Raw genomic sequence first — 144,179 nt, forward strand, 5'->3', positions numbered from 1 at the left:
TCTTTAATGTCCTGCCTTGGCTTGGTGCAATATTCCAAAACATCCAAGCACTCATGATCAATATCATTCTCATTCCTGATTTCAGTTATAGCACCATCAGGCAATAATGTGGAAGTATTTAAATTCACACATCTTGCTATCGAGACATTATCTGATCTGAGAATAACTTTCACGTATTTGGTAAGTCTGTTACTTGTTAAGTGCTGCGTTTTAATTCTGGTAAGAAGAATTTCAACTGAATGGGGAACATAGACTTTTACAGGAAACCCCATTATAATTCCCTCACTTTGCTCAAGACTCACACTTGTTGCAGCTACTGCTTTTAAGCAGCCTGGTAATGCTTTTGCAACTGGATCAAGTACTGCTGAAAAATATGCTATTGGTTTTCTCAGTTTTCCATGTCTCTGTATTAACACAGACAATGCACATCCTTCTCTTTCACTGCAGTACAGCTCAAAATCTTTTTCATAATCAGGTATGCCCAAAGCTGGAGCTTCACACAAACTCCTTTTTAGCTTTTCAAAGGCTTCCATCTCACTTTCTGTAAGGACAATTGGGTCTTTTATATCTGATTTTGTTAGTCTCTGTAGTGGTTTCGCAATCACCAAAAATCCACTAATCCATTGACGACAATAGCCAACCATTCCTAAAAACATTCTGACCTGTCTCTGGGTTTTTGGAGGTTGCATTCCCTGAATCATTTTGATTCTTTCAATTGTCACTTGTCTGATTCCTTTTGCAATTCTGTGACCAAGATATTTTACTTCTTGTTTGCAAAAATTTTTATTTTGAAGGTGACACTTTATGTCCCTCATCTGCCAAATGATTCAAAAGAGTAATTGTATCTGTGACACAGTTATCTCGTGTTTTTGCTGCAACAAGCAAATCATCAATGTATTGGACCAATGTTGATCTTCCAGGTAAATTTAGATTCTCCAATGATTTCTTTAACAATTCATTAAAGATAGAAGGCCTCTCTGTATACCCTTGAGGAAGACGACACCATGCTAATGTGCGACCTTGGAACCTGAACGCAAAGATTTCCTGGCTTCCTGGGTGCAATGGAACTGTAAAGAACGCATTGCAAAGGTCAATGACAGTGTACCATTCTGCATCATGCGGAATTTGGCAAAGAATCACTGCTGGGTTTGGAAAACTGGGCAACATGGAACTACTATCTGGTTAACTTTTCTCAGGTCTTGAACTATTCTGTACGTTCCATTTGGCTTTTTGATCCCCATGATCGGTGAATTACAAGGACTGCTCTCGATTTCTTTTAAAACACCTTGCTTTATGAATTTTTCAATCACGGGAATGACACCTTCAATTGTTTCTGCCTTCGTCTTGTACTGAGGAATGTTTGGAAAATCTATTCCCTGCTTCACTGTAATTTTGACTGGATCAACATGTTTCATCAGACCCATTTCACTTCCAGATAAATCCCAAATTTCAGTTTTGACTGTCTTTTTTAATTCTTCAGGTACATTTTCTTTATCAAATACAGGAAATAATTTGGGTTTCTCTGCTTCAACCATTAACATTATTAATTTATAAAGTCCATCCTCTTCAAATGTCTGCAACTCAATACCTTCCGGTGAGCAATATATTTTGCAGTTCATTTTACAGAGGATGTCTCTTCCTAACAGGTTCACAGGACTGCTGTCACAAACTACAAATCTGTGTTTGTCTTTGAACTTGCCAATTTCAATTTTTACAGGCTCAGTTAGACTTGTTTTAATCTGCTGATTTGCTACACCAACTACTTGGATGGAATCCCCAGAGAGAGGGAGGTTTTCTATTTCCACTGATCTAACAGTAGAACGGGTAGCACCAGTGTTCACAAGAAAAGTGATATATACATCATTCACTTTGCCATTAATAAATGGATCAGACTCGTCAACCTCAAGAGTGGCTCCAATCACACACTCTTCCCCCTCTCTCAGGCACCGTCATAAATAATCTTCTGAATCACTCCCTTGATTTTCTGTCATCAAAAATTGTCCAGACAAATTTGGCACATTTGTTCTTTGTGTTCGTATTACCTGATCACCTCCGCTGAATCCTGTTTCCGAATTATATCTTTGTGCACCTCTACTGTTTGGGAGAGGAGGCTGTGGAATTTGACTCTGCTGATTCGCTAACTTTCGCTGTAGCTGTTGCTGTAGATTCAGCTCGTTTAACTGTTGCTGTAGCTGTTGCTGCAGATTTACATCGTTCTGCATCTGTGGATTTAATGATGCATTTTTGAAATTTCTGGGCGGATTTTTACACTCGCGCTTCCAGTGTCCAATTTCCCCACAATTAAAACAAGGCAATTTTTGCTTCAGCTCCTCAATATTAACATAACATTTTGGCTTGTTAAAGTTGCCCTTAAATTTTCCCTGACCCTGATTCTGGTTGTAATTTACATTTTTATTCTCCAAACTTGCAATCTGCTGTTCGGCTACTTTCACCTGTGCCCACATTGCTTTCTCTTTCAATTTCTTCTGTTTGGCATCTAACTCATCACTACAGTATTTTGCCTTTCTCAAGATGTCATCAACTGAGAGTGATTGCCATCCAACAATTCCATTCCTGATCATTTCACCAATTTCAGGTCTCAGACCATAAACAAATCTGTAAATGAAATGGCTCATGTCCTTTTCACTTAGTTTCTCATAGCCACTGTACTGTTTGAAAACCAACAGTAATCTTTCATAAAATGAATGAACTGACTCCTTTGGCTCCTGGTTTGTTCTGTCTATTTTTACCCAATCTACTTCTTTTGGGGGAATATTTTCTTTTAACCAGTAAATCACTTTGTCATAGAGTCCCATAACTTCTGATGATGGAGCACCTGTCTCTTTATCTCGAGCTGGTTCAACTTTGGGCCAACTCACAGCGATTTTGCATTCTGTCCAGAGATCTGATGGGACAACAATGTCAAAGAAACCATTAAGATGCTGAAAACCTGGCTCTTTACTCAATAGAGTTCTTCTGGTTCTTCTTGTTTTTAGCTGTTGTGTTTTCACTCTGCCTTTAGCACTCTTTGCTTAAGCGCCGGGATGCTCTTTGGAGTAGCCGTGCACTATAGAAGAGATTAAATAACATAACATAACATAACAAGATCAATCCACAGAACTTTTGACACTTTAATGAATCTGTCCACCTGTCGATACCATTCTGCAGGCTTCTCTCTCAGCCGAGGGAAATCATTTGTGAACAACAGAATGTCCTGTCTAGACCAGGGAACATGTACATAACCACCACCTGCAATTTCTCTCATTGGGTACTGACTACCCAATTTTTCCCTCCTCTCTTCCTCCTTCTTCTTGGTCCACTTCACTCTCCATTTACTTAAGTCACCCAATTTCTTGATGTACACAATCAAATCTTTTATATGCATAATTCTTCCCATTGCATTAAAATTCCCAATGTCTTTTTCAGTAAAATCTAATCTGTAATGTTTTCCCAAATTTTTCTGCTTACTCAAATCAATTTCTAATTCTGCAGCCAATTCTTCCAATTGATCATATTTATTCTTTGTTTTCCATTGTATACTCTTGCAAATGAACAACAGTTCATCATATTGATAATGCTTCAAACTGTCAGGACCAATTGTGTCAATTATTAATTCCTCTAAATCTGCTTTTAGCCTTGCAACATCAAGCTTTGAAATAGGATCTGTTTTCCCAACACTCTTTTCTGGAGATTCAGTACCTGACTCAGCACCCATTGGTGTTCTGTATAATGAACCTGGATTAAAAGTTAAATCAGGCATCATTGTTTTTTCTCGATGTATTTAAGTTAATTCTGAGTAAAATTTTTCAGCTACTTTCTGAATTTCTGCATTTAATGGATTGTTAAACCTGGTTGCCTAATTTCTCCTTGATCAAAAACAGGCTGAACAGGACCAATCGTTACTGGAACTGTCACTGCTTCCATGCCTTTAGTTAATTGCCGAATTAATTCTTCTTTTGATCGTAAATATTCTGAAGTATTTGCAGCTTCCTAATGTCTACCAGCTCCCATTGAATTTCTAGGAAATTCTCTTCCCACTGGTGTTTCAGGAAAATTTCTGCTTTCATCATAAGCACTAGAATTTGTTCTTGTTTCTAACCTTTCAGGAGTTTCAAAAGATTCAGAATTATTTGGGTACAATCTGGGTGATCCCTCATTTAATGGAGGTGCACTTGGTGTGGTTCCTGTAGAAACCATCGTGGTAGACCATGAACAAGCTGGTTTTAAAGGAGTCTGTTTTTTATTGGTCAAATAAATTTCTTCTAAAACTAAGTCTTCTGATTCACTGTCTACAACCGCATTATTTTTCTTTTGGGTTTTCTTTTGACCTGGTATTTCCGTAATCATTTCTCTCACTGTATAGAGACCATCATACATGTCTGCCTGTCTCCACTGACGCATTCTATCCTCATGGGTTTCATGTTTAAAATGTGATGCTTTCGGAGGTGTTATCATACCACTTGCTTCCCGCTGAAGTTGAAACATCTCATCCTCCCATTCAACTAAAGCCTCAAATTGTGTTGGTCTAGGCTTCGGCACAAGAGCTGTCATTTTTTGTCTTAAATTTTTCAAAATCCTCATATTAAATGAACCATCTTCCGGCCAAGCCAAAATACCATCATCCTTAGTGTAATGCATCCAAACATCAAACCAAAGGCAAGTATGATAACCATATTCACCTTCCATATAAGCTGCGGGTGTTTTATACTTATGGAGTAATTTTCCACCTCGCGTTTCGATTTTCTTATCAGGTGAAATAAAATTTTTACATTTCTGAAGCAATGTAAGCTTTTTCTCCTCTTTTTTGTATAAAAATAACTCATGTTTTAATCAAATCTGTTCAATTGAAAATGATCGTAAATGTTTCCTGGATGTTCCGCGAAATCAGCCAATCCGTGCACGAAACACACCAACAAGCCAATCAGGTTAAGCTACGTCACCACCTTGCTCAACCAATAGAATCACTGCTTTCCCAAAGAACCAATCAACTAACAACTCGTCAGAGTCACGTGAACCAATCAGTGCGCTAGCTGTGACGTATGTTAGCCAATCACAGCGCGGACCCTGTGACGTACACAGCCGCTGCAGCTCCTCACCTCTCACTCTCAGCGCTCACCCCTCCTTCACAAAAACTTTTCACAGCGCCATTTTAAGAACGCTTTCTCAATGGATTTCAATTAATAACAACAAATAAACAAGCCATTTGTCTGTTTCGCTAGAATAAAGTGACAGCTTTTCAAAACATTCAAGTATTCTTTTACGTGGAATAGACGACGCTACTCTCACAGAATATACATTCGCTAATAAAGTAAACTTTTACTCTACCCTTCTAGCAGGTAATATTCAAACCTGTTTCCCTCTGAATGCACATAAAGTAGCAATTCAAAGTTTGACTCGAACGAAATTACAAAATCATTTACGCACTTTAAAACGGAAAGGTTCCCTAACCACATATAAAGAAATCCTGGCACGACTTTAACCAGCCATAGAAATCCACATTTGCCAGTAAAATAGACGACACTACCTTACCCTTCACACAGGCTTCGATTACATTCTACTACTCTTTTCACAGTGAGTTTTAAAACAGGCTCCAAGTCCCTATACTCAAAGCTACGATTTTATAGACAATCCTCACTTTTCATTCTACCTAACACACCTAGAAACCCTAAATTCGTGCTGTACGACCACAACACTAGTGATAACAATACCACTATTTTGAAACAGAACAAATGCACTGTGCAACTTCACTTTTTGTCACACCACTCATATGCCGGCTCAACTAGGATTTTTCACACTGCAGGAAAAAACCTTTCGACTACATATAACAAGTGAACAAAACTCAACATGTGTTAAACATCGATTCTATGTAACTACCATGTAGCATGTCGTTACCATAGCAACCGTAACTCTGCTACCAGAAAATTGATCCAGCGCCCCTATAGAGAATATGCCATAATCAACGTTACCCAACTCCACAATACTCACCATTAATCATAAATCATTCACAAGGCCCATAAACTAACATGTTATATTTTGAGCAACTGAATCATGTGACCTAATTAATAAAACCTATTCAAAACTATATACACATTTATATACATCTCGAGAAATATGACTTCATCATGTTTTATAAAGCTCTTAGTTTAATTAAGCCACTTTTGGCAAATGGATCTGCTGATGGTAACCTAAAACTCATGAAATGACAAGGCCAGCTTGTATTCCAAAAATCTTATTTTATTACCTATTATCCAAGTAAAATGCATTAAAATCTTTTTATTCAAGCATCATTATTAGAGGTTTTAGCAAAAAGTAATGACAATTTTAGCAAAATCAATTAGCATATTTCAAAGAAGAATAAAACAGTTTTCCATCACCTAAGCCCTAACTTCCCTGTCTAAAACTCACTTCACCTAAAAGAATAAAGTAAAAGTCAATTAGCTCTATTGATGCTTACGTGCTCCAAGAAAGTCCATCAGCACGTCACGGTGTCAGGAGAAGATGAGCAGCAAGTGCGCTCTCCCTCCCAAGGGGACAGTTTTTATACCTTTCTAACTATCTAAAGTAACAGCAGCTTATTTTTTTTTTTGTTAATCCAGATATTTCATTGGTCAAGCCACGACAGTCCACAATGAGGTCACACGCTCATGACCAAGTCCGGGGCTTCTTCTTTGCCCTTATTGTTCTTAGTCTCACCATCCTCTTTGCTTCCTCAAAATGATACTTTTGACGGAGGAAACTTTTGCTTTCTAAACTTGGCAGAACCACATCCGTCCTGTCCTTGACAATGTCACCAAGAACACATTTAATACGACCAGAAATTATCAGCTCAGCAAAAATATTCCACGCATAAGTGAAAGAACTGCTCTGATCAAGACTCGAAGGCTGTAGTACTGGCAGCCATCTTCTTTAGGCCCATTCTCAAAACTAATGCATAAACAAACACAAAACATCGATTAATGTGAGAAATAAAGTTTGTTCTGTTTCCCACCCACCTTTGCTAATAATTAACCATTAATTTATGTTACCTAGCAGAAGCAAATGAAGCAACAAACGGATTCGTGCAACAATTAAGACAGAAAAACAAAACATGAGCACACAGAAATAAGCACATGCAATTATAAAACAGCCGCATTTAATACTGACGAAAAAGATAAACAAAATTAGTTTATTTATTTCACACACACATGCATTTGCAACATAAAGCACATATATGAGCACATATATTAGTATCCCGCATATAATGATCTGCAATTTTTATTCTAAGTTGGTTAGTAAATCTCACTGCACACTTTATTAATAATATTATTTGTTATGGAAGTTTAACTTTGCGAGCTGAAATAAATTTATTTTCAAATCTCGCTCCATCACACCCCTACCCTTGGGCAATTTGGGATTACAGAAAGGGTCAAACAGAACTTGAAATCGAAATGTAGAAGTGCAGGTACTCCTTGTCCCAGAGTCCTTGTTTGCTCCAGAGAAGTGTGGATACAATCACTTCCAAATTAAAAAGTACAGATACTGAGTACCTACAGTACCTGCCCATTATAGCACCGTTCATAGATGATTAGTGGATCCTTCTGTATTATTGACTGCATTGGTAGACATCATGTGTGCATGATCTCAAGGTTGAGCTAATTCATTTATAGCCCTGTGCAAACGCATCCGTGCTGTAGTTTAGACATGGGTGTCTGTGTATTCCCATCTGCAGGAGACACGGTCAGCAATTTGAGCTCAATTGGTCTTCTGGGAGCAGCCATTGAATACAGTTGGTCTCTGTCTATAGTGCACAATGGGCAAACAAAACTATGGACTGGAATGCTCTTAAAGTGATTGCTAGATTGCTAGTCTCCGAGATCAACTACATGTTCCCCTCCATCACTAATTCTTTTTCACACAAATAAATATGTTTGCATCATGTTGAGTAAATCCACGAATTTTGACATACGGCATGTGGCATGCGAGTCAGCAATACATCTCAGTGTTTGCCCAATTCCAGCAGATACATACTGGTGACATTTTGATGCAGAGACTTAGGTACTCTGTAATGTTAAATTATCTAACGTTTTGTGATTTATTGGATGTGTATATCCCCATATTTGACATTAATGTACTTAGTAATAAGTAAGAAACACGCTCCTGCCCCCTTTTTCTTGCTATGCATTGTCAGTCAGATCCATAACTGTGTTATTTATGGCATGCTCCCGGAGCAAGGGAGTAAGAGCAGTTCTCAACAGCCTTCTCATTTTCCATCCTCGTCTGGTCAGTCTCAACCCAAGGGATTTTGGACATCTATATGCTTCCATATTGTTACTTTTGTCTCCTTTCTGTCTGTGATTGAGTTTATGGCTTCCCACGTACCCCATGTTGTCCACTAACAACATCATGCTTTGGCCGTGATATACATTTATTTTCCTCTACCTCTGTTTCATTACCTCCCTTTTATAGACATTATGCCAGCTACATGAGTCAAGTGCTATTTGTTTCTCCGTTATTGATGTACCAGTGGGGTTTTCAAGCTTCTACAGGCCAAGGTGCTTCAGCTGCAGGAATTAAATGTAATTCTTGGTTACTTCTATTAGTGTTAATCTGTGCAGAAAAAGAACCATTCACCTGTTGGGCACGTGAGCATGAGCACAATTTTGCACATGCAGCTATGCACATGCAGTTCTGCACAGGTAGTGTGCACCCAGGACCAGCTTTTGACCTGATGGTGCCCAGCTCAACAATCTTTTTGGGTGCCCTGCTCCCAATGACCTGCTTTTCCACAGATTACCTAACTATCACACTCCATAAGGGCCCCTGATCTTGTTGTCGGCAAGAAGGAAGCTTTCCAAAAGGCACCCTAAAAGTCTGCTGTGAAAGCGCAACAGATGACTTTTAAGGGACCCATCAGTGCCATGTGTGATGTCACAGAGGCAAGCAGTAAACACAGAAGAGGGCCGCTGAAGCATACGTAGTGAATATGTATTGAATCTGCTATCGCGCGTGCTCCGGCGGCACTCTTTAGTGTTTACTGATACTTTTGTAAAAACATGGGTACATTACCGGCAAGGTTCGCAGGCCACCAATGAAGGCCTGCCGGGCTGTACTATGAGTACTACGGAGATTTTCCACCACCTGCCTCATAGAAAGCATTACAATACCATCTACAGGCAGTATAACCAAACTCAAAGAAGTACTCACTGACCCCTACCCTTGAAAGAACCTAGACACTATTGGAGTAGCCATCTCTCAATGGATACACTGAGTTCCTTCGCATTACCACAGTGGGGCATGCCCTGGTTTTCTACCCATCGCACCTCAAGTCCTCACCTACTGCCCCTACCACCAGCATAACTGAGGACTCCTATCACCGACCCCCACCACTAACTATAAACCAACGACATGGAGTAACCTGTACTAATGGTACTACTCTAATACTCTAATGCCTACCTTCTCTGATTTTAGGTCCTTCCCTCCCCCAAAAAAGCTGACATCCATGAGTTTAAATACCCGGAGATCTATATCCTGCCTGTTTACCTGAAATCAGTAAGACGGAACAGTACTCGGACCCACAGAGTGTAAGCCTCCTTACATCCTGTTACTGCTATGAAGATGGCAACCTAATAATGAGCTCTTTCCTACTATCTCTCTTCCTCCCCACCCAACCCACTCGCTATATCTACTTACTCTTATATTGGTTCCAGCCCCCCCCCCCTTCAGACATGGATCCTGTCTCGAGACACCCACTCAACACCAAACTGGAATTTGATAGCCTCAGTGCCTATATAATGAAATACCGGGCCAATCTAACAAATTGGCCTCCAAGATCTTCAAACATAGACTTATCAATGCGCACCAAGAAACCCTAATCTCTGTCCCTTACTTCTGCACAACAAAATGCGTCTTAATAAACAATCTTATATTCTACACAAAAAGAAGAGTTCAATGGAGAAAAACCTTTTATGCAATGCTCCTGATCTCTACATCCAAAAAAACTTTGCACAGCCATAGACTATCAGACCTCACCCACTTTCTATGCAAACGTAACCATCTCCATTTATAACAATGGAATTATCATTGTCTAGTAATCAGACAACTACCTAGATGTATTCACTGAAAGTTTCCCTATCATCAAGCATGCAGTATCTAATAAGGATTCAACACCCTATCAGGTACAACCTGGCTCCCACATGTTGCAAAGTTGCCCCAGCTAATGTCACTGCACTGCCTACCCACACCAGGAGTCCAGCCTTGTCCCCATCTCGCTCCAGCATAGCCATCAACCCACACAGTACCGACGTCTCCCCACCCCTCAAAGAGTTGGAGGAGTCACCCCCACTAAATCACCAATCTCATCAGTTCCCACATATCACTACTGGAACAAGGATAACAGAGATGCACAGCAATGAAAATATCTCTACACACCCTCATTTTTCACCCCCTTAGATAATCTTATCTTGTCCATGAACATTTGACACAACTACCCCTTCCCAAAAAGTTCCCAATCTCTAATCCTTCACAACGCAGGTCAGAAACCATGCCCTCCAAACCCCCAGCAAACTGACTTAGACTAGCACCATTCCAACACCACCACCCAGACCAGATCCCACCCTCCTAACCTTCTGTCACAAACCTCAACAACCTACTCTCATTCATCAATAGAGTCAAGACTAGATGAAATCACACAAGATCTAACACCAACTCAAGTCTGACATACGAAAACTAATAAAGATGTCTAAGATGACCTACACCGGATACCCCAAAGAGACTCCAGGAAATACTAAACTCAACCCACCACCCACAACTACCAATCTCACCACCCCATCTCACGAAATGATGAACTATACCTAACCCCAACACCCCCTTGAGACCCATCAGACTAAAGGACCCACTATCAGACAGGGACATTCAGTCCCTTCTGCACACATATAATCAGGCACAACATGACAATCCAGACAATCCAGTGCGTATCCAAACAATCACCTCGAACCCACACAGAAAACCAAGGCAGAACACTAGAGATGTAAATAAGGCTAACCATATGCTAGTTCCCATCACACAGATGTCCTCGGCTGACACCAAACCTCACCTGAAATGCATGCTTCACAATTGCAGATCAGCTATGAAACAGGTGGCGGATATCGCCAACCTCATCCTTGTTCACAAACTAGACCTTTTACTCCTAACATAAACTTGGCTAAATTACTCCTCTACTCCAATCCTCTACTTACTAGTCCCACATAGCTATGACATTATAAGATCAAACCGACCAGTCAAACAGGATGGAAGCATTACCTGCATATCCCGCAGTAACCTTGCGGTGAAGCAGTCTATAACAGCTGAGCTATCCTCTTGTGAATACCTAAACATCACTAGCAACAAAAACCTATGCAAACGTCACCTGATTTACCATACTCCTATCTTTCATCAAACAAAATATGGAAACCATCGCTACCAACGTAGGACATCACTCCTCCTAGATCAGAGGTCTTCAAACTGTGGGGCGTGCCCCCCTGGGGGGGCGTCAATGGGTTCCCAGGGGGGCGCAAATGCCTCTGCAAGTATATGTAAATTAAGATGGCCCGGAAGTGCAGCGATGTTTATTTGCCGCATTTCCAGGCTGTCTTCATTTACTCAGAGAAGTGTGAACTGTGATCAGAGTGGCGTGGGGGCGGGGGTCAGTGAGTGTGCTGGCAGGATCAAGAGGTTACTTAAAAAAAAAAGCCCGATCTATCCTCCAAGCTGTAGCAGTGTAGGCTATTTTTATATTGGCGCTCTCTGAAAAATGGTAGATTGTTAGCTCGTTGTGTTCTGTTTTTCTATTGTAGTGTAATGTAGTAGTAGTCAAAAGGGGTCTTAGATTACAAGGTGTCACAGAGGTGAAGTCTGTTTAGTGGGTGCTCTCCAAACAAGCTATTTAGCGCCTAATATCTTCTTAAGTCCCCCTTAATGTGGTGCAGCTGTTTAGTGCAGATACATCCTCTGCATGTTGTGAGAGGAGCACTCACCAGCAAGTTCAAGCTGCCTTGCCTGTACTCGTCGTCAGTCAATGGTCTTAAAGGCTCAGCGGTATGGCAGCAGGGTGAGGTCGAATCCCAGGGCCACCGTGAGGCCTCATCTGCATGTCTGTTTCACTCCAGAGTGCCATCACTGGAGGGCACGTGCAGGCCCCAGTCAGTGGTTGCATGTGAATAACACATTTTGAAGACTTCTGAAAAACAGTGTGTTTTCTTTCGGCAAATGTGTCTACGGTTATTTGGTGAGAGTCTGGAAGATTGTTATTCCATAAGAAGAATATTCTAGCCATTGCATTTTGTTTGGGACCTCATTGCCCTAATTCGTGAGCATTGTTTTGGGCTCTTCAAAATAAAATAAATATTCTTTTTTGATTATTGGCAAAAATAATGAAACGTGTGCCAGAGGTTTTACATTTGTGACAGAAAACATTTGACCCATGGAATAATTGAAGTGTGATTAAACTAACCTAGAAAATGACTGACTTGAGTAAACTGAGCTGCATCCACCATACAAATTTGCTGGTAGAAAACTAATATTACATATTTACCGTCTTTCTTCTTTCATCAAACGCCAAAGCTTATATCTTCTTGCAGGTTGTATCACCAGTGTCTGTACCATGTCACATTTTTTCTTTTTTTTTTATATGAATGACCGAAACAGAGTAATATTATATTCAATGTTCTGTAAAATTAAATACCGCCTTCTCTAGGTGCACTTCTACAACTGTCATCAACACTTAGGGGTCGATTAGGATGGCGGACAGAAATGGGTTCCGTCCGCCAAGGACGCGGCCAAGATACTCCCGACCGCTCCGCGGATAAACCGCCGTTGCGATTAGGATAATAATGTCATGAAACTCCGTCCGCGGTGGACGGAGTACATCTAACCCCGTCCGCTGCGGACGGAGTACACCTGAGACCGCCGCAAGCGGACGGAACCTAAGAAACACCGTCCGCCGCGGACGAACATGACCGCGGGAACAGGCACAGCCACCGCAATACCTGCGGAGGCTCCGTGCCCGCGATTAGGATAACGCCGCCAGTCCCACGGAACTCACCTCCATCCACGACCGCTGCGGAAACAATGCAACGAGAAACCCAGCATCCCAGCGGAAGGACAACACGAACACCATCCCTACCGTCAAACCAATTTCCAAATGGCTGACGGAAGTAAATACAAAACACACTACACAGGACACCCACCCACCTGAAACCCCCACACCAATCACAAGCCACAATGACACCCCCCCAAGCACCTAAAAATCCACACAAGTCAACACACCCACCTAGCACCTGACTGGCAACAACCATTGGGATACTACCACGACATCGAGTATAAAAAGATTCCCACCCACTACCACAATCCTTTGCACCACAGCATAGTTGCAAGCAAGAGGCTCAATACAACGAACAGCAGACACTAAAGTCCACACATACAACCTGCACACAAACACACCCACCACACAAACACCCACCACACTATTCCTACACACCACACACCTGCACATCCCAACCCACTCCACCCACACCTTGCACATCACACACCATGGCACCAAAGAAAAATCCTGAATTCACTGACACAGAGTTGAAGGTCCTGGTGGATGAAATCATCCGTGTCGAACCCCACCTATTCGGCACACTAGTCCAGCAGACCACCGTGGTGACCAAAAACCACATGTGGGACAGGATAGTCAGTCGGGTGAATGCGTCAGGGACCGTGCCATGAACAAAGCACGACATCCAGAGGCGGTGGCACGACCTCATAACAAGGGTCAAAGGCATCCGTGCAAAAAATCACCTGCGGGCACACCACCCTGGCGGCGGCACACCCCCGGAGCCCATACCCTATGCCGATTGGGAGGAAAAGGTGCTGGGCATACTGCACCCTGAGAGCCTTGAAGGAATCGACGAGGGAGAAGAGGCTGGTAAGTACAAACCAAGCACCACTATCACACCGACATGGTCTGCCTCACACAACTGAGAGGACACATCCCCCAGGCCCCAAACCATGCATGTGGGCCACATAATCACCAAAATGTCCACAAGGAGGGTGGCGGTGTGTGTTGGGAGTTGGGTGGGGTGTGTTGGGAGGTGGGTGGGGTGTGTTAGAGACCAGCACTACGACTCCCAACAGGCCCCCATGTCCACAGGGAGGGTGGTGGTGTGTGTTGGGAGTTGGGTGGGGTGTGTTGGGAGGTGGGTGGGGTGTGTTGGGAGGTGGGTGGGGTGTGTGAGAGACCAGCACTACAACTCCCAACAGGCCCCCATGTCCACAGGGAGGGTGGTGGTGTGTGTTGGGAGGTGGGTGGGGTGCGTTGGGAGGTGGGTGGGTTGTGTTGGGAGTTGGGTGGGGTGTGTTGGGAGGTGGGTGGGGTGTGTTGGGAGGTGGGTGGGGTGTGTTGGGAGGTGAGTGGGGTGTGTTGGGAGGTGGGTGGGGTGTGTTGGGAGTTGGGTGGGGTGTGTTGGGAGGTGGGTGGGGTGTGTTGGGAGGTGGGTGGGGTGTGTTGGGAGCTGGGTGGGGTGTGTTGGGAGGTGGGTGGGGTGTGTAGGGAGGTGGGTGGTGTGTGTTGGGAGTTGGGTGGGGTGTGTTGGGAGGTGGGTGGGGTGTGTTGGGAGGTGGGTGGGGTGTGTTGGGAGTTGGGTGGGGTGTGTTGGGAGTTGGGTGGGGTGTGTTGGGAGGTGGGTGGGGTGTGTTGGGAGGTGGGTGGGGTGTGTAGGGAGGTGGGTGGTGTGTGTTGGGAGTTGGGTGGGGTGTGTTGGGAGGTGGGCGGGGTGTGTTGGGAGGTGGGTGGGGTGTGTTGGGAGTTGGGTGGGGTGTGTTGGCAGGTGGGTGGGGTGTGTTAGGAGGTGGGTGGGGTGTGGGGTGTGTTGGGAGTTGGGTGGGGTGTGTTGGGAGGTGGGTGGGTGTGTTGGGAGGTGGGTAGGGTGTGTTGGGAGGTGGGTGGGGTATGTAGGGAGGTGGGTGGTGTGTGTTGGGAGTTGGGCGGGGTGTGTTGGGAGGTGGGTGGGGTGTGTTGGGAGGTGAGTGGGGTGTGTTGGGAGGTGGGTGGGGTGTGTTGGGAGTTGGGTGTGGTGTGTTGGGAGTTGGGTGGGGTGTGTTGGGAGGTGGGTGGGGTGTGTTGGGAGTTGGGTGGGGTGTGTTGGGAGTTGGGTGGGGTGTGTTGGGAGGTGGGTGGGGTGTGTTGGGAGGTGGGTGGGGTGTGTAGGGAGGTGGGTGGTGTGTGTTGGGAGTTGGGTGGGGTGTGTTGGGAGGTGGGTGGGGTGTGTTGGGAGGTGAGTGGGGTGTGTTGGGAGCTGGGTGGGGTGTGTTGGGAGGTGGGTGGGGTGTGTTGGGAGGTGGGTGGGGTGTGTTGGGAGGTGGGTGGGGTGTGTGAGAGACCAGCACTACGACTCCCAACAGGCCCCCATGTCCACAGGGAGGGTGGTGGTGTGTGTTGGGAGGTGGGTGGGGTGTGTTGGGAGGTGGGTGGGGTGTGTTGGGAGTTGGGTGGGGTGTGTTGGGAGGTGGGTGGTGTGTGTAGAGAGGTCAGTGATATGTAATGTTGGAAAGATTAAAACATGTCATGTCCACTGCATTGATCATTAAAATCTTGTCCCTCAGGTGATCGCAACCTGACTGGCGAAACCAGCAACCGCCTGCAACAGTCGCCACACTCACAGCACGGATTCTCTGGGGACGATCCCACTGTCAGCTCCGGTGCGGAGGACGAAGGGGGCCCAAGCCGACTCCCAGGGCCATCTGGCTCACAGGACATCCCTGCCTCCACAACCTTGGCCTGTGTCACCCCACCGACACCTGCCATAGTGACCTGTGCAGCCACCACCTGTACCACCACTCCTGCCTGTGCCACCCTGCCTGACCCATCGCAGGACGCAGGCCCATCTACATCCCAGCCAAGCAGGGAGAGTGGACGGCAAAGGACAGACCAGAGGCCACATCTCACCCACAGGAGTGCCTCTCACCGGCGAGGTGTGGAAGGACACCCACCCCATCCTGCTGCAGAAACACTGGAAGCCCTAGCCAGAGTCCAGGCCTCCTATGACCGGGGGCAGGCACAGGCTGACCGTGCCCACCAGGACTCAGTGGAGAACACAAATCAGTTGCGGTCAATTGACAGGCGCATAGGGCAACTAGTGGACATCATGGGCCAGGTAACAGCACTGTGGAGGGACTGGTTATCCCGCAACACCTCCCCCCTCAGCCAAGTGCCCAGCCACCACGGTCGCCAACACCACCGCCACCGCCACCTGAGCCCATGGACACAGATGTGGCCCCTGACCAACCTGCCCCCCCAGCTGTCTCCGCTCCGGCTACAAGACGAAGGGGCCATCCGAGGTTGGAAGTAGGTGAGGGCAGCGGGGATGCACCATCCACCCGCCCAAAGAGGGGCCGCAAATAACATTAACTTTGCCTGACCCTGCCATTCACCCGCCAACTATCCTGTCCCACAACGCCAAGTATTGGCACCGGTCTGCTGGACTAGCTGGACATCACCCAATGTGGTGTCACCACGGTCTTTTCATCTACCATGACCTTCAACTCACACTCCCCCACCCAACACTTACTTGTAAATATCCACCAGCATCAATTCACAACCTGTAAATAAATTTCACTTACACACTCAATTATGTGTTGCCTCCATGTTTTAATCACATGATTGTATCTGAATCAGACGTCACCAGGCGCAGGGAACTATGTCGGTGAGAATTATGCCTCAGTGGGAGTGACCTAGGGAAAATGAGAGACAACAAACACACGTCAGGAAACTGATTCACACCCATCACAACACACTGTACTGCAACATACCACAAACCACACTCACTACCAAATCTGTGGATGAGAGGACACACATCATGGAGCCTTGCATGTCCACAATGAATACAACACACACATGCAAACATAACATACCAGAACAGCCAGCTTTCAAACACCACATCCACACACCACCAGCAAACATACATCACGCATTGTCAACCTGCACAAGAGGTAGTCACTCACACTCAAGGAAAATAGCGATCAATGAGCTGACGCCTCTGGCCCACACCTTCTTCTTCACCACTATCCTCATCAGTCGACATGGGTGGGATGGGAGGCCGAGGGACTTGTTGGTCTTCAGGGTCCAAGATCAGTTCAATGTCATTGCGCACGGCCAGGTTGTGGAGCATGCAGCAGGCAATCACGATCCTGCATACTTTGCCTGGTGAGTAAGGCAGGGCTCCTCCGGTTTTATCCAGGCAGCGAAACCTAGACTTTAGCAGTCCAAAAGTACGTTCCACCACTCTACGTGTCCTTCCATGGGCATCATTGTATCGCATTTCACCAGCTGTAGTTGGATTACGTATGGGACTCAGCAGCCACGGCCTGTTTGGGTACGCTGAATCGCCTATGTGGGGGGATGACAGACACAGATATCACTACCAGGATTGCGGGGTACCCATGCCACATAGAATACACAACTGTCCCCACAGCATACTCACCAACAAGCCACGCACGTTCTGGTCGCAGATTTGCCATCAGTTGGGGGACAATGCTGCTCCGCATGATGTGGGAGTCATGTGCGGAGCCTGGAAATCTGGCACACACATGTGATATGATGTTGTCGGCCAGGCACACCACCTGCACGTTCAGCGAATGAAAGTGTTTCCGATTGCGATATACAGGCTCACGTGCCCGGGGTGGAATGAGACCGATATGGGTGCCATCAATGGAACCCACTACGTGTGGTATCTGGCCCAGTGCATAGAAGTCTGCTTTGACTGCTGCCAACTCTGCCGCCCGTCGAAAATGGATGTAATCATCCTTGTAAATCATCATGGCCCTGAGAACATCCCGCAGTACCATGCTGAACATGGACTGTGACATCCCCCCGGCATGTCCAACTGTGTACTGGAAGGTGCCAGTTGCAAAGAAGTGAAGTGCCGCCATCACCTTTGCTGTGGGTGTAATGGAACCAGGATATGTTCTTCGTGGCTGCAGATGAGGAGACAATTGGTCTACAAGCTCCAGCAATCTACGTCGATCAAGCCGGAATTTCCTGATCACCTCCTCGTCAACCATGTCCTCCAGCACAGTGTATGGGCGATGCACATTTGGAGCCCTCCTGTGTGGGAGTAGATGTAGTAGATGTCAATTTACCAACAACGCATAGCTGTGCAACTCTATCACATGTAGGCCAACACAATTAAAATGAGAAATGTCGTCGACAATTATCATATGTGTGACATGTCTGCAATTACCTACAATACAGAGTAGCATGCAAACAATGTGCAGCCACTAACAACATGATGTGTGCCAACATGTACAATGTAACGTACTCACTCGTCAAAAGAACTGCCAACAAGACATGCCTAATGACCCTAATGTGGACAAGCGTCATCACAGACACACATGCACGTGCACACACAATACAATAATGCTACACACACTCCATATCTTCATGCACCAATTACCACTCCTACAATGGTGAGCATCCTCACATTACATGCATGGTCACACAAGAGGCAACACACATACGCATACACTGAATCCATGTGTACCCCCACCATTGTTACTTGCACGCACAAACCACACACTCATAACAGACCCTGAATGTGGCCAGACTGCCTTGATGTAGTGTGTAGATGTGTATGAGTTGAAACGTGTGTACGGAAAAACAAGAGGTCGACACGTAGACATGCACATGTGTAGCAAATTGGGTGCACATCAATGGCCATAGTGTGAACACACATGATATAGTGCATGACATATGCTGTTTAGCCATCACGTTCACACCCCTCATAACGCATGTGCGGACTACCACGACGGTGCTGCATTTGTAAATATACAATCAGTGGTGTCGACATGGTGGTGCACGACTTCCGCCATTGTCGATGGCGCATACGCGTCCCGCGGTACCTCTTCCCATTGGCTGCCTGTGCACGTGCCGCCACGGACACACATCGGCAACCGCAAGTGCGCACTTCCGCGACGGTCGTATGTTTTGCAACAATGTTCAATCAGTGGCGCCACCATGGCGGTGCACGCCTTCCGTGGGGGTGGTGCAGGCCAACACATACTTGTGATTATGGAAATCAAAATGGCAGTTCATGACCCCCCTTACAGTCACATTGCATCATCCAACGTAGACCGACCGTCCCAGCCCGGTCACCCACCGCCGTCCCAGCCCGGTCACCCACCGTTGGGCCAGGCCCGTCACCCACCACCGTCCCAGCCCGGTCACCCACCGCCGTCCCAGCCCGGTCACCCACCACGGGGCCAGGCCGGTCACTCACCGCCGGGCCAGGCCGGTCACCCACTGCCGTCCCAGCCCGGTCACCCACCACCGGGCCAGGCCGGTCACCCACCGCCGGGCCAGGCCGGTCACCCACCGCCGTCCCAGCCCGGTCACCCACCGCCGGGCCAGGCCAGTCAACACCCGGCGGTGGGTGACGGGCTGGGACGGTGGTGGGTGACTGGCCTGCCCTGGTGGTGGGTGACCGGCCTGGCCCGGCGGTGGGTGACCGGGCTGCCCTGGTGGTGGGTGACCGGCCTGGCCCAGCGGTGGGTGACCGGGCTGGGACGGCGGTGGGTGACCAGGCTGGGACGGCCGTGGGTGACCGGGCTGGGACGGTCGGTCTACGGTGGATGATGCAATGTGACTGTAAGGGGGGGTCAAGAAATGCCATTTTGATTTCCATAATCACAAGTATGTGTTGGCCTGCACCACCCCCACAGAAGGCGTGCACCGCCATGGTGGCGCCACTGATTGAACATTGTTGCAAAACATCCAACCGTCGCGGAAGTGCGCACTTGCGGTTGCCGATGTGTGTCCGTGACGGCACGTGCACAGGCAGCCAATGGGAAGAGGTACCGCGGGGCGCGTATGCGCCATCGACAATGACAGAAACAGTGCACCGCCACACCAGGGCCTGTCATTGGGCCTTTTCGAATGAGGCATCCAGGGGGAACCAATAGCTGGTGACGTGTGCCACTGACATGGGCTCTGGGCCCTATATATGTGTGACTTTCACAAGCACACATTCACTGCTTTGATCCAGTGCTGCCTGTGACCATCACCTCGACCTGCTGCTGCTGAGCTGACCAACGGCTGCTGCCTGTGACCATCACCTCGACCTGCTGCTGCTGAGCTGACCAACGGCTGCTGCCTGTGACCATCACCTCGACCTGCTGCTACTGAGCTGACCAACGGCTGCTGCCTGTGACCATCACCTCGACCTGCTGCTGCTGAGCTGACCAACGGCTGCTTCCTGTGACCATCACCTCGACCTGCTGCTGCTGAGCTGACCAACGGCTGCTGCCTGTGACCATCACCTCGACCTGCTGCTGCTGAGCTGACCAAAGACTGCTGCTGCTGTGCTACAGTCCATGACCTTGCCATGCAGGGAGTGCGAGAGACCCGGTCTCGTCCCTTCACCGCAGCGGAGCTGGATGTCCTTGTGGACGGTGTGCTCAGCCACTACCAACGGCTCTACGGTGCACCCGGACAGGTGGTAAGTACAGTGGTGTACATGTTGTTGGCCATGAGGTCATCAGTGGCTCCTGTCTTCTGCAAGCCTGGTGGTGTGCTGTGGGACCTTCACATGTGTAGTGCTGAGCATGGCTGCATGTAGAAACGTGTTACTACGATGTTTGTGCATGTCATACTGTCCACTTACGTTACCCTCTTGTCTCCCATCATGGTAGGTAAAGCTGCACCTTTGCAAGGCCGTGTGGAGGACCATAGCACGTGATGTACGGGCAGTGGGGGGTGCAATAGACGACACACACTACCACAAACGCTGGGACGACATTTCCAGGCTTAGCAAGAATGTGGCGGAGATGACACTGGGGATGATTCCAAGATCTACACGTCTGGCCCGCCGCACCATGACCCCTCTTATGCACCGTATCATTGCTGTGACGCATCCTGACCTGTCCGCCCGGCTGAGTGGGGATCCACAGAAAACTAGCGGTAAGCAGAATGTATGTGTATGTGACTTGGGCCTGCAATGCATGTATTGGTGCTCAGACAGAGTAGTGGCTTCCGTGGTGCGTATGTTTAGCTGAAATACCATGCTGGTGCCATTAGCGGAGTAAGCGTTGGCATCCATGTCCGCCAGGTGGACAGCCCACTTGCTTAGTAGTTGAGGGTTCCAGGACATACAGTTGAGGTCTGTGGTCCCATGGCATGACATGTGTGCAGATCTACAGGCACTTGCCATGTTCGTGTGATGTACATGTTTGACAGCCAACACCGGTTCTTTGATGTGAGGATGACTGGTAGGGGTGGGACTTCTGCAGGATGTGTGCTACATGTACTATGTATGTAATGGAATCCTAGATCTGTTGTCCTTAAGTACGTGAGTGTGGCACTTACTCACACCTCATTTCTCTCTATTTTAGCTTTGGCAGAGGGCACTGACCCACAGACGACGGAGATGAGTGGTGGCAATGCTTCTGGATCAGAGGTCACACACACGCAGACTGACACTGAAGAGGGCAGCCCCGGAGAGGGGGACAGGACCGTCCCTGAGGACTCACATGTGGAAACACCATCGCCCTCATCCTCAGAAAGGGTTGGTGAGTCTGCACTGTTGGCACAGACAGGGAGTGGGCAATCAACACCTTCAGTCGGGACACAGCACACAGGGCCCACACTGCCACCCACTGCAACATGTACTGCTCGTGCTCGCCAGAGGAGGGGGAGCAGAGTTGCCTTCGGTGCAGGAACCGCCGCCCCTGCCCCAGTGACACAAAGTGCACTTTGTGCAGAGGCTGTTGATCTGCTGCGACAGCTGTGTGTAGGGCAGACCAACATGATCAATGCATTCCAAGACCACGATAGGAAGTTGGGGCAGGTGGTGGCATTCATGGAGGGTATGCATGGCGATGTTGCTGGTCTACACAGAACAGTTCAGTCATTGGCAAACACTGTGTCTTCTGCCATTGTACAGTCGCAAAGACAGGGTGCTACTTCTGTTCCCCCCTCCACACCACTTGATGTCTCAGGGGGGAGTGACTTATCAGAGCAGGACTCTTTTACAGGTTATTGCACTAGGAGCAGCAACAGGCAGCAGGGCAGGGCACGGAGAGCACAGACCCCATCCCCTAGGACTGGTAAATCTGGCACCAAAGACGACGTGAGCTACACTGGAGTTGACACACAGGATCCTCAAGGGGTATGGGTGGAAATAGCTTCACATGCTACACAGGCATCCCCCACAAAAGGTAGTCCCAAGGGAAGGGCAACTCCCAAGTCCAGGGACACTACCAAGGACACCACGAAGGAAGGTTCAACTCCTAAGAGCAGGGACACTCCCAGGGACAAGAACACTACAAAGGCAAGGCCACCTCACAAGAGCAGTGACACTCCCAAGGACAAGGACAATACAAAGGTAGGGGCAACTCCCAAGAGAAGAGACACTCCCAAGGACAAGGACACTACAAAGGAAGGGGCAACTCCCAAGAGCAGGGACACTCCCAAGGACAAGGACACCACAAAGGAAGGGGCAACTCCCAAGAGCAGGGACACTCCCAGGGACAAGGTTGCTTCTAGAGACAGGTACACTACAAGGGAAAAGTCTGCACCCAGGGACAGGGCACCGCCCAGGGAACAGGGAACTTCCAGGGACAGGACACCTCCTACGGCCAAGGCACATCCAAGGGACAGGGCTTCTCCCATAGAGACTAGCTCCATCAAGGACAGGCATACATCACCCCTGGCTGCACTGAGGCTGATGTTGTTGAAGGAACAAAGTAAAGATGTGTCCGCGGTGGAGTCCCCCCATACCTCCACTCCCATCCAGGCCCGTCAGAAGCAGAGGAAGGAGTCCCCTGTTGTTGCATCCCCCATTAAACATGATGCAGAGGCCAGAAGGCAGGCACACAGCAAACGACAAGCAGGCTCCAGCACGTCCCCAAAGAGCAGACCCCCAGCAGCAGATGCTCCACCTTTGGTGGGTGATATTTCATTTGAGTCCGCACCACTTGCCAGTCCTGTCACGTCCAGGGTGCCCTCACATATCCCTAAGAAACGTAGACACACACCATTGACACCTGAACACCCCGATGTCGCTCCAGTACAGCTATCCCCAGCACCCAGAGCCACCCTGCCTCCTGGCCCATTCAGCCCTGTGGCTCATCATTTCAGTGGTACCAGTGGCGCAGATGCAGTTGACTCTCATGTGTCAGATAGTGGCATTGTGTCTGTTGTTTGCTGTCATGCATCATGTAGTAGCACTGTCTCAGTTGTGCCCTCTCCTGTTTCTGGTGCTGGCAGTGTGTCTGGGTCTGTGGCTCATGTGTCAGTCTCTCGAGCTGTGGCTGTGTCTCACATTCCTGTTTCTGGTGCTGGCAGTGTGTCTGGGTCTGTGGCTCACGTGTCAGTCACTACATCTGTGGCTGTGTCTCACACTCCGGTTTCTGGTGCTGGCAGTGTGTCTGGGTCTGTGGCTCATGTGTCAGTCACTCGAGCTGCGGCTGTGTCTCACACTCCTATTTCTGGTGCTGGCAGTGTGTCTGGGTCTGTGGCTCATGTGTCAGTCACTCGAGCTGTGGCTGTGTCTCACACTCCTGTTACTGGTGCTGGCAGTGTGTCCGAGGCAGGTAGTTCAAGCAGTCCACCTGATTCTGTGATGTGAGGTGCTGTTCACTTCACTCACATGTCTTTTCACATGGTGTGTACATTGTCCATTGTAACCAGCCTTGCACTGTTGTTGTCCTTGGGATGGGTGGCTTGAAACACGTACTTGTGTTGCTAGTGATGTACCTGCTCTGTTGTCCACAATGCCCTGTTGCTGTTCTGATACTGCATTGTGCCCTCTCACGTGCTGCCTCTGATGTACCTGCTCTGTTGTCCACAATGCTCTGTTGCTGTTCTGATACTGCATTGTGCCCTCTCACGTGCTGCCTCTGATGTACCTGCTCTGTTGTCCACAATGCCCTGTTGCTGTTCTGATACTGCATTCTGCCCTCTCACGTGCTGCCTCTGATGTACCTGCTCTGTTGTCCACAATGCCCTGTTGCTGTTCTGATACTGCATTCTGCCCTCTCATGTGCTGCCTCTGATGGACGTGTTCAGTGCAATGGACTGTTGATGCACTTAGCCCCTCTCATGTGCTGCCTCTGATGGACCTGTTCAGTGCAATAGACTGTTGATGCACTTAGCCCCTCTCATGTGCTGCCTCTGATGGACCTGTTCAGTGCAATGGACTGTTGATGCACTTAGCCCCTCTCATGTGCTGCCTCTGATGGACCTGTTCAGTGCAATGGACTGTTGGTGCACTTAGCCCCTCTCATGTGCTGCCTCTGATGGACCTGTTCAGTGCAATGGACTGTTGATGCACTTAGCCCCTCTCATGTGATGCCTCTGATGGACCTGTTCAGTGCAATGGACTGTTGATGCACTTAGCCCCACTCATGTGATGCCTCTGATGGACCTGTTCAGTGCAATGGACTGTTGATGCACTTACACCCTCTCATGTGATGCCAGTGATGTACATGATCTGTTGTACCCAATGCCCATGCTCTTGGATATTCTGATATTATGCACCTATTATGTTGAATAAAGCTAATAAATCATGTTTTGTGGTTTGTCGCTGTCATTCCTGGTTGTGTACTTCAATTGTGTATATTTTTGTGCGTTCGTCAATGTATTTCCTGTGACATGACACTCCCCCTCCCAACGTCACAGCCCTGCCAGATACTCCCCTTCCGACAGTAAATGGTGTGTAGCGTACCTGCGTCGTCGTCGATGATGGTCCATGACTGGCTGGTGGAGGATCACGAAGAGTATCGGAAAAGCGTGTAGCGCTGGGTCCATGTGGGCGAGCTGCTTGTGCTGGGTATCTTCGCAATGTGTGGTTTGTTAGCTGTGGGGAATCCGCCGTGTTCAGGCAGGTTGTTTTTCCGCAGCGGTTTTATGTGTGTTTTCCGCCATCGTGATTTGGGACACGGTCGGAGACGTCATTCCGTACGGCGGTGTCTCTGGATTGGTTACGTCCGCCGCGGGGTCGGGTGTGATTCCGCGGCGGTGCGTTCTCTTCCGCCGCGTACGGAGTTTGACAGTGTTTCCCATCCTAATATGGCGGTCGGACTGTCCGCGGCAGGCGGACGGAAAAAGTCTTTTTCCGCCTACTCCAGGACGGCGGTTGTCCTTCCGTCCGCCATCCTAATGTGCCCCTAGGTCTTTCACAGTGCTCCACATCTGAATGCAAACTAAGCAAGTGTGAATTTTCCTTGGTTTTACCACACTCGTCAGTGTATTTCATTGGCACTGGCAGAACTGGCGCACATTGGGTGCATACCAGGGTAACTTCTGCTTGTTTCCGTGAGTAAGGTAGCAAGGGGGGGCTGGGGGGGAGGGGGGGGAGAATCGGTGGGTTTAGAAATGTGTGAAATGCAAATTGCTACCTCCGGAAAGCAATGCTGGGTCTGGTGTCTTGGTGGACTAATGCGTTCTCTGCGGGGGTATGTGTTTGCCCTCATCCCCCTCCACCTCCCTTTTACTCATACCTAGCTGCCCACTGCTATGTGCTCAAAACAAAAAAAATGCAATCCTTCTCTCTTCTATTCCTCCCCTATCCTTTTCAATCCAAATAACAGACTAACATATCCACCAATCAAATTAATTTCATAATTTACTATACTAATTCACCAGTAATCCTTTATGGCTTCCAGGATAGCGTGCTACTGCCGAAAAAGCGCTACAACACCTCATGAGGGGTAGCAAGCGCTATATAAATGTAAACCTTTTTTCCTCTTCTACCCCTTCGCTATCCTTCTCAATCCAAATCCCTGACTAACAGTCCACCACTCAAATTACTTTCATATTTCACTATACTAATTCACCACTAATACTGTATGGGTTCCAGAGTAGCATGCTACTCGCCGAAAAAGCACTTCGACACCACACCAGGGTTAGCAAAAGCAATGGAAATGCAATTACAATACAATACAAAGGGCCAGATGTAGGTAACTCATTTTTACTGATTCTAAAATCCCGAATTTTACCGAATCGGTATTTTAGAAAAGGGAAATGAGATGTAGGTAAAAAATCGGTAAAAAATACCGATTCGGTAAAATTCGCAAACCCTGACCCGGCAATTACCGAATCGGTATTTACCGAATCGGCAAATACCGATTCGGAAATTCACATTCAATCCTATGGGCACGGATGCCCCTAGGAATGAATTGAATTTACCGAATCGGTATTTACCGATTCGGTAAATACCGAGGCGGGGATACAAAATATCAGGCAGTTGATGTATAAACCAATCCCGTGCCTCCACCCCGCCCCTCAGCCAACCAACAGAGCAATCTGCCAATCCTGTGCATCCACCCCACCCCACAACCAGGAAGTGGCCACAACCGTGCAGGTGCAGAGTACCTGATCACACAGGAGAGCAGTTACACAGTGACAGGCTGTTGTGAAGCTGAGCTCTGCAGGACAAACAAATGGATCCCCAAGACTCCCAGAGGGAAGGTGCAGAGAGGAAGAGGAAGATGAAATTCAGCACAGGTGAACTTCAGGTGCTGGTGGAGGAGGTTGTCAAGCACTACCCCAAAATCTTTGGAAAGCAGTCTCTTCAGGTAGCAGAGGCTGTGAAGAGGAACACCTGGCTGGGGATCCAAACCAAAGTGAACGCAATAGGAGTTACAACCAGGGAAGTGGACGATATCAAGAAGAGATGGTATGATCTAAGGATCATAACCAAGAAGAAATTGGCAGCAAGAAGTAAAGAGGCCAATGCCACAGGTGGAGGAAAGAACAGGGCACCTGCTCTCACGGATCTGGAAGAGCTCGTGGAGTCCACACTGGAGCCAGAGTGCGTTGTGGGGATTGGTGATGCAGACAGCTCAGCCCGAGCTGCATCAAAGAAAGGTAAGGGACATGTCCATCATTCCTCACCCCTTGTCTGTCTCCCTCCCCCAATGTGGCTGTGTGTTGAGGAAATCCAGTACAGACTTCAGTATTCACCTGAAATGCATTATGGGAGTGGTAGTCATAAGAATACACATCAGAGCAGTCAACATGAAATAATGTCAGGCATGCCACGCAATACAATTAGAGACAGGGGAGGAGCAGGAAATAGTGCTAATATAATGTGATTTAATAGTGAATTACACGGTGAAAGCACCACTAAGACACTGTCCATATCTGTCCACAGGAGAGACATCGCGCAACTCAATGCAGGTGAGGGAGAAGACACATCCCCAAAGGGAGAGGAGTGAGGAAGAACGCAGGGATGCAGGGCCCAGCACTGCAACACATACAGCACCCTGCACACAAGCAGCTGCCACACCAGAGGCAGACATCATGCAACTTGAAGCATCTCCTGTGCTCCTTGACTCACCACAACATGAGTCACAACAACTTGACACACCAGCAGACACAGAGGTGTCAGACATCTGCAGGCCCAGGAGGCATGACGTTCCCCCGCTAAAAATCCTACAAACATCCTCCGATGAGGAAAGGGAGGGTGAGGAGGCAATAGAGTCAATGGCAGGAAATGCAGCAGGTCTTCCATCCACTCCTGTCACTCTATCCGGAGGAACAAGACGTCGTAGGGTCCGGGAGGCAAGCATGAGTGGCCGTGATGAGGGTGTCTTCCGTGGCCTTGAGACCACAATGGTCAAGGTGCAGCACCTGCAGGCAAAAGCTATTAGTGCAGTGCACAGACAAATGTGCCATATGAACACAAATTTCGATAACATGAACAAGGGAATAACATCAATGGTGGACAGCATGAGAGACATGGCCAATGGAGTCAGTGACATGTCACAGTGTGTGATGTCACTCTGTGAGGAACTACATGAGGACAGCGCCCAAAGGCGCAGGGAGAGGCATTGCATGCAACAGCAGACAAGGGGCATGCACCGTCTTGCAACTACGACTTCACTGCTGTGTCACCGTTCAGTTGCGATGCAGGAGGGGCGGGTGCACTGCTGTACTGATCTCACGAGGGGGATGGGGAGAGTCACTACAGCAATGGAAGTGCTGCTGACAAACCAGTCAGCAACCAGAGGAGCTGAAGGTTTAGGGGACACAGACAACACCAGTAGCAGGAGCAGCACCCCTATCCCTGAAATACGGAGGAGCAGCAGACGCCAGAGTACCGGCGCTGGCACAGCAGACTTGGAACTAAGCCAACCTCACGCATCACGCAGTGCTGTTCATGGGCGCAAGCAGTGAGTCTGCCAAATTCAGTTGGACATGTGAGGGTGATGTAACCCCCGTCCACCCAGTAGTGCTAGGCACATTAGTATGTTACAATTGTGTCTTCAGACTTATGACGTAGTGCCAAATAAACTAGGTGCATTGCAGTACAACACGTGCTTTGTCTCTATACTTACTCAAAAGTAGTTGTGTGTGATCTCTGCCCGTCTCTATCTTCCGTCTGTGGGTGTTGGTACTCCTACTGTGTTGGCTGCTGGTAGTGCCTGCTCATCGTCATGGTCTTCATAGTTCTCCAATTCCACCTCTGTGCCCTTCTTAGTTGCGAGGTTGTGCAACATTGCACAGGTTGCAATGATCTTACAGCATGTTACTGGTGAGTACTGCCGTGCCCCCCCCACTCTTGTGGAGGCAGCGGAACCGGCTCTTCAGGAGGCCAAAGGTGCGCTCCATGATGTTCCGGGTGGATTTATGTGCCACATTGTATCGTCTCTGGCTGGGGGTTGTGGGGTTGAGGTAGGGGGTCAGGACGAAGGAACGGAGTGCATATGCACTATCCCCTAATGTGAAAGGAGAAAAACATTACTCACAGGCACACATTGACAGAGTATGCATCATCTATCAAGGGAGTGTCACACAGTAATTTACCTAGCAAGTATCCTTCCCCAAATTCCCCAGCTGTCAGGCGGTGTAGATCCCACTGTTTTGGAAGATGTAGGAGTCTTGGGTGCTTCCTGGGTACCTGGCCACTATATCTGTGATCATGTACTTGGCATCACAGATTACTTGTACATTAATTGTGTGTGATGACTTCCTGTTCCTGTATATGTGCTCAGTGGCAGCTGGGGGGCATATTGGGATGTGGGTCCCATCAATGCAGCCAATCACGTGTGGGAAATTTGCCATGAGGTAAAAGTCAGTCTTGGTCCTGAGCAAGTCCGCATCAGTGTCTGGGAAGTGGATGTAATGCTCCATTCTTTGCATCATGGCATCCAGGAACTTTCTGAAAAAATGGGACAGGCAGCTCTGGGACACCCCACCTACCGCAGCAACAACACTCTGGTAACTCCCAGATGCAAGCAGGTGTATGCTACAGAGCACCTGCACATGGGATGGGATGGCGTGGGCCCTTGGTTTTGGGTGCTCCAGGAGTGGGTGCAGGTCACTGATCAGGTCCATGATGGTTTGGGGGTGCAGTCTGTATCTTTGCAGTATCTCTGGCTCTGTCAATTGGAAGAGTGTAATCCTCTGCCTGTAGACCTGCTCCTCCCTTCTCCATTCCCTCTCTCCTGCTGCCTGTAGCCGCCTTGCTATGATGTAGAATGCCGCCATACTGGTTACAGTGTTGCATTTTGGGGCCCTATTTTATAGGCTGCACCTGGTTACCACCTGCTTTCAATCCATGTTAAATACCGACTCTTAAATACCGATTTTCCGGCAAAATCGGTAATTTATGGGTCACCTACATCTCAATGGTGTTATTTTTTCCATTTCTTAATTTCCGATTCGGTAATTTTACAGATTCAGAACAATTACCGACTTGGGATATTTTCCGAATCGATAAAATTTCCGAATCGGTACTTTTACCGATTCGGAAATTTTTCCGAATCGGAATTTTTACCGAATCGGGAAATTTTGGGCACCCATCTCAATGTCCAAATACTGGTCGGTAACGGCCGAAAATACCGATTTTTGGCCGTTACCGACCGGTATTTGGCTACCTACATCTGACCCAAAGTATTTTGTGTTTTCACAGTCATTTAAATGAGCATAAAATAATGTAATAACAGCTTAATAATTATGTGGAAAACACTGCTGCTCCAGAAGCCCATAGTTCCTGTGGCCCTGACTTTAAGGGACTTAGGGCCAGATGTAGGTAAATCTATTTTACCGACACTTAAATACCGAATTTTACCGATTCGGTATTTAAGAGTCGGTAAAATAGATGTACCGAGATGTAGGTAAATCCAGATGTGGATTTACCGATTCTTTAAAAGTCGGTATTTACCGATTCGGTAAATACCGACCTGTAATGCTCCATTCATTCCTATGGGCTTTGAAGCCCATAGGAATGAATGGGGCATTACAGGTCGGTATTTACCGATCGGTAAATACAGATTTTTGGCAAGGGTGCAGGGGGTGTCACTTTGACACCCTCTAGCACCCCCAAAAAAGGTTCGGGGGCCATATGGCAGGCATACCTGCCCTAAGGGCAGGTCTGCCTGTCATATGGCACAGGTGTGCATGCACACATTTGCATGCTCACCTGAATCGGTATTTCACCATCAAATTGAATTTGATGGTAAAATACCGATTTCTTAGGCCTTGTGGGACTCATCAGAGTCCCACCTACATATCGATTTTACAGAATCTGTAAATATACCGTTCTGTAAATTTACCGACCGGTATATTTACAGAATCTGTAAAATTACAGATCGGTAAATTTACAGAACGGTAAATTTACCGATTCTGCCCCCTACATCTCAAATTCCTTTTACCGGTCGGTAACGGCCGAATTCGGCCGTTACCGACCGGTAAAACCCTACCTACATCTGGCCCTTAATCAATTAACGGGTGGTAAGAAGTCTGGTTTCGTCTTTAACTCTCTGCACCACCACCACACCTTTCACTTTCAGGCAGAGGCTCCTCAAAGTCTGCATTAACCATTCAGGGGCAGTTGTTTTGTGAAAGCAGAGTCCATGGGTGACAGGTAGAAGGTCTATGAGACAGAGGAAAGGATTGAGATACTAGATTTTGTCAAAGAGAAGGCCTAGCATAGGGAGCACGGTATGGGGGCTCATTTTTATGTTTACAGATGGCCAGAGACAGTTTCTTCAGAGAGATACTCCAAAGAAGGGGACAATATAAGTGGTCTCTTTTTTTCTGTTTTTTTTAAAGGGACATTCAGTAGTGATGGTGGTACTGCTGTCAGGTGTGTAAGTGGTGACTGCTGGTTATCATTAAGGAAGCAAATGAGGCCGGACTGGGGTCCAGAGGTTTCAGGGGCCCACTGCATCACAATTATGACAGTGTACCTTTAAAAAAGGGCATGGTAGCGTATTTTCCTTTCTAGCATTAGGACCGAGGTGATGGTCGTTCATGGTGGGGAAGAGGTAAAAGATTCAGAGGAGATTGCCCGCTACTCAGGACTGCAGTTATGATTAGTGCAGCAGGTGTGGTTGCATTGGGGATCCAAGAGTGTTAGGGCTTAATACCCCAATTATGGGGATAAGTATGTTTGGGATAATCCATGTTTTAGTTTGATGCATTTGCTGTTTTATAAATCTCATTGTTAGTGCGGTTTATAAACTATAGAAAAAGTTATCCTGAAATTATCTTATAATCCCCGCCCCCTGCACGCAGCCATGTCCCTCTTGCTCCCTCAATCCTTGCCATACATTTTGGAGGGGGCCCGACCTCAAAACATTTTACTTAGGGGGGCTCTGAGCAAAAAAGTTTGAAGACCTCTGTCCTAGATGCTACTTGGTGATTTCAACCTTCACTGGAATTACCCAAATGACCCATCAGTTAACTGCCTTAAAACCTTCCTAGCAGACCTCAACCTGAATCAAATTTATAATGATCCTAATCACACCCTGAGTGCGACCTTCGAACAAGTCAATGCCAGTGCATACTCCATTGAACTTGAATCCATCATCCCATGCGACTGGACTGACCATCACTGCATCAAAAAAAAAAACAGCCACTGGAAAAGGAACACTAGGGACAATCACGTCAATGATCTGACATCTCTCAACAATAACATCTTACCTCCTCCGGTGGGCATGTCAGATGTCCATGACCTTACAAACCACTACAACAACTCCATGATGACCTTTCTTGATACTATTTCGCCCTTACAACTAAAATGACTCTCCAATAAAGACTCCAAACCATAGTGAAACGAAAGCCTAACCAGAGAAAGACACAATCTGAGACTATCCGAACAAATGTGGAGATCCTCACTGTCCCTAGAACACCTTAAGGGCCTCATTTGTGAGCAGTGTTGCATCACTGCGACAAAGCAACAATGCAACACTTCTCAGTGCACCCTCCTTGCGAAACCATAGATGCGCCGTATTTAAAGTACTGAGCATCATGTCACAAGGAGTTACAGATACATCAGAATTCCTGATGCATCTGTATGTGTAAAAGTGGCGCATTGCTGGGGTGTGTCTGAAAACAGACGCAACTCCAGCGATGTGTCCTTTCACAGCCTACGTCACCCTTTCACCTGCCATGAGGCAGGCGTAAGGTTTTCACGTAATGGGCTCCTAGAAGTGGAGCACTGAAATCTCATTAGAAGTAGGATCGTCCCGGGATTGTTTATATAACTTTATTGAAAACAGGAACGTGGATGGAATAACAATGACATGTAGCTGCTACAATGGTTGTAATGCGCGAATATTGTTGCATAATCACGCATGCATACACAATGCCAATTGTGATTGTATTATCGAGATATATATTTCGTTTGTTTTATCGTTTTAGATGGACATGCCCAAGCAGTCATAATACGTTTGAACAGAATGGGTAGTGTTTTTTCAATTTCTATGAACCTAAAATTGTATTTCTAAACGAAATTTGTATTGTCACTTTACTCAAAAAAGGCTAACGCAGAAACACGTTGTCTTGCTGCACAATAAAGGATTGCGCAAAGTACCCTGGTGTGCCGCTTTGTTCTTTCTTCTGGATTGTCGGAGATTACGTGTTGAAACATATATGTATATATCAGCCGCGGGCCGTGGAGGGAGTTACGGTGGGGCAGGGAGGCGGGGAGGGGGAGGGGCGGGGTGGAGGGTGCTAAAAATAGGCATATGGATCCTTGCAGGTAAGTACACAATTTAATTAATAAAACGAAATTCGTAGCTCGCACTGCATGGCAAAAAGCAATGCTGTGCGTGCTACGAATTTCGTTGTATTAATTAAATTGTGTACTTACCTGCAATGATCCATATGCCTGTTTTTAGCACCCTCCACCCTATATTTAATTAACATCTGCATCCGTATAAACTTTTCTTTTATTTTTCATTCACTTATTTTTTTCATTTTGTATAGCACTATGCACTTTCTGTCGAGTCTATAAAACACAACATCATGTGAGCTTATCCAGGGGGGGTGATTTTTGGATATCCAGGCTTGGATCTTCAACACCATGTAACCCAGTGTTAGCTCATGGGAAACAATTATGACAGTTTAAATGAGAATGTTGGTTCTAATTGGAATAATTTGTAGGGTACAAATTTAATAATTTGCAGTATTTTGCACAGAAACTCAATTTGCACTAACAAGCGTAATTTTGCACATATTAATTATATAGGCATTGGAGCCGAGATGTTTTAAACTCATATTGAATAATTGTTATGATAAAAATCATTTTTTATATACAAGATGCTCACATAAAGTATGCAATAGACTGTAAATAACCATTTCAATGCATTTATGCTGTTATTTTCATCTAATAGCAATGGTCTAAAATTAATGAGAATGAAAACAGAATCTCTTAATTGGCATCTATACATGTTTAAATAAGTTATTTATTATGTAAAATTAGCAAATTTGGAGCAAATGCATTAATGCAGGAAATTTGTGCTCGAATATTGTGTGTAACAACCGATCCAATGTTGCTTTTAACTGAATATTATTGTTGTTTGAGGACATAGTATGGACAGAAGTATTTCTTCACTGTTTTCAATCACATGATCGCAATGTTTGAAAAAATGAGTATTTAAAATCACACCAAACTGCTGTTCCGCTATGTGATCAAGGTTACTTGATAACCGAAACGCGTCATGCCGATAATACTATTTCATGTGAGCTATTAAAACTTCTCACCACTAATTTGCCTGCTTTTGGAGGTCCTTCTTTCTGTGTGGTGTGGAAATCGCCGAAAAGCAACAGATTCTGAAACAATATATATATATATATATATATATATATATATATATATATATATATATATATATATATATATATATATATATATATATTACCTACTGGCGGTCGCCAGTAGGTAGTTATAGTTAGGACCTGGTTTCCATAGGAAATCCGCAACATTCTATTGGCAATAACTTTTGCGCAGGTTGACGAATCTTCGCGAATTTCTCAAAGAAGATGGCCCGCTCCGCTCCTTTCCTGAAAGTTTTGGGGGGATTCGTACAGTGGGGGCTGAGAAAAAAGGGGGGTCCCAAAACGTGTTTTCCCCATGTTATTTTCCATAGGACGATTAGAAACGGCTACAGCCTGAACGGCTGAACGGAATTACAAGAAATTTGGCAAAATGGAAGAGTGTGGTTTGCAGATTACGCTTTTGCTTAAATGGTGTAAATCCCTCCAGTAGTTTTTGAGAAAATCAAAAGGAAAAAAATATATATATCTATAAGCGCGCACCCGTGCGCGCACCGTTGCGCGCACCTTTGCGCGCGAACGGAATTCTGATTTGCCGTTAGACGTCTGTCAACATTCGATTCGGTGGAAACCAGGATGTTTTGGCCGCCATTTTGTCAGTGCGAGGCAGAAGAGAGGCCAAAATAAAAGTAAAGACCATGAAAAAGGGGCAGGGTAGAGACTCCCGGACCCCCTAAGTCTTCTCAGGGGGTCCCTGAAGAACCCCGAAGGCGCAATATTTTTTTGAAAAAATCTCGGGGTGCGCACCCTCGGAGGCAGAGGAGAGCTCAAAACAAAAGTGGAGAACGTAACCCCCTAGGGGTCAGGGGGTCCCTGAAGGATCCCGAAGGTCCCCAAAACCTTTTTTTTTTAAATTCGCGAGGTGCGCGCACGTTGCACGCACCCTCCAGGCAGAAGTGAGTCAAAAAGAAAAGTGGAAAGCGTGAAAAGGGGGCAGGGTAGAGACTTCCTGACCCCCTAGGCTTTCTCATGGGGTCCCTGAAGGACCCCGAAGGGCAAAAAAACACATTTAAAAAAAAATTGTGAGGTGCTCGCACGTTGCACGCACCCTCGAGGTTAAAGATCGCGAGGTGCGCGCACGTTGCGAGCACGCCAGAAATAAAAAAACAAAAAAAATACTGTTAAATAACAAGTTGGAGTGTTTAGATGTTGGTTGGCTCTAAAAAGAGCCGTTGTGTTCATTGAGTGTTTTTAGTACCTACAATTAAGTACCGATGCAGAGTCTAAAATTCAAGAGGAAGACTCTGTTTCCCTCATCTGTGAAATGTACACCGTCTCCTCTATAAATGCCTTGCATGTTGTAACACAAGTTGTTGTGGTATATAGAACCCATACCATAGTCTCTGAGGAAAGCAGAAACAGACTTATTCACATGTTTCCTTGCTTTCTCAATCTGTGGACAATATTGGTTGGACCAGTTCAATTTTTGCCTTTGGCATATATTAGAATATACAAAGGCAGTTTGTGGAAAAAGTGACATCAATTGCCCAAAGGTGTCCTTTAAAAGCATTTCCAGTCCTACCCCAGTGGTGCCGCTCGTAGGAGTTTCCTGCACGCTGTTTGCCTTCCGACCCCGCCGGGACTTTGATTGGAGTTTCTGCACGCTGTTTGTCTCCTGACCCTGCCGGGACTTTGATTGTGAATTTCCCTGACTGGGCTTCCTGGAATCGCAGCCAGAGAAGGACCCTGACCACAGGACATAGTGCGGCACGCCGGGACTGCGAGGACCAGCATACCTTCTACCATCGACAGCTGGTGCCTCTTCCCGTGCAAGCCCCGCCCTCCACTTGTGTCTTTAAATTAAGTCTACACCGTGCATCGGGGGACGCGCGCGGGACGAAGCTCGGGGCTAAGCCCGGGCAAAGGGCGGGCCGTTTGAGGCCGTTCGAGAACGGTCGAGACCGGGACCGGTCTACCCCCCTTGCTTCCGTTCTTTCTCTTCTGCTTAAATTTGTGAACTATGGCTACCAGAGAGACAAGGAGCAAGAGCACGTTGGCCGCCGGATCGGCAAAAGGTACTTTGGACACTTATTTCGCTAAAGCAGGGTCCCTTTTGAGCGATGAAATCACGATACTTGAAAGGCGCATATCCCAAGAAATAGAATGGGTAAAAAGATCCTCCATGGGTCCCATAGCGCATGCAAGGACTCCGGAAAATAGATTGGATCGTATAGTCTCAGATAATGGGGAAAATGGGGTCAGCGGGACGCTAGCCTTGTCCGATTTAACCAATTCTACTTTGTATAATATTGACAACGATATCAGTGCCCCCGAAGAGTTCAGTCTTTTACCCCTTCCCCAGATTCAAGCACAGCCCATTCTCCCCCTACCTATTGTCACTACGGCTAACTTGGATGACACCAATGATAGAGCTAGCCGCCCAACGCAGGGGGAAAGGGAAGGAGCTATACCAAAAAGGAAAAGAGGGGCACAAAATCCTGGGGGCGAAAGGCTAAAATTGCAAAGCACAACTCTGTAGTGGAGGGTAACAGACAAGGACCAAGCAAAAAAGGACGCTTACCATCAGATAAAATCACGGTACTACCTACTGTGAATCTGTAGTGTAGTTCCTATCATCCCAATAGGCTCTGCGCATTGGAATAATACCTACAGCAGTAAAGGCCTAGACCAGACGTTAACTAGGTCTACTACTGTCGATACTAGACTTAAAGTTTTGGGTTTGCCAGCTTAGCTCAGAGTTCACTAGAAACTTTCTCGAATGTTCAAGGAGGACTTAACTTCCCTGATTAGACAAGAAGGGATTTAGTTTCTGACAACCATAGAACATGACAACTTTGCTCTCCCCTAATCAAGAGTATATCTCGAGAGTCGTGTGAACAAAAGGCAATTTATTTTACTCAGTCAGTACGTGCATTCTTAGTCTCATCAGATTGTAGAGAAAAGGAAGAGACGGGCGTGTTCAATAAAAAGGTGTTATTTATTGATCAGTCTCTTTTCTCATACAAGAGAAATGGATCGATATTATTGCAATACTTATAGTTAAGTAAAGTGCATACATTAAAAGCAATAGTATAAAATAATACTGTAAAAACATTGATATGGTTTCTAAGCCATAAGATGTTTAAAATGAATAAAATATATTACATACACATATACATTTGACTAAACGTACTCAACTGGTGTTTCTAAATACGCCTACCCCGTGTACCTGACCTAAGTCTAATACGTGGGCGGGAATAGAAAGTTACAGTTTAAGTTAAGTTTGTTTTTGCCAAGTGAATAACTAAAGAATTCTCTGTGAGGGGTTATTCAGTTCTGTACCTGGAATCTAGGTTGAATGAGGGATGGTATCTCTCGTCTCTGGTCTCGATATTCCAGGCTGCCTGTGAGGGCTACCCAGAAACGCCGGTGCTGGATTTCTCGGCAGGAGAAAGCAGCTTCTCTCAGCGCGTCAGGAAGGCGGGGCTGCGCCAGCGGGGTCTGCTCTGCTCTTCGCTTCGGCAAGTATGGCTGCTCCGTCTCGTCACCACGCGTGTGTTTGCATAGGGCAATATCGGTAATATTTATACCTTTAAGGTGCCGAGATTGACGTAAGGATGGACATAGATACGTCAATAAGGATGTCATACGACTTGCTCGTTAGCACATTCTTTTACTGAAGTTCTCGGTGAAATCAAAACAATGGCCGCAGGGTTTTGCCCAGGTTGTCATAGGTTTGATTTGTTATGAGAACTCCGTATGCCTTATCAGGGGCTGGAGGAATATCGCTTGTCTAATTAGATCGCAAGCGTTATGACCTAATCAGATAACACGTTCCTGTGCCGTAGTGTGACTGCGTCAGATAACGGTATCTGCATCATGGGGGTTTTCTGCCTCATGGGCTGACTGCTAGTTAACTTGTTGGTTTGTTTAACCAGAATAGGGTCAGGAATAGGGGGATCGATTCAGAACCTATAGGAATACATCACACCCACTCCACGCTAACTATGGTCATATTTACTAATCTATGCATAGTATAACATAGTACAACATACTATAGAGTATAGTGTATACCTTACCACCCCAAAATACATAAATGCATTTTGAAATTTTCAAATATACGAAAAAATTGCAGTCATATGTATTGTATGCACTCAAGCTGTAGAGTAATGCTAAAGTAATCGCATTTGTATACATTATTGCTATTTTGTATATGAGAATTACACATGAAATGGCTCTTAATACAGAAGAAAAGTTCGAGACCATTTCATCACAGAATATAATAACAATGAACATACCAGCGGGCAGCTAATGTCTATAAGCTATCTAAAATTTAGAAACCTTAGTTCTCTAAGAATAGTTCTTACTTTAAGCAGAAGATAGTGTCCCGAAAAATATGCAAAAATATTCTGGGGCTGCTGAAAAATTGCTGTCCGTGAACTGGAGGGAAAATTGTTCATGTGACTTTATTTTTAAAGTTGAAGGCCGAATTCAGGGAACGCCGTGTGCGAGCTTGTTCAAAAGTCTCTATTTCTGTTCTGGCGAGAACATTATATCATTTAGGCTTTCGAAAAAACTGTCAACAGCTTCCTGGGAAAGTTCCACTAACTCGGATATTGGTGTAATCATGCATTCGTGCGCATGATTGTCTCCATTGACATTCTGATTCGCATTGCTGACAGAAGGTCGTACCTGATCGATGCTGCTTTCATCTTGAACTTCACTACCCATCAATCGTGGTGGTGAAGCTTCCACGAATGCCGTCATCAGGATTGGTAGCCTTTGAGGGCAGCACAAAGCATGAACCTTGATCGGGCTCAACAATGTTTCTGCATCCATTGGCGCATCCGATTGTAGCGTCAGACAGGTGTCTAACACGCATTCTTCTCCGCATAGCAGACACCTTAATACAGGTAAAACACATCTTTGCCACATTGGTCGAAATGATAGAAACCAAGTCATGTTCAGGTCTCTAAGCCGGGAGAGTCCCAGGATTTTTGATATCCGGTCCCAGTATCCAATGGCTAGGATTGTTTCTTCCCTTGTCGCGAGAGTTTTGTCTGTGACATGGGTTGCCATAACGAAAAATAAGGACTAAGAATAGGATTCCTGCAATTAGTCCCAAGATCAGGGGAAGTCCGCCAAAAATCGAATGGACGAAATCTGGAAAAATACCCAGTATGGCTTTGAATGGTGTTAATGCCATCAAAAATACTGTCTTAAATACCTTTGAGACCCCATTGGTATCAGAAATATTTAAGATTTCATTTAGAATTTCCGCGAAATGTATGGGGGAATTAGTTGATAACAATGAATGTATCTCTGCAGTCGTCCTTGCGACTTGTAGATCATACGTTTCTTTTGATGACGTGAGCCTTGTAGGCGTCTGAAGAAGCACTGTTTTCATTCTGCTTAAAGTATCTATTCGAATAGAAGTAATTTTCAAATTGGGCCATGCCCTTGCCTCCCTGTCTGGAAAGGAGCTGGGGAACAATGAGCGTCCACAGCACTTGACCTTCGCAGTCGTAGTTACTAGATAAGGAGTCCCGGGCATAAGACTACAACATCTGCGGTCTACAATTAGAATGTAACTCCCATTATAGAGTCTTTGAAAGAATGGTTCTATTTCTGTTGCAGGTGCGCCTTGCTGGTGACATGAAAGGTTGTATGAATTCCCTTCACAGCCTCCATGCAAACTAATTCCGTTACACAGAAGTGTGCCACTTAGTGACATCGCACAATTGTTGCCACTAAGAAACACTTTCTGTCCTTTATTACTGACACATGCATGTGAATAGGGCAGGTTCCATGTTGTTTTAAGGTACCCCTTTCCCAATTTCTCGTACATGCCAGCCTGTATATATTTTTGGCAGTATTGAAACCTGAAGGTTGAGATTGGAATATTTATTATCCCATGTATTATCCATTCACTGACAGGTCGCTCTGACATTGTCACTGGTAATCTTTCGAGTTTTTCAATGCTCAAGATTGTATAATCAGCACCCTTTTGTGCCATACTGATTTGTCTATCAGTAAGGTTAAAGATTTGGAATAGTGACGTTGTGTTGATTAAACGCCAAGGCACATAGCCTGAACGTAGATTTTGTAACGTCCAGCCAAGCTGTACAATAGAGCGCAATTGTGACTGACCGTGTTGTAATAACAGTAAGTCTTGCGACAATATGTCGATTGCTGAAGACACAATGCTGTCCAAAGAAAAAATTCTGGAGGACAGAGTCATTAACCCATTGTCCACTACAGAAAGTGATTTTTCCATATTAATACGGTCAATTTCCCGTATTCTCTCTGCTGTTTCAATTTGAGTAACCTTCCAGGCCTCATTGTATGCTGCATATACAGAGGCTGCTATGAAACGTTTTTGACGCTGTTTGCGCGGTCCCATAATGAAATCACGCAAGTCAGCACCATCAGTAAGTAAAGTTAGGTGTTGTTTAATTTCTGCCAGTGTGGAAGTTTGTAGCCATTGAAGGCATAATTTGCCCACACTGTAGGTTGTTATTATCCCTGGGTGATGTCTTTGAGGATATCTAGGGTCTGGCCTGGTCATTTTGAACCCCTGTGTTTTATTCAGGAATCTGTCTTGACAGTTATTAGTATCTGTGGGCCAGATCAACCATTGTTTCCAATCAGGATGTGTTCTGTTTTGGTTTAATACATAATTTACGTCTATCTCTTCATCTGTAGAGCTATTGCTGAGCATTGTTGGCTTTGGAATAGACGGTTTATTTAAGTCTTTGATTTTGGCTAGGCCAAGACAGGTAGTTTGTTGAACAGTGTCATTTAAAAATATCATTTGTTCTGGGATCATGCAGGCTCTAAACAAAGATTCTATACCCTGCACTTGCCATTCTTTTGTACCCCAAACACTTTTTAATTCAACATTTTTGTCCCAATAATCAAAACCAAAAGTATTCATTTGTTCAAAAAATGAGTCTGAATATATCAATTTTGTGTTGGTTATCATGGTCTTTGTCCCTGTCTTGTTTGACAATTTAAAATAGAATGCTTCAGAATTACTTGTGTTAAAACCTGAAAAGTATGAATATTTGTCATAGAAGGTCCTTGAGCTTCCTTTTGGAGGGGTTGCACAATGTTCCCATTGATTATAATTTAAAACATTTCTAGGTTGTGCAGATCTATGTAAAAAATGGTTACCATAGTGGTTATAACAGTACATACTATCATAATTTGTAGAACCCTGCAAATAATCATGTTTGGTAAATTTAGCAGACATTACTAAGTCAGACATCATGTTATTAATGCTTTCGAAGTCCCAATCATCAGCAAATGAGCTTGGTTTTACAAAGTCACTCAAGGAGATCTTAATTTGGTGTGGATATTTCAGGATTTCGACCGGACCATAAATTTCATAGTCAGTGTTGTCCCAGGCTACCCCACCCGGTATCGGATTGGCTGTGAAGTTGACTGAAGAAAGTTCTCTTTTCTCGATGTGTGAAGATGTGTGTGGTTTGAGGATCAAGTTGATTTTCTGACTTGCTGTGTCCATTTTTGCATATTTTCCCTCAATGAAGCGTCCCAAAGTTAGTATCATGATGAGCCAAAGTATGAGGATAAATGCACCAAAACCCACCCAAAATTCAATCCATGGGGAAATCAGATATGTTTCTTTCAGTTGTTTCAAAAGTTCTTTAGCTTTATCTTTAAAGGTTTTTGATGATGGCTGTGTCTTTGATTCACTGAAGCCTTCAGAGGAATCATCGAAGTTTATGAAGTAGCCGGATGCTGTTCTGTCAATTGTTCCAATTGCTTCAGGATTACTGTTTCTTGCATTTTCACTTGGTACTTCATTATAGATTGGTGTGTCTCTGCTAAATGTTTTTATTTGGGTTTTCAGAGGTCTGAGTTCTATTGCATTGTTGCATAGTCCTTGTTGTTCTTCTGTAGGCGTTTCGAATGTGATGAGCCTCTTCGTTAGGACCTCTGTACTGGTAGCAAACCTTGGTGTTCTGCTACTTATTGGGAGTCCACTTGGCCTACTGTTTGTTATCGGCCACATGTTGTGGTTTTACCGGGTCGATGGATACAACTCGGTTCTCCTTTTTTCCAGCAAGTGGCGGTAGTACAACTGATCTTGTCCCGTTGACAGACAAGACAGGAACTGCTTTTCTATAAGAAGGCCCAAATTCCTTCTTTACCGCGATCTTTTCCCTGACTAGATCCCCGACTTTTGGAATCCAGACAGGTCTTGCTGGGACAGGTGGTGGTTCTTCAGTGGTTGTTGGCTGTTGTTTCAACTTTATGTTGCTCAGGTCTTTTCTTGTTTTGTTTAAGTCCTGCAAAATAGCCAAACGGTCTTTGATATCAAAGCTTTTTTCTTCTACCACTGAAGTCTGACTATCAATGTCAGAGATCAACATCCTAGTTCCAAATAATAATTCGTACGCACTGAATCCCTTCAGAGAATTTCTTGGCAAGTTATTTAGACTACGTTGGACACTTATTAGATGTTTGACCCACCCAGCTCCCGAACCTAATATCCTTTCCGCTATAGATTGCTTTATGCTTTGGTTTTTTCTTTACACCATCCCGTACCCTCAGGAAGGAAGTGAGAAGATTCCCGCTGGGCTATGCTCATTTGGTCATGTTTCCTCTCAGGCTGTTGGGCTAGAGTGAAGACAATGGTCAAACGTAGCATGCTCTTAGCGTATATGCCATTTAGACTCGCAAATCTTTGTATAACAGTCCAGACGTCAGCCGAGTGCTGGTGATCTACATTATAAGTGGAACTAGCCTGTATATGTTAATCGCAACCCTTCCTTTTTACTCCTGATTTTTCCTGGAGTAAACCGACGAGGTATTAAACTGTTTCTCTCCCCACTGCGATCTCTGTTGCAGTTTGGGCAGTTTTTTACAAACATGGTGTGACGCAGGCTCATGCCTGGCCACCAGTACCGTGATTGTAATTCTTCCAGAGAATCTTTTAGTTTGAGGTGTCTGAGACCCTCGCCCATATGTGCGTCTGCGATTAACAAATTTCTCCTGTCCATGTTTGGAATCACCCTATCCCCCACTCCAGGGATTCGAGCAGAAGGGACGGAGTTTGCATCGATTATGTATGTATAATTGAGTGGATAGTTGATCGGTAACGCTGAGCAGTCGCCTTTTGATGACGTTTTCACTGCCTGCACTGTTTCACCGTCAATGTATTTTAATGTACGCTTTTTTCGATCTACGGGAGCCGATTTAGTGGCTGCCACTGTGGCTGTCTCAGCCAATGAATTCCCTGCAACGTGAACGCCATCACGCTGATGACTCAGTGAGTGTGTCACGTGAGTCTTTGGTAGTTCTTTTTGTAAAAGAGCTATTTGTTCCCAGAGCAGTTTCTGCTTTATTGGTGCATCTGTGTCATCTTTGTAACCGTTTCGAATCCATGTCTGCAAATCCCTGTTATATGATTTGACGCAGTAATATGAATCTGACACTATAAGTGTCGGGAATTCGCGATCCGCATTATCTAGCGCCATTTTCAAAGCTAATATTTCAGTTTGTTGTTCTGAATTAGTTTCTACTGAGTGTGTTTTTGTTAATAGAGGTTTTAGTTTACCCCCGCGCCACACTTCTTTTGTAATCCCACATGTGGGGTTGTATGCCTGTTCGCCCCAAACGGGGGGTTGAGCATGTCCGTCTGTATAAATTACACAGGCGTAATGTCGTAAAGGCAGAATATCGATTGGCAGAGGATATGTTTTTTCATATTCTAGATTTTTTAATTCTTCTAGTTCTGGATCAAAGTAGTAGTACACTTTGTCCGTTGTGATTGAATTCACCCATTGTATCCATTCCGGATTCAATGTTGTTGTTGGTAAATTACACGGTGTTGTTAGTGCCTCAAAGGCTGATTCTGCTGTTCTGACTGTGATATGTCTACCGTCCGCTTGATCTTTTTCTCTAGCTATTGCGGTTTGAACTGCATGAACAATTTTTTCTTTGTTGCTGAATTTCTGTTCAGCTTCTGTGTACAAGTGTGATTTGAATGCAATTGGTACCTTTTCTCCCTCATTAGAGGTCAGGTATGTGAATCCGCATCTCCCTGGGATGACTCGAATCACAAGATTGCGTGTGTTATCACGTGTTTCTAATTTTGTTTTAATTAGCATGTCTGTTTGTAGGGATCTCAAAATTTCTGTGTGTATTTGAGTCCAATTGGATCTTTTAAAATCTGGTTTTATCAGATCATATAGGGGTTTGACCCTTTCTGCGTAATTCGCAATGTATGTTCTTCCGAAATTTAGGAAGCCTAGAATCGACTGTAGGTTTTTTAGTGTTCTAGGTGCTTGGATTACGGCACATTTCTCTAGGAAATTGTCAGCCAGGCTTTTGCCTTCACTTGATAATTCATATCCTAAGAACAGGACTGTCAGATGGGCAATTCTGGATTTTTTAAAGTTGAATTTGTAACCCTCTGCAGCGAACCCAAGTATTATGGTGTTCACTCTTTTCAAGTGAGTCTCCAAGTCATCATCTGTTAAGTAAATGTCATCGACATAAGATAATGCTTCATCATCATATATTTGTAGTAATTCTGTTACTCTCGCTGAGAATACTCCCGGGCTGTTCTTGTACCCCTGGGCTAACCGACAGAATTGTTTTTGAGTTCCATTTATTGAGAATGCAGTTAAATATCTGCTCTCTGGTGCTATGTTTTGACAAAAGAATCCATTAGAGATGTCTAATGTTGTTTTGTATTTTTTGCGCACTATGTTATTCATTAGTGCAGCACTATGTGAGTTTTGCACTGCAAAAGTTTTGCAACATGTGTTAAGGTGTCGGTAATCCAAAACTAGACGATATGAATTGTCTGGTTTGGAGACCGGAAACAAAGGGTTGTTCATTTGTGAGGTGCAAGTTTCAATCACCCCCTGGTATTCTAGCTGACCTAGTATTTCATTTACCTGTTTTTTAGCTTCTTGCTTAATTGGGTACTGCCTTTGTGCAGTAGGTTGTGATTTTAACTGGATTTTGTGAGGAGGAGAGTCCTCATCCCATCCCACGTGATTTTTATATAAAGCAGGAGCTAGAGCTACTGCCCACTTTCTGGCAAATGTGTATTTTTTATGAATTGGGATATGATTTGAGAAGGCAGGCATAATTACTTCTTCGCCATGAGGGCACTCCCTGACAAACTCTGGTGGCCAGTCTTTTTCAGCTAAAAGGATATCATAGCCCTTGGAGAGATTATCCCAAAATAGTCCCCTTATTTTCCTAGTCTTATCTCCCTCTATACGCAATGTTATTTCGTATATTTTGTGAGGTTTGCTAACTCTGGTGTCCGCAGTTTCCACTTGAAGATATTCATTCGTGTCCACTGTCTCCAGATGATTCATAAGGACTTTGCGAGCTATGCTCACTTCTGCTGCGCTGTCTAGCATTGTCTGAGCCCATTCTCCGTTTTTCAGTTGTGTCCTCAGTATTCTCGGCATTGTTAACTACCTTGATACTGGCTACCTTCTTTTTTGGAAATTGTATTTTCTTTTTTAGCTGAGCAGGTTCCTTGTCTTTGGACTTGGTGTGCTCTTCTCTTTGTTCTGATCGTCCTCTTCTTTCCGATTTCTGCGAGGAAGTCTGAAAGGATTGAGAGGGACGTGTATCAATGTCTTGATATCTATCAGGTTTTTTAATATTATCCCTATTTCTAAGGTTATATCTTTTCCCAGAGGGGTCACTCTGAGGTGACCTGTGTCTTTGGTTCGGAGATTTTTCTCTTCGCCTAGGAGACCTTCCTCGGGACTGGAATTTCTTTTCTTTAGGATTGGATTGTTTGTTTCCATCCCAGTTCTTTTTTGGTGATGTAGAATTATTATTAAAAAATATTTTTTCAGGACTTTCAATTAGTTGCGGTTTTACTGGTATTCCACCTAAACTATCTCTACCTAGTTCCTCATAGGATTTTTCTATGATTCTGGCAATTTCAGCTGGTTGGTCTGCTATATCTGTCTCTTTTAACCTCTGGCGGATCGCCACGTTTGCTGCTTCACCTTTTATGTTGGCTAATAATATAGCCGAGACCTGCTTGAAGTCTTTCAGTAGTTTCATACCAAGAGTTAAAGCGGGTTCAGGACCATATTCATCTTGAATTTGTTTTAGCACATCTGGTATTACCGAAATGGATGGAACACCGTGCGTTTTTGTGTAGATGGAAGCAAAGACTGTAGCCCAAGTGTCACAGTCCTCAATGTGTGGTGCGATTCCCATTGGAAGACAGATAGTCAGAATCCTGTGCTTTTCTAGCGGGGTGGTGTCTGGAAACACCGCCTCTATTTGGGTGATTTTCTGCGCTAGCCAGAATGGTATTTGTTCCCGTTTAGCCGGTACTTTACCTAGGCAGGACTGGATGTTCTGTGGTGTAATTTTATTTGTGTTCCCCTGGTGAGGGGTCAGCTGTGGGAGTTTAATCGCTGGCTGAATTGTTGAAGTCCGCATCACATATTGGACTAATTGTCTGTGTATTTTTATTAGTTGTTTTAGCTGTGTTAAAAGGTTTGGTGCAGACATCCCATCGATGTCTGGATGTGGTGTGTATCCGGCTAGGACCGGCCACGTTGCTCCTGGTCTACCTAAAGGACCGAGCCTGGTGATGTGATTATTGTGTTTTAGGGCGCCATCAAATAAGAGCAAATGCTCTTGAAATTTGAGTGGTACTTCCACCTCCTCGAAAGGAGTGTACGTTTCAGGAGGTTCCTCTATTTTGTAATAGTGGAAGTACTTTGTTACAGGATTTGCTGCTGGAAAATTTATCCATGAATAGTATACCTCTGTCTGCCGATATTCGTGTGCCTCAATTACGAATATGACTGTACCACCTCTAGGTGTCAGTCCATTTTCTATAAGTTTTATGGTTATAGATTTCCTTTTAATGACCGGGATGAGTATTATATCCTCGTCTGCTGCCTGCATGGTAGCATCAGCTGCTGCGAGTTCAGTTGCTAATCTAACTGCCTCTCTTTCATCCTCATTGTCTGACATTTTACTGTCCAAAAGGTTTTTTCTTTTGTCTGCAGATCAGGTTTCTTATGGAAACAAAGATTAGATGCACAATATTTTGGAACCGTGTATCCTTCAACGTTGACTTGTACCAAGAACCATACATAGGAGTTCCCTCCTGCGAGGTCTGGCGGATATAACCTTTCACCCACTCCAGACGTCTTTGGAGTATTTGGGAAAAGGGGTCTGAATGAGAAAGCACGACTGAGTTACTCTATATGTCTTACGTTAGTTTTATCGCCCTTTCCAAACGCGTTGGGCGCCATGTAGTGTAGTTCCTATCATCCCAATAGGCTCTGCGCATTGGAATAATACCTACAGCAGTAAAGGCCTAGACCAGACGTTAACTAGGTCTACTACTGTCGATACTAGACTTAAAGTTTTGGGTTTGCCAGCTTAGCTCAGAGTTCACTAGAAACTTTCTCGAATGTTCAAGGAGGACTTAACTTCCCTGATTAGACAAGAAGGGATTTAGTTTCTGACAACCATAGAACATGACAACTTTGCTCTCCCCTAATCAAGAGTATATCTCGAGAGTCGTGTGAACAAAAGGCAATTTATTTTACTCAGTCAGTACGTGCATTCTTAGTCTCATCAGATTGTAGATAAAAGGAAGAGACGGGCGTGTTCAATAAAAAGGTGTTATTTATTGATCAGTCTCTTTTCTCATACAAGAGAAATGGATCGATATTATTGCAATACTTATAGTTAAGTAAAGTGCATACATTAAAAGCAATAGTATAAAATAATACTGTAAAAACATTGATATGGTTTCTAAGCCATAAGATGTTTAAAATGAATAAAATATATTACATACACATATACATTTGACTAAACGTACTCAACTGGTGTTTCTAAATACGCCTACCCCGTGTACCTGACCTAAGTCTAATACGTGGGCGGGAATAGAAAGTTACAGTTTAAGTTAAGTTTGTTTTTGCCAAGTGAATAACTAAAGAATTCTCTGTGAGGGGTTATTCAGTTCTGTATCTGGAATCTAGGTTGAATGAGGGATGGTATCTCTCGTCTCTGGTCTCGATATTCCAGGCTGCCTGCGAGGGCTACCCAGAAACGCCGGTGCTGGATTTCTCGGCAGGAGAAAGCAGCTTCTCTCAGCGCGTCAGGAAGGCGGGGCTGCGCCAGCGGGGTCTGCTCTGCTCTTCGCTTCGGCAAGTATGGCTGCTCCGTCTCGTCACCACGCGTGTGTTTGCATAGGGCAATATCGGTAATATTTATACCTTTAAGGTGCCGAGATTGACGTAAGGATGGACATAGATACGTCAATAAGGATGTCATACGACTTGCTCGTTAGCACATTCTTTTACTGAAGTTCTCGGTGAAATCAAAACAATGGCCGCAGGGTTTTGCCCAGGTTGTCATAGGTTTGATTTGTTATGAGAACTCCGTATGCCTTATCAGGGGCTGGAGGAATATCGCTTGTCTAATTAGATCGCAAGCGTTATGACCTAATCAGATAACACGTTCCTGTGCCGTAGTGTGACTGCGTCAGATAACGGTATCTGCATCATGGGGGTTTTCTGCCTCATGGGCTGACTGCTAGTTAACTTGTTGGTTTGTTTAACCAGAATAGGGTCAGGAATAGGGGGATCGATTCAGAACCTATAGGAATACATCACAAATCTACCCCCACAGACATCAGACTTGATGATTTCTTCTCCCAGTGTAACCACAGGCGTCAACGATATCACTCTTTCCAATATAGATGCACTTCTTAGGACATTATTGAGCCCCTTAGAAGCACGCCTATTAAAGATTGAAGCTAGGCTAGTGACCATAGAAAAAGCAACGGTGCAACTAGCTGACACTTTCAAAATAAATAACAATGCAGTCAAAGGTGGGGTGGAGCTTAGGAATAAGAAGGTAACACCAGTGCCCCCAGCGAAGGATGCTGGTTTAGCTCCCAAGACATCACAAACACAGCAGCCTTCACCACACACTGCAACTCTTCAGCCGACTGATTGCGCTGCACCTTCTAGATACCCTGAAAAGAAAGCTATAGTCACACAGGGAGCACACGTCACTACCAAAAAACTCATACACAGTCATTCTAGCAGGTGTACCAGAGCTGAAATCTGATTCCAAAGAACCTGTCGCTGCTCTGAAAAATAAGGTGGCTAATTGGCTTACCATAAACAGACCTCTTCCCTATGGTATATCGAGCGATGTTCTTATGATAAGGAGAGTCCCATTGTTAGGCAACACAAGGAAATCAATCAACGGAGATTGTGTCCTAATCAACTTCAGGGATCCTAGGACAGTTTCCCACATATGCAGATGGTCGCACCCTGGGCAGGGGACATCCATCCAGTCCCTACCCCTATCTTTCTTCTACCCACCACCGTTCCATGCACGTGAGGAGGAGGGATGGGAAACAATCTCCAGGAGGGGGGAGGATGGGGCGACAGAGAGAGAGGAGATTTCCACCGTCCCAGATTCCAGCAGCCTGCCTATTTTTCAACATTTAATAGGTATAGCTGCCTGGACATGGTGGATTGACAGAACTGGATCAGGAGGGGGGAGGCTGGTGGTTTATTTAGGGGCCCCAAGGAAGGAAAAATTACTCCCTCTACCGAATGCTCTGTCGAAACCCAGGGGAAGGTCCACTGCGAGGAGCAAAACAACATTAAAATGGCTCATCCGACCATTACAGGGCCCCTACCCAGACCGAGGGAACCCATAGTCGAACTAGGTGAACGACCTCACATTGTTGAATCATTGACGAGTCTACTTGATACGGTCACTCCTCCTCCTCCTATCTCGAATCCCAGACCACCTTCTTTAAAGATATTATCCTGGAACGTGGCTGGCCTGGGGAATAAATTGAATTGACCGGACTGGAGTTCATTTATTGAGGCCAAAGACATATGCCTGTTCCAAGAAACCTGGGCAAGAGAGGCCGTCTCCCGTTCAGGTTTTGTGGCATTTTCCATTCCTGCGAAGTGGGCGGGTAAGGGGCGTCCTTCAGGAGGTCTCGCAACCTGGGTGGCTGCCGACCTGGGCTGTCAGGCCACATTACTCCCCACAGCTTCAGAGGATATTCTCGGTACTTTGTTGGAGTGGCCGAACTTGAGTAGACTGGTCATGGTAAACGTTTACTCTAGGCCGGTAAACATCACACAAGAGTCACACACCATTGAGGAACTCTCAGTCTTTCTCAGTGTCATCCCCCAGGGTTTACCCTTTTTGGTAGGAGGTGATCTCAATTGCCACTTTGAGCCCCTCTTAGGTTTATTGGATGGATGGAGGAGGACGCAGCGTGGTCTGTACCCCCTACGGTAGCCCCCCCTAGAGCTTAGACTCCTCTAGCCATACAAATTACTGCCCTAACTCTGAAACATGGTGTGCGGGCCTGCAACGGACGCATAAGTTCCGATATCCCCCCCAAATATACATACAATAGAGAGGGCAGGGAGTCAAGACTGGATTATATTCTGGTCCAACTCTCTCTGTGGTCGCATATTATTGACTTCTGGGTGATATCTAGGGAAGACAGCGACCACAATGCGCTCGAACTGGAATACGCCCTTCCCGGCCTAGAAGATAGAGGGGCTGTGGCAGATGCCCCTTCCCCAGGGCTGGCGCTGACGAACAATAGACGGAGAGTGAGGTGGGAGAAGCTAGCCTCAAATCCAGAGAAGGTTTCAGGGCTATACGCCCGGCTCATCCCCACACTCGAAAAGGTGTGTGCAATAATGGAGTATCCCACCTCCCAGGGCACACACAAGCAATTGTGGTCGGCGCATGAGGACCTCATCAAGTCTGTGGCTGAAGACCTTTTTTCCACAGGTAAGAGTGGGGGTGGTCGTCACAACCGCCCCACCTGGTACAACGCTGCATTCCGCAAGGCCAAATTAGACCTCCTGACTTCGATCAAGGAAGGTACAGACAGATCTGTGATACAGGCCAGGAGAAGGGACTATAAGCGCCTGATTACCCATGCCAAGAGCGAATGGGAACAGGAGAAATGGGAAAACCTCACTATTTCACTAGCCAATAGGGACTCTCGTAAATTTTGGCGTATTGTCAATACGGGGTCTGAGGTGCTAGCCTCGACTATAGAACCTAATATTTCAGCCAAGGCCTGGCAAGATCATTTCCAGTCCCTCTACAAGGTTGTTGACGGGGCCCCTAACAGCCCTCCACCTACCATTAGCGTACTATTAGAAGGGGATCCCTTCACAGAGATGGAGGTACTGTGGTAAATAAATAAATAATACCCTATTTTTGAGTGCATGAATGAATAACAGATAGCTCAATAAAATAAGAGTCAAGATTCGAGGTAGTGGGAGTTTTGCAGGTTTATTACAGCATAAGGACAGGATCAGGACAACCTGCACAGGAATAGGATGGCAGCGCTGCCGGGGGCAGGATCTGGACAAGGGAAGGAAGGAATAACTTTTAATAACAAAACATGAGCATATATACATAACGCAAACACATAGCATTACATTGTAATAGGCGTAACAGTGGGTGGAGCAGTAGGTGTGACGCGTAGCAGTCGCGAAAGATAAGGGTGAGAAGAAGGTGTAACAGGGCGTATACATAGACATGTGATGCAAACGTAACAGAATATGTCATGAATGGGGCGGAAACCATGGAGGGGGCTACCTGAGGAGCCGGGACCTCTAACCTAGTGGTGCGCGCAAACTGGCAATGACGTATTACTAGGAGAAGCTGGGGGCTATGAACTCTGTGCTAGGAGCAGAGACTGAAGTCTGGAGGGTCGGAGCGACATGTACCTAAACCCTATCTAGTATCTGATGTTTAGGGAACATGTTGATATAAACTAGAAGTCAAGAGGGGAAAGGCTAACAGACTCTAAGACTGGAGCATGCATTATTCTACATGTAGTGCGTGTTGAAGAATATTAAATGACCATTAAATACAGTATTCTCTAACATGGAGCCCTGAAGGCTAGACAATGACGGAAACTATTGATGCGATTCAGTAGCTTTAGGAATGCAGGGAAGGAGGGCTGAACTGATAACTGGAATCATAACATAGTCTTGGCAGACTCAGAGGCAGAGCCAGGCTGCACCGGGCACTGCGAGGCAGGAAGTAAGTGAAGGGTCGAGGATACAGGTGGGGGCTGTATCGCTCCTCAGCGAGGCTTCAGGAGACAGGAGCTGAATCTAGTGTCCAGGCCCTTTTGAGGCCTGGAAACGGGGACTTTCAATGAAATAACGTGCACACTGAGAAACGTGGCAACGTAGCTTTACATAGGCCTGATATTCGTAGTATTCACGAGGACTGGAAACTGGCATACTAGAGGTGGACACAACTGTAATTGCGTCATTAATCGGACATGGGGAGTACATATGCATATTTAATCATGCACACATAACATATGATGGACGACACGTAGGGACACAGAACATGGCAAAATTTACTTTTCCACATTCCCTCCTTGTCACTACGTTTCCATCAGGAAACATCAATATTCATGATACCATCTATCATTTCATACAGTATCATTTGCTCATCTCGAATTCTCTTAGAACAGGATTTAGAACGGGACTTGGGACTAGGAGTTATACTAGGAATACAGGATGTAGCACACATGCCGCAAATCGCAGGGCCACATTGTATACAGAGGCAGCAGCTGAATATGATCGCTACTGCTATACCTAGAAAGGACAAGACTTTCCATCCCCATGCGGAAATTATATTCCAGAACCAACCGGACCATGTCCAGGTGCCTGGATCTTGGTGTAACAGATGGGCAATTTTATGGAGTCTGGTTATAGCTGAATAAACAGACGGCGCGTTATTTGGAATGAAAATGCAGCAACTAGATCCGATGACTCTACAGGCCCCGCCCCTATCGGCCAGTATGACGTCAAGGACGAGACGATTTTGCAAAACGACAAATCTCATAGCAGATTGCTCTTCGGTTAGGTTACCTAGAGCAGAGGCAGTCTCATTTACTACAGCTTCAAGGGTTCTTGTTAATCTGCGGATTAACTTACTATTCTGGACAGGGCCTATAAAGAAGAAGAACCCTCTGTTGAAATCTGTATACTGTTCTAGAGCAGTTTCAGTATAATCGACAATCGGGGACTCCCTTCTATGTCTAATGTGTACTAGACGTGTATTTCTATGATAATCAGATGGGGCTAGAAAAACTGGTGGCAGTAGGAAGGCAATGTAACAGGTTCCCTCCCAATCGAGGGGCAGACGAACATATGCGGTCTGACCACAAATAAAATATGAATGACGTGAAGCTTTGAGAATAGATTTCCCACTGTCACTATACTTGACAACAGTAGTACAATCACTATGTCCTACATGTATGGAACCATTATTTCGGACACATAATTCGCCTTTGACTGGTAGTACTGAAATAGCAGGTAAGTCTGGAGTAGTATCAGACTGAACATTCAGGACCATAAAATTCGAAGAATAATTACCTAAATTGTAAACTTCATTCTCTAGATCTAACCCGGTTCTGTGGGGAAGACCTTGCTTGTCTGGGAAACATGTACTGTTAAGAAAAGACATATCTGTTGAGGATGACGTTAACGTGGACCATGCCCCACACGAACCATTATGTGAAAAAGGATAAGGAAAGAGTGGCAGAACTCCCTTCGGTGTCTGGAAAGGGGGGAGTCGACCACATACCCAACAATTAGTGGCATTGCTGGTCTGGTGTGAGTAATGTAACATGCGGATAAAGGAGTTATTACGCATAGCGAGGCGGTAAGAGAGTTCATGAGGGGGCAGATCACTAAACGTGTGCTCTGCTGTAACATTAGAAGACTTATTTACATGAAGAACTGGGAAACACAGATAAAATGCATAACTGGTGCAGGAAATCATAATGCTGAGAAACAATATGAAACATAGAAAAACGATACATCGGATTGAGTTTTGACTAACTCTCTCACTATGGGGGTCTATTTTATACATGTCAGAAACAGTCTAACCGTTTCACCTAGGGGAGGACTTAGACAATCAAACTGGCTGACTTAATTTACTAGACCGGAGTTTTTGTTTATACTCCTGCTGCGGAGTTTTCTCTAACTGGGGGGGTTTTGAATCAATGTCATTTGCGGGACAGTCCTTGAGAACAATGCTTTGGCAATCCTTCAAATCCTGGGAAATGTTCTTAAAGACGGGTTTCAGTCCATTAAAAAGTTTGACATGAGAAAGGTGCACCCAGCCCTTGCGTCCTTCCAACTTCACGGCTGTACGGGTGGTGAGGAGGACCTGTCGGGGCTCTTTCCAACGAGGCTCCAGCGGACTTGATCTGTCAAAGTTGCGGACCATCACCATGGATCCTGGGACGATTTCATGCGGTGCCACCTCGGTATTGTCTGGAAATGCGGCGGCAACCTGTGAACGACATGAGTTGAGGGCAGACATCAAGGAAGCTAGGTAATCTGTCAGCATATTACTTGAAACATCGGTAATACTTCGGGGTCTAGGAGTACCCCACATATTTGGGGGGCGGCCGAAAATGACCTCATACGGGGACAGACCTGATCTGGAATGTGCGACCATGCGCATGTAAAATAGAGCAACTGGCAGAGCTACTAGCCAGTCCACACCTTTTTCTTGACAGACTTTTGCAATACGGATTTTCAGAGTCTGGTTATGTCTCTCAACGAGACCGGCTGCTTCAGGATGGCGTACACAATGGAACTTCCACTGGTACCCTAGCAAAAGGGAAACATGCTTCATGAGTTCGGATGAGAATGGCTGGCCGTTGTCAGAATATATGACTCTAGGGAGTCCATAACGAGGGAAGAACTCACGAACCAACTGCTTGGCAGTGGTCGCGGCTGTGTAATCTGGGACTGGATATGCTTCTGTCCACCTGGACAAAGCGCATACAACTACAAGGACATACTTGAAACCTCGACATCGCTCCATCTGAATATAATCCATCTGGAGGACTTCAAAAGGGTGGTCAGGGGGCTGGAAACCACCTTGTTCCACCGGGACACTTTTACCTGGATTGAACTGACAACATATCATACAGGTACGGACTTTCTGCTTAGCTGCAGCTCGTAAATGCTTGTTGAACCAAATGTTCTGGATACTATCTAACATAGCTTTTTCTCCTAAATGTGCTGGACTATGTGCGGTATTAATAATGACTTGAACCATAGAGTCGGGGAGAAACCATGTGGTTCTACCCTTCGTTACCCATCCTTGATCTGTCTGGACCCCTCCTTGTTCGGACCATTTCTTGATTTCATCGGGAGTAGCATGTAACTGGATATCTATGACATCTTGAGTAGGGTCCTTAACTGTCATACATGTAATCGGATCTGGAGTATGTGTCATGTTAACTGGAATGTCTGGAGTCTGGGCTGTAAGCTTGGCTGTGCGATCTGCTAGATCGTTACCCTGGGAAATAATGTCAGTGACTTTCATGTGTGCCTTGCACTTCATGATGGCAATGGATGTCGGTAAATGTATTGCATCTAATAGAGCTTGGATAAGGAGACCATGCTGAATCTTGGTTCCATGAGAAGTCATGAAACCTCTCTCCTGCCAGAGCACTCCAAAGTCGTGTACGACTCCAAATGCGTAGCGTGAATCTGTGTAAATATTAACTTTCAGGTTCTTGGCGTGTATGCAGGCTTGTGTCAGAGCAACTAGCTCTGCTGCTTGAGCGGACAGAGTGTCAATACGGTGTGCTTTAATAACGTCAGTGTCAGTAGTCACTGCATACGCGGCGACTAGTTCTCCTGTACTAGTTCTCATACATGAACCATCCACATAAAGTGTCAGGTCAGGGTCTGGTAACGGAATATCTGTCAGATCTTGTCTTGGCTTTGTCGTAATGTTAACTACTTCCACACAGTCATGTGGGTCAGGATTTGAATTAACTGATGGTAACAGTGTAGCAGGGTTCAGGACGTTGCAGCGTCTGATTTCTATGTGTGGCTGGAACAGTGTCAATTCATAACCTGTTAGACGTGCAATTGTCAAGTGCTGAGTCTGTGTTCGGTTCAAAAGAACTTCCACGGAATGTGGGACTTGTACTGTCAGGGAGTGTCCTAAGACTATGGAATCACTTTGTCTGATAGCTAGTGCTGTGGCTGCAACTGACTTGAGGCACGCAGGCAACGCCTGGGCGACTGGATCTAATGTGCTCGAAAAATAAGCACAGGGCTTGTTTTGTCCTGCTTGATCTTGTGTGAGAACAGATAATGCTGTACCTTCACGTTCAGTAACGAAAAGTGTAAAAGGCTTACTGTAGTTCGGTGTAGCTAGAACTGGAGCTTGGCATAAAGCTTTCTTTAACTCATTGAAACTCAGTGTATGTTCAGATGTCCAAGGGAGGACAGTCGACAGGGCTGCCTCCTGTGTCGTTAACTGTATCAGTGGTTTGGCTAGAAATGCATACTGAGGAATCCATTGTCTACAATAAGAAGTAAGGCCGATAAAGGCACGTACCTCCTTCTGGGTCTTGGGCTGAGGAAGACTCGCTATTAACTGGATACGGTCTGGTGTCAACTGCCTACCCCTCTTGGACAGTAAGTGTCCTAAGTAGACCACTTGCTGGACACAGAATTGAAGCTTCGAAGGGGACACCTTGTGCCCCATCTCGGCTAGGAAATACAGAACCGTCAGTGACGCTCGCTCGCAGTCACGTTCGGAACGGGCTGTGATCAGTAGATCATCGACATACTGGAGCAGGGCAGTGTCAGTTGGCATGTGAACATTATCAAGTTGTCTCTTAAGTGCTTGACTGTAAATACTAGGACTTTCTGTGAAACCTTGAGGAGCTCGTGTAAACATATAGCTCCTTCCATTTAAACAAAATCCGAAAAGAAACTGGCTGTCTGGATGAATTGGAACACTAAAAAATGCATTCTTGAGGTCGATTACTGTAAAGAACGTGGCTTCGGAATCAATGGCTGTCAATAGGGAAGAGATGTCTGGGACAACTGGGTACTGAGGAATAATACATTTATTAAGTTCTCGTAGGTCGATCACTAATCGATATACTGGGGGTGCATTTGGATCAGTACGTTTCATGACTGGAATGATCGGAGAATTACATACATTGGAGTCAGTTTCTACAACTACTCCTTGAGCGATGAGCTCGTCAATAATTTTGGATAAGGCTGCTACAGCCTCAGGTGGCAATCTGTACTGTCTGATTCGTGGTAACACTACACCTGGTTTCAGGGTCACACGATGGGGTGTGATTTGCATGTACCCTACATCAGTTGGACCTTGCGCCCATAAATGCTGCGGAACATTAGACAATCTGGGATCAAAATCACGTAAAACATAGTGACCCTTAAAGTCACGTAGGAACAGACGTATTCCCTCTGGGGAACAACATATAACTGCACCTAACTCTTTCAGTGTTTTAATGCCTAATAGATTTTCTGGACATGACTTAGTAAGTAACAGATCAGTAGTACGGGACAATGGACCTACTTCTAGAGTAACTGGCTTTGAAATCTCATTTACGATAGGTTTTCCTGAAAATCCAAGGGAAACATTTCTTGAGCCTGAGAGCGGAGCCCCTGGAACTTCGGCGTGACTAATTGTGGTCCTACTTGCCCCTGTATCAATTAAGAACTTTCTGTCTTTCCCTAATACTTGACTATGAACATAGGGACCTTCTTGATCTACAGGTATCTCGATGAGAGGCAAGCCTACCTCCCTCTCTAGGCTGTTTCATGAATACTGTTGGTACTCTGGATACTCAGACTGTGCATACTGGTACATCTGCTGTGTGACATGCTGGGTTGCAGCAATAGGCTGCGGTACTGTAACTGTCTGTTGTGCATTCTGTGGCTGAGGAGTCTGTGAAACTTGCTCTTGTCTAGGCGGACGTGGTCTTTCTTTTGTTTTACCGGTAGCTATGTTGTGTTTCAGAACTGCACACTCGTTTATAAAATGACCTGGCTGTTTACAATAGTTGCAGTTCCCTTTAACGGGAGCTGCAGGATGACTGGCTTGATTCGGACCCCTCTTCTGACTGTCTTGAGGAACAGATTGTGCAACTAGTACTTTCATCTTCGTGTCTTTCATACGTTTTCTCTCGTGTTCTTGCTCTTCCCTGATTCTATTCTGGTGGTACTGAAGCATCTGGAGCATCTGGGACGGGGTATTAGCTTGCCAGGTACTTTCGACTTTCAAAACTCGATTTTTAACTTGTGGACTTGAATTCTCGACTAATTTAGTAACAAAGAGATGAGGGTATGACTCGCTACTTGTCTTGAGGCCACTATTGATGCTAAAGCATTTTTCAAACCTAGAATAAAAATCACTAATGTCTTCTTCTTGTTTCTGTTTACAGGCTGAGATTGCATCCCAGTCTTCCTTTTTCGTTGTTAATAATCTGGGTAAAACTTGAATCAATAATTCTGGTAATTCTTTACATTTCTCTCCTAGACCGGTACCTGGTACACGTGACTTATCTTCTGCTTCTAGAACTGTCCAATCTATCTTTTTCTCTCCCACCTCCCATTCTTTTTCTTTTAGCTTTTCATACACCCCTGCGGGCAACAGGACCTTTAACATTTTAATGATATCTGGGTAAGTGTATTCTCCCATACGGAGCATGTCTTTTAATTCTCTATGGAACCCTGCTGGATCTTTGTCATGACAGGGAATTAATTTCTTCATTTCGAGGAGTTCCATCTTTGTAATCGGGGTGTAAACAAACACTCGTTGCATTTCACCGTCCTCTGTCTTAACTGGATGCACTTCTCGTAACGGGTTCTGTCTTTCCATGTAAAATGGTTTACTTTCTGGGGGTGAGACATGAACAAAATGCGGGTTCAGAAACGTTCTATATTTGTGGCGCTGTTCTAGAATGACACTAATTAAATCGGTACCTAGACCTCTCCATCTATACTGGAGTAACTCGTTCAGGACATCATGTAACGGACCTGGATCAGAGTGCTGACCCTCATACAAAGTAATGAGGTGCTGGATCATATACATACCCACCAATCGTTGCTCGGCTGGGGGCAATTTCAGAAACATTTGTGCCACTATCTCGTCTGGAAAAGTGGTAGAATCAGTAATCCATTGGACTGCTGATCGGACTAGTTCCTGCTCATGCATGGTACTTAACTCACTGTAACCGATTCGTGATTTCAGAATGTAATCGGTAGCTTGGAATACTTGTTCTAAGGAGCCTTGTTCTGGTGCTGAATGATGGAAAATTGACTTGTGTTCTAGGCGTAAATGGCGATCTGGAAATCTAGATTTTCCTACATACGCTATCCTGGCGGTATTCTCGTCGTCTTCCTCTTCAGGATCAGAGTTACTTTCTTTCTCGCTTACTTGTGCTGCTTTACGTTGTTCGTGTATCTTTATTATTTCTCTACGGATTTTCTTGTACATACTCTCCATGGCACTAATGGTATTGTGCTTACCCTCGGCTATATTATCACTCCACTTTGTCAGGATTTTCATTTCGGCCTGATCTTTAGACGGGTAATCTTGTTCTCTTATTAGACAGTTAATTAAAAACTTTAATATCATACGCTGGATCTCAGCTTTCCTTTGAGACATGGCATCACTAATACTTTCTGGATCATCCCCTGTACGGATGAAACGATAGATTCTGTCTAGATCTTCTTTCATATTGGGTAGGGTGACTAGATACTCGGTCACCCTCCTTACGCGTACTGAATATAAAACCATATTATTCTCGCCTGGGACTGGGTCATAGGCACATTCGCCAAGGGCTTGCCTGATTTCTGCAACAGACTTATTACTCTTGGGAGTACGCTGTGATGCTTGAGCATGTAATTCGAGTGCTGATAAACGCTTGCGTGGCGGCGGGGTTTGAGGAGGACCTCCTCCTGCGGCCCCTAGACTAGAATCGTCGACTGATATTCTTCGTGGCGGAGCGGGGAATTGAAATGCTGGCTGGACCGGGGGTACCGTAGCAGGTACTGCATGGGGTGCCCCGGTGTCTGGAGAAGCAGGATGTGCCTGATTTACTGGGACTGGCGGAGCGCGAACAGGATTTGCATATTCAGGGACTGTGTCGTCCAGATAGGACGAAATGAAAATATCAGCTGCGGTCGGTTTGTGACGTAGCTTGGTCGGAACTAATGGTGGCGGGAAATTACTGGATGCCTCTGGGGTCGCTTTTGGCAAGCCCTCGGCAAGAAGAGGGTACATACCCTTAATAAGGGCATTCCTCTGTCTGTCTCTCTGTTCAGTTTTGACTTGTTCACCTATCTCGATTAATTCTTTTTCTTGGGCTCGTTCTAAGGATTCTCTACTTAATTCTGACTTTCTGATTTCTTTTTCGGTTCTTTTATGAGCTTCTTTGCGCCATAACTCGATGGCATCTTTCTGTGACTGTCTGGCTTTCTTTTTCCATAATGCCTCTTCTACTCGCATGATGCACTCAGCATCCCATGTACCCGATACGGGCCATCTATACTTTTCTTCTAACTGTTTGGTATACTCTACCCATAAATCTAGATACAATATGGCGCTTATGCCATGTTTCTGATACATAAAGTGACCTGGACTGTCCCTGGGCGGGACGGGAACTGCTGCTTCCAGCAGACCCTTTCTAGTTTTTAACTGACGTAACTTGGAAAATATGGGCATGACTGAACTGTAATCTAGACACAATACAATACACAATGAACACAATACTTATTCCCCATTCATACCACGACATTAAAATACATAAAAAACATTTAAAATAACAGTTCGAACAGAATACTACCTGGAAATATTGAGAACAGAACACATAAATTTTCTCGAGAACAGAAACTGGCTAGAACAGAAACTAGATGCACTGCTGAAACAGTACGAAACTTACCGGTCTCGTAAAGAGACACGTCAGGACCCGCATCCACAGACGTGGACACTTCGTTTGTGGGACTGTGTACCACCAACCCACAGACCAGAGTCAATTAAATTGACCCTGTCTAGATACCACCCCAGTAACGGTACTCACCGGGCAGCAAGAACGGAAGGCCTCAGACTGGACTGGACTGCTACGACGACGGACGACGAACTTCGGACTTCGGACTTCAGTTACGGGTGGACCTCCGGATACCTCGGACCTTGGACTCTTGGCTTGGGCTCTGGTCGGGACTCGCCGCGTTCCTCCACCGTCTCGTCTGGATGCTGGACCGCCTCCTCCGTCTCCTCCGTGGGCCTGAGGGATACTTGAGCAGAAATATCTGCCACTGCGCAGAAGAGTTCCGTCACGACTGCAGAGGGTCAGGGGGTCGGCGTGGCTTCACCGACGCGTGGGGAAAGGGCAAGTCCCTGTTCGGGCGCCATTATGTGGTAAATAAATAAATAATACCCTATTTTTGAGTGCATGAATGAATAACAGATAGCTCAATAAAATAAGAGTCAAGATTCGAGGTAGTGGGAGTTTTGCAGGTTTATTACAGCATAAGGACAGGATCAGGACAACCTGCACAGGAATAGGATGGCAGCGCTGCCGGGGGCAGGATCTGGACAAGGGAAGGAAGGAATAACTTTTAATAACAAAACATGAGCATATATACATAACGCAAACACATAGCATTACATTGTAATAGGCGTAACAGTGGGTGGAGCAGTAGGTGTGACGCGTAGCAGTCGCGAAAGATAAGGGTGAGAAGAAGGTGTAACAGGGCGTATACATAGACATGTGATGCAAACGTAACAGAATATGTCATGAATGGGGCGGAAACCATGGAGGGGGCTACCTGAGGAGCCGGGACCTCTAACCTAGTGGTGCGCGCAAACTGGCAATGACGTATTACTAGGAGAAGCTGGGGGCTATGAACTCTGTGCTAGGAGCAGAGACTGAAGTCTGGAGGGTCGGAGCGACATGTACCTAAACCCTATCTAGTATCTGATGTTTAGGGAACATGTTGATATAAACTAGAAGTCAAGAGGGGAAAGGCTAACAGACTCTAAGACTGGAGCATGCATTATTCTACATGTAGTGCGTGTTGAAGAATATTAAATGACCATTAAATACAGTATTCTCTAACATGGAGCCCTGAAGGCTAGACAATGACGGAAACTATTGATGCGATTCAGTAGCTTTAGGAATGCAGGGAAGGAGGGCTGAACTGATAACTGGAATCATAACATAGTCTTGGCAGACTCAGAGGCAGAGCCAGGCTGCACCGGGCACTGCGAGGCAGGAAGTAAGTGAAGGGTCGAGGATACAGGTGGGGGCTGTATCGCTCCTCAGCGAGGCTTCAGGAGACAGGAGCTGAATCTAGTGTCCAGGCCCTTTTGAGGCCTGGAAACGGGGACTTTCAATGAAATAACGTGCACACTGAGAAACGTGGCAACGTAGCTTTACATAGGCCTGATATTCGTAGTATTCACGAGGACTGGAAACTGGCATACTAGAGGTGGACACAACTGTAATTGCGTCATTAATCGGACATGGGGAGTACATATGCATATTTAATCATGCACACATAACATATGATGGACGACACGTAGGGACACAGAACATGGCAAAATTTACTTTTCCACAGTACGAGCAGCCATCGCAGGGCTGACATCAGGCAAAGCGCCGGGACTGGACGGCTTACCGGGCGATTTATTTAAACAGGAGCCTGATGTATGGGCCCCTTACCTGGTGATGCTATTGAACGCTGTCTTGGGGGGCATGGAGGTCCCCTGTTCTTGGCTGGGCGCAGAGATTGTTCCCATATTTAAGAAGGGATCACCTCTGCTCCCAGCCAACTACAGGCCCATCAGCCTCATAGATGTATCCCAGAAAATATTTGGCAGGCTGATACTCGACCGCCTCCAAAATTGGATAGAGAAATTTACCATCTTAAGTCCCTACCAGGCGGATTCAGAAGGGGGGGTCTGAATCTTCTGTTCTGGAAGACCGCGGTAATCGAGGGCGGCAGTCTGTACACGGTATTTGTGAACTTGCGAGCCGCCTTCGACTTAGTGCCAAGAGACAGACTATGGACCGTATTGGCGGAGTTGGGTATCCCGGCTGACATCTAGACCATTCTGATAAGATTGCACCAGGGGAATTTTGCACGTGTCAGGTGCGGTAGAAATGGGGCACTTTCTGGAAGGTTCCCCATTGACAGGGGGGTGAGACAGGGTTGTGTGCTTGCACCGACCCTGTTCTGCCTCTTTGTCAACAGGGTAATCGCCCATTTGACCAGGATGGGTGACATTGACGCTCCCAAGCTTAATGGCAGCAGGGTGCCCGGTATTATGTTTGCGGACGACACCCTGCTGCTGTCCAAGTCCCCCATGGGAATACAACGGGTCTTGGACGGGTTTTCAGCTTTCTGTGTGGAGCGGGGGCTTGAGATCAACGCCATGAAAACTAAATACATGATTCTCAACCCCCCCTCCTCAACACGCTCCAACCCTACCATAGGCACACTGAGTCTTGAGAGGGTTCTTACCTTCGAATACCTGGGGATAACTATCAACCAGGATATGACCTGGGACACGCATCGGAGCAAGGCCAATATGAAACTGGCCCAGCTAACGGGTGGCATTTGTAGGATGGCAAGTAGGTCGACCTACAAACCTTTTGGTCCCGTCCTTCAAATTTACAAAATGCAGGCAAGAGGGGCAGTTACATACGGAGGGGAACTGTGGGGTCACACACCTGCCCAAAACCTGCTGACTACTGAAAACAAATTCATCAGGCAGTTGGCGGCCCTACCCCCAAGCATCCCGCTTCTCCCGATGAGACTAGACCTGGGTCTCAGACCAATTACAGAAGAGCTGGGACTAAAACCAATAACTTTTTGGCGCCGAATTTGGAGCTTGCCAGAACTCATGAATTACAGGTCTGAGCTCCAAGAGATCCTACTCCTGCCAAATGCAACACAAATCCCATGGCTGAGATACATAAAACAAACATGCGAGAGCCTAGGAAGACCAGAACTATGGCTGGACCCGGGAAATGCATGTTGTAGGATCCCACGCAAACTCCTCTCGAGGGACTTCTATGAGCTAAAATTACTGGCCTTAATAGGGAGTACACGGGAGGGGTCCCTTACAAATCTGTTTATTAAATCTAAAGATTCGTACTATCTAGAGCATGTTCTCGATGGCATTTCTCCCGTTTTGATCAGAAAATTATTTATGCAGTGGCGATACGGTACACTCCCCCTTAGGGCATTCACTAACCGTTGGGCTCAGCCATCGTCTACAGAACAGTGCCCGGTTTGCCCACACCACCAGGAAAATTATTTGCACGTTATATTCTTCTGTAATGCTTATCAAAGATCGAGGAAATATTGGCTTGTTCCACTTCTTAAAAATCTAGGTTTCAGGCACTACCTCCCAGCTTACGGAATATTAAAAACGGATCTATCACCCCCGATTGTGTTTGTGGTGGCAAAATTTCTAACTGTGATGTGGCACACCCGTACTCGCTACATGAAGTCAGAGACAGACTCGTGATAAATGAAATGTAAGGATGACTTTTAAATGTAATGCACTGTAATTGATTTTAATAGGCTTATTGTAACGCTTCTTAATCTCTGTCTCATTTGGTATCATTTTAAATTGATTTTAAACTGTTTGTATTTCTTTTATGATCCAAATAGATCGAAATAAAGATTGAAATGAATGAAAAGTGCCAAGGTCATTGCCACCACAGTGCACAATTATGAGGTCAGGGTGTGGGAGATGTAAAAAGGATTTTACCAATGGCATCAATTGGTGACATCTCAATCCTCTCTGGCCAATCCACATTATATCCACATTTGGTAAAACAAGGTTGAGAAAGCATCTATTTGCTGCATACCTTTCACTTCAGAAAATATAGCTGTGTCCTACAATCCACACTCTAAGCATCTTGAAGGGAGATCTGGTTGTACTCAGATTGGCTCTGGAAATGAAATGGCAGTTTGAAAAGTAGGAGTTTAGAAAAAAATGTAGATGAGATTCTGTGCACTTGAAGAAAAAAAAATGATTGGTGGTTTCTGAAAATTCCACTAGGGTGCATGCTACTGTTTTTTTAAGGAGAAATGCTAATGGTTGAGAGAAAGTGATTGAAAGGAAAATTGCACAGGATTCGCTGCTGTATTGAAAAGTCAAACACCCTTGCTGGTTTGCTTTGCAGATGAACTTTTCACCTGTGTGTTCAGTTAGGTGTTCTGTGGAGTGTTACCATGGTAACAGGCAGAGAGAGCAGTGGGGAAGGTTGAATTGTATGTGAGATTGAAAGTGTTTCAATGTAGAACCAATTAAAATGTTAGTTTGGTTTTGAATTTGTGTGGGAAGATAATTGATTGGTTATCAAAGAATATGAGTGTAAAATGAGAGGGAAGCAATGCCATTTTGTGCTTGCAGTGACTGGTGCACTATTCAGAGATTCTGCTTTAGAAAATCTGCTGTGTGATTGACACTGTTCTAAAACTACAAAAGCATTTTTAAAGGTGAGTTGTTAATTTTTAAGGGGATCTATGTAATGCAGTTTAAGTTAAATTGAAAAATGTATTCTAATGTGGAAGCAGGAGTTTATTTGTACAGAGTCAGTACAGAGTCTGATTTTGAATTTGTCTGCTTTGGGAAAAATATTGTGAAAGGAGCATTTGGTATGTTGATGTGTTTGAGGAGATATTTTTTTGCAGTACAGTGCTGTTGTTAAAAATGATGTAATAATTTGCTAAGTTGATGTGTTTTAAAATATGGCAAAAGATGTAGTCATGGAGTGAGTCTTTCCTTAGGACAGTTAGTGCTATAAAGTCCAAAGCAGCATGTGTGTCAGGCCTCTGAATTCCCAAATAGTCTCCATGCTGTGTAATAAAGATCCTGGGTGTGTTGTAGAAATTGCATACCAACTTTTTCAGTAGCATGTAGAAATTATTTCAGTGAATTCTCATTTCTACATTCTCAGTCCCACCTTGAGCCCCTGCACTGCCTGTACACCACTGCACTGTCCTAAAATGTGAAACAGCAATCCTAGCTAGATTTTTTTCACTGTAGTAATCATTTTACTGAATTGCAAGGCATACTGTCAAGTGTCTAAGATCACAGTGTGAGTGAGAATTCATTTCAGAAAAATGTGTCAGAATAATTTGGTTAGTTGATGTGTTTTAAAATATGGCAAAAGATGTAGTCATGGAGTGAGTCATTCCTTAGGACAGTTAGTGCTATAAAGTCCAAAGCAGCATGTGTGCCAGGCCTCTGAATTCCCAAATAGTCTCCATGCTGTGTAATAAAGATCCCGGGTGTGCTGTAGAAACTGCATACCAAATGTCTCTAGCATGTAGAAATAATTTCAGTGAATTCTCATTTGTACATTATCAGTCCCATCTTGAGTCCCTACACTGCCTGAACACCACTGCACGGGAAACAACCTTAACAACACAACTTTTACAATGCACTACCATTACAACGAAACTTTTACAACGTAACATCTATTACATAGCATGCCATTACAACGGAACCATTACAACGCATGACACTACAATGCATACCATTACAATGCATGTCATTACAACGCAGTCATTACAACGCATACCATTACAACGCATACCATTACCATCCAACATTTACCCTACTGTTGCACCCCCTGGAGTTAGAATATTATTTTTACCCCTACACTATTCAAAACTTACCCTACTGTTGCACCCCCTGGAGTTAGAATAGTAATTTTTACCCCTACACTATCCAATACTTACCACACATGCAATGTAATGTTATGCGTTGTAATGTTATGCGTTGTAAAGGTAGTATGCGTTGTAATGGAATGCGTTGTAAAGGTAGTTTTTAAAAATTAATTGTAATAGAATGCGTTGTAATGAAATAAGTTGTAATGGATGTTGCGTTGTAAAAAATGTGTTGTAAAGGTGTGCGTTGTAAAAATATGCGTTGTAACATCATACAACCCCACTGCACTGACCTAAAATCTGAAACAGCACTCCCAGCAAGACTCTTTCACTGTAGTAATCATTTTACGGTATTGCAAGGTATACTGTCTTGTGTATAAGAACACAGTGTGAGTCAGAATTCATTTCAGAAAAATGTGGCACAATAATTTGCTTAGTTGATGTGTTTTTACATTATGGTAATACATGTAGTCATGGAGTGAGTCAGTCCTTAGGACAGTGAGTGCTATAAAGTCCAAAGCAGCATGTGTGCCAGGCCTCTGAATTCCCAAATAGTCTCCATGCTGCGTAATAAATATCCTGGGTGTGCTGTAGAAACTGCATACCAAATGTCTCTGTAGCAGGTAGAAATAATTTCAGTGAATTCTCATTTGTACATTCTCAGTCCCATCTTGATTCCCTACACTGCCTGAACACCACTGCACAGGAAACAACCTTTACAACGCAACTTTTACAACGCACTACTATTACAACGAAACTTTTACAATGCAACATCTATTACATAGCATGCCATTACAACGGAACCATTACAACGCATGACACTACAATGCATACCATTACAATGCATATCATTACAACTCAGTCATTACAACGCATACCATTACAACGCATACCATTACCATCCAACATTTACCCTACTGTTGCACCCCCTGTAGTTAGAATAGTAATTTTTACCCCTACACTATCCAATACTTACCATACATGCAATGGAATGTTATGCGTTGTAATGTTATGCGTTGTAAAGGTAGTATGCGTTGTAATGGAATGCGCTGTAAAGATAGTTTTTAAAAATTCATTGTAATGGTATGCGTTGTAATGAAATGAGTTGTAATGGATGTTGCGTTGTAAAAAATGCATTGTAAAGGTGTGCGTTGTAAAAGTATGTGTTGTAACGTCATACAACCCCACCGCACTGTCCTAAAATCTGAAACAGCACTACCAGCAAGACTCTCTTTCACTGTAGTAATCATTTTACGGTATTGCAAGGCATACTGTCATGTGTCTAAGATCACAGTGTGAGTCAGAATTCATTTCAGAAAAATGTGGCAGAATAATTTGCTTAGTTGATGTGTTTTTACATTATGGTAATACATGTAGTCATGGAGTGAGTCAGTCCTTAGGACAGTTAGTGCTATAAAGTCCAAAGCAGCATGTGTGCCAGGCCTCTGAATTCCCAAATAGTCTCCATGCTGTGTAATAAAGATCCTGGGTGTGCTGTAGAAACTGCATACCAAATCTCTCTGTAGCATGTAGAAATCATTTCAGTGAATTCTTATTTGTACATTCTCAGTCCCATCTTGAGTCCCTACACTGCCAGAACACCACTGCACGGGAAACCACCTTTACAACGCAACTTTTACGACGCACTACCATTACAACAAAACTTTTACAACGCAACATCTATTACATAGCATGCCATTACAACGCAACCATTACAACGCATGACACTACAATGCATACCATTACAATGCATATCATTACAACGCAGTCATTACAACGCATACCATTACAACGCATAACCTTACCATCCAACACTTACCCTACTGTGTGATGTATTTCCTATGGGAACTGTACCAATATACCTGTTTCTGACCCTTGTCCGGTTAATATATCAATAGTGGCCATACAACGGCACAGAAACCCGTTTTCTGATTAGGTCATAGCGCATGCTACCACGTTAGGCAAGCACTATTCCCCCAGCCCCCATAGAAAGCATACCGAGTTCTCAAAACAAATCAAACCTCCAGCAACCTGGGAAATCCCCCGCAGCTATTGTTTTGATTTAACCAAGAACTCCAGTAAAGAATGTACGAACGACCAGTTCTTATGACATCCTTATTGACGTATTTATGTCCATCCTTACGTCAATCTCGGCACCTTTCAGGTATAAATATTACCGACATTGCCCTAAGCAAACACACGGTGGTGACGAGATTGGAGCAGCGATACTTGCCGAGGAGCCCAGCTGATGCAGAAAAAGCCCACGGATGCTGCCCCTCCCTTTTGACGCGCTGAGAGAGAGACGCTGCCTTTTCTCTTGCCGAGAAATCCAGCTCCGGCGTTCCTAGCCGCCCTTGCGGGCAACTGGGATATCGAGTCCTGAGATTGAGATACCAGCCCTCCAGCCTTCTAAATCCCAGGTACTGAACTGAATAACCCCTCACAGAGAATTCTTGAATCAGATCCTTGGCAAAGCGAACTTAACTTAAACTACTTATCTACTCCCACCCACGTATTAGGCTTAGGTCAGGTACACCGGGTTAGGCGTAGTTAGAAGCACCAGTTGAGTACGATTAGTCAAATGTATATATATGTATATAACTTTTATCCATTTTAGTATCATATGGCTAAGAAACCATATAAATGCTTTTACAGTATTATTTTATAATTCTGTTTTTACTGTATGCACTTTACTTAACTATAAGTATTGCAATAATAGCGATTTATTTCTCTTGTATGAGAAAAGAGACTGATCAATAAAATAACATCTTTTTATTGAACCACGCCCATCTCTTATTTCTCTACAAACTGGTGAAACTAAGAATGCACGTACTGACTGAGTAAAATAAGTTGTCTTTTGTTTTCACACGACTCTAGAGATATACTCTTGATTAGGGTAGAGCAAAGTTGTCATGTTCTATGGTTGTCAGAAACTAAATCCCTTCTTGTCTATCCAGGGAGGTTAAACTCCTCCTTGCCTATTCGAGAAAGTTTCTAGTGAACTCTGAGCTAGCTGGCACACACATAACTTTTAAGTCTAATATTGTCAGTAGAAGACCTAGTTAACCACAGTCCTACGTCTATACTATTGAAGATATTATTCCAATGCGCAGAGCCTATTGGGATAATAGGAACTACACTACATGGCGCCCAACGGTTTGGATAGGCGATAAATCTAACGAAGACATTAGAGTAACTCAGTCGTGCTTTTTCACACAGACCCCTTTTCCCATAATACTCCAAAGACGTCTGGAGTGTGTGAAAGGTTAAATCCGCCAAAACTTCGTAGGAGGAGACTCCTATGTATGGTTCTTGGTTTATTCAACGTTGAAGGATACACTGTTCCAAAAATATTGTGCATCTAATCTTTGTTTCAATAGAAACCTGATCTGCAAATAAACAAAATAACCTTCCTGACAGTAAAATGTCAGAAACTGAAGAAGATAGGGAGGCAGCTAGAATAGCAGCTCAACTCCTAGCAAATGACAATAGTCTCCTACAACAAGACCTGGAGGCAATACTAATCCCGGTCAACATAAGGAAAACTATAACGTTAAAACTTATAGAAAATGGACTGACACCAAGAGGTGGTACAGTCATATTCGTAATTGAGGCACACGAATATCGGCAGACAGAGGTATTCTATTCATGGATAAACTTTCCAGCAGCGAACGCTGTAACAAAAGAGTTCCACTATTATAAAATAGAAGAACCACCGGATATCTACACTCCTTTCGAGGAAGTGGAGATATCACTCAAATACCAAGAGCACTTGCTCTGGTTTAATGGCGCCCTAAAACATAATAATCACATCACAAGGCTCGGTCCACTAGGTAGACCAGGAGCAACGTGGCCGGTCCTAGCCGGATACACACCACATCCAGACATTGAAGAAATGTCTGCACCAGATCTTTTAGCACAGCTAAAACAACTGATTAAAATACACAGACAACTAGTCCAATATACAATGCGGACTTCAACAGTCCAACCAGCTATTAAAATTCCACAGCTGACCCCTCATCAGGGGAACACAAATAAAATTACACCACAGAACATACAGTCCTGTTTAGGTAAAGTACCCGCAAAACGGGAACAAATTCCATTCTGGTTAGCACAAAAAATCACTCAAATAGAGGCGGTATTTCCGGATAACACCCCGGTTGAGAAACACAGGATTCTGACTATCTGTCTTCCAATGGGAATCGCACCACATGTGGAGGACTGTGACACTTGGGGTACAGTCTTTGCTTCCATTTACACAAAAACACATGGTGTTCCATCCATGTCAGTAATACCAGATGTGCTAAAACAAATTCAAGATGAATACGGTCCAGAACCTGCCTTAACTCTTGGTATGAAATTACTAAAAGACTTCAAGCAGGTCTCGGCAATATTACTAGCCAATATAAAGGGAGAAGCAGCAAATGTGGCGATCTGCCAGAGGTTGAAAGAGATAGATATAGCAGACCAACCATTTGAAATTGCCAGAATCATAGAAAAATCCTATGAAGAACTAGGAAGAGATAGTTTGGGTGGAATACCTGTGAAACCCCAACTAATTGAAAATCCTGAAAAGATATTTATTAAAAATAATCTAAACACTCACAAAAAGAGCTGGGATGGAAATAAACAATCCACTCCTAAAGAAAAAAGATTCCAAACCAGAGGAAGGTCTCCTCGGCGGAGAGAAAGATCTCCGGACCAAGGACACAAGTCTCCCCAAAGGGAGCCCTCTGTGAAAAAATACAACCTTAGAAATAGGGATAATATAAAGAAACCTGACAGATATCAAGATATTGATACACGTCCCTCGCAATCTTTTCAGACTTCCTCGCAGAAATCGGAAAGAAGAGGACGATCAGAACAGAGGGAAGAGCACGTAAAGTCCAAATACAAGGAACCTCTTCATCCAAATAAAAAATTACAATTTCCAAAGAAGAAGGTAGCCAGTATTAAAGTAATCAACCATGCCGAGAATTCTGAGGACACAACTGAAAAACGGACAATGGGCTCAGACAATGTTAGACAGCGCAGCAGAAGTGAGCATAGCTCGCAAGATCCTGATGAATCATCTGGAGACAGTGGACACGAATGAGTACATTCAGGTGGAAACTGCAGATACCAGAGTTAGCAAACCTCATAAAATATATGAAATACCATTGCGTATAGAAGGGGATAAGACTAGGAAAATAAGGGGTCTATTTTGGGATAATATCTCTAAAGGCTATGACATCCTTCTAGCTGAAAAAGACTGGCCACCAGAGTTTGTCAGGGAGTGCCCTCATGGTGAAGAAATAATTATGCCTGCCTTCTCTAATCATATTCCAATACATAAAAAGTATACACTTGCAAGAAAGTGGGCAGTAGCCCAAGCTCCTGCATTATAAAAAAATCATGTGGGATGGGATGAGGACTCTCCTCCTCACAAAATCCAGTTAAAATCACAACCTACTGCACAGAGGCAGTACCCAATTAAGCAAGAAGCTAAAAAACAGGTAAAAGAGATCCTAGATCAACTTGAATACCAGGGGGTGATTGAAACTTGCACCTCACAAATGAACAATCCTTTGTTTCCTGTCTCCAAACCAGATAATTCATATCGTCTTGTTTTGGACTACAGACACTTGAACTCATGTTGCAAAACTTTTGCAGTGCAAAACTCACACAGTGCAGCACTAATGAATAGCATAGTGCGCAAAAAATACAAAACAACATTAGACATCTCTAATGGATTCTTTTGTCAAAATATAGCACCTGAAAGCAGATATTTGACCGCTTTCTCAATAAATGGCTCGCAGTAACATTTCTGTTGTTTGCCCCAAGGGTTCAAGAACAGCCCAGGATTATTCTCAGCAAGAGTAACAGAGTTACTACAAATGTATGATGATGAGGCATTATCTTATGTCGATGACATCTATCTAACAGACGATGACTTGGATACTCACTTGAAAAGAGTGAACACCATAATACTTGGGTTCGCAGCAGAGGGTTACAAATTCAACTTCAAGAAGTCAAGAATTGCCCATCTGACTGTCCTATTTTTAGGATATGAATTATCAAGTGAAGGCAAAAGCCTGGCTAAAGATTTCCTAGAGAAATGTGCTGTAATCCAAGCACCTAGGACACTGAAAAACTTGCAATCAATTCTAGGTTTCCTGAATTTTGGAAGAACTTACATTATAAACTATGCAGAGAGGGTTAAACCCCTCTATGATTTAATAAAACCAGATTTTAAAAGAATCAACTGGACTCAAAAACACACAGAAATTTTGAGATCTTTACAAACAGACATGTTAGTCAAAACAAAACTACAAACACGTGACAACACACACAACCTTGTGATTCGAGTCATCCCAGGAAGATGCGGATTCACATACCTAACCTCTAATGAGGGAGAAAAGGTACCGATAGCATACAAATCACACTTGTACACAAAAGCTGAAATGAAATTTAGCCCAACGGAAAAAATCCTTACCGCAGTACAGACTGCTGTAGCGAAAGAAAGAGCCCTAGCACAAGGTAAACGAATAATCATCGTGACACCAATACCAGCCCTGGAGGCGGTAACAAAGGCAAGCATTCCAAATGCTAAAGCACTTCATCCGAGATGGATACAATGGGCTAATTCCCTTGCTGCAACAGACGTGGTATACGAATTTGATCCTAATTTAAAAACACAGGAATTTCTCCAATATGAATTTGAATGTCCTCTGCCCACAGAAATTCTGCCTCTGGAACATTACGGCTGTATAATATATACGAACGGATGAGCACAACCCGCAGTGCGGGGGTGAGCAAGCTTACAGTGCTGCGTGCGCGATTGTTAAAGGTCGCTGGCATGAAGGAAAATTTAGACCACTTGTAACTAAAACACAATCTCTAGGAGATTGTACAGCTCAGCGAGCTGAACTACTAGCATTCAAGATGGCGCTTGAAAATACCGATCAAGAATTCCCCACACTTATAGTGTGCGATTCATATTATTGCGTTCAGTCTTACAATGAATACTTGCAGATCTGGGTTGAGAATGGTTTTAAAGATGCAAAAGGTGGCAACAATAAAGCAGAAATCGCTTTGGGAACAAGTAGTTCTTTTACAGAAAGAACTACCAAAAAGTCACGTGATACATTCACTGAGTCATCAACGTGATGGCGTTCACGTTGCAGGGAATTCATTGGCTGAGACAGCCACAGCGGTAGCAACTAAATCGGCTTCCGTAGCTACAAAAAAGCGTTCAGTAAAATACATTGACGGTGAAACAGTGCTGGCGGTGAAAACATCATCAAAAGGCGATTGCTCAGCTTTACCGATCAACTATCCACTCAATTATACATACATAATCGATGCAAACTCCGTTCCTTTTGCTCGAATCCCTGGAGTGGGGGATAGAGTGATTCCAAACATGAACAGGAGATTCTTGTTAATAGTAGACGCACATATTGGCGAGGATCTTAGACATCGCACAATTAAAGATTCTCTAGCAGAATTACAATCAACATACTGGTGGCCAGGAATGAGTCTGGACCAACACCTATTCGCGAAAAACTGTTCAAACTGCAACAGAGATCGCAGTGGTGAACGAAACGGTGTATTCCCACGGCTTTTTTCTCAATAAGGAATAAGCTAACAACATTAACTCACCCAGTATGAATAATGTGTCTTATTAACATGTAGAGACTATTTTCACTTGTAATGTAGACCCCAACTTTGGGCTGACATCTGAACTGTTATAAAAAGATTTGCGAGTCTATAATGGTATATACGCTAGAAGCAGGCTACGTCCTGACCAAAATCTTTCCTTTAGCTCCAAAAAAGCTTGTGGGAGGGTGCTTGGCAAGGATGAGCATTGCATTGCGGGACTCTTCTCACTTCCTTCCTGAGGGAAACAGGATGGTGTAAAGAAAAAACCAAGGCATGGAGCAATTGATAACAGCAAAGGTATTGGGTTCGGGAGCTGGGTGGGTCAAACATTTAATAAGTGTCCAACGTAGTCTTAATAATCTGCCAAGAAATTCTCTGAGAGGTCTCAGTCCATACGAACTATTGTTTGGGACTAGAATGTTAGTCCAGGACTTAGATAGTCAGACTTCAGTGGTTAAAGAAAAATGCTTTGATATCAAAGATCGCTTGGCTATTTTACAGGACTTAAATGAAACAAGAAGAGACCTGAGCAACATAAAGTTGAAACAACAGCCAACAACCACTGAAGAGAAACCACCTGTCCCAGCAAGGCCTGTCTGGATTCCAAAAATCGGGGATCTGGTCAGAGAGAAGATCGCGGTAAAGAAGGAATTTGGGCCTTCTTACAGAAAAGCAGTTCCTGTCTTGTCTATCAACGGGACGAGATCAGTAGTACTACCGCCCCTTGCTGGTAAAAAGGAGAACCGAGTTGTATCCATCGACCTGGTTAAACCACAATCATGTGGCCAATAACAAGTAGTAGGCCAAGTGGACTCCCAAGAAGTAGTAGAACACCTAAGTTTGCTACATCCACAGAGGTTCCAACTGAAAGACTGATCACATTTGAAAAATCTACAGTGAACCAACAAGGACTATGCAACAAAGCAATAGAACTTGAACCTCTTAAAACCCAAATCAAAACTTTACATCAAGAAACTCCACTCTACAATGATGTAACGGACTATGCTAATGAAACAAAGCAAATCCTAAAAACAAAAAGTAATCCAGATGCAATTGAAACAATTGACAGAACGGCATCCGGCTACTTCATCAATTTCGATGATTTTTCTGAAGATCTGAATGAACCTGACGATCATCCAACAAAAAGAACTTTTAAAGACAAAGCAAAGAAACTTTTTCATCAACTGAAAGAAACCTATCTGATTTCTCCATGGATTGAAATTTGGGTGGCATTTGGTGCATTTATCCTCATACTTTGGCTCATCATGGTACTATGCTTGGGACATTTCATTGAGGGAAAATATGCTAAAATGGACACAGCAAGCCAGAATATCAACTTGGTCCTTAAACCACACACATCTTCACACGTCGAGAAAAGAGCACTTTCATCTGTAAACTTCACAGCCAATCCTATACCCGGCGGGGTAGCATGGGACAAAACTGAATATGAAATATATGGTCCGGTTGAACTACTGAAGTACCCACACCAATTTAAGATTTCATTAAGTGACTTTGTAAAACCAAGCACATTCGCTGATGATTGGGATTTTGAAAGTATTAATGATATGATGTCTGATCTAGTGATGTCAGCCAAATTTACAGAACATGATTATTTACAAGGTTCATCAAATTACGATCAAATGTTTTGCTATAATCATTATGGTAACCATTATCTGCATAAATCTACCCAGCCTAGAAATGTTTTAAATTTTAACCAATGGGAACATTGTGCAACTCCACCAAAAGGCAGTTCAAAAACATTTTATGATAAATATTCATACTTTTCAGGGTTTAACACAAGTAATGCAGAAACATTCAATTTCAAATTGTTAAATAAGACAGGGGTTAAAACCATGCTTACAAACACAAAATTGATATATTCAGACTCATTTTTTGAAAAAATTAATACATTTGGTTTTGATTTCTGGAATAATAACATTGAAACGAAAACAATCTGGGGCACAAAAGATTGGCAAGTACAAGGTATAGAATCTTTATTTAGAGCCTGCATGATCCCAGAACAAATTATATTTTTGAATGACACAATTCAGCAGACCACCTGTCTTGGTCTAGCCAAAATCAAAGACTTAAACAAACCGTCTATTCCAAAGCCAACTATGGATAGTAATAGCACCTCTGATGTTGAGATAGACGTAACCAGTATTTTAAACCAAAACAGAACACATCCTGAATGGAAACAATGGTTGATCTGGCCCACAGACACAAATAACTGTCAAGACAGATTCCTGAACAAAATACAGGGTTTCACATTGACCAGGCCAGACCCTAGATACTCCCAAAGACAACATCCAGGGATTGTAACTACTTACAGTGTGGGAAAGCTCTGCCTTCAATGGCTACATACATCCACACTGGCGGAAATTAAGCAACACCTAACTTTACTTAAAGAAGGTCCTGACTTGCGCGATTTCATTATGGGACCACGCAAACAGCGTCAAAAACGTTTCATAGCGGCCTCTATATATGCAGCTTATAATGAAGCTTGGAAAGTAACTCAAATTGAGACAGCAGAAAAAATACAGGAAATTGACCGTGTTAATTTGGAAAAATCACTTTCTGTTGTAGACAATGGGTTAATGACTCTGTCCTCCAGAATATATTCACTGGACAGTATTGTGTCTTCAGCAATCGATATAATAGAGCAAGACTTACGGATGTTACAACACGGTCAGTCTCAATTGCGTTCTATTGTACAGCTTGGCTGGACGTTACAAAATCTGCGTTCAGGCTATGTGCCTTGGCATTTAATCAACACAACGTCATTATTTAATATCTTTAACCTTACTGATAAACAAATCAGTTTGTCACAGAAGGGTGCTGACTATACAATTCTGAGCATTGAAAAACTTGAGAGATTACCATTGACAATGTCAGAACGACCTGTCATTGAATGGATAATACATGGGATAATAAATATTCCGATAACAACTTTCCAGTTTCAATACTGCCAAAAATATATACAGGCACGCCAGTATGAAAGGTTGGGTAAAGGATACATTAAGTCGACATGGGACTTGCCCTATACACACACTTGTGTTAGTAACAAAGGACAGAGTGTATTTCTTAGTGGCAATAATTGTGCAAAATCACTAAGTGGTATACTTCTGTGTCAGGGTTTAAGTTTGCATGGGGCCTGTGAAGGGACTTCAAATAACCTTGCATGTCACCAGCTAGGCACACCTGCAACACGAATAGAGCCATTCTTTAGGAGACTCTCGAACGGGAGTTACATTCTAATTGTAGATCGCAGATGTTGCAGCCTAATGCCCGGAAAACCTTATCTCGTGAGCGTGACTACCAGGGTCATGTGCTGTGAAAGATTATTGTTCCCGAACGATACTCCAGACAGGGAGGCAAGGTTATGGCCCAGTTTTAATTTCTCTTCTATTCGAATTGATACTTTAAGCAGAATGAAGACTGTGCTCCTACAGACACCAACCAGGTTGACGTCATCAAAAGAAACGTATGATCTCCAAGTAGCAAGGACAACGGCAGAGATTCATTCACTGCTATCAACGAATAGCCCCCCACACTTCGCAGAAATACTAAACGAAATCTTAAATATTTCTGATACCAATGGTATCGCCAGTGTATTTAAGACAGTTTTTTCAGGCGCTTTAACACCATTCAAAGCGATCCTGGGTATTTTTCCAAACTTCGTCCATTCTCTCTTTGACGGACTACCTCTCCTGTTGGGACTAGAAGCAGGCGTCCTATTTTTGCTACTTTTGCTTCGATATGGCAAACCGTGTCACAGACATGACTCCAACAACAATGGAAGAAACGATCCTAGCTATCCGCTACCGGGACCGCATAACTAAAGTCCTTGGATTAGCACGGCTACGCGATTTAAATATGACTTGGTTTCTTTCATTCAGACCCTTGTGGCAGACCTGTGTTATGCCTGTATTAAGGTGCTTGCTATGCGGCGAAGAATGCGTGTTGGACACCTGTCTCACACTACAATCGGAAGTGCCATTGGATGCAGAAACTTTGTTGAGTCCAGTTAAGGCTCATGCATTGTGCTGTCCCCAGCGGCTACCAATCCTGATGACGGCATTCGTGGAGACTTCACCACTGCGATTGAAGGGTAGTGAAGTACAAGATGAAAGCAGCATCGATCAGGTACGACCATCTGTCAGCTATGCTGATCAAACCATCACTGAAAGCAATCATGCTCATGACTGCATGGTAGCGTCATTTTCCAACCTTGTCGAACTCTCACCAGAAGCTGTTGACTGTTTTTTTGAACATCTAAATGATATGATGTTTTCACCAGAACAGAAAGAATGACTTTGAGCAAACGTGCACACAGCGTTCCCTGAACTCTGAATTTGGCCTTCAAATTTAAAAATAAAGCCACTAAGAATTCTTCGAGTCTGCTCCTGCAAACAGGAACGTTCTCCAAACATCCAAAATATTTACCTTTCAGGCACTTATCTTCTGCTTAAAGTAAACTATTCTTAGAGAACAGACAATTCTATTTTTAGGTACCTCTAGGAGACATTACCTCGAACTCTAGGTTACTTACACATACGATTGTATTTCTATGTGATGAAATGGACTCGCACTTTTTCTTCTGTATTAAGAGCCATTTCATGTGTTATTTTCGCAAATCATTCGTGCAAATATAAAATGTGCATCCTCTTTGAATGATTACACTGCTTGAATGCATACAGTAACTATATTCATTTTCATGTATTACGCTAATCCAAATTTAATGCATATTAATGTATTTTGGGCGGGTTTCAATACACATACAATATTAGTTATGTTTACTATGCTTAGGTTAGTAAATATGGACATAGATTCCGTGGAGTGGGTGTGATGTATTTCCTATGGGAACTGTACCAATATACCTGTTTCTGACCCTTGTCCGGTTAATATATCAATAGTGGCCATACAACGGCACAGAAACCCGTTTTCTGATTAGGTCATAGCGCATGCTACCACGTTAGGCAAGCACTATTCCCCCAGCCCCCATAGAAAGCATACTGAGTTCTCAAAACAAATCAAACCTCCAGCAACCTGGGAAATCCCCCGCAGCTATTGTTTTGATTTAACCAAGAACTCCAGTAAAGAATGTACGAACGACCAGTTCTTATGACATCCTTATTGACGTATTTATGTCCATCCTTACGTCAATCTCGGCACCTTTCACCCATTACCGACATTGCCCTAAGCAAACACACGGTGGTGACGAGATTGGAGCAGCGATACTTGCCGATACTTGCCGAGGAGCCCAGCTGATGCAGAAAAAGCCCACGGATGCTGCCCCTCCCTTTTGACGCGCTGAGAGAGAGACGCTGCCTTTTCTCTTGCCGAGAAATCCAGCTCCGGCGATCCTAGCCGCCCTTGCGGGCAACTGGGATATCGAGTCCTGAGATTGAGATACCAGCCCTCCAGCCTTCTAAATCCCAGGTACTGAACTGAATAACCCCTCACAGAGAATTCTTGAATCAGATCCTTGGCAAAGCGAACTTAACTTAAACTACTTATCTACTCCCACCCACGTATTAGGCTTAGGTCAGGTACACCGGGTTAGGCGTAGTTAGAAGCACCAGTTGAGTACGATTAGTCAAATGTATATATATGTATATAACTTTTATCCATTTTAGTATCATATGGCTAAGAAACCATATAAATGCTTTTACAGTATTATTTTATAATTATGTTTTTACTGTATGCACTTTACTTAACTATAAGTATTGCAATAATAGCGATTCATTTCTCTTGTATGAGAAAAGAGACTGATCAATAAAATAACATCTTTTTATTGAACCACGCCCATCTCTTATTTCTCTACAAACTGGTGAAACTAAGAATGCACGTACTGACTGAGTAAAATAAGTTGTCTTTTGTTTTCACACGACTCTAGAGATATACTCTTGATTAGGGGAGAGCAAAGTTGTCATGTTCTATGGTTGTCAGAAACTAAATCCCTTCTTGTCTATCCAGGGAGGTTAAACTCCTCCTTGCCTATTCGAGAAAGTTTCTAGTGAACTCTGAGCTAGCTGGCACACACATAACTTTTAAGTCTAATATCGTCAGTAGAAGACCTAGTTAACCACAGTCCTACGTCTATACTATTGAAGATATTATTCCAATGCGCAGAGCCTATTGGGATAATAGGAACTACACTACAACTGTTGCACCCCCTGGAGTTAGAATAGTAATTTTTACCCCTACACTATCCAACACTTACCCTACTGTTGCACCCCCTTGAGTTAGTATATTAATTTTTACCCCTACACTATCCAATACTTACCATACATGCAATGTAATGTTATGCGTTGTAATGGTATGAGTTGTAAAGGAAGTATGCGTTGTAATGAAATGCGTTGTAAAGGTAGTTTAAAAAAATGTGTTGTAATGGTATGCATTGTAATGAAATGAGTTGTAATGGATGTTGCGTTTTAAAAAATGCGTTGTAAAGGTGTGCGCTGTAAAAGTATGCGTTGTAACGTCATACAACCCCACTGCACTGTCCTAAAATCTGAAACAGCACTCCAAGCAAGACTCTTTTTTACTGTAGTAATCATTTTACGGTATTGCAAGGCATACTGTCATGTGTCTAAGATCACAGTGTGAGTCAGAATTCATTTCAGAAAAATATGGCAGAATAAATTGCTTAGTTGATGTGTTTTTAAATTATGGTAATACATGTAGTCATGGAGTGAGTCAGGCCTTAGGACAGTTAGTGCTATAAAGTCCAAAGCAGCATGTGTGCCAGGCCTCTGAATTTCCAAATAGTCTCCATGCTGTGTAATAAAGATCCTGGGTGTGCTGTAGAAACTGCATACCACATCTCTCTGTAGTATGTAGAAATCATTTAAGTGATTTCTCATTTCTACATTCTCAGTCCCAGCTTGAGCCCCTACACTGCCTGAACACCACTGCACGGGAAACAACCTTTACAACGCAACTCTTACAATGCACTACCATTACAACAAAAGTTTTACAACGCAACATCTAGTACATAGCATGCCATTACAACGGAACCATTACAACGCATGACACTACAACGCATACCATTACAGTGCATATCATTACAACGCAGTCATTACAATGCATACCATTACAACGCATACCATTACCATCCAACACTTACCCTATTGTTGCACCCCCTGGAGTTAGAATAGTAATTTGTACCCCTACACTATGCAACACGTACCCTACTGTTGCACACCCTGGAGTTAGAATAGTCATTTTTACCCCTACACTATCCAATACTTACCATATATGCAATGTAATGTTATGCGTTGTAATGGTATGCGTAGTAAAGGTAGTTTTTAAAAATTCGTTGTAATGATATTCGTTGTAATGAAATGAGTTGTAATGGATGTTGCATTGTAAAAAATGCGTTGTAAAGGTGTGTGTTGTAAAAGTATGCGTTGTAACATCATACAACCCCACTGCACTGTCCTAAAATCTGAAACAGCACTCCCAGCAAGACTCTCTTTCACTGTATTAATCATTTTACGGAATTGCAAGGCATACTGTCATCTGTCTAAGATCACAGTGTGAGTCAGAATTAATTTCAGAAAAATGTGGCAGAATAATTTGCTTATTTGATGTGTTTTTAAATTATGGTAATACATGTAGTCATGGAGTGAGTCAGTCCTTAGGACAGTTAGTGCTATAAAGTCCAAAGCAGCATGTGTGCCAGGCTTCTGAATTCCCAAATAGTCTCTATGCTGTGTAATAAAGATCTGGGGCGTGCTGTAGAAATTGCATACCAAATCTCTCTGTAGCATGTAGAAATCATTTTAGTGAACTCTCATTTGTACATTCTCAGTCCCACCTTGAGCTCCTACACTGCCTGAACAGCACTGCACGGGAAACAACCTTTACAACGCAACTTTTACAACGCACTACCATTACAACAAAACTTTTACAACGCAACATCTATTACATAGCATGCCATTACAGCAGAACCATTACAACGCATGACACTATAACGCATACCATTACAATGCATGTTATTACAACGCAGTCATTACAACGCATACCATTACAACGCATACCATTACCATTCAACACTTACCCTACTGTTGCACCCCCTGGAGTTAGAATAGTAATTTTTATCCCTACACCATCCAACACTTACCCTACTGTTGCACCCACTGGAGTTAGAATAGTAATTTTTACCCCTACACTATCCAATACTTACCATACATGCAATGTAATGTTATGCGTTGTAATGGTATGCGTTGTAAAGGTAGTATGTGTTGTAATGGAATGCGTTGTAAAGGTAGTTTTTTAAAATTTGTTGTAATGTTATGCGTTGTAATGAAATGAGTTATAATGGATGTTGCGTTGTAATGACTGTGTTGTAAAGGTGTGCGTTGTAAAAGTATGCATTGTAACGTCATACAACCCCACTGCACTGTCCTAATGTCTGAAACAGCACTCCCAGCAAGACTCTCTTTCACTGTAGTAATCATTTTACGGAATTGTAAGGCATACTGTCATGTGTCTAAGATCGCAATGTGAGTCAGAATTCATTTCAGAAAATTGTGGCAGAATAATTTGCTTAGTTGATGTGTTTAAAAATATGGCAATACATGTGGTCATGGAGTGAGTCAGGCCTTAGGACAATTAGTGCTATAAAGTCCTATGCAGCATGTGTGCCAGGCTTCTGAATTTCCAAATAGTCTCCATGCTGTGTAATAAAGATCCTGGGTGTGCTGTAGAAATTGCATACCAACTCTCTCTGTAGCATGTAGAAATCATTTCAGTGAATTCTCATTTCTACATTCTCAGTCTAACCTTGACCCTCTACACTGGTTGAACACCACTGCACAGTCCTAAACCCTGAAACACCATCTGTACCAAAATCTGCTAAACTCTTTCAACACTACTGCACTACTCTAAACTCTGAAACAGCACTCCCAGCAAAACCCCCTTCCACTATAGTAATCCCTTTACTGAATTGCAAGCAATACTGTCATGCATGTAAGATCACAGTGTGAGTCAGTATTCGTTTCAGAAAAATATGGCAGAATAATTTGCTTAGTTGATGTGTTTAAAAATATGGGAATACATGTACTCATGAAATTGATAAAACTAGTTTTGTATTATCTATTAGTAAAAATAATAAAATGAAGTGGTTATATTTTTCTGCTAGGTACAGCAACATAATAACATTTATTATAGATCAAAATCAGAAGAACATTGAAGTCACTTTTGAAATTTCTAACACTCTGATAGAGGACTTAAATGTACCTTTTGTGGACAGCAGCAATGAAGAACAACCTATTTGTGCAGGAGATATAACTTGTGATTTTTTGGATGAAAGTTTAGATAATGAATTATTCTAACTCAACACCAGCGGAACGCCCACCCTGCATACATTATACCTGATGCAGTTATAATGTAGCACAGGGGTTTTCAAAGTGATGCATTTGCCTAGAAGGGTTACTTTGTAAAAAGGGTGCAGCATGGCGCATTTTTTAAGCCGCTGGTGCATCACAAAAAGTGACTCACCAGTGGCGCAAAATTGTCGCAATGGCTCATAAATACGCCCTTAAGTACCTGAGATCACTGAGGAGCACATACAACAAGCACATCAGAAATTTAAAAGCACATTTCTTTAGAACTCAACTAGACATCACCCCAAAAAACTGTTCAAAATTGTCAAACAACAATCCATTCAAAAACCTATTCCCCCCACCCCCACAATGGCTTCTAATGGCAGCTAAACAGCAATGAATTTGCCTTCTTCTTCCTGGAAAAGACAACAAAGATCAACAAGGATCTCCAGACGGTGAAAACGACACGTCGTGGAACACATTCAAATCAGTTGATGAAAGTGCCATTCTTAATATCTTAACAACACTAAAACCCTCAAACCACTTCTGCGACTCACTCCCATCTAACCTCTTCAAGGACATTATAACTTCTCTACTTCCACTCTGGACCAAGATGGTGAATGCTTCACTACTTCAAGGGGTTATACCATACTGTCTAAAAACAGAACAATTAACCCTTGTTCTAAAAAATCCCTCAGCAGGTCTCTCGAACCCAAGTATATTACGACCAATCTCCACCATTCCTTGTCTCTCGCTAAGCTCCTGTATGCATCTACATCTAACTACGAAATCACATAAACCAGTTCCACCTTATTGACCAATACAAGACCGTCTTCCGTCAGGGAGACAGCACAGGAACAGTCCTAACATGTTTAGATGACTAAGCACCCAAACTACGAGATCAGAATGAATCTTGCCTCCTGATCCTCCTGGACCTCTCCTCAGCCTTCGATATGGTCAAATATGACAGCCTACTTGACCTACTGGGCACAGAATGGAGTTATCAAGGCTCATTCTAAACGGATTTGTCTCTTCACAACAGAACTCAAAGAATCAAGGTTAATCAAACCCTGACCAATACCATTCAGTTCACGTTAGGAGTCCCACAGGGGTCCACCCTATCACCTAATCTCTTCAATCTCTTCATGGAGCCTCTAACCAAAATCCTGAAATTCTCCGACATCAAATACCACATGTATATGGATGACACCCAAATGTACCTATAAATATCCTCCCCTGAAGATATTCTCCTACTCAACCCAACTTTACAACAAAAAAACTTGGCTGACCAGAAACCACCTATAACTCAAAAACAAATTCCTCCGAATCGCCCCACCAAAAGGATCCCTCGACATCAATGATTGGATGAAACATCTAACAGCCTTCAATTGCTATATATATTGTATAGATTCCACAAGATCACTAGAAATAACACTTGAGGAGAATCTCAACATGCAAGAGCACATCAGTACAACCACCAAAAGAGCCAACCTTCAAATCAACATATCAAGAAAAATAAAACCCTTCCTACCCCTCAACAACCTCAAAACAGTTCTACACGCACTAGTAATCCCCAGGTTAGAACATGAAAGGGCTACTTTATGACGTCTGCCTAGATCCAAGCTAGCTCCACTATGGGCGTCCCTTAATCCTACTGCAAGGCTCATCACTTGTTCCAAGAGAAAGAACCACATTACTGCTGATCTGAAGGCACTAACCTGGCTCCCATATGTGGCAAGGATACAGATGAAAATTGTTTGCTTGACACATAAAGCACTACACTTCAACACACCGAGGGACCTAGCTGACAAACTGGAACTGTCTGGTAGTTGAAGATCCTCTAGGAGCACCAGCATCTTACAGAAATAGAAATGTCTGAAAAAGAAAACCTACAACCGAGCCTTCTCCGGAGAGGCCCCCAGAATTTGGAACTCATTTCCCCTGAAATCTGACTGAACCCATTAAAAAAAGAAGTCAAACTGTTTTGATGAACACATATCTACAATAGAACTCTCTGAATCAGCAAATGGAAAATGAAGTGACACTATGTCTTAACCTAGGCTGTCACTCACCATCGACACCTGGGCGCTTAACTCAATGGCCTCCCCTCAATTTGCAACGGGTATTGACAGCATTTGTGTTGCTTGGTTGAGATGTTTTTTTCTTGCTTAACCAATTGTAAAGGGCTCTGACACTCTACTAGGGTCAAAACCATACTACATAAAGATTTATAAATTAAAATAAGGACAGACAGCCACAGATCCACCAAACATGTAATGTGCCTGTCTTATGCAATGCTGCCCATTGTCTGCCAGTGCAGGCTGCAAACGCCAGGACACTGCATCATGTTGAAAAACATCTTAAATTGTCCTCAATCAGTGAGGCAGTGCAGTTCTGAGAGTTCACCAGTTTCACAGTACAGTGCAAGAGTTCCAAATATCTCTCCCCTTGTGTACTGTCAACACAGTGGACACAGTGCACAGCCATGTGTAGAATATTATGTCCCACAATGACATGCACTCACCAGTCTCTCCATGGCAGTAGCCAATGAAGAACAGTGACTATTACTGTGGTATTCGGATAAAAGATCGAGTCATAAATATCGAGTGATACTAATATTGAGTATTTAATATCTGTCACAGAAATATCATGATGCAGGAATATCGTTGACAAAAATCTCTAATTTTTTAAGGTAATTCACATAGTTGTCAAGAATATTATCGTTGTTAATATCATTTACAGGAATATTGTAAAGAGTATCATTTTTAAATATTTGTATTTGTTTTAAATAATATTGTAATTGTACTTGTTATATATTGTTTGCGTATCTGTTGTTAATGTTTTAAATATAGTTTGTGAGTTCGAAGTCCTTTATCATTTTAATTTAATTGTTAATAGTAATTTATAGTGTTGTAGTGGTTTGTGTGATTTATAGGTGTGCAGGGTGGGAAGTTAAGTGTAATTAAGTTATTAATATTAATTATTAAATGATAAATAATTGTAACTGTAAACTGTGTAATTTGTTTTTTCTTAGTTATGTTGTAGGTACAGGTTATTGGTTTGTAGGGGTACAGGATGATAAGTTAATTAAGTATAACTAATTCATAATACATTTTAATTCATAATTATTCAATTGATAATTAATTATGTAAATTGTGTTATCATTATTTTGTTGTTATGTTTTAGGTGTGGGTTGTTCGGTTTGATGGGTACAGGGTGGGAAGTTATTTAAGTATATTTCATTTTTAATTAAAATTAAATATTTAATTGATATTCAATTATATAAATTGTGCAATTATCATTTACTTAAGTTAAAATCTATGTGTTGGTTGTTGGGTTTATAGGGTTAGTGGTTGGAAAGTTCATTACGTAATAATTGATTAATTCTTAATAATCAATATTTATTTTCAAATTAATTATGTAAATTGTGTCATTGATATTTTTTAAGTTAGATTTTAAGTGCATGTTGTTCGGTGTGTAGGGGTATAGGATGGGAAGTTAATTAAATAAATATTACAATTCAATTAGTTAATAGTTGTAATTAAAATGGATTTTTGTTCATAATTTTGTAAAACATTTAATAAATATATTTATATGCTATATATTAGGTGTGAGTTCTGTTTTTAAGGGGATAGGGTGAGAAGTTATTTAAGTAATAATTAACAATTAATTATTCATTTATTTTATTTATTAAATAATATGATAATTGTGTTATCATTTTTTATTTTAATTATGTTCAACATTTGGGCTGCTAGGTATGTGTGAGTATAGTGTGAGAATGTAATTAAATAACCAATTAATGATGTGTTAATTGATATTGATTATTGAAAACATTTATAATTATGTTCATTGAGGTGTCTTGGGACCTCTCCCTCCTGGACAGATATTTGGGGTCTACAGAGGACTCCTTACTTTTATCTTTGTCTTCTGAGTGGTCCATTGTCTCTTGGGGGACCTTTTTGGCCTCTTTCTTTTGGTCACCCTCACCATGCCTAGTTTTGGACACTCTGGTTTTTACCCAAAGTTCAGCCTTCTTTCACAACTCCTAGAGAGAGACCGGTCCCAAACTCACCAAGTATTAATGCAACTTTTCTTGAGCATAATTACTTACAGATGTTCTCTCATAATTAAATTATAAAGCCCATCATAATCATGCACATTGCTAACTTTTAACCAACCAACTAATGTTTTTACTGGAACATCTATAAAATCAACTCAGCACTGGGGTTTTCTGAGTCGCCCTCAATCAGGATATCCTTCATGAGGTCATAGGACTCAGAATCTATCTCATTCAGTGTCAGGAGTCTATCCCTACACTTACCTGAGAACAGCTCCCAAAATATATATATTGTTTTAGTTTTGTATAGAGCGAACTTGACCCTAGGGTATCAGAGCGTATTACAGAGTTGGCACAGCAGCAAATACTTGAGTTATGTTTATAGTAAATATAAATACAAAGTGATAGAGTGAAAACGAATTATATGTCAGACATCCAGATATGTTGACGATACAGGTTTGAGGTAAGTACAGTGCACATGTGTGAGATGCTGGCCTGGTATATGATGTCTACTAATGTAAGTGGGCTCCTTGCACCAGCCCAGACAACACCTATGGTGAGTTAAGAGGTCTCAGACAACCTTAGAAAGCTATCCAAGTGGTAGCTGTGTAGAGCAGCTTAGTCTTGAAGGAGTGTAAAGCGGCTTGTTTTACCAGAATGCAATCTTATAGTACCGATTAAATGAAAAGAGAACCACACTTAGGTGTCTATTACGATGGTGGGCGGAATGGTCAACGGGACCGTTAAGAGGTCCGGCGGTCCCGCTTTGTCTATCAGGATGCGACCGCCACTATGGCGGTCGCATCCTGTATATTTAACATTGTGGTATTCAGCACCCGCCACAATGTTAAACAGGCATGTTGTGCATTTGCATCCACAACGCCGTCCTGGAAAGGCACATCCCCGCCTGCATTACAATATTGATGGTGGTGTCTTGCAGACACCGCCACCATATTATACCCCTTTTCTGCCCGGTCGACTCGTGGAAAAACGGCGGACGGTCTTCCCGTCCGCTGCGGTAACCCCGCCATCATAACATGGCGGGGGTAAATGGCATGCGGGCGGTGTTTTATGGCGGGAGGATTGCCAAGAGAAGCTTGAATGGGCAGTCGAGCGACAAATGGCTTCCACCCAAGCGGACCGCGATGTATTCAAAGACATCATCACTGCCCAAATCTGTGGATTACAAAAGATGGTTACGGAACAGCCTACAAACCCCTTGAGGGAGACGAGAAACCTCAGTCACCCTCCAGTCAGAGTTTCCCTTCAAAAGTATATACCAGACGAGGACCCTGATGCCTTCTTAACCAACTTTGGGAGAGTAGCAAGAGCATGTAGCTGGCCCTTGGATAAATGGCCCTTCTTTTTAGTGCCGCTTTTGACGGGTGAGGCCAAGCGGCATATCAAGTGGCCAATGCCACTGGTGATTCCTCATACGAAGAAATAAAAAACATAATCCTGGATCACCTAGGCCTAGATGCGGAAGCCTATAGAGTCCGTTTCCGCAAAGAAAGAGGAGCACCCGGGGAGAACCCGAAAACATTCTTTAGACTGAAAACGGCTGTCGACAAATGGTTGACCCCCGTCACCAGCTCCAAAGAAGAAATAATAGAGAAAATTTACTTGGAGCAGTACCTGGACGCACTCCCATATAACACGCAGAAGAGGCTGCGCCAACACACCCATCTAACAGCCCCACAAGCCATTGAGATGGCGACCACTTACTCGAGGGCGCAACCAAAGGTGGCGGCATGGGAGACAGAGAAAATACGCCACCAGAACCCCAGACTGGAGAAAAAGCCTAAACCACTAGAAACGATAAAGCCACATCAGCCTAAGTTTGAACTTCCTAGTATTAAAGGACCCCAGTGTTTTGAATGTGGGGACTGGGGGCATATAGCCCGTGTATGCCCTCAGAAGAAACCAACGGAGGAGCTCATGGAAGTGGGTTCCATTCCAAAGTCAATCTTATATACGGCCGAGATGGGGGCCGCATTTCACATAAGTGTACAGGTGAATGGTAGGACGGTCAAAGCTCTCCTAGACTCAGGATGTAAGCAGTCAGTCATTCAGGGAGTGTGGGTTAAGCCAGAGCAGGTACTGCTCGATGAGACTGCGCACCTTCATTGTGTGCACAGGGATGTAAAGCCCTATCCCCTAGCTGTCATATCTCTCACTCACTCGGATGGGCTACGACATAACATAAAAGTAGGAGTTCTGGACGGTCTGCCGGAAGACCTAATCATTGGGACAGATAACTCAGAATTTCTTAACCTTTTTAGGCATGTGTTACATGCCGCGGGAAGACAGAAACCCCAGAATGCCGATCTTTCCCCTACAGTACCAGCCTTAGTGACACCAGAACCGTGGCTCCTTAATCATAGTTTTAAGTTTGCCCAAGCCAACGATGCCACCCTATACAAAGCGTGGGAACAAGCCCATAGTCTTCCAGATAGCAACACAACCACATATCCCCGTTTTCTTATATCGACAAGCCTCCCCCACAGAACCACAACAATTATTAGTGCCTATGTCTTTCCGGGACCAGATTATGTTCTTCTTCCATTCCCATCTCGCTGCAGGGCATAAAGGGGCAGAAAAAAACACGCAAAACGTTTTGAGACATTTTTTGGGGCCCGGGGCTTATAAGGACATAAAAACATATTGCCAGATCTGTGCAATTTGCCAGAAAAGAAACACCCACAGGCCCCCAGCAGTTCCCTTACAACCCCTTCCGACGATAGCTACCCCTTTCGAAAGGGTAGGAATGGATCTGATAGGGCCATTACCCTGGACCAAAAAGGGAAACATCTATGCCTTAGTCATAGTAGATTATCCGACACGTTTTCCAGAGGCATACCCCATACGCACAACCACCACTCGCAACATAGCAGAAAGGTTTTTGGAATTGTTCTCTAGGGTGGGTTTCCCAAAGGAAATATTAGCAGTCCAAGGGACTCCTTTATTGTCCCGCCTCATGAAGGAGGTGTGCCAGATCCTTGATGTTCGACACATCAAGACGTCCGTGTATCACCCCCAAACAGACGGACTCGTCGAGAGATACAACGGAACACTAAAAACTACGTCGAGAAAAATGTTGGAAGTGAACGGTAAAGAATGGGATCAATTGTTGCCCTTGGCCATGTACATAATACGAAGCCAGGTACAAAGCAGCCTAGGCTGCTCGGCCTTTGAGATGCTTTATGGAAGACAACCCAGGAGTCTCCTGGAAATTACAAAGGAAGCCTGGGAGAGAGAAGAAGCTCTAGAGACCCGGGGAATGTTAGAATATACCCAAAGCCTAAAAGCCAGAATTGGAAAGCTACGTGATCTAGCCTATTCACATCTCACGAAGAAACAAGAACAGCAGACCTATCACTACAATCGTGGAAAGAAATGGAGATTCCTAAGCGTAAACGACTGGGCATTGGTGTTGTTACTGACTTCCACTCAGAAGTTTAAAGCCGAATGGAAGGGCCCTTACAAAGCCATCTCCACCATTGGGAAAACAACGTATAAGCTGCAGATGTCTCCAGGTCATACACAGACGTTCCACATAAATATGTTAAAAAAATGGTTGGGACCCTTACCCAAAACCACCACCCTCACCATGCCGACCTTGAAACCCAGCACCACTACGATTAAACAATTGGTGATCAACGACGACCTCATCGCCTCAGAAAAGAAGGAGTTTGAAGAAGCCCCGAGTCCCTTCGCTCCCATATTTTCTGACAATCCGGGAAAAACAAACCTGGCCGAACATAGGATCGAAATACCACCTGGGAAAGTGATACACCAACAACCCTACAGGATCCCTGCAGGAAAGCCATCCAAAAAGAAGTACAGGAGATGCTACAACTAGGGGTGATAGGACCCTCAAGAAGTGAATGGTCATCTCCTATCGTAATGGTGCCGAAACTCGACGGAAGTACTCGGTTCTGTATGGACTTCCGAGCACTCAATGAGATCTCATCATTTGATGCCTATCCCATCCCTCGTATAGACGAGTTAATAGAAAAATTAGGAGAAGCCAGTTACATCACGACTTTCGACTTGACAAAATACTACTGGCAGGTGCCATTACATGTGGAAGACAGGATAAAGACCGCGTTCTCAAACCCCGACGGACTCTATGAGTTCACAGTTCTTCCATTCGGGTAGCATGGAGCACCAGCAACCTTCCAGAGACTGATGCATACTGTGCTGCACAAATACCATTCCTTTTGTCTGCATATTTGGACGACATAGTGGTCTTCAGCCCAGACTGGAACACCCATCTTCGCCACCTAAGAATCATCTTACAGGCTCTACAAGACGCTGGCTGCACATAAATGCTAAGAAGTCTAGGGCTGCATTCCAAAAGGTGAAATACCTAGGATACGTACTAGGCCACGGATTAATTGCCCGCAAGCAGAAAAAAATCAGAGCCATTGTTGACACCCCTTTTCCTGCCATTAAAAGAGACATGAGAGCGTTTCTAGGGCTAATCGGCTATTACAGACGGTTTATACCACAGTTTTTGGACATAGCCACCCCACTGACAAACACCTTACAGAGAGAAGCAAAGCCACGGGTTTTACTATATCCCTTAAAAGAGATGTTAGAAGCATTCCAAACTCTGAAAAACATTATCACCTCAAGCCCGGTATTGTCTTCCCCCGACTTTTCCTGTCCCTTCATACTCCACACAGATGCCTCCAATCAGGGAATAGGTGCGGTTCTTTGACAGGTATCCCCGGAGGGCATAGACCACTGCATAGTATACATCAGTAGGAAGCTCTTTCCAAGGGATACCAAATACCCTACTATTGAACGGGAGTGCCTAGCAGTGAAATGGGCAATAGACAAGCTACACTATTATCTCGAGGGTCACCATTTCACTCTGTACACCGACCATGCCCCCCTACAATGGATGAGCCGTAACATCACTCATAATCCGAGGGTTCTCCGTTGGTTTCTCTCCCTTCAGCCCTTCTCCTTTATGGTCAAACACCTTAAGGGAGGAGACAATGGTAGTGCAGACTATCTTTCGAGAGTGTTTCCTCTCCCCAATCAGGAGAATCCAGGGGAGGAGAAGTGTCACAAGGCAGACTTGAGTGGGGAAACAATAGGGCTAACAAAAGACTGCACGGAAGCCCGGAATGTTATTCCCCCTCTGCTTTATCCTCGACAGGACGACTGGTGGTCGGCATCCGAAACAGATTCCAAAGAAATTGAGGACGACCCCTTTAACTGGAGCTCACAAGCTGGAGACCCCGCCCCGAGGGAGGACGTCATCGCCTGGGCTCCAATAGGTGACAGCGATATCCGGAACAAGGTGTGCGTTGACACCGGAGGACGGAAGGAGCGAGAGAAGACCGGAGAGTGGGACACCCAAGAGAAAGACGAAGAACGGAGGTACCAGGAGATAACATCCAGCCCTGAAGGAGAGAGAGGGAGACGAGAGTGGAGTGTAAAGCCAGGAGGCCACCGGAACACGCTTCGCCGAGCCGTGCTCCAGGAGGAGCGTGGCTGACCCAGGTACGGGAGCGGTTTGCGGGTTGGGCCGGGAGGTGGGAGAGGCCGAACCAGTAACATCTACCGCTCTCCACCTCGTAGTATATAGTGTAAATACTTCCCCCCTTCTCACCGCCACTCCTCACCGTTTGCCGTCTGGACACTGGGTAAATTGGATTGTTCCCTCACTCCCTTCCCCCTCGCACTGCGAAGTCAGGATATCACACTGACTCCTACTTTTGCTTTGAGTCCTTTTCTTTTGGGGTTACGGAGTCCCAGAATAGAAGCCTGACCAGAGGACGGGACCAGTAGAGGACGCCGCTGGGACTCGCAGAGAGAAGAGAAGACTGGGACCCCCCCTACTTATCAATCAGACTGGCTACTCATAAAAAGCATATGTATCTAAAAATAAAGCCTGCTTTACGTAGAAGAAGCTCACTGCGTTTTCCTTCTGATCCCCTTACAATTTAGAATTGCTGGGGACCCACAGAACCACCCAAGAAAGTAGATAGGGACCCCACGGAGAGTGTGTGCAATGTGTGGACACGACCATGTGCTCGGTACAAGTCTATGTGCAAGTCTATGTGCAAGTCATGATTGGATTTTTCAAGATTAGAGACCCTTCGCAGTGGACCCTGAAGAAACCCAGTGGAAGATAGAAGGTTGGAGAGTCACCCCACCCGTGGATACCGAGGTACCCAAGCTACCTATCCCAGGGAAGCCTGTTGCATAGGTGTGAAGTGGTGTCGGAAACCGCAGTCGAACCCAATGGAGGACTGCAGGAAAGTGCTGCTGCTGGAGGAGGAGAAAGTGTCCATGGGAATCCAAACGGGAATTCTTGAAGAGGAGTCCCTGAAAGCAGAGGGGACAGAGTCTATGTCACTCAGGAGTGACCAGGAGACTTGAAAGACGAATGCCCTCTGATGTTGGATGCTTCAGGATAGATGACTGTGACCATGACCATGCAGCTGCGAGGACCAGGCGATGCTGAGGAAGACCACGACCTGGATACTAGCTGTCCCACAAAGGATGTCAAGTGGGGAGGGATCGACGTCCAGTGGGACCACCAACAAGCCTTCACAAATGCAACCCAAATGCAACCCAAGCAGGAAGACAAAAAGAAGCACGGTTGGGACCAGCAAGGCCCAGGAGACTCACCACAAGCAAGGGGAGTCAGGGAAGGCCCCGACCAAGCAGGGGAGCCCAAGGAAAGCAAATATCACCCTCAAAGAGACCCACAGGCCGGAGGCAGAGGGATCGCGAGAGGACCTCGAGCAGCTCACCAAAAGGAGCAGGTGACGGTGCTCACGAGGTAATGTGGCTGAAGGTCTTGATGGAAGCCAGGGGTTGGGGATACTTGGAGCCCAAAGCACTTGTCGCAAAGTCGCCAATAAGCATATGCACTTGCAAAAGTATGCGGTGCACAGGAGTTTGGTTAATGCAGCCCCCACAAGGGATTCTGACCTCAAGCTTGGTGAGAGCCCATCTTGGGCCTCGGGTGACATAGATTACCATCACCTGTGTTGTTGAACCCTTCAGAGTCTGCAGGAGCTTGGGATCAGCAGACTGGTCAGCAGTGTTGAGGTTTCTATGAATGTAGGGGAGTGGCTCCTTCACTCTAAGGGAGATTACTTTGGTTAACCTTAATGCTTCACAGGCCTTGGAAGGTTCCTGTATGATGCACAGGGACAGACTATGCAGCAGAATGGAAGGGAGACAAAATCAGGCCCACACGAAGTCCAGAGTGCCCAGACGGTAGCAGTGCAGTGGGTTCAGTTCTGAATCTTATCCCATGACGAATTTAGGGACCTACACCCAGGTAAGCCCTTACGGACCCTAGGGAAAGTATTGGGAAGATTCAGGGGATCCTTCCAGGGGAGGGGCTGGACAGGGGGAACGATACTCCCATGTCCTCTGTCAGGTTTTGCACCAGAGCGGGAGCCAATGGCTCCTAGGACTGGTTTCAACTGGACTATGCACAGGGACACCAAATGTGCCCCTCATGTACACTTTCAGGTGCTGGCAAGCGCACCCACCCAGCCCTAATGCACTAAATCCTCGTGGGAGGTGGTCACACCTCCCTTTGACAGGATGCCTATTGTTCTACCTTCCCCTGCTCAAGCTTGGCTCAGCATCAGGAGGGCAGAAATGTGGCTATGGTTGACAGCAACCATTTTGTGCTACCTGGAGCTAGAAGGCTGGTACCAAGAATACAGAGCCTAACGCATGGCTCTTCTGGCGCATGGAATCATACCTCCTACACTGTTTACGGTGTGGGGGTATGATTCCAACATGTTTGATACCAAACATGATAGGATTTGTTGCAGCCATTTTCCAGATAGTCATCGTGAGGTCACGCGATGACCCTCTATATAGTAGCTTCACCGACAACCCAGGAGAATGAACTCCGTAGGCTGCAGGGGTGTCCGGCTCATGCAGGGGCACCCTCTCACTTAGAACCAAGCACCCTGCCCTCAGGATTGTAAAGGCCTGCTATAGGGGTGACATAGGATTTAAGTGCAGTGACCCTTAGATATAGTAAACCTATATCTTCAGTGGTGCATGGACCACCTTACACAGGGTGCAATGGCAGGCTTGTAGTTCCATTTGGAATGGTCTCTCATGGGTGGCATAATACATGCTGCAGCCCATAGGAGACCTCTGGGTTACCTATGCCCTGGATACATGGATACCATATACTAAGGACTGTCAAAGGTACTCCAGTATCCAATCTGGGATGTACCTAGGTACTGAACACAACAGTTTAGGAAGAAAGTAGATAGATTGGGGTTCTGATTAGCAGGATCCCAGTCAGACTAGTCAAAAACCAGTTTAACACCAGTAGAAAAGTGGGGGTAACCATGCAGAAGGATGCTATCTTCCTGCAATACGTATATTGTGCTTTACCAAGTTATCACAGCAGCAGGTGCACAGATTAAATGAGAAATGAATACAATAATAAATAATGACAACATATAAAGGAAAATTAAGGATGAAAGAGTAATATATATTAGACTATAATTGAGGTGGAGATGGTATATATAATTAAAACTGCATTTGGGGTAGTTGTAGTCTAAATATAAATAGTACCTTATAGAGTTAGCACATGAGTAGTTGCACAACCTACATGTGGGGTAAATGAAAACCATAAAGTCCGTTCTTTTCTTACCAGCAGAGTGCTGTTTTCTACCCTGGGGCGCAGTTGCTGGGACTCTCGTTGCCGTCATTGCCTTCACCTTCTGGGAACTGCAATTCCCATCAGCCCTTGAGGCGCGCATGCCGCGCACCAGCGCTTGAGCGCCAGGAGGCGCTGAAAAGGGGACAAGGGCTCCCGCAGCGCAGGACAGGAGCCAGGGCTCCCGCAGCGCGGGCGAAGCCCAGGCCAAGGGCGGGCCTGTCTGTGCCCGTCAGGGACTGGCAGAGTCCGGGCCAGGCCACCCCTCTGATACTTCTAATCAGCCGTGCCCTGCAGTGGTGAGTGGGGTATCATATTATATTAGCTTGATGTCTGTGGCAGCAAACGTCATGGGCAAACGCAACATTACCCCAGTACTGCGTAACACCACGTCCATAGATAGTATGCTGGAGAGAGCAGTCAGAATTGTTAGCACTGAAATTGAACTAACCGAGAGGCGCCTGTCCTTAGGTCTAACAAAATCTCATCTACTTCTACAAATCGAGAACACTGATATCAGTGACTCTCAACCAACACTGCCTACACTAGTTGATCATAACTTACACCTACCAGCCCGGGAAAGCACATGGAGCGCGGAGGGAGCCGTGGACAATGGACATATTGGGACACTGGAGGACCCTATTTCTATTGGATGCTCCAGGGACATTCATGTACCTGTTATTGTGAATGTATCCCCAATCCCAGAAGTCTCCGGGGCAAAAAGGAAAACGTGGAGGCTGTTTCCGTTTTGGAGCAAACTCCAAAACGGAAACAACCTCCACGTTTGAACTCTCAACGCACCACGCTAACTACTTGGATTCAGGGCCCGACAGCTCTGGCCGACCCAGTGTCTGTTAGTGTCCCGGTTGACTTAACCTCTTCAGATACACTAAATCACTCTGTATATACCCTGACTGAATCTACAGCAGCACCTTTTTCTAATTTTACACTTGGGGATACTGCTATTGATATTATTATAGATACAATGTTTGAGCAAGTTAAGGCACTCGTAGACAAGAATTTTGCTGGTCTATGGAAGCGTCTAGACTTTTTAGAATCCTTAACTAACAAATTAAACTCGCCCAGTAAGGTAACTAAGCAGGTATCTTTATAGGATAGCACTAATAAAAAACAGACATTGTGTGATGGAATCCCTAATGATCCGAAAGAGCAACAGGAGATTATAATTTCCACTCAAACTTCTGTCTCTTGTGCCACCTGTTGTAAATTTAAAGATTGCATGCCTCTTAAACCACGCCCTGACTCTGATAATACCCAAAATTTAACTTCTACTACCACACCTCATTCACCTAGCCAAATTGTAGATCAAGCTGTCCTTACAGCTTCCACCAACATTGTTGGTAACAATGTCGGTGGGCATGTTGTGTCAAATAAAGACGTTTTAAGCTTACCACCAGCAGCCTGTCCATATGTCCCGATTCTTGCAGGGGTGCCACCATTAGAGAAAAATAAGCCTGAGTCTTGGGATCAATTATGGAATAAAAGTATTGACTGGCTAGCCAAACATAAAGGGTATAGGAGGTTTAACATAAATGACATCATAATGGTACGTAGGGTTGGTTGGGTTGGACCGTCGGAAAAGACCATTGAGGGACACTGCATCGTTATTAATTTCCGGCGACCAACACTTGTTAGAACAATACTGACGGTACTGGAGATTAATTGCTCCATACCTACAAATATTTGGCCACTACCTCTTGGTCCTCACTTACTCCTTCATATCTATCTAAAAACAAGTTTTTGGCCCTCTCTGATCTTGATACCTTAGATTGGCCGTCAATGATATCAAAATCCACTGTAATTGCCCCTTTAACATCTATGTTGGCTATTCCAGGAAATGACGGCTCGGAGTCTGAACCTGATGTTGTCCCAGAAAATGATGGTCCTGAGCCTCATGACCCAATGTTATATGTGCTAAGCTGGAATGTTGCCGGCTTGGCTTCGAAATAAAGCAGCGATTAATGGGTCAAGATGGTAAACAAATATGATATCCTTATGTTTCAAGAGACTTGGGCTACATTAGAGTCATATCTTGAAGGGTATGAATGCCTTAATATTACTTCACCCCCCCCCCCAAACAAGGCAGACCCTCGGGTGGTTTATCCATCTGGGTGAGCATTGTGTCAGGTCGCAGTATAAAAACAATCCCTACCAATAATGCTAACTTTCAAGCCTTGATTTACACACGGGGGGTCTCGTTTTGTTTTATAACAATGATTTTTTAACTACGCGTAAAAATAATTTTGTTAATCTTTTTAACTTTATTTCTGATATAACTAATTTTATAGCAAACCAAAAACTTGCAGGGATTTGTCTGGGAGGTGACTTCAATGCAAAGATAGTAGGGGGAAATATTCTTACTCCCCCTATCACCCTATGGTCAATACATGCAAAAAGGGGTCCGAGTTATTGGACCATTTATCAAATAGTAATATTTCTAATGTAATGGATATCGCAGCATAAACAATGTGGATAGCTCAATAACAACTTACAGGGGTCATGGCTGCGCTTCTACAATAGATTACGTTTTTATAACGGCCGCACTAGAAGACTAGCTAGTCAAAGCAGAGGTTAAATCATCCACTTTTGGGGATCACAATCCAATCTCAGTTTTATTTAAGGGTGTACCTAGACCTGATCCTAGAAAGGAGATAGGGGCCGGAAACCTAGAACCATCTACAGATAATTTAAGGGTCAAATGGAAAGGTTTCGATAACAGTAGTATGTTCCAAAAAATGTTAAACACTCACCGATCACTCTGTGAGACTTGTCTTTCACCCGTTGACCCTAATTTAGAGGTAGTCCCTGCTTTTGTTCATTTATGCGCAGGCATAAAAGAACTGATCTCAAGACCTGCACTTGCATCTAATCCCAACCCTAGGTGGTTTAATTGCACTTGCTTTCTGGCAAATATAGAGCTTAGAGCTGCTCTCTCAGCCAGGGACTCCAACCTCATTAGATCATTGAGGTATGCTTACAATAGAGTAACTAAGCAGAGGAAAGACGAGATTCTAAAAGAACAATGAAACAACTTGGCCTGTGCTGCAAGATTTAACCATTCAAATGGCTTCTGGACAGCTGCCAAGTCCCAGATCACTGGGCAATACACTCACTCTGTTAGGTTGTAACATAACGAGTGAAGCTTGGGTAACCCATTTTTCTAATATATATGCTGCTATTCCCCAGAGTGAAGATACCATTGATAATTTCGCCATCAGCCAAATTCAAATATCAATATCGGAGGTTGAGGACGCTATTAATCGTAGTCTGGGCAACAAGACCCCTGGCCGAGATGGGCTCCCTATTGATCTTATAACATTTAGCCCAGAATTCTGGGCCCCACTTTTACTTAACGTTTTTAATAACCTGACAACAACTAAAATCCCCAACACATTGCCTACATCTGTTATTGTTCCAATTTTTATAAAGGGAGACAGATCCAACCCAAGTTGGTACAGACCAATGTCTTTAATTGATAATACCCTTAAGATGTTGGGGAGGGTACTATTTAACAAAATTAGAACTTGGGCCGAGGATGAAAATATTTAAAATAGATACCAGCTAGGTTTCCGAAGTAATCTTGGAACGGTGGAACAGTGTCTCAACCTCAATTTGATCATAGGTAAATACACCATAGCTCGACACGGTCCCATTTACCTAGCATTCATGGATCTTACCTCGGCCTTTGATTTTGTTAATAGATCTCGGCTTTGGAAATGCCTTTTAGACTATGGGTTGGATGAGGACATGGTGCACTTTTTAGCACATTTACACAGGGCTCTGAGTGCACCGGTGAGAATAAGCGTGATTGGGGCAGTTTCAGGGGACATAGTGGTCGGAAGAGACGTAAGGCAAGGGTGCGTTTTAGCCCCACTTTTGTTTATTTTGTATATTAATGAGTTACATAACGTCCTGTCTGACCTGACCACAGATCCTGACCACAGATGTCCCTATGATTAATGGCAATAAACTGCCCGCCCTTTTATATGCGGACAATGCTGTTTTAATGGGTCGAACACCCAACGCTCTGCGCATATTAGTTAGGGGTTTTGTTGATTTTATGAATTGCCTGAATCTGTGTACGAATTTTAAGAAATCTTTTTTAATGTGTTGTGGTCCTACAAAATGTGTTATTAATGCGATGACTTCTGGTTCTGAAACCTTGCTACGCACACGCACTTTTCCATATCTGGGTTTACATTTTTCAGAGAAAGAATCTTGAGCACCCCACTTGGTATATGGGCAGAGAACATTTTTAAAGGCAGTTAATTCAATTTTAAATCTCCCCCAACCAAAAAGAATTGAGGTAGTGCTGTCCCTACTCAAAATCTATTGAACACAGTGTATAACTACTATAAAATACGGGGCTGAAATCTGGGGCTTTATAAACACTAAAAGCGCCCAGGTTGAAGAAAATAGATTTTGTAGGAGAATATTGGGGATACCTATCTCTTCTTCATCCTTTGTCTGTCATAATGAGTTAAAACTATCTTACCTAGAGGATTTCATTAGGTCCCTCCCTGCCCTGTTTTGGCTGAATGTTTGGCAAAACCGTGCAGCCTCGTTAACCAGGGAAATTATAGTCGACTGTTTAAAATGTGATAAGGGCGGAGATATACCCTGGCTCGCAGAAGTAGAGGCAAGTCTATCTAGAGTAAATCTTGGATATATTTTTCATCATCGAGACCAGTTAGATGGAATCAACAAAAATACTATTTGAGATGCTATATATAAATATTATGCGGATATAAGATATGCACAAGAGCTTTCTAAAGATTCCGAAGCACGTTCTATATCAGTGGTAGATGACAGGGGCCTTCCTACCTTTTCACCAGCTGGGAACGATGTTTGCTCTTCCGCCTTAGGTCTGGCACATTAAAATATTTGTTGTGTTTTCCCCTAGGCTACCAACCTAATATTGAGGAATTGCTTTGCCCTTGTGGCAACCTAGGTAAGCAATTTATGCTGCATTTCCTGTTCTTTTGTAATTTTTATCAAGGTACAGTAAGCATCCCTTGATTCCGATTTTTAGGGCTAATGGTATAACGGATTTTAAGGTTGTCTATGGGACTATCCTCCAGCTCAATGGGGAAAACTTAACACTTAGTGTCTGTACTTTTTTGAACATGGCCATTCGTTCACGTGCTTCAATGCATCCCTGATAAGTGTACCGGATTGGATGTTTTTATTTTGATAGCTCATTCCCCTCTGCTGCTATTCCCCCTAAACCCATCTGCACTTTGCATTGTGTCACTTTATCATATGATGCTGCTATACATATAACTTGATACATCCCTGCTGCTATTTTCCCTAAAACCACCTGTATTTCGCACTTAGGCATTTTATCATACGATGCTGCTATATATATATATATATATATATATATATATATATATATATATATATATATAATTCGATACATCTGTGACAATTTTATGCTGATTTACTAAATTGCTTTTATATAGCCAAAGCTCTGATGTATGTTTTAAACCCGGACGATGTTATTATGTAAATGTTTAAATGATTAATTTTGTGAGAATTGCTTGCGCTTTTATGGATATTGTATGTCCGAATAAATATTATTGAAACTTGAAAACCATAAAAAAAAATATAAAGGAAGTTTGCTACAGACAGGGAAATCTCAAAGGCTATAAACCATTTTGTGATATCACCACCCTCCGAGTATTTTGGGACAATTCCTTTGGGGATTTTAGGGTCAAACCCTTCTTAACTACTTCAAATTTTGCTGCCCCCAGAGATGGGTCCTAGGCCCATCTCAGCTCTTTCCTTTGCTATTGCTAGGAGTTTAGCCTCCAATGCTATCCTTTTGGCCAGTTTCTGAAGATCTGCATCTTCAGTGTCTGATTTTTCTGAGACTTTAAAAGGTGTGCCCTCAGTGGTATTGTCTCCAGTGTGATTGCTGCTGGAATCATCATCTACTTTATCTACTTCAGCATTTATCTCTCCTTCTCGAAAGGGAACTTCTCTCTCAGCCATGGCCCTAGCATGGTCTGTAAACAACTTTTACAGATTGGCTTTTGTGGATCTAGGCCACATGGTAAGGTTCCAATGCCTCCGCAGAGTGTCTTAAGTCTGTACAACTTTAGGTTCTTGTAGAGCCCCAGATTGAGTTCCTGGGAAGAAACTGATGCATCAGTCATGGTTTTAATTTAGTTGAAACCTTTTTAGAAAAGTGACAAAAGTACTCTCTCAAAGGCCTAACTTGCTGAAAAGACTTTTAAAATCTAAACAGTTTTACAGGGAGACTTAACTAAGGTCCTAATAGCTATTTTTAAATAATTTAGAAAAAATCAAAAATCTTTAGAAAAAATTTACCTAAAGAAAATGTTAGATTCCTTAGTGGAATCACTTATCAATCAAGTAGTAGAGCAAATGATGAGTCTTCTATCCCACTGCTGCCACCAATGTAGAAAGCTGACAGTTTATGTGACATATCAAAAGGTTGATAAACCATTTGAAAAGTAAAGGGGTTCCCTTATTAGTGGACACAGGCTTGCTATGCAATCCCAAAGTGTTATATTAGAGGGTAGTGTGGTTGAGCAGCCTTAGGCTCAACACATAGGAGTGCAAAATACACACAATGTTTAGTAAATGACAACACAACTCAAGAAGGAGATCCACAACAATTTATAAATATGGCAAGTACGTTTATATATGATTTGGCAGCAGAGAAAAATCGTTCAGGTAAGTACGTTTTTAAATATAAATTCTTTCAACTTTAAAAAGTGGACAGTGCAATTTCAGAGTTCTGCAATGTTATCTTATAGAAGGGAAAACAAGTTCTGTAAACAGGTACAGTACATTGACTTACAGGACCAATCTCCAAAAGTTAAGGTGAGTGGTGGGCAAGGTTCAAAGCAGCACCAGCAGTACAACACCAGCGGCAGAAGGGCAGGCACGTGCATGGTGCACATCATTGTCAGGAGCCAAATGCATTTCAAAGTGGATCAGTCTCTCTAAAAGAGGCTGCAGTCTCTGGCTAGGAAGCCAGTCGGGCTAAACCAGCAAGTGGGCTCAGGCCTTGCAATGCTTGGGGACTGGGGGGACATCTTTGATCCTTTTCTCAAAGGGCCAAGTGCAACAGGTGCAGGGTTGTCCTTAGGCATCAGGTGTTTCCTTCTTGGAGCACTCGCAGTTGAGGTGGTCTGTGTGCGGAGGCTACAGGCATTGCTGGGGAGTCCAGGAGGGGTGAAACCACAATAGACTTGAGCTCCGGAGGGTTGGCACTGGTGGCCCACTTCAATTCGGGCCAGAGGTAACAGGTGTGGTGGTGGCTTTGGGTGTCAGATATTGGCAGTTCCAGAAGCCTCAGAGTCTTCTCTTTGGGAGATTCTTTAGAAGAGGTCCACTGTTCACGGAAGGTCTTGAGACTTTTTCAACTGCAAGCAGTCCTCCCAAATGTCTGGAGTCGCAGCTGCAGGATGAGTCGACCTTTGCACTGTATTCGACAAGGAATGCAGACAGGCCAGCAGGTTGGTACCAGGTCAGCTACTTCTTCTCTCTTCTCGACTTTTGCAGGTCTTCGGTGTCCTCTCTCTCCTTAGGTCGTCAGAATCTGCTTCTCTGGTGCCAGGTACTCACCTAAATACTGAATGTAGGGCCGTTATGGGAGTGTAGAGTAGTAGCCAATAAGCTACTGACCCTTGGGGTCATTACACCCCCTATATGACCACTTCCTGTGGGAAGTGGGCATAACCCTGTTCCAGAATTCCTAAGTATGCCATCATAAAGAAGGCTACTTCTGAAAAATCATGTCGACCTCACAGTACTTTTATCAAACAACAGTGGTCCCCAACATTAGACGCATTCAACAAAAAATAAAATATAGACAGAGTCAATCTATATTTTTAGAGAGACATATCCAGCCGGATAGAGGTCTTTCAGAGTTTTTTTACTCAAGATTCATGTATAAAATCACATGAGATACCTTCCAACTGTCCGCCAGTGTGGACCACAAGCCTGTGTCCAGTACTAACAGAACAGGTACAAAGGGTTGAAGTATACAGCAAAACAGGGTTTTTAAGGCAGATCAAGTACTCTAACAACAATACAATTGTACAGAGTATCACAGTTAAGCACTCCACATACTATAGTAATCACAGTCAGTTTTCGTGCTTATAAGGTCGACGGCGTTTCGGACCCTTAAAAGATCACAGGGTCCATCATCAGGACAATTACAATGAAAAGCCTTAACTTTTTTAGCCTCTAAAATGCCTAAAAGGGGGGAAAGGAAATATTCACATTAAGTACACATGAGCACTTTTCATGGAGGATTACACATAACATATACACAGCCAGTGAGCAAACCAACACTAATACTAAATTTTAAACAAACTGTAGTGGTGTGCACAAGTGGGGGACTTGAAGGTGGACGTCGCGAATTGTGGCAACACCGTGACGATGAGGCGGAGAGGAGCTTGTCTCAATACGGTAGTGAAGAATGCTAAGTTAGGCGGACTACGTGGTTGAGTCCGTCGTGACTTAAAACAATACCGCAGTGATTTCAAGAATGCGAGGTAGGGTCCGTCATGAGTTAAAACAAGAATGGATTCGAAGGGCAGTGCATAGCTTACCGGAAAGCCTCACGGGTTAGAGGCTCGATCCGGAAGGAGCGGACATATACAGCAGCCACCCTGAATAAACAAGAGAACACCAGGGATCAGATTAGAATTCCCTTGGCCAGCAAGTCAGGGGCCTGAAGAAGGTTGGAGGGGGTTCGTCCTTACCACAATCGGGCGGCAGGAGCCGCGGTACTCGGTGGTGAACGTCGGCTGCCAGGAAACCTGAGAGTTTAAGACGGGGAATTAGCTACGGTAGAACAATAACCGGCGGGACTCAAAAGTGACAGGGATCGGAGGAAGAAACTTACCGGGTTAGTCGGTAGAGAATCACTCTCCTGGCGTGCTCGAAGCAGAATGGCAGGGCAGGTACTTAAACCGTGTGTGATTGGTCAAGAGGAGCCATAGAAATAAAAGACGGACTCGCATAGGTGCCATCTTAGGTCAGTGCAAGGGTGGGAGTGAGGGAGTGAGTAAGGACAATTGATGGACTATACACTAGTCTGGGAGGTGAAGTGAGGGATAAGTGACCATATAGACTATACAGTTAAGATTCATATTTACAACAGATTATACGTATGGCTTCATCCAGCACCACTTTCTATATAAGAGCAGTCCATTCATCTTGAAGATTAAGGCCAGAGTTACAACTGTCAGTCTTTAAAATCCATTTCAGTTCCTCTCTATTAAGGAGGCGGGTGAGATCACCACCCCTAGGTGGTATGATGATTTGGGAAATTACTGTCCAACGAATATCATTCTCCGAATGTCCTTTCTCCAGGAAATGTTCCACCAAAGGGGCATTAGGTGTTTTGCACCGGATCCGGCTGCGGTGTTGGGATATCCTCAGCTTGACCTTCTGTTTGGTTTGACCTACATATATCATATTGCATGGACAGAGAATGGCATACACAATATTCTGGCTATTGCAGTTAGTAAACGTTTTTAGTACATTTCTCACATTTTTATACAAAAATTCCTTGCCATCCAATGAAAAGTCACATACAACGCAGGACCCACATCGAGAGTGGCCAAGCAGTGGGGGTAATTGCCAATGATCGTGAAGGGTTGTGTTTCTAACACATGGTAGTGCAGCCCTGACCAATTGGTCTTTAAGATTTTTATTTTTCTTGAAGGCAAAGAGGGGAGTATCCCAGTTCAATAACCCTGAGTTCAGGATGTGCCAGTTCTTTTTGACACATTTTTTTACCTGGTTGGAAATTGGGGAATAGGTAGTGACACACACCAATTTATTAGCCGGTTGTTTGGGTTTGGGTTCAAGAAGGGTTTCCCGAGGGCAGTACCATGCTCTTTTCATAGAGTTCTTAATCAAGCGCCTTGGGTACCCTCTGAACCTAAGTTTCTCAGATAATGTTTGTGCCTCAGAGAAATAATCTTCCTTTTTATAGCAATTTCTCCTCAGCCGCAAGAACTGTGAGTATGGCAGACTGTCCCTTAGGGCCCTAGGGTGACAGCTGTCATAGCGTAGTAAAGTATTTCTCTCCGTTGGTTTACGGAACAGGGAAGTATAGAGAGTGCCCTCTTGATGTTGAATGTTTAAATCAAGAAAAGAGATGCAATCAGAGTTGTGAGTGATGGTAAAAGTAAGGCCATTGCAGTTGTGGTTAAGCCAGTGTAGAGACCTTGGAGCTCAGGAATAGTGCCACCCCAGATTACCAAGATGTCGTCTATATATCTTTTCCATGTGTTCAGTCCAGGATAGAAGGGGTTGGTGGGAGACAGGATGGTGTTCGTTTCTAACCAATCCATGTACAATATAGCTAGGGTGGGGGCAAAAATAGCCCCCATGGATGTCCCACTTACCTGTTGATAGTACTGGGAATCGTACATGAAGAAGTTTTGGGTTAAACAGATTTCTAAAAGTTGTATGATGAATAGAGTAGGAACTCTGTGGGGACAAGGTCTGGTATCAAGGAGACTTTCCATCACCAGCAGGGAGTCTCTCTGGGGTATGTTCGTATATAGAGACTCGACGTCTAAGGTACACAAGGTCTCTGTTTCTGAGTCAAATGCATGGTTCTCTATGATGTTTATCATATGCATACTATCTCTAATATAGCACTGAGTTGTTGGTACAAAGTCCTTTAGAAAATAGTTGACGTAATGACCCAGTGGTTCTAACACCGACCCACAGCCTGACACTATCGGCCTACCTGGGGGATTTTCAAGTCTTTTATGGATCTTCGGTAAAGTGTAGATCACTGGTATTCTCGGGTTGGCGGTGTTCAAAAAGTTGTACTCATGCTGGCTAATGATGCCAATGGACATAGCATCTGTGGTAAGGCGCTTGATTAAAGTTTGTATATCCTTAGTTGGGTTACAGGGTAGCCTACAATAGTGATCAGTATTCGAGACCTGACGTAGTAATTCCTCTTTGTATTTATCAATGTCCTGTAGGACAATGCCCCCACCCTTATCAGCCGGTTTGATTATCAGCTGATTGTTGTTTTTCAGAGTGGAAATGGCGTTCTTTTCTTCAAGTGGGATGTTGAACGGTATGAAGAGATGAGATTTCTCTAAATCAGAGATCTCTTTGAGAATAACCTTCTCAAACGTGACAATTTCTTTGGGTATCATACCGGTGGTGGGAGAGAAGGTAGAGGGCGGTCTAAAGGGTGTGACAGTATTTTTGGGTTCAGATGGGTTAAGTTCAAAAAAGGAGCGCAGTCTCAGTTTACGGAAAAAGGCCATAAGTTCAGATTGCAGGTCTAAGAAATTTGGGTAAGTGGCCGGGACAAAAGATAATCCCCTTTGGAGGAGTGATGATTCATTGTCAGTAAGTAAGTGGTTAGAAATGTTAAAAATGTGTATGGGGTTGGCAGCACAGTCAGAGTTTACCATTGGTAGAATTTGTGTCTGGTTTGGCGTTCCCCGGGGGGATTGTGCCATCTCTGCTGTTGTTTGACCCTCCCTTTCTTTTGTGGTTCTGGATTGCCTCTGGATAAAAAATGAGAGGGATTGCGTTGTTGGCCACTGCCTCCTTCTCCAGGGTCAGAGCCGTCAGAAGATTCTGCTGAAGAATCCGTGAATCCTACTACTGTATTCCTTTTATTGAAGCGGCCCCAAGGTCTGGGGGTTTGCTGGTGTGGATTAAAGTTACGGTTAAGATAGAAATCTTTCTGTAGGTACGGATAGGTACGTTCCAGAGAGAAAAATGTAATGTCCTTTTTTACTTTATTAGATTTCTTGTTTTGTTCTATCCGGTAGAACTCAGTCACTGTTTTGTCAACTTTTTCTAGTAGGGACTTTGTGTCAACAATAGTTTTATCGTCTTTGATCTGTCTGTCTAGATCTTTGATAATCTCATCGAGTTTGGTGAGTTCCTCAACCGCAGTATCTATGCCAAGTACTAGCCAGTGGCGGGAGCAAGTAGTGCCAATTCCACTAAAGCCAGTAATGTATTTCGGGTTGTCGGTAAACACTCCCGGAATATTTTTCACTTGTAAACCAAGAGGGATGGTATTGGACTTCAGATATTGTGTCAACATGAGCATCATTAATTCCAAGCGGGCATGTTTTTTCTTATGTTTTTCTAAGTCTTCTAGTAAACTAATATTACCTGATGGAGAGGGTGCATCTGCGGTGTCAAACAGGGAAGGCCCTGCGCAGATTTTATTAATATACTCAAGAGAGTATAAGGGTGCTGGGTCAGACATAACACGGGGACAGGGGGAAAGAGGGAGAGGTACACAGCTGTAGGTACCAGGAGGCAAAGGCCACTTAGGAGAAGTGGAAGGATAAAGAAACCCTTGCAATCAAGAGATTGCGCACAGTTAGTTTAGCAACAACAAGGGACCCCAATATTAGTCAGCAGGGACCTCGGGGAGCATACTTTTATCAAACAACAGTGGTCCCCAACATTAGACGCATTCAACAAAAAATAAAATATAGACAGAGTCAATCTATATTTTTAGAGAGACATATCCAGCCGGATAGAGGTCTTTCAGAGTTTTTTTTACTCAAGATTCATGTATAAAATCACATGAGATACCTTCCAACTGTCCGCCAGTGTGGACCACAAGCCTGTGTCCAGTACCAACAGAACAGGTACAAAGGGTTGAAGTATACAGCAAAACAGGGCTTTTAAGGCAGATCAAGTACTCTACCAACAATACAATTGTACAGAGTATCACAGTTAAGCACTCCACATACTATAGTAATCACAGTCAGTTTTCGTGCTTATAAGGTCGACGGCGTTTCGGACCCTTAAAAGATCACAGGGTCCATCATCAGGACAATTACAATGAAAAGCCTTAACTTTTTTAGCCTCTAAAATGCCTAAAAGGGGGGAAAGGAAATATTCACATTAAGTGCTCATGTGTACTTAATGTGAATATTTCCTTTCGAAACGCCGTCGACCTGTTTTGCTGTATACTTCAACCCTTTGTACCTGTTCTGTTGGTACTGGACACAGGCTTGTGGTCCACACTGGCGGACAGTTGGAAGGTATCTCATGTGATTTTATACATGAATCTTGAGTAAAAAAACTCTGAAAGACCTCTATCCGGCTGGATATGTCTCTCTAAAAATATAGACTGACTCTGTCTATATTTTATTTTTTGTTGAATGCGTCTAATGTTGGGTACCACTGTTGTTTGATAAAAGTATGCTCCCCGAGGTCCCTGCTGACTAATATTGGGGTCCCTTGTTGTTGCTAAACTACCTCACAGTACTAGCCTGGAGGTGGCATGCCTACTTGACTAGCTAACTTTCCCACCATTCCAGGTGCGGGGCTCTGAACAGGGGGGGGGGGGGAGTGTGGCCGCCTTTCTTGTAAGGGCAGCCAGACTCACATTCCTAAGGTGGCAGCTTCTTTGAAGCTTGCCAGCCCAAGGAAGCTAATCAGCAGGTCCTCCTGTGGGAGGGGGTTACCCCTCTTCAAGCACAGGCTTTTTTTTAGTGTCTCATGAGAGCAAAGGCTCTCACCCTAGGAGGTCAGAAAAACGTCTTGGGTGGCACGCTGGGAGACACCAGTCTGTAAGCACACTAGAGGCTAGTAGGTTTTCAGGAGCACCTCTGGGTGCATGTATTGGTTAATCAAATACTGGCATCAGTGTGGGTTTACCAATATGAGATGTTTGATACCAAACATCCCTATTTTCAGTGAAGCCATCATGTAACTGGGAAACCCGATTTCACCGGTGTCTAGCACATGTTTTAAAATGGCTTTCCTGGTCACTTGTACTGGCAGTAATAATACTGACCAGCACACGGGCAAATCTGCTCATGCAGGTATGCCCTCACATGTAATATTTAACACCCTGCCCTAGGGCTGTTAGGCCTGCTGTGGGGCTTTGTTCCTAAATAGCGGAACGGGGTCCGGCTGCTTTATGATAGACCCTGCTTTTGTTTGAAGGTCAATGGTTGTACTTCTAGAGAGATCTGACTACATAGTGGTACAGGAGAGGGCTGCCATTTGTCACCAATGCTATTAACACTGGTGATTGAGGGTTTGGTGGAGTGCATCAGAGTGGATGCACAGGTCTGGGGCTGGCCGGGTGGGTCCGGATGAGAGGACCGAATATCCCTCTATACGGATTATATTTTGTTACAATTGACCTACATACCCCTGACACTGCATAGACTGAGGGACATCTTTTGTGTCTTTGTGGCGATCTCTGGATTAGCCATAAACTGGGCATCTGACTCGCATACTAGCACGTCATGAACAAGATGTTAAACACCAGCAGCTACTGCCGATGTCAATACTTGGGAACGCAGCAATGTTCAAAATGCCGGCCCTCCAGTTTCCTTAAGGTTCTTCAAAACTCGCCATGTAGAAACACTTATGCTTTCTTTGCACAGATCAACGTGTTGATGTGCTCCCTTTTGTGATCAGGCGGACAGACTAGTGTGGCCTTGCGTAAACTTTAGCAGTCTAAATATGAAGGAGGAATAGCTCTGCAGAGTATTCGAAAATACAATGAGGCTGCGCAGGTCTGTGAGGTTAACCACTGTGCATATGCCCACTGGGGGATACAATGTTTTGTTTAGATCAAAAGGCTATGGGGAACAGAAGTTACCTACACTGGTTGTACAATGGCAGACAGAACCTGGAAATGGTGGTTCGAACTTGGAGGAACTTAACCAAGGAGAGGGATGGGGAAGTAGACCGATCCCAAGAACACCACTGTGGGAGGGGGCCGGGCTTCCACATCAGGCAGCATTGACGGGTTTTCAAGATTGGGACAAAATTGGCATTTCCACCCTAGCAGAATTCTTGGATGCTAACGGGGTGGTCCCATTTGCTCATTTACAAACAGATTACCAGATGCACAATACACAGTGGTTGAAATAGGCTCAATTGAGGGCTGTTGTCATTCACACCATCCTCCCCACGTGGAGACACAGGAAGACTCACCTTTGGAAATTAGTCTGCTGGATGAGCTAGTGGGTGAAAAATTGATTTCCCTAAGATATGGGACTTTGACGAGAAATACACAACCCCCCTGAGCAGTCTGTGGAATAGATGGTCGGGGATTGCGGGGACCTGGATGAGGATGATTGGTGAGAGGCACTAATGTTTCCAGCATAGGTGGCCACCCTTACAACTCTCCATCTGATCTAATTTTAAAAAAATCCATGGAGTCTACAACAAGTGGACATTGCTCTATAGGCTAGATTGAGCTGCGGATGACGGTTGTCTTAGCAGGGGTGGTCAAGAGGGCATATTTCATTATAAGCTCTAGAGCAGTCCAAAACTCAAGATCTTTTGGGAGGCAGTGAGGGGAACTTTGGAAGATACAACAGAGACATCACTGGAGCGCCAGCCTGGGCTTGCCCTGCTGAGAATATAGGGACAGATAGATCGTATCCGTTATTACAAGCTCTTAGTAAATTTAGGATGCACGGTGCTGAAAAGGGATATAGCTCAGAAATGGGATTTAGGGACATTTCTCAACACTGAGACTGGATGATTGGAAAGGACCACTGTAGGCTGATGGAAAGGGAAATTGTCATAGGGGGTGTGAAAGGAAATATGAGAAAATGTAGGGTGGCTGGACCGCTGGACTTGATTGAATGGAGCATCTAACTGGGTGAGAGTGTATAACCTATTTTTTTCCTGTGTGAAGTACATGAGATGGACATTAGTAGATGCCTTTGGTCAGGACTGGTGATGTGCCAGATGTTTGAGGAAGATACTGTGCTGCGACAAACTGGATCAGATGTGCCTTTTGTATAAAGGATGACATGTACCGTGGTGGTGGGGATTGTAATATGTTATGGGTGTTCTGTTAACCTTGCACATAAAACTAATAAACATTTTAAATTTAAAAAATGGAGGGGGAAATTGATGCATTATATCACACTTACTGTTCTTATATTTATATGCATACAACTGGGAAAGTAGGGAAATTATAAAAGTATTTCTTGTGTCCAGGATAACGGCACTCTAAGAATAGCTTTTCCTTCCAACGCATCTCTGATCTATATGACCAATTACTGTACCCACACACTCAGACATTTGAGGCCCTGATTGACTGTATCACTGAGAATTTCCTTTGGCATTTTACAGTGTACCAACTCCTTGATTGCTGTATAGAGATTCAATAGGGCCGATGAACCAAAAGCAGATATAGATGTGGTTGACCTGCAATGATGGAGATAGTCATGTAATACTTGTTCCTGTGTCCCTGATGCCATTCACATTTTGTTTGTGACTGTTCTGAGTATCAAAACTAGTTGAGAGACAAGATAGCAACAGAACAACCTCCTGATCCTGGTCAACCATGCACAATATGCCAACCCAGATGGTGCACAACAATAACACTATAAAGTGTTGCTTGGACTCTTTTTCAAATAAAGCGGAGTTAAAAAAGAAGAACCTTATCCCGCCCAAGCATTTGTAAAGGGCCTTAGACTTTAGTCTTCTCTCACTTACATCATTGTAACTCTTTACTTTTAGGCCACTATAAGTCTGACTTGCTTGGTCTCCTTTTTTGAAAAATATTTTTTTATTGTCATCAAAAAGGGCAAGTAACGGTGTACATAAATTAGTATGAGTAACATATATCAACTTAGATTTTTAATTTAATCAAAACCGAAGGGGCGGGGGAGTGAAAAGACAAATAGGACAGCCCTTTCAAATCGAGGAGAGGAAACGCAAGAGTATTTACAAAAAGCAACCACATATGACCCAAGCGTATCGAGATATTAATATTGCATATACAAAGAAATTTACCCCCTTATGTAATTAATTAGTATGATGCCTCCAGAGCCATGGGTCGCCATATTGCTTCTAGCTTAACCAAGGAACGAACACCCCTAGCTTTAGCTAGAGCACTTTCCAAACCAAACGTTTTCCTAATGATAGTCCACCACTCGCCAATAGATGGTGGTGTCGGAGAGACCCATGCAAGAGCGATAGCTAAGCGTGCGGCGACCATCAAAATTTTAAAAAGTTGTGCAAGGGCTGGTTTGTTTCCCTTATAGCCAAACATGATTTCTAGGACTGTTAATGAGGGATCCAATCATACTTTAAGATGGAGCATCTGGCCTAACTTCTGCCAGTAAGCCTTCAGTTCTGGGCACTCTATAAACATATGTATACGGTTAGCAGCATGCGTCCCACATTTAGGGCATTTTGTCTTGTCCCCAAAGTTATTCCCTTGGGCCCATTTAGCTATCTTTTGAGGCATATAGTACAACATGCATATCAAACAAAATTGTTGTAGTTGTAAGCTCACGGAGTGGACTGTATCACTTACATTTCCTAAGGCCTGTTTAATCACGCCAGGTGTTACGTCTATCCCCAATACTTGACTCCAATGCATCGCAAATTTTTTGCTTCCGTCCATTTTAAGATTATACATATGTTTGTACATATCGCCAATTAGGGACTTAATCTTTTCCCCATACAGGCAGTCCCAGATCGTAGAATGAGTTATTGCGTTCAACGCCAAATTTTTCCCCAGGTAATCCCTGATCTGCAGATACTTAAAGAGAAAGTGGGCGGGTAGTTCATGATTAAGTTGTAACCTTCGAATGACTTAAGTCCCCTCCCATCATTCAAATCACCTAAGCATGTTCTACCATACTTGGACCATGATTTACCAGCATGGTCTTGGAACACCTCAGGAAACATAGGATTGCCTCACAACGGGAGATTATCATGAAATATCAATAGTTTACCTCTGGCAGCCATCGCCCGCCATAAGTAGATACTGTCCCTTACTGTCTTAAACCTAACTCGCTTAAAGTAATTTGGGTCTTTAGCAAGGTACAGATATAGTTGGCTATCGTTTCCTAAAATCAACTGGAAAGGGAATCTTTATGATCAAGACTGAGAAGGCTGCGGAAACGTCCAGCAAAAGCAGCCCAAAAATAAATGTTAAAGTCTAGGAGGCTTAGTCCACCTTGATTATAAGGAGATTTAAGCAGATCAATCGCCCGTCTAGGCTTCTTATACCCCCATATGAAACTGCTAAGTACCCCCTTGAGTTATTTAAAAATGTATTAGAGACCCGTAGAGGAATTGAACGAAACAAATATAAAAACTTAGGGAGTATTTTCATTTATATTATGCTACATCTCCATAAAATCCCTATGGGAAGCTTATGTCAGTTCTTTAGTAGTTAGTAGTATCGTTCAGCAATGGTATGTAATTTAAGGTTACAATCTGGTCAATTTTAGCTGATATCTTGATCCCCAGACACTTGACTGTAGTGCAAACCCCCGAAATTGGAGATTAGAGTTTAAAATTAATAAGGACTTGCGTTTTGTTGATGTTTAATTTGTACCCGGAGACAGCACCAAACTTAGTTGCTTCTGTCTCAATAGCTGTAACAGCCTTGACTGGGTTAATTGTAAAAATTGCAATATCGTCTGCGTATGCCGCAATCTTGAGCTTGGTTATCTCAGACACTAACGGTTTTATATGTATATAAGATTGCAACATTTGAATTAATAGCTCTATGTATAGAGCAAATAATAGTGGGGAGAGGGGGCATCCCTGCCTAGTGCCGCAAAAAATTCCAAATGGGGTGGAGTATAACCCTGAATATTGCTTGAGGTTTATAATCTAGGGCTTGCACCCACTGCCTAAACTGCCCTCCAAGGCCGAGTGTAGTTAGTGTGGCCCACAAGAAGTTCCACCCGACCCTGTCAAAGGCCTTTTCGGCGTCCAGAATCATACCAAGACCTACCATCTTCTTCTCAGCAAAGTCGAAAGCCCCAACGGCAGAGTTGACGTGGGCAGTAGTGTCTCTGCCCGGGATAAACCCATGTTGGTTTTCAGATACTAATCCTGACATCATTGGGGCAAGGCGATGTGCCAAGATTTTCAAGAAAATCCTGGCATCCGTATTTATGAGAGAGATGGGTCGGTATGATCCGCACTCTGTAGGTGGTTTGCCTTTCTTGAGAAAGAATACTATCTGTGTCATATTCCACGACTCTGGTCTGGTCCTCCCACTTGTACCAACATAGTGTACAACCATGCTAAACGGTATAAGGAAAACCCTTTTAAAAACGTTGTAGAATTCTATGGGTATGGAGTCTTCCCCGGTGGTTTTCACCGAGGGCAGTGCCGATATAGACATCTCAATCTCTTCCAGCGATACCATGTTATCTAATAATGTGGTACAAAAGGGGGTGGTAATGGACGGAGCATCTGAACCAATCAAACACTCACACCCAGTCAAAAGATCTGGGTTTAATCCATCACCGTTCTTTAGCCCACTCTGCCACCCCAGTTCAGACATGGCTATATGCAAATCAGTCTGACCCTGTGCCTCATGGGAACAGTCTAGCCCAAACTGCCAAGCCATGCCTTCCCTGGACCGGAAACAAGCTTACGAAGACCGGTTTCTGGCATTACAGCCGTCTTCAGCCCGGCTTGCTTGAATCCAGTGGCAAAGTGAGCAAGGGACTCACGTCTGAGCATACCCTGCCACACTTATGGCGGCCAAAAGTGGTACAAAAGGGGGTGGTAATGGACGGAGCATCTGAACCAATCAAACACTCACACCCAGTCAAAAGATCTGGGTTTAAACCATCACCGTTCTTTAGCTCACTCTGCCACCCCAGTTCAGACATGGCTATATGCAAATCAGTCTGACCCCGTGCCTCATGGGAACAGTCCAGCCCGAACTGCCAAGCCATGCCTTCCCTTCCCTGGACTGGAACAAAGCTTCCAAGGACCGTTTTCTGGCATTACAGTCGTCTTCAGCCCGGCTTGCTTGAATCCAGTGGCAAAGTGAGCAAGGGACTCACGTCTGAGCATACCCTGCCACACTTATGGCTGCCAAAAGTGGTACAAAAGGGGGTGGTAATGGACGGAGCATCTGAACCAATCAAACACTCACACCCAGTCAAAAGATCTGGGTTTAATCCATCACCGTTCTTTAGCCCACTCTGCCCCCCCAGTTCAAACATGGCTATATGCAAATCAGTCTGACCCTGTGCCTCATGGGAACAGTCCAGCCCGAACTGCCAAGCCATGCCTTCCCTGGACCGGAAACAAGCTTCCGAGGACCGGTTTCTGGCATTACAGCCGTCTTCAGCCCGGCTTGCTTGAATCCAGTGGCAAAGTGAGCAAGGGACTCACGTCTGAGCATACCCTGCCACACTTATGGCGGCCAAAAGTGGTACAAAAGGGGGTGGTAATGGACGGAGCATATGAACAAATCAAACACTCACACCCAGTCAAAAGATCTGGGTTTAATCCATCACCGTTCTTTAGCCCACTCTGCCACCCCAGTTCAGACATGGCTATATGCAAATCAGTCTGACCCTGTGCCTCATGGGAACAGTCCAGCCCGAACTGCCAAGCCATGCCTTCCCTGGACCGGAATCAAGCTTCCGAGTACCGGTTTCTGGCATTACAGCCGTCTTCAGCCCGGCTTGCTTGAATCCAGTGGCAAAGTGAGTAAGGGACTCACGTCTGAGCATACCCTGCCACACTTATGGCGGCCAAAAGTGGTACAAAAGGGGGTGGTAATACACGGAGCATCTGAACCAATCAAACACTTACACCCAGTCAAAAGATCTGGGTTTAATCCATCACCGTTCTTTAGCCCACTCTGCCACCCCAGTTAAGACATGGCTATATGCAAATCATTTCATCACCCCCTATGCCTATGAGGATAGAACGGCAAATACGCATAGGGGGTGATGAAAATGATCTAGTATGATAATTTAAAGGGTACAGACAGGAAGGATGTGGTTGAAGGGCGCGTGATTGCCGTGTGGGGGTAAGAGAGAGGCTATACATTGGAATAATGAAGATTAACATGCTGAATGACAAAGCCGGTTAAAGAAAGGAAAGGACATATGCGCAGCGCAGAGTTAGAATTGTTAATAGAGGAAGCTGTGTATATGTGAATGGCAAGAAAGATGGGTTGAACCTGTGGGCTATAGCAAAGGAGACTACAGTTTTATTAATAAGGGAGTGCAGGATTTACTGTGAATAATGTGCAGTTGGAATATCGAATGTACCTTTTTTCATTAAGTCACTGTTTTGGCAGAGTGTAGATTTTATCATTGTTTCATAACAGAAGACGTAAATATGCAGCGCTATGGCAAGCATAAACATGACTGTATACACACCGTGATTGAATTTTAATATATGTATACTTGTTAATTTCAGTTATCACTGACGAAGGGCCGTCATGGGCCCGAAATGCATTGGATTTAAATAAACTGATTGGATGAAATCGGCATTTGTCGTGTTCTTGCTAGAGGTTCGGAGGGCCCAGCTTGAACATTAGAAACCTAGGAAATAGCTTTTCCTTGCTGGCGGAGTTGAATACCTTTAAAAGGGACAGTGGATGACATATGGATTAAAAAGGAGTTAAAACGGAAAGAAAAAACAAGTATTTGGATAAACGTATGCTGTAAAAGCACTTTCAAAGAAAGCAGTGCCATTGGACTTGGGGCAAAAGTAGTCCCAATATATTGTTGTTTAGTATTATGAACGCCAAGAAACGGAAGCGAAGGGGAATGAGGACAAGAAATCTAAAGAGTTAAAAACTAAAGTTATGATGGCCCAGGTTTATGGTCCGCCTTCTAGAGGTTATGATAGGGGTCCTGATAGAAACTATGATAGAGGTGGACGAACATCCCTCAATACTCCTTACACTCGTACGACTTTAAATATCAACCAATGCGCATATTGTAAGCAGCCCGGCCATTGGGTGCGTAATTGCCCATTATTGCGTCCTCAGCAGGATGCTCGTGGCCGGGGCCAAGGGAGAAATGGTTCAGGATTTTCGGAGGCTCGGGGAAATGTGAATGATCGTGCTCGATCTGATACAAATGTACGCCCACAGTATAGACAGAACACCTTTGATAGGCGAAATCAATATCAAATGTCCGATTATGTTCAGCCTGATCTGTACGATTCTGCTCATGCATAGGATTGCCTAGGATGGGGTAAGGAATCAGTTGAAGTTCCATTAGATCAGACGGGTCCCTATGTTACAGCACATGTTTTGGGTTCTACTGATCGGTTTCTGGTTGATACAGGAGCTACTCGTAGCGCTTTATCTAAACAATTGGTTCCGAGGACTCCCCTGTCTGGCACGACTATTACTTCGATAGGTTTCGATGGAACACCTTCCCTTAGTCCATTGTCACAACCACTTCCATTTTATGTTGATAAATTCAGTACTCCATGCGCGTTTTTGTTTTCCCCTAACACAGCAGACAACATTGTGGGCCTTGACATGCTAAAGTACTTTAGAGCCACGATACGATGTTCTCCTGAAGGGGTACGAGCCATTTCAAATGATAAGCGGAGACTGATTTTTTATCGTCCAGCTCGTTCCCTCCGCTCGGAAGCTCTTTGTAAAGCGGTGGTTCCACGGGTGAGGAAGGCCCGTGCGGGAGGGCGGTCTTTTGGCTGCAGAGCCCCCCAGCTTTGGAATCTGCTTCCATTTTCTCTTCGGAGTACTGCCAACCTGCTCCAGTTTAGGAGGGGCCTGAAGACCTGGCTTTTTAACTCCTAGTCTGTTTTAACTGCCTACTGTTTTTGCTTTGTTCTGTTGTCTGTTTTTAGCTGTGTTGTGTTATTTCATTATGAGTTGATGGTGGAAAGCGTCGGGACACTCCTTGTGAGTAGCTGTACGCTATACAAAAGCTTAATAACATAACATAACATAACATAACATAACATAATCATTCTGAATTTGACAGAATTTGTCTTGTTAAGGAAGATGTTGCATTAGCCACTCTTCCTGAGTCCCTCTGGGCTACATCAGACACCGATGTGGGTCAGATGGTAATTCCTCCAGTTCGAATCAGCGTTAAGGAGGGAGCTGTGTTACCCCGATTGCCGCAATACCGGATTTCGCAGGAGGGAGAAGAAGCACTCATACGAATTGTACATGATCTTATCCGGGTTGGGGTTGTTGAGGAAGTTCCATTTAATGTTTGCAATAACCCGATTCTTCCAATTCTGAAGAGAGATACTGACAAGCGTGTTTACAGATTCATTATTGATTTAAGGGAGGTGAATAGGATTGTCATACCACAGTATCCTGTGGTGTCTGACATCACAACACTTCTTACTTTGGTCCCCCCAACTGCTACTGAATTTTCTGTAGTAGACTTGAAGAACGCTTTCTTTTCGATCCCTATTCATCCTGATAGCCGATATTTGTTCGGTTTCACTTTGAATAATCGATCGTACCGATTTTGTAGAGTTCCCCAAGGCTACACTGAAAGTCCGAGTATCTATAGTCAAGCATTAAAAAGGGAACTTGATTTGTTTGTGTTGCCCGAAGGTGTGGCTCTCATCCAATATGTCGATGACATTTTGTTGGCAGTCGACACCCCAGAACAGTGTGAAAATGCACACTCTCTTTGCTTTCTTTCCTTGCCTTACATCATCATAAGTTATCTCGAAAGAAATTGCAATATTGTAGACCAAAGGTAACCTACTTAGGTCACCTTTTGTCTAAGGAGGGACGTGCATTGACATCAGATCGTATACAAGCAATTTTAGATACACCAGTTCCTAGCACACAGAAAGGAGTACGTGCATTTTTGGGTCTCACTTCCTTTTGTAGACAGTAGACCTTGGGATTTTCACTCATTGTTAAACCCTTGTTAGCACTTCTGACAAAAGACACCCCAGTACCTCTTCCATGGACAGAGGAATGTGAAAGTGCTTTTCGACAATTACGACAAGCCCTTTGCTCAGCACCAGTGTTAGGTACACCAGATTACACGAAACTTTTTACACTTTATGTACAAGAGAAAGACGGATGCGCATTATCAGTGTTGGTTCAGTTACACGGCGATAAGCAACGCATGTGTGCTTACTTCTCAGCAGTTCTTGATCCTGTTACTAGAGCATTACCTGGATGCTTTCGTTCAGTTGCAGCAACAGCAGTGTCAATTCGACAGAGTGAGGGAATAGTTTTGTTACACAAATTGTTAGTGTTAGCACCACATGCTGTTGATGCCCTTTTGAATCAGACGAAAACGCAGCATTTGACCAGTGCTCGTCTTACAGGATATGAATTGACATTGCTAGCTCCTCACATTACATTGAAGAGATGTGCAACTTTGAATCCAGCCACTTTGTTGCCATATCTGGTGACCCAGCCTCAGTCACAAGAAACGCACGATTGTATTTTTCTGACTGAGGAACAGACAAAGGGTCGCATTGATTTGCAGGATACGCCCCTTCCAGATGTGGATGGTGAATTGTGGGTTGATGGGTCTTGCCTGAAGTTACCAAATGGTACGACTTCAGCCGCATATGCAATTACCACACTTGAAACAATAGCGGAGACAGCTCGCATACCACAGAAATCAGCCCAAGCAGCTGAGTTGATAGCTCTGACAAGAGCATGTGAGCTCAGTGCTGGTTTATGTGTGAACATTTATACAGATAGCCGCTATGCTTTCGGAGTAGCACATGATTTTGGCCTACTCTGGAAGGAAAGAGGCTTTCTTACATCTCATGGAATACAGATAATGCACGGAGATTTAGTGCGTAATCTCTTGACTGCATTGACATGTCCGAAGAAAGTAGCTATTATAAAGTGCAGCGCACACAAGAAAGTAACAGACAAAATTGGTCAGGGAAATGCCTTTGTAGACCACGTAGCACGTGAAACCGCCATGCAGAGGAACACTACTTCTATGTATGTAGTGAAGTCGCAAGCTGAAAGATGGCATGATGCTAGGCAGGAAGTGCGAGAGATACAGAAAACAGCCTCTGACCAAGAACGTGAACAGTGGTCTAAAGATGGAAAGTTAGATGACGAAGGTTGTTGGAGAAATAAGCAGATGGACCGATGGAAGCTGCATATAGCTTTCGTACAGCCTATAGTTCAGATGGCACATGGGTTAGCACATGTTGAAGCTTCCGCAATAACGAAAATGCTTACGCAAGTTTGGGAGCATCCAGAAATTGCTAGCGCAGCTAAAAGAGTAGTACAGTCCTGCTTGGTTTGTTTGCAATACAATCCTGGAAAAGGAACGCGAGTTCCATCTGGAGGTTTTGTTACACCAACTGCACCTTTTGAAGTCCTACAAATGGACTATATTCAGCTTGAGCGGTGTAATAATTTAAAGTATGTTTTAGTGGTGGTTTGTGCTTTCAGTAAATGGATTGAGGTATACCCTACGAAAGACAATACTGCGATTACTACTGCTAAGGTGCTGCTGAAGGAGTTCTTCCCGAGGTTTGGTGTTTGCAGACTTTTATGGAATGATAACGGACCTCATTTTGTTGGAGAAGTTATCAAGTATGTTTTGAAGGGATTGGGAATCAAGCAAAAGTTCCATGCTGTGTTCCATCCGCAATCAGCAGGATTGGTGGAAAGGTACAATGCTACTCTGAAGCTAAAAATCGCGAAAATCGTAGCCTCCACGAAATTGACTTGGCCAGATGCATTGCCATTGGCATTACTGTCCATTAGATCAGTACCACATTCTAGAACGAGTCTTACCCCGTACGAGGTGGTATTTAGACGGCCAATGAATATTTGGGGAGTTCCAAAACCAAGCTCTGTGTGCGATGTACCTTGTGTTTTAGTGAATGACTATTTGGCACAATTAACTGATAGCTGATAAATCCCAAGGTGAAGGCCATGAACTCCGTCCCGGCGACTTTGTAATGGTAAAAGTCTTCGAGAGGTCAAGCAGTCTGGAACCGAGGTGGCGTGGACCAGAACAAGTACTCCTCGCCACGAGAACGGCAGTTCGTGTTACCAACAAGAAGAACTGGGTGCATAGCATCCATTGTCGGAAGGTCTTGCCGACCCTGGTGGAGCCTGCTGTGCTGACCGATCATCGAGACATCCTGACTACGGAGAAAGGCCCTGCTGTACCACCTGACGGATCTAAGGAGTTCTTCCCGGACCAGACAACTCCTGGAGCAACGCGATATAATTTGAGATCAAGAAAGTGACTCTTATAGTTTTTGTTGCGAGACTGGTTGAGCAACCGCTCTGGGTAGTGGAAACGGAGAGCCAATATGACAAGGGAGGGGGATCAGCCCTGCGTAGTGTAGTGACACCTGTCTTGATCTGTGGTGAAGAAACCAACGTCTGCCCAGAGTAAAGAGCTCATTGACTATTTTGTTTTTTCTATTTTTTAGTTTGAAGAAGACTCTTGTGACTATGAATACTAATAGGACGACGCCCATACTTCCAGCGCCAGGAGGCGCATAAGAGGGAGAGCTGCCCCTGTGGAGCGGGGGGTAAATTGAAAGAAAGGGGGTCCGTTGTACTTTCCCTGAGGGCCGCTGCATTTGGTTTTCTTTGCCCGCCAGTCCTGCCTGTATGCTCGTCTCCCTCCCGCTACCGTACCAACACCCCTGAGGGGCCGCCGAGCGGAGGGGGACCAGGGCCACAGACTACAAGTTCCAGCCTGCACAGCGGCGGAAGCCGACGACGCCCATACTTCCAGCGCCAGGAGGCGCATAAGAGGGAGAGCTGCCCCCGCGTCGCGGGATCGCGCGCGGGTCGGCGCCGGGGCTAAGCCCGGGCAAAGGGCGGGCCCTCTAAGGCCCTCATAGGTCCGAGGAGGACGGGACGGGCCACCCCCCTTGGCGCCGCATCCTGTGGTAGTACTTTGTTCGATACATACTCCTATTATTTCTTGGTTAGTGTGTCTGTTTCCTTCGCAGGTTGCACTATGTCACTTAAGCGGATTAATAAGAAATCTTTTCAAACACTTGACCCAGGACAGGGGACCCTAAACCTTACGGTGACCAATGGTTCACTGCCCACTCTTTGTGAAGATGCGAATGAGTCGCTACAATTGATAGACATTAGACAATCTTCCCCACTGAACCTTGTTAGCTCACAGAATTTATCTTTTTGGGAGGAAATGAATTCTCTATGTGGCACTAAGTATGCCCTAGTGGCATCCCCATTCCATGTTAAACGCACTAGCAGTTCTTCCCCAATTAGGAAACAATGTGATCCAATCTTACCATCTCTAGTAGACAATACCCAAGGTGTTGCCTCGCCTCAGGGACCTAATGAGAAAAGGAAGCATGATGAGATTATTGGAAGTGGGAATCATCTAAACACACCAAAATCGTGCGATGGTCCTACAGCGCCAGTCACCAACCCCCCCTAACTACGGCGGAGAGTGGCACTTACGTAGACCAAGTACTTTTATTGTCTCAGATAGAGTTATTACTTAATTCTATCGTATCACCATTGGTAGGAAAACTCAACGCGCTGGGTGATAGGATAACGGGGATTGAGAGATTTATTTTAGCCAATCTCAAACCACCTGAAAATGATCCATCTAACGGGGGAAGACCCCTTACGGCTATCTCCATAACAAAAGAGAAAGATACTACAACTAATTCCCCTTCCACCCTCAAGAAGGCAATACCCAATGGCTCTGATTTGTCCACCTCAACTAAAGTTCCTTTTTCTACAAATCTAACTAAATACTCCCAAACTTCCCCACAGCTCCTTAAAAAACCCACCATACCCAAAGCCGTTCCTAAACCAGGGTTTAATAGGCATATTGCCGTCAGAGAGGACCCAAGTCCAAGTAGCGTAGAATCGATACACTTGCCCCCTGAAGCCGCCCCATTTGTTCTTGTTTTATCAGGAATTCCGGCACCCTGTCGTGGGAAATTTGAAAGCCGTCAGGAACTTTTAAACAAAGTCATATTCTGGCTTTCCAAGAACAGACCACTTGCACATGATTATGACGGAGGTATCCTGAGTGTTAGAAGGGTAGGCTGGCTAGGGTCTCTAACTAAAGATATTAGTGGGGATCTGGTCCTAGTAAAATTTAGAGATAGGAACATGGTCCCCCTTTTACGAGCTTACCCACCCCAAAAAGGAGACGGCCCTATATCCGTTTGGGATTTATATGACTTTTACCCAAAGTAAACCATTCATAAATGTTTTTTCTGTCGCCCTGTTGATAAATCAACTTCAGGTTATTTTTAACGTATTGTAAATTTTAAACATGAACATATGTATTGTGGTTTTATGATATTAGTGTATACTTTTATGACTCCTTTGTGGAATCGAATAAAGTTATCTGATTTGATTTGAATAAGAAGAAGATTTTAGGAGTATTAAGTGTTTTTGTTGTTTTGACAATTATAGCAGTGATCACTTGGTCTGTTGAGATGGTGACTCCTGCTCGTGGGTTTGTGGTAATTCCTGCTACTCCTATTCCGGAAGAGCACCAGCATTTCACTCTTCCTTATCATGAGTATAAGCATCGAGAGTCCTACTTGAATAACACGTTTGTTCAGATGCTCCACCACACTCACAACGCCACGAACACTACAAATTGCTGGATATGTGGTATGCTTCCAGCTCATCAGAAGAAAGGTGGAACACCGTTTATTCCACTTCCCTTTTCGCATTATGGTTCTTGTCGAGCCTGGCACACTCTTCTCTTTTTGAACAGAAAACCTGCAGTAGGTGGACTTCTCTTTCGCTTGAATAAAGAGTGTTATCAAGATGAACATGGATATCCCCAAGCGAATGGAACTATATGGGAATGGGAAGAATACCGACCGGACAATGCTTCTATGCCTTACGTTTTCACCCACACGAGAGACTCTACTACGAGCAATGAATCTGTAATTACTGTAACTCGGACTAAAGCAGATTTATGTGAACAAAGTACTGGACGAATTCCAGTTGGGTCCAGCGATTGTGTTGTTGTATTAAATATGGATGGAATAAATGATAGTACTTTCCTGGCTTCACATAACACATATCTAGTATGTGGAAGTCATGGATATCACAGATTACCTGTAGGGTGGTCTGGTACATGTTATGTTTCTTTCCTATTACCCCCTGTTTTTCTGGCACCTTCTTCGTATCATCGAGATTTTAAATTGTTTAGAAACATTTCTATGAATCGTTATAAACGGGCAATACGAATTGACGATGTGGACCAAGCAGATACTAGTTTGCAACAATATGTTGATTTTAATTTAGGTTTATTTCCCTTTGTAGGTGCTGCATTGAATAGCAGGAAAATACGACGACTGACTAGAGTTGTAGAAGCTGTCACTAATGAAACTGTTGTAGCCTTAGGAAATATTACAGAGGAGTTGCAAATTGCCAGAATTGTAACCCTTCAAAATAGGATGGTCCTGGATGTCATGTTAGCAGATAGAGGAGGAGCATGTAAAGTCATCGGAAGTAGCTGTTGTGTATTTATCCCTGACAACTCGCCTTCTGTGTATGAAGCAATTCTTAAACTGCACAAAATCGCTTCTGATATTCACGAGAAAAATGGCACCTGGACCTTTGCTGGATGGTTTTGGGCCTTAGTCTCCGGCTGGGGTTGGAAATTGCTGACTGTTCTATGTATCGCAATTGCAGTGATTTTCACCTGTTGTATGTGTATCCATTGTGGCCCAATGCTATGTTCCATGTGTATAACTGCCTGTATACCATCCAGGAGAAATGCCGTGAAAGCACAACAGACGTTGGATAAAGAAGTGACCAATATATTGTGCATAGATATACAAGATGAGTGCACAGATTACCCCAAAAGAGCATATGTCTTTAGCTAACACTAAAAGGGTCGTCTGTTGTAAATTAACGGCGATTAAGTTGAGCGTTAGCAAAAGACATCTTGGTTTTGTTGTTATCTTGACCTTTTTTATGGCATCCATTTTGAATTCACGGCAGCCATTTTGTCTGCTGCATGCTACCTCGTGTCGACCATGTGCGTTGTCCTACCTTCGTGCTCATGGCCTTTCAATCTGCCCGGCAACAGGCTATTAATAGCATCTCTATGTTTTTTGCTGACCGTTAGGGTCCACATCTGTCAATCCTTAGCCATGAGATTGGAATGTGTTAGCTGAGACCCCAAGACTGATAGCTCCTCCCACTGATCGATTGTGCCTCTTGATATTACCTTGTATGGACATAAAATGTGCTCTTATGCTTTGTACCGCCTTCTCTTGAGCCCCTGTGTGGGTATAAATAAACCATGTGTTCAGTAGCCCTTTGTGCTACTTCTCGCAGTGCCGAAGGGTACTAGTTGAATTATAGCACCACCTCATGAGGTGTAATAAACGTTATGTTTTGTATTTCCAGTTTCCGTCGCAACTTTATCCTCTGGAGTCTGAGGACTTTTGTGCACAGAAGGGCGAACCCCTTGCACTAGCGGGCCTGGCTGAGGTCTGATACGACAAAGCCATGCCTTCCCTGGACCGGAAACAAGCTTCCGAGGACCGGCTTCTGGCATTACAGCCGTCTTCAGCCCGGCTTGCTTGAATCCAGTGGCAAAGTGAGCAAGGGACTCACGTCTGAGCATACCCTGCCACACTTATGGCGGCCAAAAGTGGTACAAAAGGGAGTGTACCGCTATTGGCCACCATAAGTGTGGCAGGGTATGCTCAGACGTGAGTCCCTTGCTCACTTTGCCACTGGATTCAAGCTAGCCGGGCTGAAGACGGCTGTAATGCCTGAAACCGGTCCTCGGAAGCTTGTTTCCGGTCCAGGGAAGGCATGGCTTGGCAGTTCGGGCTGGACTGTTTCCATGAGGCACAGGGTCAGACTGATTTGCATATAGCCGTGTCTGAACTGGGGTGGCAGAGTGGGCTAAAGAACGGTGATGGATTAAACCCAGATCTTTTGACTGGGTGTGAGTGTTTGATTGGTTCAGATGCTCCGTCCATTACCACCCCCTTTTGTACCGCATTTGGCTGCCATAAGTGTGGCAGGGTATGCTCAGACGTGAGTCCCTTGCTTACTTTGCCACTGGATTCAAGCAAGCCGGGCTGAAGACGGCTGTAATGCCAGAAACCGATCCTCGGAAGCCTGTTTCCGGTCCAGGGAAGGCATGGCTTGGCAGTTCGGGCTGGACTGTTCCCATGAGGCACAGGGTCAGACTGATTTGCATATAGCCGTGTCTGAACTGGGGTGGCAGAGTGGGCTAAAGAACGGTGATGGATTAAACCCAGATCTTTTGACTGGGTGTGAGTGTTTGATTGGTTCAGATGCTCCGTCGATTACCACCCCCTTTTGTACCGCTTTTGGCCGCCATAAGTGTGGCAGGGTATGCTCAGACGTGAGTCCCTTGCTCACTTTTCCACTGGATTCAAGCAAGCCGGGCTGAAGACGGCTGTAATGCCAGAAACCGGTCCTCGGAAGCTTGTTTCCGGTCCAGGGAAGGCATGGCTTGGCAGTTCGGGCTGGACTGTTCCCATGAGGCACAGGGTCAGACTGATTTGCATATAGCCGTTTCTGAACTGGGGTGGCAGAGTAGGCTAAAGAACGGTGATGGATTAAACCCAGATCTTTTGACTGGGTGTGAGTGTTTGATTGGTTCAGATGCTCCGTCCATTACAACCCCCTTTTGTACCGCTTTTGGCCGCCATAAGTGTGGCAGGGTATGCTCAGACGTGAGTCCCTAGCTCACTTTGCCACTGGATTCAAGCAAGCCGGGCGGAAGACGGCTGTAATGCCAGAAACCGGTCCTCGGAAGCTTGTTTCCGATCCAGGGAAGGCATGGCTTGGCAGTTCGGGCTGGACTGTTCCCATGACGCACAGGGTCAGACTGATTTGCATATAGCCGTGTCTGAACTGGGGTGGCAGAGTGGGCTAAAGAACAGTGATGGATTAAACCCAGATCTTTTGACTGGGTGTGAGTGTTTGATTGGTTCAGATGCTCCGTCCATTACCATCCCCTTTTGTACCGCTTTTGGCCGCCATTAAGTGTGGCAGGGTATGCTCAGACGTGAGTCCCTTGCTCACTTTGCCACTGGATTCAAGCAAGCCGGGCTGAAGACGGCTGTAATGCCAGAAACCGGTCCTCGGAAGCTTGTTTCTGGTCCAGGGAAGGCATGGCTTGGCAGTTCGGGCTGGACTGTTCCCATGAGGCACAGGGTCAGACTGATTTGCATATAGCCGTGTCTGAACTGGGGTGGCAGAGTGGGCTAAAGAACGGTGATGGATTAAACCCAGATCTTTTGACTGGGTGTAAGTGTTTGATTGGTTCAGATGCTCCGTCCATTACCACCCCCTTTTGTACCGCTTTTGGCCGCCATAAGTGTGGGAGGGTATGCTCAGACGTGAGTCCCTTGCTCACTTTGCCACTGGATTCAAGCAAGTCGGGCTGAAGACGGCTGTAATGCCAGAAACTGGTCCTCAGAAGCTTGTTTCAGTTCCAGGGAAGGCATGGCTTGGCAGTTCGGGCTGGACTGTTCCCATGAGGCACAGGGTCAGACTGATTTGCATATAGCCATGTCTGAACTGGGCTGGCAGAGTGGGCTAAAGAACGGTGATGAATTAAACCCAGATCTTTTGAAATGGGTGTGAGTGTTTGATTGGTTCAGATGCTCCGTCCATTACCACCCCCTTTTGTACCACTTTTGGCCGCCATAAGTGTGGCAGGGTATGCTCAGACGTGAGTCCCTTGCTCACTTTGCCACTGGATTCAAGCAAGCCGGGCTGAAGACGGCTGTAATGCCAGAAACCGGTACTCGGAAGCTTGTTTCCGGTCCAGGGAAGGCATGGCTTGGCAGTTCGGGTTGGACTGTTCCCATGAGGCACAGGGTCAGACTGATTTGCATATAGCCATGTCTGAACTGGGGTGGCAGAGTGGGCTAAAGAACGGTGATGGATTAAACCCAGATCTTTTGACTGGGTGTGAGTGTTTGATTGGTTCAGATGCTCCGTCCATTACCACCCCCTTTTGTACCACTTCTGGCCGCCATAAGTGTGGCAGGGTATGCTCAGACGTGAGTCCCTTGCTCACTTTGCCACTGGATTCAAGCAAGCCGGGCTGAAGACGGCTGTAATGCCAGAAACCGGTCCTCAGAAGCTTGTTTCCGGTCCAGGGAAGGCATGGCTTGGCAGTTCGGGCTGGACTGTTCCCATGAGGCACAGGATCAGACTGACTTGCATATAGCTGTGTCTGAACTGGGGTGGCAGAGTGGGCTAAAGAACGGTGATGGATTAAACCCAGATCTTTTGACTGGGTGTGAGTGTTTGATTGGTTCAGATGCTCCGTCCATTACCACCCCCTTTTGTACCGCTTTTGTGCGCCATAAGTGTGGCAGGGTATGCTCAGACGTGAGTCCCTTGCTCACTTTGCCACTGGATTCAAGCAAGCCGGGCTGTAGATGGCTGTAATTCCAGAAACCGGTCCTCGGAAGCTTGTTTCCGGTCCAGGGAAGGCATGGCTTGGCAGTTTGGGCTGGACTGTTCCCATGAGGCACAGGATCAGACTGATTTGCATATAGCCGTGTCTGAACAGGGGTGGCAGAGTGGGCTAAAGAACGGTGATGGATTAAACCCAGATCTTTTGACTTGGTGTGAGTGTTTGATTGGTTCAGATCCTCCGTCCATTACCACCCCCTTTTGTACCACTTTTGGCCGCCATAAGTGTGGCAGGGTATGCTCAGACGTGAGTCCCTTGCTCACTTTGCCATTGGATTCAAGCAAGCCGGGCTGAAGACGGCTGTAATGCCAGAAACCGGTCATCAGAAGCTTGTTTCCGGACCAGGGAAGGCATGGCTTGGCAGTTCGGGCTGGACTGTTCCCATGAGGCACAGGGTCAGACTGATTTGCATATAGCTGTGTCTGAACTGGGGTGGCAGAGTGGGCTAAAGAACGGTGATGGATTAAACCTAGATCTTTTGACTGGGTGTGAGTGTTTGATTGGTTCAGATGCTCCGTCCATTACCACCCCCTTTTGTACTGCTTTAGGCCGCCATAAGTGTGGCAGGGTATGCTCAGACGTGAGTCCCTTGCTCACTTTGCCACTGGATTCAAGCAAGCCGGGCTGAAGACGGCTGTAATGCCAGAAACCGGTCCTCGGAAGCTTGTTTCCGGTCCAGGGAAGGCATGGCTTGGCAGTTCGGGCTGGACTGTTCCCATGAGGCACAGGGTCAGACTGATTTGCATATAGCCGTGTCTGAACTGGGGTGGCAGAGTGGGCTAAAGAACGGTGATGGATTAAACCCAGATCTTTTGACTGGGTGTGAGTGTTTGATTGGTTCAGATGCTCCGTCCATTACCACCCCCTTTTGTACCGCATTTGGCTGCCATAAGTGTGGCAGGGTATGCTCAGACGTGAGTCCCTTGCTCACTTTGCCACTGGATTCAAGCAAGCCGGGCTGAAGACGGCTGTAATGCCAGAAACCGATCCTCGGAAGCCTGTTTCCGGTCCAGGGAAGGCATGGCTTGGCAGTTCGGGCTGGACTGTTCCCATGAGGCACAGGGTCAGACTGATTTGCATATAGCCGTGTCTGAACTGGGGTGGCAGAGTGGGCTAAAGAACGGTGATGGATTAAACCCAGATCTTTTGACTGGGTGTGAGTGTTTGATTGGTTCAGATGCTCCGTCCATTACCACCCCCTTTTGTACCGCTTTTGGCCGCCATAAGTGTGGCAGGGTATGCTCAGACGTGAGTCCCTTGCTCACTTTTCCACTGGATTCAAGCAAGCCGGGCTGAAGACGGCTGTAATGCCAGAAACCGGTCCTCGGAAGCTTGTTTCCGGTCCAGGGAAGGCATGGCTTGGCAGTTCGGGCTGGACTGTTCCCATGAGGCACAGGGTCAGACTGATTTGCATATAGCCGTTTCTGAACTGGGGTGGCAGAGTAGGCTAAAGAACGGTGATGGATTAAACCCAGATCTTTTGACTGGGTGTGAGTGTTTGATTGGTTCAGATGCTCCGTCAATTACAACCCCCTTTTGTACCGCTTTTGGCCGCCATAAGTGTGGCAGGGTATGCTCAGACGTGAGTCCCTAGCTCACTTTGGCACTGGATTCAAGCAAGCCGGGCTGAAGACGGCTGTAATGCCAGAAACCGGTCCTCGGAAGCTTGTTTCCGGTCCAGGGAAGGCATGGCTTGGCAGTTCGGGCTGGACTGTTCCCATGACGCACAGGGTCAGACTGATTTGCATATAGCCGTGTCTGAACTGGGGTGGCAGAGTGGGCTAAAGAACAGTGATGGATTAAACCCAGATCTTTTGACTGGGTGTGAGTGTTTGATTGGTTCAGATGCTCCGTCCATTACCATCCCCTTTTGTACCGCTTTTGGCCGCCATTAAGTGTGGCAGGGTATGCTCAGACGTGAGTCCCTTGCTCACTTTGCCACTGGATTCAAGCAAGCCGGGCTGAAGACGGCTGTAATGCCAGAAACCTGTCCTCGGAAGCTTGTTTCTGGTCCAGGGAAGGCATGGCTTGGCAGTTCGGGCTGGACTGTTCCCATGAGGCACAGGGTCAGACTGATTTGCATATAGCCGTGTCTGAACTGGGGTGGCAGAGTGGGCTAAAGAACGGTGATGGATTAAACCCAGATCTTTTGACTGGGTGTAAGTGTTTGATTGGTTCAGATGCTTCGTCCATAACCACCCCCTTTTGTACCGCTTTTGGCCGCCATAAGTGTGGGAGGGTATGCTCAGACGTGAGTCCCTTGCTCACTTTGCCACTGGATTCAAGCAAGCCGGGCTGAAGACGGCTGTAATGCCAGAAACTGGTCCTCAGAAGCTTGTTTCCGTTCCAGGGAAGGCATGGCTTGGCAGTTCGGGCTGGACTGTTCCCATGAGGCACAGGGTCAGACTGATTTGCATATAGCCATGTCTGAACTGGGCTGGCAGAGTGGGCTAAAGAACGGTGATGAATTAAACCCAGATCTTTTGACTGGGTGTGAGTGTTTGAGTGGTTCAGATGCTCCGTCCATTACCACCCCCTTTTGTACTGCTTTAGGCCGCCATAAGTGTGGCAGGGTATGCTCAGACGTGAGTCCCTTGCTCACTTTGCCACTGGATTCAAGCAAGCCGGGCTGAAGACGGCTGTAATGCCAGAAACCGGTCCTCGGAAGCTTGTTTCCGGTCCAGGGAAGGCATGGCTTGGCAGTTCGGGCTGGACTGTTCCCATGAGGCACAGGATCAGACTGATTTGCATATAGCTGTGTCTGAACTGGGGTAGCAGAGTGGGCTAAAGAACGGTGATGGATTAAACCCAGATCTTTTGACTGGGTGTGAGTGTTTGATTGGTTCAGATCCTCCGTCCATTACCACCCCCTTTTGTACCACTTTTGGCCGCCATAAGTGTTGCAGGGTATGCTCAGACGTGAGTCCCTTGCTCACTTTGCCACTGGATTCAAGCAAGCCGGGCTGAAGATGGCTGTATTGCCAGAAACCGGTCCTCAGAAGCTTGTTTCCGGTCCAGGGAAGGCATGGCTTGGCAGTTCGGGCTGGACTGTTCCCATGAGGCACAGGGTCAGACTGATTTGCATTTGGCTGTGTCTGAACTGGGGTGGCAGAGTGGGCTAAAGAACGGTGATGGATTAAACCCAGATCTTTTGACTGGGTGTGAGTGTTTGATTGGTTCAGACGCTCCGTCCATTACCACCCCCTTTTGTACCACTTTTGGCCGCCATAAGTGTGGCAGGGTATGCTCAGACGTGAGTCCCTTGCTCACTTTGCCACTGGATTCAAGCAAGCCGGGCTGAAGACGGCTGTAATGCCAGAAACCGGTCCTCGGAAGCTTGTTTCCGGTCCAGGGAAGGCATGGCTTGGCAGTTCGGGCTGGACTGTTCCCATGAGGCACAGGATCAGACTGATTTGGATATAGCCGTGTCTGAACTGGGGTGGCAGAGTGGGCTAAAGAACGGTGATGGATTAAACCCAGATCTTTTGACTGGGTGTGAGTGTTTGATTGGTTCAGATCCTCCGTCCATTACCACCCTCTTTTGTACCGCTTTTGGCCGCCATAAGTGTGGCAGGTTATGCTCAGATGTGAGTCCCTTGCTCACTTTGCCACTGGATTCAAGCAAGCCGGGCTGAAGACGGCTGTAATGCCAGAAACCGGTCCTCGGAAGCTTGTTTCCGGTCCAAGGAAGGCATGGCTTGGCAGTTCGGGCTGGACTGTTCCCATGAGGCACAGGGTCAGACTGATTTGCATATAGCCGTGTCTGAACTGGGGTGGCAGAGTGGGCTAAAGAACGGTGATGGATTCAACCCAGATCTTTTGACTGGGTTTGAGTGTTTGATTGGTTCAGATGCTCCGTCTATTACCACCCCCTTTTGTACCGCTTTTGGCCGCCATAAGTGTGGCAGGGTATGCTCAGACGTGAGTCACTTGCTCACTTTGCCACTGGATTCAAGCAAGCCGGGCTGAAGACGGCTGCAATGCCAGAAACCGGTCCTCGGAAGCTTGTTTCCGGTCCAGGGAAGGCATGGCTTGACAGTTCGGGCTGGACTGTTCCCATGAGGCACAGGGTCAGACTGATTTGCATATAGCCGTGTCTGAACTGGGGTGGCAGAGTGGGCTAAAGAACGGTGATGGATTAAACCCAGATCTTTTGACTGGGTGTGAGTGTTTGATTGGTTCAGATGCTCCGTCCATTACCACCCCCTTTTGTACCGCTTTTGGCCGCCATAAGTGTGGCAGGGTATGCTCAGACGTGAGTCCCTTGCTCACTTTTCAACTGGATTCAAGCAAGCCGGGCTGAAGACGGCTGTAATGCCAGAAACCGGTCCTCGGAAGCTTGTTTCCGGTCCAGGGAAGGCATGGCTTGGAAGTTCGGGCTGGACTGTTCCCATGAGGCACAGGGTCAGACTGATTTGCATATAGCCGTGTCTGAACTGGGGTGGCAGAGTGGACTAAAGAACGGTGATGGATTAAACCCAGATCTTTTGACTGGGTGTGAGTGCTTGATTGGTTCAGATGCTCCGTCCATTACCACCCCCTTTTGTACCGCTTTTGGCCGCCATAAGTGTGGCAGGGTATGCTCAGGCGTGAGTCCCTTGCTCACTTTGCCACTGGATTCAAGCAAGCCGGGCTGAAGACGGCTGTAATGCCAGAAACCGGTCCTCGGAAGCTTGTTTCCGGTCCAGGGAAGGCATGGCTTGGCAGTTCGGGCTGGACTGTTCCCATGAGGCACAGGGTCAGACTGATTTGCATATAGCCGTGTCTGAACTGGGGTGGCAGAGTGGGCTAAAGAATGGTGATGGATTAAACCCAGATCTTTTGACTGCGTGTGAGTGTTTGATTGGTTCAGATGCTCCGTCCATTACCACCCCCTTTTGTACCGCTTTTGGCCACCATAAGTGTGGCAGGGTATGCTCAGACGTGAGTCCCTTGCTCACTTTGCCACTGGATTCAAGCAAGCCGGGCTGAAGACTGCTGTAATGCTAGAAACCGGTCCTCGGAAGCTTGTTTCCGGTCCAGGGAAGGCATGGCTTGGCAGTTCGGGCTGGACTGTTCCCATGAGGCACAGGATCAGACTGATTTGCATATAGCTGTGTCTGAACTGGGGTGGCAGAGTGGGCTAAAGAACTGTGATGGATTAAACCCAGATCTTTTGACTGGGTGTGAGTGTTTGATTGGTTCAGATCCTCCGTCCATTACCACCCTCTTTTGTACCGCTTTTGGCCGCCATAAGTGTGGCAGGTTATGCTCAGATGTGAGTCCCTTGCTCACTTTGCCACTGGATTCAAGCAAGCCGGGCTGAAGACGGCTGTAATGCCAGAAACCGGTCCTCGGAAGCTTGTTTCCGGTCCAGGGAAGGCATGGCTTGGCAGTTCGGGCTGGACTGTTACCATGAGGCACAGGGTCAGACTGATTTGCATATAGCCGTGTCTGAACTGGGGTGGCAGAGTGGGCTAAAGAACGGTGATGGATTCAACCCAGATCTTTTGACTGGGTTTGAGTGTTTGATTGGTTCAGATGCTCCGTCTATTACCACCCCCTTTTGTACCGCTTTTGGCCGCCATAAGTGTGGCAGGGTATGCTCAGACGTGAGTCACTTGCTCACTTTGCCACTGAATTCAAGCAAGCCGGGCTGAAGACGGCTGTAATGCCAGAAACCGGTCCTCGGAAGCTTGTTTCCGGTCCAGGGAAGGCATGGCTTGACAGTTCGGGCTGGACTGTTCCCATGAGGCACAGGGTCAGACTGATTTGCATATAGCCGTGTCTGAACTGGGGTGGCAGAGTGGGCTAAAGAACGGTGATGGATTAAACCCAGATCTTTTGACTGGGTGTGAGTGTTTGATTGGTTCAGATGCTCCGTCCATTACCACCCCCTTTTGTACCGCTTTTGGCCGCCATAAGTGTGGCAGGGTATGCTCAGACGTGAGTCCCTTGCTCACTTTGCAACTGGATTCAAGCAAGCCGGGCCGAAGATGGCTGTAATGCCAGAAACCGGTCCTCGGAAGCTTGTTTCCAGTCCAGGGAAGGCATGGCTTGGCAGTTCGGGCTGGACTGTTCCCATGAGGCAGAGGGTCAGACTGATTTGCATATAGCCGTGTCTGAACTGGGGTGGCAGAGTGGACTACAGAACGGTGATGGATTAAACCCAGATCTTTTGACTGGGTGTGAGTGTTTGATTGGTTCAGATGCTCCGTCCATTACCACCCCCTTTTGTACCGCTTTTGGCCGCCATAAGTGTGGCAGGGTATGCTCAGGCGTGAGTCCCTTGCTCACTTTGCCACTGGATTCAAGCAAGCCGGGCTGAAGACGGCTGTAATGCCAGAAACCGGTCCTCGGAAGCTTGTTTCCGGTCCAGGGAAGGCATGGCTTGGCAGTTCGGGCTGGACTGTTCCCATGAGGCACAGGGTCAGACTGATTTGCATATAGCCGTGTCTGAACTGGGGTGGCAGAGTGGGCTAAAGAACGGTGATGGATTAAACCCAGATCTTTTGACTGCGTGTGAGTGTTTGATTGGTTCAGATGCTCCGTCCATTACCACCCCCTTTTGTACCGCTTTTGGCCGCCATAAGTGTGGCAGGGTATGCTCAGACGTGAGTCCCTTGCTCACTTTTCCACTGGATTCAAGCAAGCCGGGTTGAAGACTGCTGTAATGCTAGAAACCGGTCCTCGGAAGCTTGTTTCCGGTCCAGGGAAGGCATGGCTTGGCAGTTCGGGCTGGACTGTTCCCATGAGGCACAGGGTCAGACTGATTTGCATATAGCCGTGTCTGAACTGGGGTGGCATAGTGGGCTAAAGAACGGTGATGGATTAAACCCAGATCTTTTGACTGACTGTGACTGTTTGATTGGTTCAGATGCTCCGTCCATTACCACCCCCTTTTGTACCACTGTTATCTAATAAAGCTGCATCCGCCTCACTCACAACTGGGAGATTGCTGTCTGAAAGATACTGTACTATGTCATCTTTGTCAGGTACAGAAGTGTATGAATAGAGTTTCTGATCAAATAAAGAAAACTGTTCTAGAATAGCTGAAGAATGAGTATGTAAAATACCATCTGCGCCCTTTATAGCACTTATCTTAGTTTTAGCCTTCACTCCTGCCACCTGATAAGCCAGGACCTTACCAATTTGCTCACCATATTCATATTGCTCTATGCGGTATTTATTGTATCTCGCCGCTATTTGTTCCCTAAAAGACTTTTTTACTGCCATTCTTGCGTCTATTATGGAAAAGAGCAAATAGTTCTGAGTCCTCTTGTCTCACGCTACAACCTCAGCATGTTGTTTTTCGGTGCTGCGTAAGGCACGGCCCAGTATCTCCCTATCACTTTTCCTTTGTTTGTTCTGCTGCCATATGTATTGCTGAGTAATGCCTCTGACATAAGCTTTCATTGTATCCAGACAATCAGCGGGGATGCTGTCCCAGTATTTTCCCTGAAAAATACATCTAGCTGTTGTAAAGTGTTGGACACAAATTCGTTATCTGTAAGCAGGTACCTAGGCAAATAGAATAGTCTGACTGTTTTACTCCCAGCTGTGGCCAGAAATGATAGTAAAATGGGGTTGTGGTCTGATATAACCCTGGGGCATATTTCCATATCTAAATCTAAGATTAAGCTATCACAGACCCAAGCCATATCGATTCAAGATTATGAGGGGGGCTGAATAGTACGTATATCCCGGGATAGCTGGATATACTTGTCTCCATGCTTCTTTTAAAAACGTAAGTCTCGCCATTTCTATTATTGCCGCCCGGGTTCTTGGCATTCTAGGAGTATCCCCCTTTCTCGTTGAGTCAATGTTATAATCCATAACGCTATTGAAGTCTCCCATGAGCACCGGCTCCCCATCCCAATTCAACAATTCAAGATTGAGAGAATCGAAAATGGCAGGGTCACACTTGCTTGCTCTCCAAATGTTTCAAAACCTGGTAACTAGAGTGTTAGTAGACCTAACAACCTGGAAGAACTTCACAACAACACAACTCCAATTATTTTGATGCTTGATGCAAGAGTAAAAGTCAAATTTGTTAGCACCTCTCAGAAACCACTTTGGTGTACAAGATTTACTTGCCTTGTAGAAAAGTTATCCCACTTGCCAAAGAACCTCTAACCAATACAAAACCTATTTGTTTGACTATCCCCAAAAATATACTGACTCATAATGACATGCTTTTTTCAGAGTTATTACCTTGTGCATTTGAAATTCATGTCTATCTAATTTTAGGAACTCTGCTGACCTCTGTGCATTTAGGAAAGTACTAGAACAACCTGTTTCAACGCACATTCTATTTATGGATGACTAGGTATGCACTACTTCTCGCCCTCTATCAAGTAGTTTTCCCTCATAACCATCCTAGATGGCAAACATACCCTCAGTCTCTTCTCCATCTGTCTGTCTACTGGCCCATTCTATATTGTTAACTGTGCCTCTTAAGACAACAGGAAACACTGCCCACAAATCTGTTGCACTATTGTCAGGCTTACCAGCAGACACCACCAAACTGAGAAAGTTAGGGGTGACAACTAGCCAGAGTACCAGGTCCTCAGTCTGCAATAGAATGTAGGACTCACTAAGTCTACATGACTCTTCATGTGGACGCCAATAAGCAGTCAAGGTCTAGTTCAAAGGAGGTGGTGCAGTGCAAGTGTAGCTACAAGACAACACAATTATCATAGTTGCAATAAAGATGTGAAAGTCCGGTCAGAGTTGTAATTAAATAACACTTTAGTAATAAGCCAAGAAACTTGTAAACTCTGATGTAGGATTGGCCAGAAGAACTGCAGCAGTGGCCTCAGGCTTGTTCCTTGCCAGAAGAAGATAGGCAACACTTCACTTCACGTTATGGAACCAGCAACAGGGTCAACACTGTTCCAGATCTAAAGGTGTTCAAGTGCCAGCTTAACAAGTCAATGCATTTTGGACTTATCTCAGTGCACTCAAGAGTCAAAGTATCCTTCAGGTTTAAAAGATCCCGCCAATCATATTAGGGCACAATTTCCATCCCCAAAGGGCCACCTGGAAAGGTATTTTCTCAGAATGCAATACAGTGGCTACTGCCTGTGTGCATGGTACCAGGTTAGAACCCTCTGTACTCATTCCAGAAAATATTCAAAAAGAAAGATAAACTGAGTAAAAAGGGGGTAAGGTTATCCTTCATGGATAAAAATACATCCTTCATCTTGTAACCCTCATTCTTAAAAAAATAAAATGCTTGTGAATAGCTACTGGTATCCTTACTGATAGGATCGCCAGTAGTGTTTGCAACCCATTTATATATGCACCTGTTCCTATGTGCAAGATCGATGGTAAAAAAAGATATACTGATAATGACGATGGACATTCCAAACACACACAAAATAATAAACTTATTTTGGCCCAGGCCTCTGAACTTAATTTACATGGCAGGTCCACAGGCAACTTCAGTAGGTTCAACTACTGCACCCCAAAAATTATAATTATACCAGGGTTTGTACAGAGGAGGTCAAGGAAGCTAGCCTGCAGAGTGAGCAGATCAATTGGAGGGGTGGTGGTTCTTTCCTGACTTATGGTATACCAAAGCTATATCCCCGTGTAGCTCAATGAAAACATAGACATATCAAAAGCAGAAAGGGAAACTGTGAAGTAGGTTTGTATCCCCCAGCTTTTATGATTTTGAACTTCCAGGGTTTTGAGTATTGCATAAGAGCGTAATCACTTGTGGAGTCCCGCCGACATGGAGTTTCTGCCAATGAGGGCTCCTGGGGGTGGCATTCACAAAATGAGCACCCCCGGGCAGCTTCGGGCTGATAGCACAGTCCAGGACGGTGAGCAGTCCTGATTGGCTGGCGGCTAGCGCTAGCTATCATGGGGCTCGAATTTACCGTTGCGCACACAGTTGAAGTGCGATGTGAGGTAGGGACATTGTTTTGGTGGTGTAGCTTGAAATTTTGTATTATTTATTATATTTAGCGCATTAGGGCGATGGTAGCAGCAGCTTCTGTCAGGGAAGACCTGTGCTTGCTGTGTGAAGCCGGGAAGGATGATTTAATTGTCCCCGGCGTTTTGTCTGAGGAATAGGTAGGCTTTGTGAGGCAGAAGAGAAAGGCAGCAAGCGGTGTGGCAGCAGCTGTTACTGATTTGGAGTCTTTTTAAAAAATATATATTTATTCTTGTCCTCATTCGCCTCAGATCCCAGGCGACAGTAGGTGGGCTAACAATACCATTTCCCGGTGTCAAGGAGACGTAGGCAATCGAGTTGGAGACCTAGGGCAATGCCCGCCTAGTGGTATGTCATAAGTTATTTTAGCGAGTATTGCTGGAGATAAATAGGCTCTATGGGTGATGAAATAGTGGTTCCTCCTGAGCCAGGCAGGTTTTACAATTACAAACAAAGTTTGGAAGGAAGTCTGCCGCAAGTCCTTCCAATTCTCAACTGGCATGTGGGTTTTCCACAGATCCGCCACCAATTTAAAATCTCCATCTATGGCTTCCTCTATGGACCAGTAGAAGAAGGAAACCTCCTTTCTCATCCTGGGTCTTACCACCAATTGTTCCTCAAGAGTGTTCCCTATACCAATCTGCTTTTTGAGGTTCTGTGACCAACTCTGCAACTGTAGGTATTTGAACCTAGACATGCCCTCCTCCAGCTTATTGTGAAGAGATACCCATGGTAAAAGTGGCCCAGCAAAAGTCAAATCTCTCCACACAGTAAGCCCAGCTGTTTTAAGTGATGCGCTAACTTATCTTTTAAACATTCTACAGCCTCTGGCGAGTCCCATAAATAGGCTAAACTTGAAAAGTAGTTCAATCCCGTACATTGCTTTATTCTGCCCCACATACGGGCTGCTGCCAATAGAACTTTCAGCCTGATTTTTTAAAAGTACTTCTGATCACCATATTTAAAAAGGAACCCCTCCAGTGGAAATCCCATCCCCTCAATCATAGTAGAAAACATGGCTCCCCAATCTCTGTTATCTGGGGATTTCAAAAGCATCCTAGAATGTGATAGTTGAAAGGTCCAGGCAAAGTACTGGAGATCCAGGTGGGTGAGGCCCCCTTTCTCCCTTCTACACCTGAGCTTCTTCCATGCTATCCTCGTGGCCTTGTATGCCCAAGCAAATGAATTGATAGCTTGCTGTAACTTATCTATCGCCTGTTTTTCGAAATGTAGGGAAATGGTGTTGAAGAGAAATGTACTTTTTGGTAATATGATCATATTAATTAAGTTAATCCGGCCAAGGATGGTCAGTGGGAGATGGGCTCAGGACTTCATACGTTTCTGACAATCTCTAGAGTTATTAATAAAATCGGTTCCAGCAATCTTGTCTATGTTCTGTACTGTCCTGACTCCCAGATATCTTGTCTCGCTCTTTGTCTGGTATTGGCACTCTGGCAGATTCCACACCATAATCTCTGTCTTTTTTGCATTTACCTCATAACCAGAGACCCGACCAAAATCTTGTGCGAGTCTGATGACCTGAGGAAAAGACATCTCTAGCTCAGAAGACAAAATCAGGACGTCATCCGCATACAGGGCTACCTCCCTCTCCCATAATCCAAACCTGAATGATGTAATATTCGGCTCATCCTTTAAACACTGAGCAAAAGGCTCAATGTATAAATCAAAAAGAAGGGGGGAGAGTGGGCAGCCCTGTCTAGTACCTCTAGTAATCTTAAAAGGGTTGGTCAGTTTCCCGTTTACTAACAGTCTTGCCTGCGGATCTCAGTATATGAGTTGTATAGTACGGCAACATTTGGGTCCGAGATTAAACTTTCCCATTACTGCAGAGAGATATGTCCAGTTGACCCTATCGAAAGCCTTGGTGGCATCCAATGTCATCGCCGCCAATGGTAGAGAAAGGGTGGATGCCACATCTATGGCTCCAATAAAATCATGCATGAGGTCGAATAGTTTTCTACCTCTTATGAAGCCTTTCTGATCTGAATGCAGGAGTCCGCCTACAACTGTTCCCAATATCTCCGCAAGAATCTTCGTAAAAACGTTATAATCTGTGTTTAGGAGGGAAATGGGCCTATAAGACCCACAATTAGCCGTATTCTATCCAGCTTTCAAAATTAGTGAAATAGTAGCTTTCCCCCATGACGCAGGAGGACTAGCCCTTTCCAAAAATATATTATTAAAGAGTACAGTCATAATCGGGATTATGGCCTCTTCCAAAGATCCATACAGTTCCGCAGGAAGCCCATCGGGCCGTGCGGCCTTACCCCCCTTACAAGCGGAGATGGCCTTCTTAACCTCATGCTCAGATATATCCATTTCCAAATGTTTCCAGCTGAAGGGTATTTAGTGAAGCAAAGGTTTTTGCATCTAGCCAATTTGTGGCACAGACTATCTACTTCTCTATCTTCTTTATATAACTCCTGAAAAAAGGAGCGGAAAGCTTCTTCAAGCTCCTCATCCGTGGATACTGAGGAGGTGTTGTCCTCACTGTCTATACGTTTTATTTTATTCCGCATTCTATTGGACTTGGCTTACCATGCTAAAAGTTTTCTGGCCCCCTCTCCATATTCAAAATTAGCCATTTTACTAGCCTCCCATTTTTTTGTGATCCTTAAGTGGATGATGGTATCTAAGTGGTCTTTCAAGGTTTTTAGTTCCGCTATATACTCTTGCCGTTTTTCAAGGAGAATCTCCATGTTCACACTCAACTCAATTTTCTTCATCTTAGACTCAGTCTGGGTCACCTCCTCCCTAGATTGTTTGTTCTTATAACTTACCCTACTTGTGACCAAGCCTCTCAAGCAACCATTCCAGGCATCCCACACTATTGAGATTCCGGCTGAGCCAATATTAGTGTTAAAAACCCACTCTGTTTCTGAGAGTGAATGCTTAACTTCAAGGTCGTCTAAAAGTAATGAACGATCAAGCTTCCATACCCTTGGTTGATCTTTCACTGTTAAGCTCAAATCCAAGCTGCTTGCCGCCGGAAGCACTTACACTCGGCTCCTTCGCGTTTCCTTGTTGGCAAGAACTGAGGCTGTTTTTGGTGGGTTTTTTTCGCTTCTTGTACAGCGCTTCCCTGTATTTTCCTCGGCTGAGGCTGTGTAGGGAACACTGTGTGTCTGCGTGCTGGATGTGTGCACCCGCCAGTTCGCTCCGCTGGTCTACCACCGCCATGGAGCTGAGGAGGGGACGCAGAGCATCGGCTCGTGGGCTCCTCCGGGCCGGCACGGGCAGAGGCAGCACAGGTCGTCTTTCTCCGGGGGAGCAGCCCAGCTCACCACGGACTTCGGAAGGTTTAACCCTGACACAGTGCTGTGAATAGCTGAAGCAGCGCTTGCCATTGCGAGGTCAGGTACGGGGGGCGAGCGGGAGGTCTTCAGGTTAATGCTGCCCCGGTCCCTGCTGTATTGATCACGGAGGGGGGAAGACTCGTGCTCATTGCCTCACAGTCACCTCACTCAAAATCGCCGGCTCAGATACCAGAAGGGCAGGGAGAGAGTGAGAATTACATAAACACCACTGGTAATCCCACCGAAAATTGTATTTTCACTACCAATACTGCGCCCATAACAACTGGAAATCAGAGTAAGGGGCGCAGGAGTGGGGTGAGGGGGGTTGTGAAGGATAAGAGTAATTAAACCTCCCAAGGCCAGAAAAATAAAAGTGGTTGGTGCTGATTGTAATAAGGCTGACAGCTGAATTACACCTCAAGCAAAGGACGCGAAGGACGTAAGGGAGAGTGCATCTCTGGATAGAGATAGCACCTCCACGTTTCAACATTGTGAAGTAAAAGGTAAGACGGTCAGAGTTAGAAGAGTAAAAAATCAACCTTCAGACATAAGAAACAAGATTACTCCTTCTCTGCGCTCTTACTTCAAGGTGCAGCCATTAGTGTTGGACATAATTGAACAGGGGAAGCACTCAGAAGACGCTCGGAAGGGCACTTGGAACCACCCCTAACTTTGGAAGGAATGGCAGTGGCAGGTAGCTTGCCCAGCTTGTCCAGAGTTGAACAGATCCCATCAAGAGATGGTGGCAACGGATACTACAGTAGTCATTGCAACGGCCTCGACATTGACAGCTCCTATGGCATTGACAACCGTAAATACGGTTTTGGACATTAACAAGACCCTTCCACATAGTGCAAATGATGTCCCTCCAGCTAGGTTAGATAGTCATAGTATAGAAGAAGCAGAAGTTCATGAAGTTCTAAAATCTTTTGATCAACAGGTGATTGCTGGTTCCTCAGTGGCCTCCCTCGAAGCACTTTTCTCCACTCTAGCACTGGATATAAAGAGAGGTTTTTCAGTCTCTGAGGCAAACCAAGGTGAGATTTGCCTCTTCTGTGAGACGTTTGATAAGAAAATTGATCTCCTGAACTCCAGGACTGAGGTATGGGAAAACCCGGTAGGAGAAATCAGAGAAGAGTTAAGAGGTGCTAAGACAGAAATTACACTCCTTAAGAAAGAGGAAGTATTGCTTCGAAACAGACTCGAGATGTTAGAAAATAACTCCCGGAGGAACAACTTACACCTCTTAAATGTCCGGGAGGGGTGAGAAGGGGAAGATATTAAGTCCTATATTGCTATCCTCATAAAAGAGTCTATCCATATCGATTAAACGGTTGAAGACTTGAAGAAAGACATACAGAGGATCCACAGGGATCCTTTCCGGAAACATCCATATCGGACAAAACCGAGGAAAATCCTAGTAAACTTCCTTACGTTCTCTCTGAAGGAAAAGGTCCTTAATTGTGCCC

This window comes from Lissotriton helveticus, chromosome 8 (genome assembly GCF_964261635.1).
Source record: "Lissotriton helveticus chromosome 8, aLisHel1.1, whole genome shotgun sequence".
NCBI lineage: Eukaryota > Metazoa > Chordata > Amphibia > Caudata > Salamandridae > Lissotriton > Lissotriton helveticus.